This window comes from Panicum virgatum, chromosome 9N, assembly GCF_016808335.1.
Source record: "Panicum virgatum strain AP13 chromosome 9N, P.virgatum_v5, whole genome shotgun sequence".
NCBI classification, from domain to species: domain Eukaryota; kingdom Viridiplantae; phylum Streptophyta; class Magnoliopsida; order Poales; family Poaceae; genus Panicum; species Panicum virgatum.
The window spans coordinates 32,493,183-32,636,732 of NC_053153.1; the positions used below are offsets into that span (position 1 = coordinate 32,493,183).

The window sequence follows — 143,550 nt, forward strand, 5'->3', positions numbered from 1 at the left end:
AGGACCTTGGTGAGTTGCATCATTTTCTGGGCATGTGTGTGGAGCGCCACGGCTCTAGTCTTCTCCTCACTCAGCGGTAGTACATGTTGGAGATCTTGGATCGTGCAGGCATGGCCGAGTGCAAGCCTTGCTCCACTCCTGTTGACACCAACCCAAAGCTCTCAGTTGATGGTCCGCCTGTTCAGAATACCACAGATTTTCGCAGTCTGGCAGGCGCCCTTCAGTGGCTGACATTCACCAGGCCTGATATTGCATATGCGGTGCAGCATGTGTGTCTACATATGCATGATCCACGGGAGCCTCATCTTGCCACTCTAAAGCGTATCCTTCGCTATATCTGGGGTACTCTTCATCTGGGACTCTGATCCGTCCTTCTGCCTAGGCTAAGCTGACTGTGTACACTGACGCTGATTGGGCTTGCTGCCCCGACACCCGCAAATCCACCTCGAGTTATGCTATCTTTCTTGGAGACAATCTTGTCTCTTGGTCGTCGAAGCGTCAGAACACAGTGTCCCGGTCCAGTGCAGAGGCCGAATACCGGGCTGTAGCCAATGGTGTTGCAGAGGCTACATGGCTCTGATAGCTGCTCCTTGAGCTTCATGCTCCACTCCAGCGTGCCTCGTTGGTCTACTGTGACAACATCAGCGCCGTCTACATGAGCTCTAACTCCGTCCAGCATCAACGCACCAAGCACATTGAGATCGATCTCCACTTCGTGCGGGAGCGTGTTTCCATTGGTGAAGTCTGCGTCATGCATGTTCCAACTTCCTCCCAGTATACCGACATCTTCACCAAGGGGCTCCCCTCTTCTGTGTTTTCGGAGTTCAAGTCCAGTCTGAATATTCGCGGTGCCGATGATCAGACTGCGGGGGTGGGGGGTGGAGGGGTGGGGGTGTTAGCATGTTATGTTTAGGCTGGCCCACGGGCCTTGGTTAGCCGGCCTAATGGCCACTGGGGCTGGGCGCCCACTGTGTCTAGGTGCGCCCCCCCTCAGGATCTCTCTGTTGATTAGGATAGGCAAGGATCCCCCTGATAGGGTTGTTTCCATCTACTGTGGCATCCTTGCCTATATGTACTTGTACCGTGCTTTGCACCCTAATCAATCAATCATATTCCCGGCCATATTCGCTTTCAATGACCTTTCTACTTCTTGCTTGAGCTCATCGTTTTTCTTGGCAATGAGATCATCACATGATTCTATAACCACATTCTCAAAGCATTTCTCATTGCAAATGTCAGAGCAAGATTCATCAATTAAATCAATGTAAGAAATTGAAGCATCTACCATAGAGATTGGAATTGCACTAGAGATAGATTGCTTCCAAAAAATCATTAGTTTCATTCTTAATGTTCTCAATTTTTAATTTGAGCTCTTCATGCTCCTTGCTAAGCAATTTGAATTTGCATAACAAATCATCATAATTTTTAGCAAGGGAACATTAAAATCATTAAGAGAGTTAAGTTGTTTGATTTGTTTAGATTGCTTCTTAATGACTATTTGGTGCTCATGTACCAAGTCAAGAAGTTCTTCAATGGAATAAGAGTTGGAGTCATCATCACTTATATCGCTTTCCATACCTTTGGCCATAAGACACATGTTTGATGATAAAGAGCCATTGTTGATGCGGGTGGTGAATATTTTGATTGACTCATCGCTTAACCTTGTGCTTGATTCTTCACCACCACTTACCCATTCACCAAAGGTGGCAAGGGCTTCTTGTTTGGGTTCCTTCTCCTTCCTTTGTTCCTTCTTCTTCTGGTACTTGATCCTCTCAACCTTCATGAGTTGATGGCGAGGCCCATCTTTGAGGAAGACCATGTACCCCATCAAGTTGATCTTCTTCAAGTTCTTGTTCATTTTACTGTGAAACCCTCATCCCAAAATAAGGTTTGTAACATATAGCCAATCCTAGCAAGATACTAAAATTTATCCTATAATATCGGTAGGCACTAAGCCACTCCTAGTTCACATTGTTGAAGCGCTCAATCGAGAGTATTCTTCTCAGCAATCAAGTCTCTTCTAGGAACCCTTGACTTGCCACAAAAGCTAGGCCACCAAGGCTCATGCCAAGTTCCTGGTCATCTTCATCCTGCTTTCCACTAAAGAGCTTCTACACGAAGAATGGGCTCTCCACGTCCCCCGCAAAGATGTCAAAGCCGCTCCACACCAAGCCAGAGGGTCGAAGATGTGCCAGCAAGTCCAAGACTCCAAGGGGCCAGGTCACCAAGATACAAGCTTGAGCTTAACTCAAGTACAACACATAAGGCACCTTGCTCTCTTTCACTCTCTCATGAGCTAAGCTAGCACTAACACTCTCAAAGATGTGCTAAGGACTAAAGATATGATCACTTGGCACTTAGATGACTTGGAGAACTTCTCTAGTGTGGTTGTAGCTTCTCTGGACTCCAGCAAACTCAAATGACTCAGAGTGAGACGTATATATAGGCCACCAACTAAAAGAAGTTGTTGCTCCAACAGCTAGAAAAAGCACAGAGAACCGACACCCTCCTGACAGCGTTGGTACAACTGACACCTCTCTTCACCCTGCTCAAACGAATATAGCCGTTGGGTCTGCACTAATACATGCATAGTAGCCGTTGGACTCCTAACGTCAGTGCACCGACATTATGCACTAATGCACTGTCAGTTCAATCGGTGCTAAAGATTTTGCTCCTCGCCGCTTTGACATGCTCGCTGGATAATGCCAACACAAATGCACCGATGCCTCTTTGTTTGCACTTTCAGTTTAACCAGTGCCTCTAGAGTCTTCACTTCATCACCATGTCAAAACTCCTCAGCAATGTACCAACACATTGTGTCATTTTAACTGATGATGGATGTCGGTTTAACTGGTGCCTATAGATCTTCTTCATTTGGCCTCAGCAATGCACAGTCAATGCACCTAGGGCCGTCCTGCAAAAAATATGGTCCCTGTGCCAAACTATACTTTAGGCCCCAATCAAACAAACTCAACTTTGGATACTTATTATATATCATGCTTGAACACATTTTTAAAATCAAATTTGATGTTTTAATTCCTTTTTTTCCCTTTTAGTGCTTTCATAACAAGAGTCATATTTTCTATTTCAACTTTTAGAAGACTTAATTAAAATAAGGATGCACAAATAGAGAAAAAATAGAATTAGCAGAGACACAAATTCAAGAAGAAAATTGCAAGTACATGTATGTTTACAAGTACTGATATGATTATTAGTACCCCGATCCAACTGAAGCAGTTTCAAATGGTCTAGCAGAGCCAACCGATCCCATTGATTAATTAGATGCTAAGATTAAGGTGTAAGGACAAACGAGATAGAGGAGAAGAAAATGAGATATAAATATGAGGTTGGCATTTGGGGATGATTCATGGTCCAACGGGATTTTACTTGGGGCAAATTGCTGATTAATTAGTGATAGGAGAATGAGAATCAGAAGTACAACTATTATAAAATGATTTACATGTGGCAAGGAAGAAGTGGAAGAGATTTTGAGAGAGAAGGAAAGTCTGTGTGTAGGTTTCTCAAGAAAGCTCCATGAGAAACTTGGGTTGTGCTAGAAACTACTAATCCTGATAGTAGTACAACCTAATCTAATGGGGGCCCCATATTTTTGGGGGCCCTGTGCAGGTGCACCGGTGGCACGTGCCCAGGGACGGGCCTGAGTGCACCGACGCCTTGATCAATGATAGCGTTGGTTTAACCCGTCGCAATGGGTCCCAAAATCACAAATTATGGCTTAATGAGACCATGTTCCTTACACCGCGGAATCAAAATCCCCTTAATCTTTTTTGAGCAAACATACCTATATTAAACATGAAAATACCGTACAAAGACTAGCACACGTACAGGTACATTCTGGTAGAAAACAGAGGACAGCTCTCCCACTAAACTGTTTGCACAAAGGCCCTTGGAAAATAGCAACAAAAAAAAACTGGAACCTAGAACCTTTGCATGCCGGATTGCATCGTCGTCTACCGGCGACGGCCATCCAGAGCAGGAACCACAAACCCCAAATCAATCAATCAGAGCTCCATCGCTTCAAAGCTTTCAGAAGAGCCGCAGTAGAAGCTCGTCATCGAGGGCGAGCAGAAGGCAACACCACAGATCCATCAGCCGATGATGCACCCCGAGCTCCGGCAATCCTGGAGGCAGATCCGCCGGCGAGGACTGGAGCTGCTCCGCTTTCCTGGCAACCGCAAGGCCCAAAGCTGCCTCTGTAATCACCAAGCAAAAGGTCGATGAACTCATCTCCCTTTCGGACTGACAAGCCGCTGACGAGCACCTCTTGTACGCGAGCTCCACACTAGCAGCACCACCTTCACAAGCTCGCCGATGGCACCGGAGAGAAGCACCATCGAAGAGAGGAAGAACTTGAGAGGACTTATTCCGATTTGGCATCGTCGCCGCCTCCGCCTCACCACCAATGCTCGGATACCAAACCCCAGATACCCTAGCACCTAATCTACACTGCCAGACGGAGAGCCACGTCCTCGCACACTTCTGAGAGCCCAAAGGCCGCCGGATGCGGAGGGAAACAGCGACCTCGCCGGTGGGAGCACGGGTCAGCTTCCTTTCGCATGTCGCAAATGTTGGGAAAGAAGTGAAGAACCGAGAAGAAGCGAGAGATCACCGTGCAAAACCCCCTTAGTCTTGGTATCGAATGAAGGCGGTGGCGACGTTTTTGATGTTGAATTCCCACGTGCATGTATTAGTTTGGAGGCTACCTTAGTCCTTAAGGGATCATATTGCGTACCACATTCATTATTGCTGCGTGAGGAGATAAGAAAAACCAACAATTTAGCAAGTAAAAGAATTGGATTATCATAAAAAATGAATGGAGTAAACAATAATAGATGTTGCTTATGGTTTTTTGTTTTGTTTGTATCCACTTTCCTCTATTATTTGTGATCACCCACTGAAATGAATATATTGTAAAAACTTGGATGTGTGTGGTCACATATATAGGCCGGATGTTTTCTTTATTATTTCTAAGAAGTTCTCATTTGCTACGGTGCTTTGGGCCAGACATGGGATCACGTATTGCCACCCCCTGATCTGGGCCCACTCGTCAGCAACGGAGCAAGGAAGAGCGGCCAACAGATTTATGCTGTCGTGTACTTGTTACCTGTGGCCATACCACGTTTCTCCTAGAAAATTTATAATGCTTCAAGAACATCAAGGTAACATTTTTTTGTCAGTATCTCTATAATCTAGAATCATGAACCTTAGTCAGACCTGTGAAATTTATGCAGTGTCCATGTCAGGGACAAGGCGAAAAATTAGTCCTTACCTACAAAGAATAATATTTTTTTTTGAAAGATCCATGACACCTTCCTGGCTTTAATTAATAAGGAAGAGTAGCAATACAGGCGCCAGCTGTGCCAAAAAACCTAGGTCGAAACGACCTAGGCTGGAGCATCGGAATAGCTCCACAACCAAGGAAAAAAAGATAAAATTACATATTACTTGTTTATTTGACGATCTACTAGAAAGGCCAAGTGTTTAGCACCAGCCGGAACCCACAGTCTAGAGGCCTCTTTAATTTCGTCGATGATTCTTGCTGTTGGCTTCACTTCCTCACTGAAGACTCGGCGATTGCGTTCGCACCAGATGGTCCAAGTGACCAGAATTGCTAGAGAACAGGCACCTTTCGTTGTAGGGCTGTTGGAGGTACCTGCCAGCTGAAAGAACCAGGTCTCCAGATCATTTGTAACCCTCCAGGAAGATGGGTTCATCGCTGACCAGGAGCACCAAGAACTGATGCTGCTCCAAACGGCCCTAGAGGTCGGGCATTCAGAGAAAAGGTGTACTGCAGTTTCTAAGTTCCTCCAGCAAAGTTGACAAAAGTAGCAATTGGGCCATTCCCTCAAGAGCAGGCGATCTGCAGTCCAAATCCGATTTTGCAGCATGATCCACAAAAAGAACTTGCACTTGGATGGAGCCCAAACCTTCCAAACCATCTTGGGGAAGCGAGAAAGGAAGCCTCCCTCAAACTGCATCTCATAAGCCAATTTTGCAGAATACTCGCCTGTAGTGGTTCTAGTCCAAATTATGGAGTCTTCCTCTGGACAGCTGCTATCAAAACCAATTGAGTCGATCTGCTCCCATAAGCGAACGAATTCATCCAAAAGAGGTACTGTTAGGTCATAGGCCACATCCCGTATCCATTGTTCATTGTGGAGAGCTTCGGCCACCTTCCTGTTTTTTCTTTTGCTGTGTTGGAAGAGGAAAGGGAAGAGTAATGCCGGGGTCTTTCCATTTAGCCAGCTGAACCACCAGAAACTTGCCTTTCGGCCATTGTGTAAAGTGACCTGTGTAGCTGTTGCAAATAGAGCGACATCGACCTCATCAACTGGCAGTTCCATGCCCACCCAAGGCCGTTCTGGGTGTTTCCATTGCAGCCAGAGCCAACGCAATCGTAGTGCACAGCTGAAGAGCTCAAGGTCAGTAATCCCAAGGCCTCCTCTGTTGATTGGGCGATGTAGCCTTGCCCAGCTAACCTTGCACTTGCCTCCATGGAGTTGCTGGTTCCCTGCCCAGAGAAAGCGGCGCCTGACCTTGTCGAAGTTCTTGATGAATTTCTTTGTAGGTTTTATCACCGTGAGCATGTAGACCGGCAAAGAACTGAGAACGGACCGGACAAGAACCCGGCAACCTCCCGGGTTCAGTAGTTTGCACTGCCAGCTAGCCAATTTCGCCAGGGCTTTGTCCTGCACCGGCTGCAAGTGGACGAGCCGGAGCCTGCCAAGAACCAGTGGTAATCCAAGGTAGGTGGTCGGGAAACTAACTCGCTGCCCGGGGAAAGGAGATAAGACGATGTCCAGGTCAATGTCGTGGCACTGGATGGGGGCTACCGAGCTTTTTTCCAGGTTGATCCTCAGTCCAGTTGCATCTCCAAAGGACCTCATAATCTGGATGACCGTTTCCAATTCTTCCTTGATTGGGTTTAGGAAGATCACAGCATCGTCAGCATACAGCGACAAGCGGAGCTTGGCGTGCCGCCCCCTTAGAGCAGAGAGGGAGCCATTTTCTGTTGCCATTTGGAAGAGCGTCTGAAGGGTGTCGATGGCGAGCATGAACAAATATGGTGAAAGAGGGTCACCCTGACGGAGTCCTCGTCGGTGCTGGATTGTTGGGCCTGGCACACCATTCAGCAGGACGGAGGATGAGGATGTTGACAAAAAAAGCGACAACCAATTCCTCCATCTTGTAGGGAAGCCCCGATGCTCCATCAATTCAAAAATGTACTCCCAAGAAACAGAGTCAAAAGCCTTTGTGATGTCTAGCTTAATGAGTAAAGCCGGTGTCTTTGTACGGTGGTAAGCTCTGGCTAAGTTTCTGACATAAAGGAAATTGTCTTGTATGCATCTTTTTTTGATAAAGGCACTTTGACAATTTGAGATCAGCAAATCCATGGCTGGAACAAGCCTCAGAGCCAGAACTTTCATCACAAGCTTCGCAAACGAGTGTATCAGACTAATGGGCCGGTAGTCCTTTACTGAAGCTGCAAGATCTTTCTGAACAATGGATGCTGTGTTTAGCTTAGGTAGTGGGCCAGTGTTTAAATTGAAAATGCACTGGAAAGCAGCCATCACATCTGATCTTATAGTAGGCCAGCAAGCTCTATAGAAATCTCCCGTGAATCCATCGGGACCCGGAGCTTTTTCAGCCGGCATTTGGAAAATGGCTGACCGTACTTCTTGTTCAGTGAAAATGTCATCAAGGCCACAAGGCGGTAGCAGGGTGAGCTCCAGGTCGGGCCAGTTGAAAGTGCAGGTTCTAGCTTCCTTCGTTCCCAAGGTTTCACTGAAATGCCTTAAAATTTCTTGCTGTTTCTCCTCATGCGACCACAGAAGCTGACCGTTTGGCGCCAGCAGACTGGGAATGAAATTCTTGCGGAGCCGTGCATTTGCTTTAAGGTGGAAAAATTTTGTGCAGGCATCGCCTTCTTTGAGCCATGTAAGTCTGGAGCAGTGACGGCGCCTGGATCTTTCAACTGCGGCCAGACCTTGCACTCTCAATTTCAAAACTCTTCTCAAGTCCTGTTCATCATCCGTGAGCTGTCTGTGGTCCTGCGCCATATGAAACTGAAGCAGCGCCTCACTGAAAATGGAGTTGCTCCAAGTTCTAAGACTTTGCGCTGTGTTGGTCAGTTTGTGGTGTAGCACATTTAGTGGTGAGACCCCTGTGACAGGCCGAGCCCAAGCTGTAGCGACCGTGTCCATGAAGGCAGGCACCCGAATCCAGAAGTGTTCAAATTTAAATCTTGCACATCTGGGCTGCTGGCGTATTTGCGTTAGAAATAAGGGACAATGATCAGACGCCGAGGAGGATAGTGCCTGGAGGCAAATGGAAGGAACCCCCAAGTCCCAGTCCTTGTTACAGAAAATTCTGTCCAAACGCGCCAAAGTTGGGTTTTGGCGTTCATTGCTCCAAGTAAACTTCCAGTTCTGGAGTGCAATTTCCAGCAGTTCACAGTGGTCTAGGGCCCTTCTGAACATCCCCATGAGGCGACGGTTGAGGTTCAAATTGTTTTTGTCCTGGGCTTGATAAATAAGGTTGAAATCACCAAGGCACAACCAGGGTTCAGATTCTGGTGGCTTGCTTGCTTTTAATTCCTCCAAAAAGATTTGTTTTTGGGCATCATCACATGGACCATACACCACAGTAAGTAGGAAGGAGAAGTCAGTTAGCCGTATGTTGATTTTTGCTGACAGGCTGAAAACTCTAAGACAGAGTTGAGTAGCAGCCACATGATCCGAGTCCCATGCCAGAACAATGCCCCCCGAGACACCATCAGCTGGGAGGTAATGAAAGTTGCACAAACGACCCCCCAGAAATTCAGCAGCAAGTCTATCAGAGATGTTCTGAAGCTTTGTTTCTTGTAGACACACTATGAGCGGCCTTACAGACTGTAGGATTTTCAGCACCTCTTCCCTACGCCCAGGGCCATTCAGTCCCCTAACATTCCAGTTGAACAGAGAGAAGAGAGAACTAGCCATGGAAACAATAAGGTACAGACGGCAGGTTGAAATAGATCAATGGGACACAACTGAAACAGTGCATCAATAACTCAGTTGGCAGCCACAAGCATGAAACAACAGGTAACAGGGTGCGACTGAAACTCTGAAATCCCCACCAGGCTACTACAGATCTTAGGACACTAACAATAGATAACAAGCTGCCGCTGCCACCGACAGATTCCCACAAGGTTGCTACACAACTTAGAGCAGTAGACTGAACTGAAACTAACAATGACAACATCTGATAACTTAAAGACAACATCTGATAACTAAAAAGGCTTCTGGGAACACAATGTGACAGTGACATTTAGTTTGCTTCGACCTCTGCTGCACCGGCCTCGGCCGCTAAAGCTGCAGTCGCCTCCATCACAGCCCCCGCTTGCAATTTTGGTGCTGATACATCCGCTCATACCTCTCCACAGCCTCATCGCCGATGGCCTCCTTCTGTCCAACCAGGTCGAGCTGTCTGATGAGACGATGAGTTGCCCTCCTTGCAACTGCACGGAGGAGGGCCTAGCAAGCAGCCTGCTGCTCTGCCTGCGGTGTGGAGCAGGAGAGGGGTGAGGTTGAACAGGGCGCGGTGGCTGTAACTGAGCTGCAGGAATCGGTGTAAAAACTGACCCAAGGAAATCTTCTTTGTTGTTGCTGACCACATCTGAAGTCGGTGGGCCGTCGATATCCATGTGTTGCACTTGATCAGCCAACTGCTCGAGAGACTCCCGCCCAAAGTCAAGCTGGACACCAGGCCCGAACAGAACCTCCTCGCTGCGCACCATGTCCCTCAGCACTGGTGCATCCGCCCCCTACCCCGCCAGCCGGGGTAAGGCGAGAAGGGAGGCTGGTGCTGCAGAGCCGCCGCCGCCACACTGGCGCACGCCACCTCCAACAGCATTGGGTCCTGCACCTTGTCAATGGGAAAGTCAACGCACAGGCCAGGACCCCGGCACAGGGTCAGCAGATAGTCCATGATCGGATCAGGATCATAGGAGCGTCTAGTCGATGGAGAGTCTGGGCGTTGGTGATGAGTTGGAGGAGATCCTGCCGCCGAGCCGATGCGCCGCTCAGCGCGCGCAGACCCCCGCGTGGGTGGTGGTGAGCAGGGGCGGCCAGCGTCGACGCGGAAGGGGAAGCGCGCAGGGGAGCGTGAGCGCCGGCGCTCCCAGCCTTCATCATCTCTGCGTGCAGGGTCACGCTCCCTGGCCGGGGAGAGGGGGGGGGGGGGGGGGGGGGGGAGCGCGTCCAGCTCATGCCGCGGGAGTCAGCATCATGGCGGCGACCCTGCGGAGCCGGCGAACGGGAGCGGTATCTGCTCCCCATGTCCTGGAATCCGCACAGAGTAAAGTCATCCCCCGGCCGACCACGGGCGTTGATGTTGTCCGCCCAGTGACGGCGAAGGTCGCGGTGGTCGTCGTCGTCGTCGGGGTCGCGTTCGCGACGCGCCGGGGCCGGCCCGCCCCTGCAGGCTGAGGGAGTCCTGGGAGTCCGGCACGCAGGCATGCGCCCATCCAGCACCCCAGGGTGCCAGGCGAACTCCCTGAAGACAGGAAACGACCGCCCCTCCGAGTCCGTAGTGGTGGAGGACGGCATCCCGCTCGCCCGGGAGCTTGGTGTGTGAGGCTGCGGTGGCGGGCTCGAGTCGAAATACCTGTCGAGATGAAAGAGCAGGTCCACCATACCGCCGCCGCCGGGGCTGTGACGCCCGGGCTGGAACGACCGGCGCGCTCGGGGAAGAAGGTCGTCAGCTTGGAGCGTGGCAGCTGGTCCGGGCTCCACATCCACACCCAGCATTGGAGGAACTCAGTGTTCTCCTGGGTGAAGGACACCGGGTCGATGTAGTCGAAGCAGCAGCAATCACCGAGAGCCTGGCGGACTCCCTCCTCGCACCAGGCGTACAGGGGTAGCCTCTCGATGAAGATCTTGCAGGGGGCTGAATGAGGAGCCGGGCACCACCAACCTCCACCTCGCCCAGACGAACAGCCTGCTCCGCCTGATCCTGCTGGCCGGGCTCTCGCTCCCCTGGGCTCTCGCTCACTCATGTTTTTTTTGCGTACATACAAAGAATAATATAGCCTACTATAGTTATAACACAGCCGATGGCTTGACATAGAAGGAATGCGAGATGACCAAAACAAAATGAATAAAGCATATGGTGGATGAATATTAGCAACAATTGAACCAACAGGTATGGTTATGTTATCACGGCCTATCATTCCTCTAAGTTAGCTAACGGGGCATCACTATTTGCTACCAAACCTAGGCAATTCATCGCGACAGGCAAGACGACTGAAGGTGCTGCATCAAGAACTGAGCAGAGTGAACATGACGAAGCGATGAGGGCATTTCAATGTTTGACATGTCAACGTCTGGTACTTCCTCTGCTATTTCCTCGGTTGTGAATGGAATGCTGAAATTGTAGAGAATAGGAAGGATCGTGTAGATGTAAGTTTAAGTGCATGGATCATGAAAATTAGAAAGACAGACAACTGCATGAATCATGAAAATTAGAAAGACACCAATAAGTTCATGAACTGAAGTTCCATGATAACTAACCTTAAGTCATCATCTAGAAGAAATGAATTGGACACAGGATTTTGTGTGTCATTGCTCACCATGTCCCTCATTTTGGCAACAACCTGCAAATAACCCACTGATTTAACTAAATTCAGAAACTGGACTGCACGACACAAAAAAGAAGAGAACATACCTCAGCTGATACACTATGGGTACCATATTTGTCATCCCAGTACATCGTACATATACGATATATCTGTCTCACACTTAACGCCTGCCATATATCAGTGAAGCAAGATAAGAGTTTTTTTTAATAGGACAATTCTATGAAAGCCTACAGAAGTAACACTATTGAAATTTCTCTATACCGGGCAAATATTCCTCTTAATCTGCTCAAGGGTCTTTTTGCTTTTATGTGGAATGACCTGCATTCCACGTACTGGTATGAGAAAAAGAAAGCTTGAAAACATGCCATAATCTAGATATCATGAAATGGATACAAAATTTTACCAGAAAGTCAACCGCTTGCCTGATGAACTTCAGCTCATCCCAAGATGTACCTGTATGCTAAAACGTAGAATAGAATAGGTGTACTGTTGAATGCTGCTCAAGATACAAATGAGAGCAAGACCTGCTGCGAACCTCTTCTTCAGCCTCCACAATCCATTTCTCAAGTACACAAAGCCCAGACTTCACATATTCTCCATTTGAAAATGTGCAACATTCTCGTCGTAGAAGCATACTGGACATTAGAAAAAGGTAAAATAGATCAAGATCTTGTAGACCTGAATGCTTTCTGAAATATAGTTGATATTGACAGGCTAACCTATTGAACAACTGTACATTAATGAAGGAAAAAACTTGAGTTACTAGCTTGCGGACGAAAAAAGAAGGCACCTGCATAATGATTTGTTTTCAAGATCAGTAAGAGTCCTTAGATCATGAAGAAAACCGACTACTCCTAAATAAGAACAGTGGATTCCCTATAAAAACAAGAGCATTGGACAGGTACAAAGGAGGCTCTGTTAAGTTCAAATGAAAAACTGAATACAAGTTTCTCTAGCATTTGCTTCTGTGCAATGAAGACTTGCGCTCAAGATACAGGTTCTTTTTTTTTACTTCATTGGGTTGTATAGTAAATGCTCTATATCAAAATCTGAATTAGATCCGACAATTCACGGGATTGTCAAAAGCATTTCTTCCGTTCATTCAACAAACACTAATAAAATGAACCAGCTTTCTGTAACACCCCGCCCCCAATGCCGCATAGCCCAGCCCTTTCGAGGGGCAAGTCTGCTTACACATAGCACATCACTTGCACTTTTGTCATCGCTTCGCGTAAAAAGGTTAATCCGAAGGTGCTATGGTTGGAAACCAAAGGCTTATAAGTTGGCTCCACTCTTGCTCAACTAACAATGTGGTACTAAACATGTTCACACAACACTCATGAGCCACTACTGAGTCATATCCAAATTGGGCCGGATGTCACACCCCCCTCCCTCGAAGAACCCGACGTCCTCTTCGGTCCGGCTCACCCACACTGGGCAAACGTCCAGGGACGTTCCCCCTTGACGCACGCCCGTACGTCCAATGCCGACGCCATATGCCGCGAGGGTTGGCTCTGATACCATTTGTAACACCCCGCCCTCAACGCCGCATAGCTCAACATTTCCGAGGGGCGAGCCTGCTTACACATAGCTAGGGCTGGAAAAATAGCTCGTGGCTCGTAGCTCGGCTCGGGCTTGGAACGGCTCGGCTCGGCTCAGAGCAGCTCGCGAGCCTCAAACGAGCCGAGCCGAGCCAGATTTTTTGGCTCGCAAAAATAGCGAGCCGAGCCGAGCCGGCTCGTTCAGGCTCGCGAGCCGGCTCGCGAGCTCGACCCAATACAGTTTAAGAATAATTTCACGATGATTGATGAATTAATTCTTCATCATTAGTGGTATAAATTAATATTTATACACATAACATAGCAATTTGTATGTACATAAGAAATATATGCCACATAATTATTGTTATCATTCAAAAAAAAGTAAATTAATTTATTTTGAGTTTAGTTCACATTGTTTAGTGTGGCTCGCGAGCCGGCTCGAGCCGGCTCGCGAGCCTCCACCGAGCCGAGCCGAGCCGAGCCTGATTTTCTGGCTCGCAAAAATAGCGAGCCGAGCCGAGCTCGGCTCGTCGGCTCGGTTCGGCTCGTTCATTTGCCGAGCCGAACCGAGCCGAGCCGAGCTCAGCTCGGCTCGGCTCGTTTCCAGCCCTACACATAGCACCTCACTTACGCTTTCATTCTCACTTCACGTAAAAGGGTTAACCCAAAAGTGCTATGGTTAGAAGCTAAAAGCTTATAAGTTGGCTCTAGCCTTACTCAACTAGCAATGTGGTACTAAACATATGCACACAGTATTCATGGGTCACTACTGGGCCATATCAAAATTGGACCGGATATAGGGGTGGTAAAGAGCCTTAATTTTTAGCCTAGATAATCTAAGCGCCGAACCCTAAAAGGGTCGGGCTCTAATCTTATACAATTTGAGCTAAAAATAATAAGGACCAAGTAGGATTGTGAAGAGAGCATTAGGGTCATGGCCCATTACCACCCCTAGCCGGATGTCACACTTTCTTATGTCAGTAGGAACTCCGAAATGATTAATCAACAAGAAACCCTGTACAGTAACATTGGATTCTTCATCTTCCTATTTTCTTTTCTCCATGTTAGTAATCTTAGGATTCACATTTCGCTCTAGACTTAGAAAAATGGCAGGTTGGTTATGGTATATGAGGTGTCTCGACTAATGGCTATCTATTACCTACTTCAAAGGGTTTAGGAATTACATTTGCAAGACTATGAAACTATGATAATAACCGTGCAAAACCATGTAACTTTTTGTTGCCTTGGATGAAATTTGCAAATAGAATGTTGCACATTTGGAGTATATACAACAAACATTTGTATTGGGTAACTCACAAAATTTTTATGTAGTCTATCCATCAGTGAGTCCAAAAATTTAACAATCCGATCCCAATGAGTACTTATTGGTTGCTGCACGGCCACGTCAGGTGATCCAGACCTCCTTCCACCACTTCCTCGAGCAAGTTTTGGTGCCTTTTTATCAACATAAATAGAAGGTTAGAGTTGTTGCATTCTAACATGAACTGATAAAAAAAATGTACAGCCTCCAGCAAAAACTTTCACAGAGAACAATTTGTGCTGGGTGCAATCAGCTAGCCGCTGGGGCTACAAGATCATATACCTGAATGCAAAGGCTCAAAAGAGGGGATATCTCTTTCTTTAGGTTGTCACGAATTAATCCAAAGATCTTCTCCAAGGAGGCAGTAAGTTGTTGCTTAAATAGCATGGCCGGGTATCGAGCATCAATGTGTGACATGCTTGTCCGCTGGCCAAAGGCTTTCAAAGGATACCGGAATGTCTGTAAGAATGTTTCAACAATCAATTTCTAATACTAATTATACACACACCCTCTGTTTTTAAATAAAAATGAAATTTCTAATAGTAATTATACACACCCTCTGTTTTTAAATAAAAATGAAATTAACTTGTCATAAACATCATATATTTTAAAACGGAGGAAGTATATTTGTTCTATAAGAACCCCAAAGGTCCACTATTGCCTCTGCTGACATGTTCGGAACAGAATTCAGGTTCCCCATTTTTTGAGAATTGCTAGTCCCAGCTGCCAAACTAGAATCTTTGTAATTTTCTTGTCTATTCCAGACAAATAACCATTCTCTGTATTTTTCTTCCTTCCCATGCTTTTGTATGTTCTTAGTTTTATTGAGTCTATGTATTCTTTCAAAGATCACTAAGTAACCTACTATTAGTCAGTACACATCGTACTAACTAAAACCAATGTAACATGTTACCGCTAGTAATAAGCTGATTCCCAGAGAAAAGTTCAATCTTAAATCTAAACAGCATGGACAAAAAGAGAGCCACAAAATGCAAGCTGAAAAGTCAATAAGTTGAATGGGATGAAACTCACGTCATTTGCCTTTTCACTTAAGTGAGTATCTGAAGACGATCGAGAGGGTGCCATTATGAATCCTTTTGACCTTAAATTTCTTTGTAACATGCATAGAAGGGCAGAAGCATTGGCTAGCCAATAGGGCAAAATGTCGTTCTCATTTTCTGTCTGAAAAGTGAAGTATTGAAACTAATAACCAGAGCATCTCAGACACATGGTTAGGCATATAGAACAGGGTCCTGACCTTCAGGATGTTATTAATTGTGTGAATTATGAAGTCAAAAATAGTTGTTCTTTCAGCCTCAAATACTCCCCAATGGAGAAGGCATTTGTAAATGATACAGGCTGCAACTGGTTTTCCCTTCTTGAATCCCATATCATCTTTGATGCATCGTTGGAGCACATCATGATAATCCTGAAAGTGTCACTTTTTTCCTTGAGTATGCTAACTACATACTAAAAAACACACATCCTGGCATTCCTTTTTTTTATTATTTTTAGAGAGAAAAACATATTCAACCTCATGTCTATCAGAATTCATCCTTGACCTTCTTAGTTCTGTAGTGTTATGTGGGAGAGGTGCGAGTTTTACAGGTGAAGATTCCTGATGGCAGCCAAAATTTCATTTTGTCAGTAACTAAGATGGATCTACATTGAAAATCATAGTGAGGCTGAATTTTCTTACATAGAATGACCTTGGGCTGCATGGTGAAGCCCCGATCTGATGGCTCTACAAACAAATATAAGAAATTCATTAGAACATAGTAGTTCTTGACCCAGAATATTCAGTTGAATGGAATACATGTTTATTTATGCACGTTATGAGAAAGAAATTGATGTATTTCTAGAATGAATAGGAAAAAAATCCATATACCCCACTTCGGCTGTGCCTAGGAGATAAGTTCAAGGCCTTCTGCCTCAATAAATGATTCTCATCTTCTAAATTCGAGATCTTATCCTCTAAGCTGTAAAGAAAAGGTCCAAATTATCCAGGGAATAGGGTTTGTCTATGTAATCATAATAAGAATAATTTCCTTACATATATATATTTGAGAAGAAATAAAATGCTTCAGTAAAAAATGCTCATCTTTTTTTTAAAAAACACTTGAGCTCAATGACATTACTGTGAAAAAAGTTTACTTTTTCAAGTTATCCCGGAGATGCAAATAGTTCTTTTCCACATCGTGCAGCTTATCCATATTATCATGGCTACATTTTTGAGCTTTTAATAGCTCTTGTTCCATTTCTGCATTACTTTCCTGCATTACAGAAACATCTCTAGAAATTAGGTCACTGGTACAACAAACCTATCAAAGGCAACATAATATGCATGAAAATGTATGTGCATCCATTAAGGAGTACTACCACCTTGTTAGGTTGCAGAAGGCTTTTGAGTAAATGCTTGCAAATTAAGAGAAATCACACACTAGAATACAAACTAACCAGACATTATGAGCGAAACAAATCAGTCACTAAAATAACATTGTTGAGAGCTAAAAAGATGAGCGGCACATACATAAAAATTGGAAAATGTCATGTAATGCTGGATGCAAGTAGAATTTGAAAGTAGAGATACAGATTAAATTTAAATTTTATAGGTGGGGAAACACCTTTAGTGAAATATTCTCCCTCTTCACTTCTTCCATTTGAGAAAGACTGTTATTCAGAGCTTCTTGATCCTTGGATGATAACTCTAACTGATGTTGGAGCGAGGCAATTTTCTTGCAATTCCTTTTATTTTCTTCATTTGATGCCTCTAATTCTGACTTCACAGACTCCAAGATTTTGACAAGCTTAGATATCTCCAATGCCTTCGACTCTTCAGCAGCAAGCTGTGTGAACACACGGAGGATTATATAATTGATGATGGCTATCGAAAAAACAATCAATATAGAGAAACACTAACATCTTTCACAACAAAGACAACGGAGTCCTCAACTGGAATGTTGAGAAATATGAATAAAGCATATGGATTAAGTTAAACTACTTTTGATGCTTTGCTGCTAATTGTTGTCCATCGGGTCATTAAAAAGTTAAAAGTTCATCAGGTTTCAGCATATCTGTAAGAGCATCCTCTACTTTATATGGTAATTAAACCACTTCAATTTGAAAGTTTTTACATTGAAAGATCTATATCACATCAAAGCATACCCTTTGCCTCCTCTCTAAGGTGAATCGTAAGGTAAGATCTTCTAAGCTCTTCTCGAGTTTTCCTTTTGCTTCTCGTAAGGCTCCAGCTTCATATGCAGCCTTGAAAATGAAGAAAATTAGTACTTGAAGCATTGAACTAAAACTATCAACATAATACATAATTAATTATACTGCATCACGGGTGAATCATCAACGATACAAGATATGTTTGATAAGGAAAAGGTAAGTCAAATGAACAACAGAATGGTGTACCAGTGAAATACATTTGGAATTTAATCATACAGAAAATTAACTTCAAAATGTTTTGTATATGGGGGAAAGGTTTGTAATATACAACACTGCTCATTGCTTCACTAAAGTTGAAGCCAGCTGTAATGATTATTCGTTTAAATCCTAGAACTCAAAAAGACAAGAACTTTGGCTCTAATACCAAACTGAGTTTCATGCATCACCTAGTCACCCAAAAGCTTGAGCTTCTGATGAATGGTGTGGAATATGCTTCACAAGGTTGCACATGGACTTGGCTAAATGTTAATAAATGTTTACTACCATTGGTATGTAAACATCCAGGACATGTAAGAATGAGATAGTTACAGTGTAGTCTGTAGTCATCTGGAATGGAAAGTTCTGTTTTACCATCATCAAAAGCAAAATTTCAGCTTTGGATTTCCAGAATGGATTATAAGATAGTTATCATAAATTCATTACCTAAATTGGTACAAAAGAACAGGAAAAATGAATCAACTAAATGGTGAAATCAATTGTCACGTCTTGTGAACAAGTTATACCTAACCTTTATAGGAAACTTGCACTTACATATAGGAGAAACCAAACTATCAGCGAGTAAAATTTACAAAGAAATATTTTATTTAGAAGAAATTTAGCAATATTCCAATTATTTTAATTGTTCTTTCCAGTGTTCCAACCTGATAATTTCAAGATACATCATAATCAAGATAGTTGCTATAGTTCGTACATGTTTAAGGTTCCGCAATGCCCTTTTAGCAAGCTTCTGTCTCCAACAGCACTGGATGAGAACTGTTGCCCATCGGTATTGCTGATGGAAATTATGGAGCTTCTGCATCCTCCACCAAGCCTATATGTTAAAATAATAACAGGGTTGATCAGTATACATCGACTAGATAAATAAAGGTCATACTAAAGAAGCATAAGGATGAAATAATAACCAGCTTGATCCTCATGCAGATTTTGTCTTTTTTGGTGGAGGGGTTATTTATTAATTGTGCCAAAGATACTAACAATCAATTAGAATTTAGAATATCATTTCTCCTGCTCCAGTAGCTGGCAGACTGAATTTAAGAGTGAGGTGGGGATGGGGTTTCGAGTATCAAAGATGGGGTGGGGGTACCAGAATAAAAAATGAGATATACCTGTATAACAGTAGAAGCTTTAGCATTCTTTACGTGCCGCAATCTTTGAACTGCTAAGATATAGCGAATACCAGACTGGATCACAAGAGCAGCAGAACGAAGATGCAAATATGCACAACGACACAACCATCTTCGAGCATATCTTTCAACTGAAACAGCTGCTGCTATCTGTTTCTTAGCTTCAAGCACATTTCGTGCTAAACACCCTGCAGAGCAACCAAAGCCAATGACTGTTACTTTAAGGAGTAAAGTGAAATTTGTAGTGCACCAATCATTAACCCTGCTGGGTCCTTAGAATATTAGTTTATTCAGCACAGAATGCAGTAAGAAGTTATGTTAGTGGACTTTGTGCGTTTTTTTTAAGAATTCATTTTTTATTTTATTTCAGGCCCTTTGGAACTGCTATGGCTTTACACACAGTAAATAAGCAAGCTATCTTGTAGAAATAAATGAAGAATGAGCATGCAAACTACGAAAAACAAAGAAAAATCCATCATACCTCGGCAATACATTTGGATGGAGATGGAAGCTTTCCTTGTTGAAAGAAATTTCTTGCGAGCAATAAAGGTTCGAAAGTGACCCTGCAATATTCTGGAAGCATTGTCCAGAATCTCACCACGTCTGGAGTCCAAAACAGCAATCTGGCCAGCCCGGAGAAAAACTTTTGTCCTGCCAAGCTGAAGAATACAATCAGACTTACACGTTACAGTAGGTATATATCATTCAAATTTATGTCCATGAAACTTTAATACATAAGGAGTGCTTGGAGACTAGCTATCAATGTGCCTGAACCATGACCTTTATTTCTTTTGGGTTTTATATCTAGCCTACCCCAACTTGCTTGGGAAAAAAGTCTATGCTGCTGCTGTTGTTGTTGTTGTTGTAAACTTTAATACATAATAACATATGTTCTGTAGGGTGCTTCTGTACTCCACCCTTGCAACAAGAGTAGCACAAATTTTAACGCACTTGAAGGGGCAAGCAGGTCAAATTAACCCTTCAGTCTTAACTCAAAATTTAAAGCTTTCAAAGGTCAAACATAGAAGCACCACTCTTCATATGCCCTGTGTAACAATTGCATCTTCGGTGGTTTATCTACTTCTGCTGGTGATCTACATATAAAGGGCGTACCCAGTGCCGTAGGCTTCCCGCACTGTGCGGGGTCTGGGGAGCTGGTGATCTACATATCTTATCTTAAGAGAGAGAGAGAGAGAGAGAGAGAGAGAGAGGGTATATGCCTTCTTAAATTTCATGATTAGTTCCAAGACCTGTAGAGTGACTTATATCCCAAATATTTTAGCTAACTGATGCAAAAATAGGGAAAGCAATAACAAAAAATTGGCAACAGCAAGTGCTAGTTGAACGCTTGAGTGCAGTTTGATGGAGAGAATAATTGCTGGTATTCCTCCAAACCCTAGAAGGGTGGGATATATAGATCCTATACATGGGCCTCTAGATGGGCCTCTATACATGGGCTCACATATACACCAACACCCCCCCGCAGTCTGAACTACCGGCGCAGCGGTGTTCAAGACTGGACAACGAGAAAGCTAACACCCCCCGCAGTCTGAACTACCGGCGCAGCGGTGTTCAAGTCTGGACAAAAAGAGAGTACAAATAGAGTACAAAAGGGCAAATACCCCTCCGCAGCCACAACTAGCCACCGGCTACATTGAGGCTGGAGCGAAACTCCGAGAAGGTCGAGGAGGGCAGTCCCTTGGTGTAGATGTCAGCAAACTGGGAGGTAGTCGGGACATGAAGTACCCGAACATCGCCGATGGCGACTCTGTCGCGCACGAAGTGTAGGTCGATCTCCACATGTTTCGTCTGCTGATGCTGGACGGGGTTGGTGGAGAGATACACGGCACTGACGTTGTCGCAGTAGACGAGCGTGCTCTTGGCGAGCGGGCTGTGGAGCTCCGCCAAGAGCTGTCGTAGCCAGGACGCCTCCGCCACGCCGTTAGCGACAGCCCGGTACTCCGCCTCAGCACTGGAGCGGGAGACAACCGGCTGCCGCTTGGACGACCAGGAGACCAGGTTGCCGCCTAGGAAGACAGCGTAGCCGGAAGTAGAGCGACGAGTGTCCGGGCAGCCAGCCCAGTAAGCGTCGGTGTAGACCACCAGCTCAGTAGAGGACAAGCGGTGAAGCACCAGGCCGAGGTCCACAGTGCCACGGACGTAGCGTAGGAGACGCTTCAGCGTAGCAAGGTGTGACTCCCGGGGATCATGCATATGGAGACAGACCTGTTGAACAACGTAGGTGAGGTCCGGCCTGGTGAAGGTGAGGTACTGCAAGGCGCCAGCCAGACTCCTGTAGGCAGTAGGATCAGCCACCGGATCATCCAGATCAGCAGACAGCTTCGCCTGAGTGTCGACAGGAGTGGAGCAGGGCTTGCAATCAGTCATCCCAGCCCTATCCAGAATATTGAGTGCGGACTGTTGCTGGTGATGGAGAAGACCAGATGAGCGAGGCTCAACAGTGACGCCCAAGAAGTGGTGGAGCTAACCCAGATCTTTCATAGCAAACTCCTGCTGCAGAGAGGAGATGACACTCTGAAGTAGCTGCTGACTGGAGGCTGTGAGCACAATGTCATCGACGTAGAGCAGCAGATATGCAGTCTCATCCCCACGGCGGTAGATGAAGAGAGACGTGTCGGACTTGGCCTCGGTGAACCCCAATGTCAGCAAGAACGTGGCGAACCGAGAGTACCAAGCCCGAGGAGCCTGCTTCAGACTATAGAGAGACTTGTTGAGCCAGCAGACCACATCCAGACGGCTTGAGTCCACAAATCCCGCTGGCTGAGAGCAGTAGACAGTCTCTGAGAGAGTGCCGTGAAGAAACGCATTCTTCACGTCCAGCTGGTGCACAGGCCAGGAGCGCGGGAGCGCAAGCGAGAGGACCGTGCGCACCATCGCGGGCTTCACCACAGGGCTGAAAGTTTCATCATAGTCCACACCAGGTCGCTGAGTGAACACTCGGAGAACCCAGCGAGCCTTGTAGCGCTCTAGTGTGCCATCAGCCCGACGCATATGTGTCCAGATCCACTTGCCAGTCACCACATTGCAACCAGACGGACGCGGCACGAGGTCCCACGTCTGGTTGGCAAGAAGAGCCGCATACTCCTCTTCCATCGCACGACGCCAGTGAGGATCCGCCAAGGCGTTGCGAACAGAGGAGGGTACCGGAGAGACGCGCGGCTCTCCCTCAGTGGCGGAGAGAGTCGCGGCCTGAGACGCCATCCGCCGAGTCACCATGGGATGAGTATGCCGAGGATCCCGATGTATGACTGGCGGGTGGTACACGTCCGGCTCGGTTCGAGAGAGAGCCGGCGGCGGCGACGGCTCCGGTGTAGGCGTCGCAGGAGCCTCCGGAGCAGGAGGCGGCGCCGTTGTCGACGCCGAACGACGCCGGTACACCTGCACTGGCTGAGCGTACCGCTGCGGCGCCGGTGTCGGCGCTGAGCGGAGCCGGTACACCTGCACCGGCTGAGCATACCGCACAGGGGAAGGGGGAGGCACCGGACCCGCGCGTGGCGCAACGGGAGACACCGGGTCCGTGCGCGGCATGACCAGAGGTCCGGGGGCCGCGCGTGGCGCGACCGCGGGCACCGGGGCAGCGCTCGGCGCAGCAGGGATCACCGGAAGCGGTGCCGGTGCGCTGGGAAAACCTGTAGGAAAAGGACAGAAAGGTAACGGTGGCTGAACCACCGGGTCAGTCGGAAACAAAGACTCCAGCTCGGGGTCAGGAGAAGGTGTGGAGGAGGTGGAGTAGGGGAAATCTGACTCGTCCAAGACGACGTATCAGGAGATCAGAACGCGGCGAGAGGCGAGGTCAAAGCATCGGTACCCCTTGTGGTCAGTGGAGTACCTGAGGAACACACGAGTCGAGCGGGGCGCCAACTTGTGAGAAGCGGTGGCGGAGGTGTTAGGGTAACACGCATCCCCGAAGACCCGAAGGTGGTCGTAGCGAGGAGGGATACCGAAGAGAGCATGGTGTGGAGTGGGAGCAGGAGAAGCAGTGGACGGAAGACGGTTGAGCAGGTAGGTGGCGGTGTGGAGGCTCTCAGCCTAGAAGCGCGGGGGCAGAGAGGCCTGGATTAGAAGGGTGCGCAAGACATCATTCGTTGTGCGAATCATCCGCTCAGTCTTGCCGTTCTAAGGAGAGGTATACGGACAAGACATACACAGCTGAACACCCCGAGAGAGGAAGAAGGAACGGGAGGTGGAGTTATCGAACTCCCGCCCGTTGTCACACTGGACGGCCTTAGCAGTGAGGCCGAACTGAGTGGACACCCAGGTAAAGAAGTGGAGAAGAGTGGGGAAGGTCTCAGACTTGGCGCGTAAAGGGAAAGTCCAAGAGTAATGAGAAATATCATCAACAATGACCAGGTAATATTTGTAACCAGACATGCTGAGTACAGGAGATGTCCACAGGCCACAGTGAATAAGATGAAAAGCATGCGCAGCATGCGAAGAAGAAGAAAAAAACGGAAGTCTAACATGACGACCTAACTGGCACGCATGAGCAGGAGCCCTAGTACATGGAACATCGGTACTACGACTAAGCTGAGCCAAAACGTCGCGGCCGGGGTGTCCAAGCCGGCGGTGCCAGGTGGTGGAAGAAGGCGTCACGGGAAAAGCAATAGATGATGAAGAAGTCGAAGACGGAGCGGCGGAAGCAGGAAGCCGAATAGTGTAAAGGGGCCCCGGGCTATCACATCTGAGGAGCGAATGCCGGAAAACCGAATCCTTCACAGTAAGACCAGAAGAGTCAAATTCGATAGAACAGGAGTCGTCAGCAGTAAACTGGCGAATGAAAAGATGAACCATTTGAGGAGCAACATGAACATTAGGAAGACGAGGAGCAGAACCCACGGCGGTGACAGAAAGGCAAGACCCATCACCAACCATGCTAGAAGAAGGACAAGAGGGGTGTGGGGGTCGGACGGAAGAGAGGATACCGGCATCAGGAGTGGTGTGGAACGAGGCACCCGAGTCGGCAATCCACTCGGTGCTGACCGGCGGCGTTAGTCCCATGATGCTGAAGGACAGCGCCAGAGCGGCCTGGTCCCACCCCCAGGCCAGGTCGACTGCTGGCTGGGCTGAGCGGGCGGGGTCCAGTACGGAGCGGAGAGAGGAGCAGCACCGGTGAACATGGCCGCCGGCTGGAGCTGAGGACGAGGCCCCCCTCCCGGACCTTGGAACGGCCACATCGAGATGCGCCCTGACTATAGATTGTTGAAGGATGGCCAGGGCGTACCTCCAGGGGCAGGAGCGGGCGTCGGAGCCGGAGACGGAGACGGAGGAGTCGGCGCGCCCCGACAGCCCCCACCGGTACCGGTACCCCCAGAAGTAGGGCCACCAGTGCCAACACCACCACCACGCCACCCCCCTCCCCCCCCCCCCCCGCCGCCGACGTCCACGCCCCCCCCCCCCCCCAACCTCCGGTCTGCCCGGCAGGAGCAGCACCAAGGAGACAGGTGGCAGGGGTGGCGGAGGAAGTCGGTGGTGCAGCGACGAGCGCGGTGGAGGTGGACGAGGGCGATCCGGGCGCAAGACCCCTGGTGATCTCCTCGAGGGCGAGGTCGTCCCGGACCTGCAGGAAGGAGGGGAAGGGTCTCTGGCGGGCGATCCAGCTCTTCAAGTGGTCATAGGTGCTGCTCAGGCCCCGCAGGACATTGAGCACCAAGACCCGATTGGACACCGGATCCCCGAGGTCGTGAAGAGCATCGGCCATGCCCTTCATCCGCCGGCAGTACTCACCAACGGAGAAGTCCCCCTGCACGAAGGTGCGGAAGGTGGCGTCGAGCTGGAGGGCGCGGTACTCGGCGTTGCCGAGGAACTGCCCCTCGAGCGCCACCCAGGCCTACCGCGCGGTGTCGCCGTGGGTCCTGACGAGGTCCTGAAGATCTAGGGAGATGGTCCCGAAGATCCAGGACATGGCGACGCTGTCCAGGCGCAGCCACGCCACGTCCTGCGCCTCGATCGGCGTGTCGAGGAGGACGTGGTCGTCGAGGGCGTAGCGGCGGAGGGCGAGCAGGACCTGGTCCCGCCAGCGTCCGTAGGAGGAGGACGTCTGGTCGAGGCGGACGGTGACCAGGGCCCTGATGTTCTGGACGCCGGCGGCCTGGAGGTGGAGCTGGGCGACCATGGGGTCGGTCGGGTCGTACCGTGCTTCAGATCCAGCGGGCGGGGCCTGGCGGGAGGAAGCGGCACCGGGCTCGGGGTCGACAGGCCGGCCGGAGGAAGTGCTGCTCCGCCTCGGCGACCCGGAAAGCGAGGGCGTTGGCCGTGGCGCGCTCGCGCTCCCAGGCGAGGGCAGCCACTCGGACCCGCTACTGGGCCGCCGAAGCCTCCGACTTGGCGGCGAGGAGAGCCGCGGCGAAAGCGGCGTCGGCCTGCTACCCGCGGAGGGCGGCGGCGGAGAGCGGCGCATCCGCGGGTGCCATCCCGAGCCCAGACCACGCGGGATTGTTCTCGGCGTCGGCGGCGGGCAGCTTGCCGGTGGCGACGACGGCGCGGTGGGCGGCAGCAGCCTGCCCGGCGGCCTGCGCGGCGGCGGCATCGTCATCCGCACCCGCTGCAGCAGCGGCGGCGGCGTCGAGTTGCACGAGTGGCTGCTGCACGGGCGGAGGGGGCAGCTGGGGGCCCTGCCCGTCGGCGGCGGCAGTGCCGACGGCTCCCGCATCCGGCGTCGGCCCAAGGATGACTAGGGTGGCGTCCGGGGGTCGCGTCTGCAGGGGGGGCCCACCCAGCAGCGGCAGCAGTGCCCGCTGCAGCAGGGAGAGCCTGCGCGGCGGCGGCGGCGCTTGCTGCCGGGCCGGCCGCGACCCCCGCGGCCCGGGCGCGCCAAGCAGAGGCGGCGGCGGCGACGGGATCCGGCAGGGAGAAGGCGGCGGTGCGGCCCCCTGCACCCGCGGCGACGGGATCGACCAGGGAGGGGTCGGCAGCGGTGCGCCAGGCGGCGGCGGCGTGCCAGGCGGCGCGGCCCCCTGCACCCGCGGCGACGAGATCAGAGGAGGCGGCGGCGGCGGGCCAGGGCAACGCAGCAGCTGCTGTCGGAGCAGAGGAGGAAGGAAGGGGAGGGAAAGAGGAAGGGTAGAGAGGAGGAAGCGCCGGCGGCCGGCCATAGCTGCCGGCGGCGGCGGCGGCTGGGAGGTGAGAGGAGGCTAACCCTAACCCTAGGCTAATGATACCATGATGGAGAGAATAATTGCTGGTATTTCTCCAAACTCTAGAAGGGTGGGATATATAGATCCTATACATGGGCCTCTAGATGGGCCTCTATACATGGGCTCACATATACACCAAGATAGTTGAATGTTCTTAGTGTCAAAATAGACTCAACACAAAAAAATTTCCATGGTCCAAGGACAATGTGCGAATTGAGCATAGCTCAATTGCTTAGGTTGTGTTGGAACTTTCCCACCTGGGTTCAAGTCCCTATCTCAGCACGAGTGTTCACATTTCAGCTTAGTGGGAGCCACATGCCGGTTGACAATGAGGCACCTCAGGTGACTTCGTAGATCTCAAGATCTGCTAGCCCAGTTTATCAGAGGCGTTTATAGAGGTAGTATGTGTGTGCATGTGTGCGTAGGAGTGTGCTTGGGTGTATGTGAGCATCTGATTGAGTACTAGCCAAAAGAAGGAAAAAGGAACATTTAGATTACTGTACTTGAAAGTTCTCAAGGTTTAGTTGCTTTAGGATCCTCTGTGTCAGTGATCTCTCATCAAATCTGCAAGAGTTGAAAAAGAGATGTGATAATCTTTTATATTGATGAGATAATATCATAATAAAACTTCCCAAAATGAAACATAAGTTGACAAATGCAAATATACTATTGAAAGTAGGCATATTCTAAGAAGGTTCCAAAGTACTCATCAACAATGTTAAAGTATTACCTTTCATCCATATGCTCTGGCACAAGAAGTCCAAAGCGATTAATGAACTCGGAGTATGTTCTCCGTGTGGGATAACCAGCAAGACTTATCCTAATAGCTTCAAGGACACCCTGCAGTGAAGCCCAATAAATAAAGTAACTACTAGCTTCTACGGTTCCCATAATGAAACATATAACGAGTTGAGCAGAATGGAGAAATCATCGACATGAATCAAACTTCAAAGCACTGATACATTGATTGCTAGAGGAGAAAATTAATGGTACTAACCCCGCTACGCAGTTGCTGTAGAACACTGCCATTTTCAAACTTCTGTGGACGACTCAGAGAATTTGGTTTTATGCAACGGATGTAGTGAGGTTCCGTTGAGCTAAGTGTCTCCATTAGTGCTTGGAGTTGTTGCTGTTTGGATTAGATAACTGACCATATCATAAGTATAATCAAATAAAAATGAAATTTAAAATAAGCATGTAGTATTCTTGAGAACTTTCAAAAAACTTAATGTTCAATTCACTTGTGTGCATACACACATTCATGACCAAACACAAATGTGTTTCCTTAACTGCAAAAATTTGAAATTTATATATATGTAATACTAAATTTGGAATATATTCTGGCAACAAAAGATATTGGAAATATGTTTTAGCCTCTTGCTTTCTTATTTCCCTTGATTGTCAACGACCATGTAATAGAAATATTATTTGTACCATGCAAAAAAGCTGTAAAATTATGTAATACCACACTGGCCAGAAAAACAAAGATAAATAACCAAGAAACAGTAAATAAAGCAAATATTAAAATAATTTCTTATGTCCAGAGGAAACTAAGAAAACAGTAATGTTCAATACTATACCTTAAATCGTGAAGCTACTGAAGAAAACTTATAGGATGATTTTGAGGGGTCATCTTGGTGTGAAGCGAAGAGACCAGAAATAAATGAGCATTTTGAAGAAGACAAAAGATTCTGGTGCTCTGCTATAACATAATCTCGGTTCTTCTCTAAAAACAAATCAGTTTGGTAGGTCACCTACAAAAAGTAGACCAGTCATTGCCACATGTTTTAACCTAGTCAAGCAACAACATGCTAAGCATATTTTACAAGAAAGAAATTTGGTTCACAGGACATGCCTTTCCAGCAAAATGAAATAGGGCAAAATCTGTCTTAGAAAGCTTTGGTTTTTCTAGTCTTGGATGTGCCCTTAAATTCTGAAACAACTTCATTGCAAAAGTTTCATGTGTTGACTTCCCAAGCATGCTGTTTAACAAGACTAGAAAGAAGTCAGAATGTTGAACTCAAAACTGTTTGATAACACGACAGGAAAAACCTTACCATGCTTCATCCAATAGTGAAACTATGCCTATTGGTTTCTGCAAAACAAAACATAAATAGCATAATTATAAGAATCAACAAGTAGATGAAGTAACGTAACAATAGAAGAAAGCTTCAGCACTAGATATGAATCTCCCTGATGCAACCCACTAAGTATGCAACATATCATTTTCTGCAAATCTGGTAAGATAATACAAAATATTGAGTACAATACGCGCATCCAGTTAATATCCACTCAGACACATCACATGCCAAAAGAAGAGTTCCGGATGTTAAATACAGTGATTAATGGTACGGGTTTTATCGGAAGATTTCTGATTCGTTCAGATAATATGCTAGCTTGAAACATAAATGGAGGAAAGATTACAAAAAAAAACAACACTAGACACTGTTACTACATTACACTAATAACACATGCAGTGAAATGGCATCAGTTACATGTATATGAAAAGGCAAAATACTAGTAATGTTTTGACATAATACAGCAATGCCACTTCCATAGAATGGCACACATAATTTAACAACTATTGTCATCTGGAAAATTGTGCCTCAAATCAACCTTTACCCTTTCTATATTAAGTGGGGAGAGCTAAAATCTAAAGGTTTTCATTGCTATATAGATTATTCAAAATTCAGTTCACCACTCTATTCAAGATACATTAAACAATAGAAGGTACATGGTTATAGGTTAATGCACTGTCAGAAGGAAGAAAAGAAGAAATTCAAAACATTTGGTCAAGCTGGAAAGGTTATATATTGTGACACCCTAAATTTCACCTTTAGGATGTTTAACTTGATTCTATAAACTTTAGACATCAAAAGAAATAATTTTAAGTTATTTAAAACTCATCAGAGGCTCAAACCTGATTTGTTGCATTCATGCCGTTGCATATTTTATTTTTGTTTAGTTGTATTTAAGCTCTAGAGTGTTTCCAGAATTTTCCCCGAATTTTTCCAGATCTAATTCTATTTTCTATGCTTTTATTTCTTTTTCTGATGAAGGAAAACTCATTGTCATTTTCCTTCTTCTTCTTTTCTTCCTCATTTTCTTCCTTTTTCCTTCCTCTCTTGGGCTGCCAGCCCTTCCTTTCCCTCACCGCCAGCCCCTCTTTCTCCCCCGCTGGCCCACTTTCCTTCTCCTCATCCTTTCTTTTCCTTGGCCCGCTACTAGCCCAACCCGTGCACCCCTCTTATCTTTTTTTTAAGAAATCCACCCCTCTTTTCCCTTCCCCTCTCTATCTCTCCCAGTATGTCATGTTATTAGAGATATGTATAGCTGACTTGCTTTGTACTTTAAGTCTACTTGACTCTTACTTGTACATCAAGCCGTCTCGGCTATATATATGAAAGGTCACCCCCACAATGGATGTGTAGTGTTTCCCCCTCTCGCTATCTCTCTACATGGTATCAAGAGTCCGGGGCCTAATTCCCTGGCTCTCAACCCCTCCGCTGCCCTAAATCCCGTGCGCTGCCACCCGGCCCGCACGTCCACCACCCCACCCGGCCGCGCCGCCTCCCTGGCCGCGCCGCCCTAGGTCGCGCCGCCCCCTGGCCGCACTACCCCTACGCCGCGCCGCTCCCTTGGTCACGCCGCCCCCAGCGCCGATCAATCTGATCCGGCGCCATGTCGACGGATTCGTCCACCTCGTCGGCGTCCAGCCCTAGCTCCAGCATCGGCACGACGCCTGGCTCCTCCGACTCCGTCCTCCCGGTCTTCATCAACCCGTATGCCTCCGTCAACGTCAAGACCCACGTCCCCATCGAGCTCGACCTCTGCCTGCCAAACTACAACAAGTGGAATGCCTTCTTCACCGCCATGTGCGGCAAGTTCGGCCTTCTAGGACACATCGACGGCACCATTGCGTCCCGTCCGACTGATCCGACCTGGAATCAGCCGGACGCTTGTGTGCGCAGCTGGATGTACGGCTCCGTCTCCGATGGGGTTCTTGACTCGCCATGGCACCAGATCAGACTGCCCGTGCCCTCTACACGGCCATCCGTGATTTGTTCCAGGCGAACCAGGAGCCGCGCGCTGTCATCATGAACCAAGAGTTCGTCTCCTTGTCTTAGGGTGACCTTCCCATAGAGGCTTACGCCTCGCAGCTGAAGCAGACTGCCGACGCTCTTCGCGACGTCGGCCACCCCATCCTGGATTGCCAGCTGGTGCTCAACCTGTTGAACGGCATCAACCCGCGTCTCGCCAACACCGCTGACATCATCGCCAACACGAGGCCACTACCGACCTTCACCGAGGCAGTTAACATGCTTCGCCTGAAGGAACTTCGCCTCGCCAACGACAACAAGGTCGCCTCCAACACTGCCCTTACTGCCTCCACGACGGCAACCTGCACCTCTGCGTCCTACCGCTCGACGTCCTCGCCTGCTTCGCAGCCCCGCGGCGGCGGCAGAGGCAAGGGCAAGGGCAAAGGCGGCAACGGTGGTGGCGGCGGCGGCCGCAAGCAGCAGACGGGCCAGGGCTCCCAAGGATGAGCACGCGGCGGGCCCCAGCCCGCCGGCCCATGGGTCTGCTTCAACCCGTGGGCATGGGGCCCACAGCAGCAGTGGCGCCCTCCCATGGCACCCCTCCCTCAGGCCCACACCGCCTTCGCGCCGACACAGGTGTCGACTCCTGTGCCAGCGCCCTCCGGCTACCCTGCGCCAGGCCCTTCTAGGACGGGCACATGGGACCAGGCAGGTCTCATCGCTGCCCTCAACCAGATGGCGGTGCAGGGCAACAGCCCTTGGGTCCTCGACACTGGAGCGACATCTCATATGTCCTCCAACGACGGTATACTTCTATCCCGTCTTTCCCATTCGCCGTCCTTCATCACAGTCGGCAATGGAAATTCCAAACCAATTTCTTGTTGTGGCACTTCCAGTATTCCTATAGCTGATTATCTTTTTCAACTCAATAATGTTCTTATCGCTCCGCATCTTGTTCGTAACCTGTTATCTGTTCGATAGCTTACTCGCGATAATAACTATTCCGTTGAGTTTGATGCTTTTGGCTTCTCTATTAAGGATCCGAAGACCAAGACCGTGATTCTTCGCTGCAATAGTGGCGGGGATCTCTACACTATTCCACCCACCCACGCCAGCTCCTCCGCAGCCGCCTGTCACGTCGCCTCTGCTTCGTCCTCGTTGTGGCACTCACGTCTTGGTCATCCTGCTCCAGCCGCCATTAGTGAACTTAATAAAATTTTAGCTATTTCATGTAATAATGCAGCACGTGGTCTTTGTCATGCTTGCCAGCTCGGCAAACACACGCGTCTGTCTTTTACTAGTTCATCCTCTAGCACTTCTGCTCCCTTTGAACTCGTTCATTGCGATGTCTGGACATCACCTGCCTTTTACTGTTGGGTTTTTCCTCTTCGGCATAAATCTGAGGTCCACAGGCATATTGTTGAGTTTGTTGTTTATGCTCATACCCAGTTTAGCTTGTCTGTCAAGTTCTTTCAGGCGGACAACGGCACCGAGTTCATCAACAACGCCACTTCTACCTTCCTTGCTAGTCGCGGCGTCTTGCTTCGCACCTCGTGCCCCTATACCTCCGCACAGAACGGCAAGGCTGAACGGATGTTGCGCACACTCAACAACATGGTGCGCACCCTCTTGTTTCATGCTTCTATGCCTCCCGCCTACTGGATGGAGGCACTGGCGACCGCCATTTTCCTGCTCAACAGGCGGCCCTCCTTATCCATCAGTAATGGTATACCCATCATCTCCTGCATCACTCTATGCCAGACTATTCCTCTCTTCGAGTTTTTGGCTGTCTGTGCTACCCAAATCTTAGTGCCTCGACACCTCACAAATTGGCTCCACGCTCTTCTGCTTGCGTGTTCATCGGTTATCCCTCCTCCCAAAAGGGCTACCGCTGCCTCGATCTCTCGACTAGACGCGTGATCGTCTCCCATCATGTGATTTTTTATGAGACTAATTTTCCGTTTTCGGCTGCAAAGTCGTCTGCGGAGGAGGCTCTTGATTTTCTCCTGCAGGATCGTCGTCACGTCTCTCCCTCGCCTCCTGCGACCAGCGAGCCCTCCCAGGCTCCTGTCGCAGGGCGGGATCTGGTCGCCCCCTAGAGGATGACCCCGCCATCCTCTGGCGCGGTCCCGTTCTCCCGACTGCAGCAGCCACTGGCGGGCCTCCGCCGGTTCCTGGACCGGCCCCTTCGACTGCCTCTACGCTGGCCCTAGCCGCCGGTCGTCCACCGGCTCCTGCTCCGACCGCGGTTGCGCCCCAGCCGCCACCTGCAGGACGCGAGTTCCGCTTCGTCTACAATCGTCGCCCGCCTCCAGCGCACATCAATCATCCACGACTACCTCGCCGTCCCCGATCCCTCAGGTGTGGGCTCTCCAGTCCTCGCCCCGGGTGGTTGTTCCGCGCCCGCCCCCGGATCCACCTCGTCGTGTTGTGACGAGGGCACAGACTAGCTCTCTTCTAGGGCCTGCTGATCGTCTGACGTACTGTGCCGTCCACGCTTCTCCACTTCCGGCTAACTACCGGAGTGCCCTCGCCGATCCTAATTGGTGTGCCGCGATGGAGGACGAGTACAAGGCGCTGATTGACAATGGCACCTGGCGCCTAGTTCCTCGACCACCTGGTGCCAACGTCGTCTCCGGCAAATGGATCTTCAAGCACAAGTACAACTCCGACGGCTCTCTTGCTCACCATAAAGCAAGATGGGTCGTTCGCGGGTTCTCACAGTAGTACGGCATCGACTACGACGAGATGTTCAGTCCGGTTGTCAAACCGGCCACTATTCGGGTCGTGCTCAGCATCGCCGCTTCTTGCGCTTGGCCTATACACCAGCTGGACGTGAAGAACACATTTCTTCATGGTCATCTAGACGAGACGGTCAACTGCCAGCAGCCGCCCGGCTTCGTCGACCCCACTGCACTTGATCATGTTTGCTTCTTGCAGAAGTCCTTATATGGGCTCAAGCAGGCACCTCGGGCGTGGTACCAGCGTTTCGCCACATACATTCGTGGCCTTGGCTTCGCAGCCTCGGCTACTGACACGTGTCTCTTTGTTTACAAAGAGGGTGCTGCTACTGCTTACTTGCTGCTCTACGTCGACGACATCATCTTGACGGCGTCCTCGACGGATCTTCTTCGCCGGTTCACAGGGCTACTCCACTCCGAGTTCGCCATAACCGATCTCGGGGATCTCCATCACTTCCTCGGGATTTCGGTCACACGCTCGTCGGACGGCCTCTTTCTGTCTCAGCGACAGTATGCGGTGGATCTCCTCCAGCGCGCCGGCAAGGCCGAGTGTCACTCCACGTCGACACCAGTGGACACTCGTGCCAAGCTGTCGGCCACAGACGGAGCTCCGGTGGCCGACGCCACCCAGTATCGGGGTCTGGCTGGTGCCCTTCAGTACTTGACACTGACGCGCCCCGACCTCGCGTCCTCGCCTACGCTGTTCAGCAGGTGTGCCTCTTCATGCAAGATCCACGAGAGCCTCATCTGGCGTTGCTCAAGCGGATCTTGCGTTATGTGAAAGGTACACTGTCTACTGGGTTGCACATCGGTGCTGGTCCAGTTTCCTCCCTCACTGCATACTCAGATGCAGACTGGGCAGGCTGTCCAGACTCTCGGCGATCTACTTCGGGCTACTGTGTCTTCCTCGGCGACAACCTGGTGTCTTGGTCCTCCAAACGACAGATTACTGTCTCTCGTTCGAGTGCGGAGGCCGAGTATCGTGCCGTGGCGCACGCTGTGGCTGAGACCTGCTGGCTTCGGCAGCTTCTTCAGGAGCTTCATGCGCCTCTATCTTCGGCGACGATTGTCTACTGTGATAATGTCAGTGCTGTATACATGACAACAAATCCAGTACATCATCGGTGCACGAAGCATATAGAGATCGATATTCACTTCGTCCGCGATCAGGTGGCTTTGGGGCAGGTTCGTGTGCTACGAGTTCCGTCGTCTCACCAGTTCGCGGATATTATGACCAAAGGCTTACCTGTACAGTTGTTTACTGATTCTAGGTCCAGTCTTTGCGTCCGGGATCCTCCCGCTCAGACTGCGGGCGGGTATTAGAGATATGTATAGCTGACTCGCCTTGTACTCTAAGTCTACTTGACTCTTACTTGTACATCAAGCCGTCTCAGCTATATATATGAAAGGTCACCCCCCCACAATGGGTGTGTGGTGTTTCCCCCTCTCGCTATCTCTCTACACATGTGGGGACGCCAGTACCAGCATCGCACACGCGCTCGGGGCACCGATAGAAGTGCGCCAGCGCCGGATCAGGCGGAAACAGAGCATGCCGATAGGGAAGGAACGGATTAGGGGAATCAATTTGATTAGTTTCCTAATTACTAGGCCAAGTGCTGATATAATAGTGTACTTGAACAATTGAAAGGGGCAAGCAAGAATTACCAATCTCCTAATCCCCCTCTTCCTCTTAATCCCACCCCTTTCATCATTGGGTCACCGGGAAAGAACTCCGGCGCCATTACTGGCCAAGGTTATGAGCTCCATAGCCGAGGCCCTACCGTCTAGGGTGTTGACAGCCTTGACATAGTCTCCCTCTCATCGATGGGCGGGCCCCGCCCATCATCACCCTCCATGCTTGCCCACCAGGGACACCATGTCGAGGCCACCAACAGGACTCAGGCGTGGCCACCAGGGCCCACATGCCGAGGCCATGACCAAGCCGGTCTCCATGCTTGCGCGTGCCCCTTTTTCTGTCCCCACAGCGCAGGACCCTCGCCCCGCACCTCTTTTTTCGTCTGGCACGCTGATGAGGACATCCTCTACTATTACCTGCTGGCAAAGACGCAACAAAAAGGGGGCCAAGTGGTCCAGTTGTAGTCGGGCGGCGACCGTGTGAGCCTCTGAATAATCCCACCTTACTTAGTTTGGAAGGAGGAAGCCACCTTATAAGAGAGAGCTACACTTCCCCTATCGGACTAGTCTTTTAGGGAGATTTGGCCTTTCCCCTAGTGGGTGTACACTAAGAACTGTTGGGGTCCGGGCAACCTTAATTTATTGGGCCTCGGCCAACCCCACCTGTGCCGGATGCATCATTTGGTATCAAAACTAGGCCCTTGTTTAAAGGGGTGGGAATGATGAGGACATCCTGGTGGGAATGATGAGGACATCCTCCACTATTATCTGCTGGCAAAGACACAACAAAAAGGGGGCCAAATGGTTCAGTTGTAGTCGGGCGGCGACCGTGTGAGCCTCTGAATAATCCCCTATCGGACTAGTCTTTTAGAGAGATTGAGCCTTTCCCCTAGTGGGTGTGCACTAAAAACGGTTGGGGTCCGGGCAACCTTAATTTATTGGGCCTCAATCAACCCCACCTGGGCCGGATGCATCGCACGTGCCCAGGGCGCCGCTGCCGCCACCGAATCTCGCTGCGCGCAGCCGTTGATCTTCTCCCCACCTTCCCTCAGCCCATGCCATCGCGGCATTTAGCTTCGTGGTAAGCTAGGGGTGCTCCCTGACCTTTGGCCCCTCCTTTTCCGCACCCCGACGGCCCCGCACACTCTTGTTGGAGCCGCTTCGCCACGTGCTGCCGTTGCCGACCGCCACTAGTGCTTCACCGACGCCACAAAACCCCATATATTTTTCCCGTACTACCCTAGTGCATCCCGGCCAAGTTGCGCAAATTTTGGCGCACTAGAGCGCACTCCATATTGATGCCACACCACTGAGCCTCCGCTTCACGAGCGGGCAGCACTGCCATCTGCAGCGACTTGCTGCCGCCTGAGCCCCCTCAGGCATTCCCAGCCGTCGGATCTAGCGCCCCGCACCCCACTCTCCGATCAAACAAGTCCGATCAAACAAGTCAGCCGGCGGTGAGCCGTGGCAATCTTGCAGACCCCCCCCCCCTTTTCGACATAAACCCATGATCCAAACCTTTTCAAAAGTATTTAAAATTACGTCCTTTTTCTTGCATTTAAACCCCTATCATTTTCAAGAATAGAACTCAGTCCTTAACTTACATTTTAATGCTTTAGCCCTCTAGTTTTTATAAAAGTTTATGTTTAAGCCCATGTTTTCTTTCTGTTTAGCCCTCTTAATTAGTTTTTCTCACGTTTGAGCCCCTGCGGAACTGTTTTTAGCATATCTTCAGCTTTTTAAACCCATTTTAAACGTTCCTAGTACCATTTTGATCGATGTAACACATAGAACTAGCTTTTAAGATTCTTTTATCTGTTTATCAATGTTTGGTGTATTTTTTTAATTTATTTTTATTTTTTTGCTTGTATGTGCTTGTATTGTGTGGCTTGTTCGTGATGAGTAGACGAGGAGCCGTACGAGAACTTGCAAGAAGCCAAGAACAAGAGTTTGAAGAATCTGAGCAGCAACAAGTAACTGCGGAAAGCAATTATATTCCTTGATCATACTTACGTCCTAATAACCTTTATTTATGTTTAGTTTGCATGCATTAACTTGACGGGTCCTACTTTCTCTGTATTTATTATCCATGTCCTTGACGCCGGATTATTTATTTAATTGACAGGTAGTTTGCTTGGTTGCTAAATAATGGTTACGGGTAGTTTACGAAAACAATACTTGATAATTAGCTTACATCTTTTGGAACCACTGAGATGAATTGATGTTAATGATTAATTTATAACCATGGAGTGACCACCCGGGACAACAGTGCAACCATGAGAACTCATGGGCTCTGGTCTTAGCTAAGTAATTGGATGTCTCTAGCTTGTTAGTGGTCAAGGCGACTGTGATGATGTGTTCGCTGCCTGCTAAGGGTGTACATATTTGTTTGGTTTTGTCACACCTTGGGGGAGGTTCACTCACGCTGCAGTTGAAACCTTAGTGGGCTACTGACTTGTTAGGAAGTCCTTGGAAAGGCTTCATAGTAAATCCCTGCCAGTCACCTTGGAAATGTTTAAGGGCCTTGCAAACCCGGGGCCTCAAGAGAAACAAAACTTGTGGGTAAAGTGTACAATCTCTGCACAGTCGTACTCATGGTCAATGCATGACTTATTTGAATTGAATCTGTGAATTAATTCAGTTAATTAATATACCAAGCTTTATTTATTACTCGGTTATCTCTTTATGTCATAATTGTGGACAATATTCATGTATGGCTTTATTCAGCCAACCTCTATCCTTGTTTAAGCTTTGCATATCATTTATTTCCTAATATACTTGTTGAGTACCAACCTAAGTGTACTCTTGTTAAATCAATACTGCTTAGAACAAGACCAATTTGAGAAGTTTGTAGAGGATATTCTGGATTACTAGGCATATGTTCCCCCAGCCAGCTACTTGTGGAGATTGGTCGTTTCGCTGCTAGAATAAATGCAATACTGAAATACTTATTTATTTATATTCATGAATTCGGTTTGGTTTGTAATAAATGACAACGGTACTTTATGTCATTGTTACTGTTATTTACTTTTGTTGTCATATGTGTGTAATTTTGATTATGGCGCACATATGATTTATCGCTCGATTTATTACTTCAAAATCGGGTGTGACATATAGGTAGCATATCATATTCTCTACAGAAACCAGTCATAAATAGAGAAGTAACAAACTTCACATATGTCAAGAAGGTTTATTATTCGTGCAAAGTGCACACTGGTATTGCAAATGCGAGCAAACAGTACAATATTAGCATTTATACTACCATAGCATAACATATAATATTTCAAATGCGACAATAGATTCTATTAGTCTTAGAAGTTTATACCTTTTCAATAAGATCCAATATATCTTGGTTATCAACAAATTCAATGTAGCTCCAATTGATTTCTTCTGTTTTATATTCCTCCTGCTCCATCTTGAAAACATGCTGGATCAAGAAATTAAAGAAAAAAGGAATCAGATATTTATGTGCTTGAAAGGGAGGATGAGGGGCGGGGCCATAAAATACCTTATTAAAATGTTGTTGGAGCTTTTCATTAGCAAAATTGATGCACAACTGCTCAAAGCTAGCAGAAGGAAGAGTCGTCAGAAATTCAAGAACGATAAAAATATAATAAACTAAATAAAAGTCTGTCAATAGAATAGACATGCAGCTAAAGAATCTGCATGTGAAGAGTGCTACTAGTGTAGGTTTGGATTGCATTTTACTATAATGTATCTTTCAGCATACTCTATTTCTTCTTCTTTTGTATTTTCATTTTATGTGCCTGTGTGTCCTAACCTTTATGGGCATGTTACAGATTTTCATTAAAAAGATTCAACCAAAGTGCATGAATCCAAGGAATGCTAGTGTTTCCCAGAATTGCAATATTATCAGCAAAAATGCTGATGTATTAGATAGGAACACTAGCTTCCTACAATTATTATCCAGGTAATAACGCTATAAAAGAATAATTGAAAGGGTGCAATAAGTACCATTACCATTGATGAGGTTTCGTTTGAAGTTCTCTTACAACTTACAGCATGTTTTGTCAATGAAATCCTTACCCTATTCAGAAATCCATGACCAAGGGTGTGCTATGCAAGAGAAATCTAGGGAACCAAACATGACTATAATTACTTAGTTACGAGCTTGCTGGTTATTTGGCAACAAAATCTAGCACTACTTTTGCTTGTAGAATATAACGAAAATCAGCAATCACACTGAGTATTATTTGAGGCATGCAATTCATTGAAGAATAGCCACCAGCACAAACTTCAAAATTAGTTAACCTGCTTCGTGGTAGGCGAATATTAGGCTTGTTGTAAATTTGAAGTTTGTACAAAATATCAGCATCACATAAATGCTTTTACTATGTAATATTTTTGAATTATGCAGCTTCTTGAAGAATAGCCAACCAACACAAACTTAGAATTTTGGTTATTCTGCTTAATGGCAGGAAAAGTTGGCTGTTTTGAAAGAAAGACTGAAAGGCTGACCTGTTATATTTGAAACACTCAAAACCATATATGTCCAAGACCCCAATTTGTGACCTTGACTCCACGTCCTGCCCAATGGACTTATTAATGTTGTCAACAAGCCTGCAGCAGCCATGCTATAAGCACCATATTAAGAATTGTAAATCAATTCATGAAGGACACACTCGTACCAATCAAATAGTCGAGCATAAACAGTCTTTGCAAGTGTATCACGACCAATGACAGCTGCAGAACAGTCAACTGCCTTGACTATGTTTCCTTCGGGAGTTTTAATTGTGCGATAGCAAAGAGTTGAAAGCAAAAGGCTTGCATCAACCCTACAGATAAACAAACAAGACCTGCTATAAAATGGTGCCTAGACATAATATGATTTATGAGTTAAGTTTGTTGGTGTATATTGACCCCATGTATAGAGGCCCATCTAGAGGCCCATGTATAGGAACTATATATATCCCACCCTTCTAGGGTTTGGAGGAATACAAGCCATTATTCTCTTCATCATGGTATCATTAGCTTAGGGTTAGGGATCCCTCTTCTCTCCTCCCTCCCCACCTCCCAGCCACCGCCGCCCCCTCCTCTCTCCCCTTCCTCTTTCCCTCCCCTTCCTTCCTCCCCTGCTCCGGCAGCCTGGCGCGCCGCCGCCGCCTCCTCCCTAGTGGATCCAGTCGCCGCAAGGGCAGGGGGCCGCGCCGCCGCCTTCTCCCTGCCTGATCCCGCCGCCGCCGCCTCTGGCTGGCGTGCACGAGCCGCGGGGGTCGCGGCCGCCCCTGGAGCGGGCGCTGCCCTGCAGCCACGCGCCCAGGCCGCCGCCCTGGTCATTCTTGGGCCGGCGCCGGATGCGGGGACCGCGGGATCTGCCGCCGCGGGCGCCGCCGGCGCTGCAGACGCCGCCGCCGGCGCTGCAGACGCCGCCGCCGGCCCCCTGCTGATCGAGCAGGGGCCTCCCATGCCGCCCCAGCAGGGTCCCCTGCTTCCCGACGCCGCCGCTGCCGCTGTTGCTGGCGCGGGGGCTGCGGGAGCCCAGCAGCACGCCGCCGCCGTCGATCCGGCCGTCCTGCGGGCCGCGGCACAGCTGCTGCAGGCCGCCGGCGCCGATCCGGCCGCCCGCGCTGCCGCTGCTGCAGGATCCCGCCGCCGCCAATGCGGCCCACCGCGCTGCTATCGCCGCGGGCAAGCAACCCGCCGCCGACGCCGCGCCAGATGCCGCGTGGACCGGGCTCGGGATGTCACCTGCGGATGTGCCGCTCTCCGCCGCCGCCCTCCGCGGGCAGCAAGCCGACGCCGCTTTCGCCACAGCCCTCCTCGCCGCCAAGTCGAAGGCTTTGGCGGCCCAAGAGCGGCTCCACGTGGCTGCTCTCGCCTGGGAGCGCGAGCGCGCCGCGGCCGACGTCTCCACTCTCCGGGTCGCCGAGGCGGAGCACTTCCTCCGCGTCTCCTCCGGCCAGCCCGTCGTCCCCGAGCCCGGCGCCTCCTCCTCCCGCTAGGCCCCGCCCGCTGGATCTGGAGCCCGGTACGACACGACCGACCCCATGGTCGCCCAGCTCCACCTCCAGGCCGCCGGCGTCCAGAACATCAGGGCCCTGGTCACCGTCCTCCTCGACCGGACGTCCTCCTCCTACGGACGCTGGCGGGACCAGGTCCTGCTAGCCCTCCGCCGCTACGCCCTCGACGACAACGTCCTCCTCGACACACCGATCGAGGCGCAGGACGTGGCGTGGCTGCGCTTCGACAGCGTCGCCATGTCCTGGATCTTTGGGACCATCTCCCTAGATCTTCAGTACCTCGTCAGGACCCATGGCGGCACCGCGCGGCAGGCCTGGGTGGCGCTCGAGGGGCTGTTCCTCGGCAACGCCGAGTTCCGCGCCCTCCAGCTCGACGCCACCTTCCGCACCTTCGAGCAGGGGGACCTCTCCGTTGGTGAGTACTGCCGGCAGATGAAGGGCATGGCCGATGCTCTTCACGACCTCGGGGATCCAGTGTCCGATCGGGTCTTGGTGCTCAATGTCCTGCGGGGCCGGAGCAGCACCTACGACCACCTGAAGACCTGGATCACTCGCCAGAGGCCCTTCCCCTCCTTCCTGCAGGTCCGGGACGACCTCGCCCTCGAAGAGATCGCCAGGGGTCCCGCGCCCGGATCGTCCTCGTCCACCCCCACCGTGCTCGTCGCTGCTCCACCGGCTTCCTCCGCCGCTCCTGCCACTTCTCTCCTTGGTGCTGCTCCCGCCGGGCAGACCGGAGGTGGGGGGGGGCGTGGACGTTGTCGGCGGGGGAGACGTGGTGGTGGTGGCACTGGTGGCCCTGCTTCAGGTGGTACCGGTACCGGTGGGGGCAGTCGGGACGCGCCGATTGCCCATCCAGCTCCCGCTTCTGCCCCTGCCCCTGGAGGTACGCCCTGGCCATCCTTCAGCAATCCATGGTCAGGGCGCATCTCGATGTGGCCTTTCCAGGGTCCGGGGGGGCTCGTCCTCCACTCCAGCCGGCGGCCATGTTCACTAGCGCTGCTCCCCTCTTCGCGCCGTCCTGGACTCCGCCCGCTCAGCCCAGTCAGCAGCCGACCTGGCCTGCGGGGTGGGACCAGTCCACTCTGGCGCAGTACTTCAGCACCATGGGACTGACGCCGCCCGTCAGCACCGAGTGGATCGCCGACTCGGGTGCCTCCTTCCACACCACCCCAGACGCTGGTATGCTCTCTTCCGTCCGACCCCCACACCCCTCTTGTCCTTCTTCCATCATGGTTGGTGATGGGTCTTACCTTCCTGTCACTGCCGTGGGTTCTGCTCCTCGTCTTCCTAATGTTCTTGTTGCTCCTCAGATGGTTCACAACCTTCTTTCCATTCGCCCGTTTACTGCTGACAACTCCTGTTCTATCGAATTTGACTATTCTGGTCTTATTGTGAAGGATTCGGTTTCCCGGCGTCCGCTCCTCCGATGTGACAGCCCGTGGCCCCTTTACACTGTTCGGCTTTCTACTTCCGCTGCTCCGCCTTTGGCTTCTTCTTCTTCGTCTGCTGCTTTTGCCGTGACGCCTTCTTTCACCACCTGGCACCGCCGGCTTGGACACACCGGCCGCGACGTTTTGGCTCAGCTCAGTCGTAGTACTGATGTTCCATGTACTAGGGCTCCTGCTGAGCACCTCTGTCATGCGTGCCAGTTAGGTCATCATGTTAGACTTCTTTTTACTTCTTCTTCGCATGCTGCGCATGCTTTTGATCTCATTCACTGTGACCTGTGGACATCTCCTGTACTCAGTATGTCTGGCTATAAATATTATCTGGTCGTGGTGGATGATTTACCATTACTCTTGGACTTTTCCTTTGCGCGCCAAGTCTGAGACCTTCCCCACCCTCCTCCACTTCTTTGCCTGGGTGTCCACTCCATTCGGCCTCACCATTAAGGCCGTCCAGTGCGACAACGGGCGTGAGTTCGATAACTCCACCTCCCGTTCCTTCTTCCTCTCTCGGGGTGATCAGCTGCGTATGTCTTGTCCGTATACCTCTCCTCAGAATGGCAAGGCTGAGTGGATGATTCGCACGACGAACGACGTCGTGCGCACCCTTCTGATCCAGGCCTCTCTGCCCCCGCGCTTCTGGGATGAGAGCCTCCACACCGCCACTTACCTGCTCAACCGCCTGCCGTCCACTGCTTCTCCTGCTCCCACTCCACACCACGCTATCTTCGGTACCCCTCCTCGCTACGACCACCTTCGAGTCTTCGGGTGTGCGTGTTATCCTAACACCTCCGCCACCGCTTCTCACAAGCTGGTGCCCCGCTCGACTCGTTATGTGTTCCTTAGTTACTCCCCTGACCACAAGGGGTACCGATGCTTTGACCTCACCTCTCGCCGCGTCCTGATCTCCCGACACGTCGTCTTTGACGAGTCGGATTTCCCCTACACCGCCTCCTCCACTCCTTCTCCTGACCCCGAGCTGGAGTCTCCGTTTCCGACTGACCCGGTGGTTTAGCCACCGTAACCTGTTTGTCCTTTCCTTGCAGGTTTTCCCGGCACACCGGCACCGCTTCCGGTGATCCCTGCTGCGCCGAGCGCGGCCCCGGTGCCCGTGGTCGCGCCACGCGCGGCCCCCGGACCTCCGGTCGTGCCGTGCGCGGACCCGGTGTCTCCTGCTGCGCCACGCGCGGTCCCGGTGCCTTCCCCTGCACCTGCGCGGTACGCTCAGCAGGTGCAGGTGTACCGGCGTCGTTCGGCGCCGACACCAGCGCCGCCTCCTGCTCCGGAGGCTCCTGTGACGCCTACACCGGAGCCGTCGCCTCCGCCGCCTCCTCCGGCTCCCTCTCGAGCCGAGCCGGAGGTGTACCACCCGCCAGTCATCCATCGGGATCATCGGCATATCCTTCCCATGGTGACTCGGCGTATTGCGTCTCAGGCCGTGACTCTCTCCGCCACCGAGGGAGAGCCACGGGTCTCTACGGTACCCTCCTTTGTCCGCGACGCCTTGGCGGACCCTCACAGGCGTCGCGCGCTGGAAGTGGAGTACGCGGCTCTTCTTGCCAACCAGACGTGGGACCTCGTGCCGCGTCCATTTGGTTGCAATGTGGTGACCGGCAAGTGGATCTGGACGCATAAGCGTCGGGCTGATGGCACACTGGAGCGCTACAAGGCTCGCTGGGTTTTCCGAGCGTTCACTCAACGGCATGGTGTGGACTATGATGAGACCTTCAGTCCAATCGTGAAGCCCGCTACGGTGCGCACGGTACTTTCACTTGCGCTCTCGCGCTCTTGGCCTGTGCACCAGCTGGACGTGAAGAATGCGTTTCTTCACGGCACTCTGTCAGAGACTGTCTACTGCTCTCAGCCAGCGGGATTTGTGGACTCGAGTCGTCCGAATATGGTCTGCCGGCTCAACAAGTCTCTCTATGGTCTAAAGCAGCCTCCTCGGGCTTAGTACTCTCGGTTCGCCACGTTCTTGCTGACATTGGGGTTCACCGAGGCCAAGTCTGACACGTCTCTCTTCATCTACCGCCGTGGGGATGAGACTGCCTATCTATTGCTCTATGTCGATGACATTGTACTCACCGCCTCCAGTCAGCGATTGCTTCAGAGTGTCATCTCCTCTCTGCAACAGGAGTTTGCTATGAAAGATCTGGGTCAGCTCCAACACTTCTTGGGCGTCACTGTTGAGCCTCGCCAGTCTGGTCTTCTACTTCACCAGCGGCAGTACACACTTGATATTCTGGAGCGGGCTGGGATGACTGACTGCAAGCTATGCTCCACTCCTATCGACACTCAGGCGAAGCTGTCTGCGGATCTGGGTGGTCTGGTGGCTGATCCTACTGCCTATCGGAGCCTGGCCAGCGCTTTGCAGTACCTCACCTTCACCAGGCCGGACCTCACCTACGCAGTTCAGCAGGTCTGTCTCCATATGCATGATCCCCGGGAGTCACACCTTGCGGCGCTGAAATGTCTCCTCCGGTACGTCCGTGGCACTGTGGACCTCGGCCTGGTGCTTCACCGCTCATCCTCTGCTGAGTTGGTTGTCTACACCGACGCTGACTGGGCTGGTTGTCCGGACACTCGCCGCTCCACTTCCGGCTACGTCGTCTTCCTGGGCGGCAACCTGGTCTCCTGGTCGTCCAAGCGGCAGCCGGTTGTCTCCCGCTCCAGTGCCGAGGCGGAGTACAGTGCTGTCGCTAACGGCGTGGCGGAGGCGTCCTGGCTACGACAGCTCTTGGCGGAGCTCCACAGCCCGCTCGCCAAGAGCACGCTCGTCTACTGCGACAACGTCAGCGCCGTGTATCTCTCCACCAACCCCGTCCAACATCAGCGGACGAAGCACGTGGAGATTGACTTGCACTTCGTGCGCGACAGGGTCGCAATCGGCGATGTTCGGGTACTCCATGTCCCGACCACCTCCCAGTTTGATGACATCTTCACCAAGGGACTACCCTCCTCGATCTTCTCGGAATTTCGCTCCAGCCTCAACGTAGCAGGTGGCTAGTTGTGGCTGCCGGGGGGGATATTTGGCCTTTGTACTTTCTTATTGTCCAGTCTTGAACACCACTGCGTCGGTAGTTCACAGACTGCGGGGGGGTGTTAGCTTTCTTGTTGTCCAGTCTTAAACACCGCTGCGCCGGTATTTCAGACTGCTGGGGAGTGTTGGTGTATATTGAGCCCATGTATAGAGGCCCATGTATAGAAACTATATATCCCACCCTTCTAGGGTTTGGAGAAATACAAGCCATTATTCTCTCCATCAAAGTTGTCAACAAAATCTATTGGTGATGCTCACAAAAAATCATGAGGCATTTGATCATGAGTACTGCTAATATCATATATTGCAAAAAAAACATAGAATCTACAAAGGCAATGTCCATACTGATAAAGCTTTAACCGAATGAATAAGCTCTAGGCAAGTATTGGTAGCCTTCTCAAAAAGTTACAAGATCCAAAGAGTAAAATACACCAAAGGTCCATGAACTTATAAAAGAGTGTCACTTAGATCCATCAACTTCGAAATTGCATTTCTGGGTCTATAAACTTGTAATTTGTGGCACTTAGGTCTACAAACTTTGAAAGTCCATTTCCAGTTCCATAAACTTGTAATTTGTCACATAGGTCTATATACCACCACCTAGCCTTCATGCACTAATATCGCACCAATATGAATCTACACGGTGCCCACACGTTGTTGGAGTTTCACTGGAAGGGTGAAATTTGAGCCCCGGTTTCGAATCAAGAGCATAGGGAGAGGAGCGAGGAGGGATGAAAGACTTATTTTTGATGTTATTGACATGTATTAGGATTCAAATGGGCTCTTATGGACTGTCATTGGTGAGTTTTAGAGCTTAGATCTAGATATGACCAAGTAATATGGGTGGAGAGGAGGGGGTGATGGCTTAGGAAAGGTGGAGGAGGTCATAGAGGGTCTTAACAACATGTGTACCATGATAGAGGATATTATGTCCTCCGTGGCACGGGTGACCAGATATGGTGGTGCCACGTGCTGTGGCGAATAATCTCGTGCTGATGTTAGACTTGAGTCAACCCAGAGTGGTTCTTGGTGACTGGTCATGGATGATGTTCATAGACCTAAAAATGCACTTTCAGAGTTTACGGACCTAAGTGACACAACTTACAAGTTTATGGACAAAAAATGCATTTTCAGAGTTTATGGACCTATGTTTTCAAAGTTTATGGACCTAAGTGATACAAATTACAAGTTGATGGACATAAAAATACACTCCTAGAGTTCGTGGAACTAAATGACACACCCTTACAAGTTGGTGGACCTTTGATGCATTTTACTCGGATCCAAATGAAGAAGCTGTTTGATGAGCATGATAAAATATGATGAAGGCCATGGGACATGATAAATCTAGAAGGTTTAACAGAGTCATTGATGCATAAGGTATTCTTTCACTATATTTGATGGTATGGTGTTGATCTGGCAGATAGTAAAGAAAAATAGAAGACTACAGAATTTGTCAATTTTATGTGAACAAAAATAATCTTGCAACATGGATGTAGCATATCCCTTCAACTATGGGTTACTCTATAGGAGACTCTGATGCAAAGAGTTTGTGACGAGGCAATTACTGTTAGCTATCTATGAAATAGTTTATCAAAAGCCAGAAAAACAGAATTGACAAGAAAGAGAAAATGCAGCACACAAATGGGTCTTACAGCAGTAGCATCATGAGCACTATATGTCAACAGCAAAAAGTAACATATTCACTTTGGTTTTTGTGATACAGAGCAGGAGCAGGGAAGGAGACAAGAATAAAGCTTAACAGAAGACTCACATAAGCAAATCAGCAGCCATCTGTAGATGGAATTTGCAATTTTCATCCTTAATAACAGATGAATCAAACTCTTCTCCAGGAGAAAATTCAATATTCCCTAGATGAAGGATAGCAGCCACCGTACGGAATATAGCTTCCTAAGAGTGAAAGGTAGCATCACGAGTCAAAGTTATTTATCAAGAGAAACAAGAAATGGAGTGATTTTCTCTCCCAGCGCAAGAATGAGGCCAAGATAAACCTGATCAGAAAAACATATACCAACAATGTCCATTGCTCTCCGTGTTTGTAAATATTGCTCTGCCTCATTGACCCCTTCTAATTCATACATATGGCTTTGATTCAAGTAGTTAAAGTTCCTAGGGTGAGAAAGCTTGTATTTATCTGCATCCTGGCGATACAAATTTAACATAGCATAAGGCATCAATTATAGCTAAATACTCCCTCCATCTATTTTTCTAGGGCATATGAGCAAAATCAATTTTTCTGGATATGTAGGGCGCAGCCCCTCGGAACGGCCCCATCGACCTTGGGACTCAGGCAGCCCATCCCCTCGGTAACTGGAACATTGAGATCGAATTCTGTAACTGGTGGTGCTTGGTTTAAACCAAAGGGACACTGCATGACTTCATGCAAAACAACTGCAACGTGTCATAAGCCCAGCGCAGTTAAACGCTGGCGCAAGACCCCAGGGGCTGCCTTGGTCTCTGGAGTACGAGCTCATACGCCCTAGAAAAATGGATGGAGTAACTCTTAATTGTGTCATATACAATGTCATTGACGTTTACATGATTGATAATACAACATACTTTTATAAATGTTGACCTGCAAGGAAGTTTAACCCAACAGAGTCCCAATCGCTCATGATGATGCAAATTATTTGACTGAGTAATTGACACAAATAGCAAAACACCAAACTTTGAAACAAAATTGAGGATGAAATGATTCCATAAATTAAAAGCATCTATTTTATAAAACGAAAATGACCATTTTACTCCCCAAAGGTTTCTAGTTCATTTGATGTTCAGAAATGTTGGACTGAGGATAAAAGCCACCACCCCTCCCACTATAACACCTGGGTTTTATGGTCGGGTTGGCTAGGTGGGGCGTTCTAACTTGGTATCAGAGCCGAGGTCCTGGGTTCGATCCCTCCCGGCCACGCATTTCCGCTACGCGATTTCCCTGGCTGCGTTCGCTGAGACCGAAGTGTTGAGACCGGACAGGTGGCACAGCCCCGCGGCTCGCCCGGCTCGCACGCAGTAGGGGGAATGTTGGACTGAGGATAAAAGCCCCCACCCCTCCCACTATAACACCTGGGTTTTATGGTCGGGTTGGCTAGGTGGGGCGTTCTAACTAGAAACTACTACCAAACAGTCACTTTACTCCTTAGTGATATTTGTCCTTTTTGTTTCTCTTTACACAAATCTTATTATAAGTTGAAGCTTTTGTTAGAGTACAGAAGTCAACAAACACTATCTTATGATGTACTTTCAAATTTTCCATGACTATTTGCATAAAACGGTAGCACCTGAAACAGGTTTCATCCTCACGGAATGAAAATTTTGGCCCTCTGGAAAACAAAGTAGGCAATTTCCAGATCTAACTTTTACAGCTTCATGTTCTAATATCACAATTAGTCTCAGGGATAACAACTAATACAATCAACATTTAGTTCTATAGACAAACCTGCCCAGATGCACAAAGTTGATAAAAACAGTGGTAATTCCTTTCAGATTCAGAAATTTGCACAACACGAGATCGTTCCAGGAGATAAGTTCGAACCGCAGCGCCAGATATTCTACCAGATTTGTCAAACTGAATTTCAACAAATTTCCCAAATCGACTGCAATGAAATAAAATTAGTGAGTAAAAATATAGGTATATGCAAGGAAACAGTATACCAGCAAGTAGACTACCATGCTTATCTACAGTCTTTTTCCCACCCCTTTCAGCATATTGATAATAGTTTCGAGTTTCTATTGGTGTATACGTGAGCCCATATATAGAGGCCCATCTAGAGGCCCATGTATAGGAACTATATATACCACCATTTTAGGGTTTGGAGGAATAGACACAATTATTCTCTCCAACATGGTATCATTAGCCTAGGTCTCCCTTGTCTCCTCTCTCTCTACAGCCGCCAGCAGCAGCCGCCGGCGCCGCCGGCCTCCTCCTCCCCCCTTCCCCTCTCCTCCTTCCCTCCCCTCCCCTCCCTTCCTCTGCTCCGCGCGCCGCCTGGGCCGCCGCTCCGAGCGCCGCCTGGCCCGTCGTCCCCTCCTCTGCTTCGTCCGCCGCCGCAGGTGCGCGCGCGGGCGCGGGGAGAGCCGCAGGGGGCGCCGCCGCCCTTACCGTGCGCGGGGGGGGGGGGGATCCGGCGCTCCCCCAGCCGCCGGGGACGATCCGGCCCTCCCCCCTCCTCCCTCCGGCCCACTGCCGCCCCTGCCTGCCCCTACCGCCGCCGCCACCGCCGCCACCACCACTGCGGCCACCGCTGCGGCTGCTGGCGCGGGGGGCGCCGCCGCTGCGGGCAAGCAACCCGCTGCCGACGCCGGGCAGCAGCCCGACGCTACTCTCGCCGCGGCCCTTCTCGCCGCCAAGTCGGAGGCTTCGGTGGCTCAGGAGCGCCCCACGGCCGACGCCCTCGCCCTCCGGGTCGCCGAGGCGGAGCACTACTTCCGCGTCTCCTCCGATCAACTGCCCGTCGTCCCCGAGCACGGCGCCTCTTCCACCCACCAGGCCCCGCCCGCTGGATCTGGACCCCGGCACGACCTGACCGACCCCATGGTCGCCCAGCTCCACCTCCAGGCCGCCGGCGTCTAGAACATCAGAGCCCTGGTCACCGTCCTCCTCCTACGGACGCTGGCGGGACCAGGTCCTCCTCGCCCTCCGCCACTTCGCCCTCGACGACCACATCCTCATCGACTCGCCGATCGAGGCGCAGGACGTGGTGTGGCTGCGCCTCGACAGCGTCGCCATGTCCTGTATCTTTGGGACCATCTCCCTAGATCTTCAGGACCTCGTCAGGACCCACGGCGGCACCGCCCAACAGGCCTAGCTGGCGCTCGAGGGGCAGTTCCTCAACAACGCCGAGTTCCGCGCTCTCCAGCTCGACGCCAACTTCCGCACCTTCGAGCAGGGGGACCTCTCTGTTGCTGAGTTCCGCAGGCGGATGAAGGGCATGGCTGATGCTCTTCACGACCTCGGGTGTCCGGTGTCCGATCGGGTCTTGGTGCTCAATGTCGTGCGAGACCTGAGCAGCACCTATGACTACCTAAAGACATGGATCACCCGCCAGAAGCCCTTCCCCTCCTTCCTGCAGGTCCGGGACGATCTCGCCCTCGAGGAGATCACCAGGGGTCTCACGCCCAGATCGTCTTCGTCCACCCCCACCGCGCTCGTTGCTGCTCCACCGGCTTCCTCCGCCGCTCCTGCCTCCTCCCTCCTTGGTGCTGCTCCCGTCGGGCAGACCGGAGGTGGGTGGGTGGGGGAGGGCCATGGACGTCGTCGTCGGGGGGACGGGGTGGTGGTGATACTGGTGGCACTGCTTTTGGGGGTACCGGTACCGGTGGGGGCCGTCAGGGCACGCCGGCTCCGACTCCGGCTCCCGCTCCTGCCCCTGGAAGTACGCCCTGGCCATCCTTCAGCAACCCATGGTCAGGGCGCATCTCGGTGTGGCCCTTCCAGAGTCCGGGGGGGGCCTCGTCCTCAGCTCCAGCCGGCGGCTATGTTCACTGGTGCTGCTCCCCTCTTTGCGCCGTCCTAGACCCCGCCCGCTCAGCCCAGCCAGCAACCGACCTGGCCTGGGGGGTGGGACCAGGCCGCTCTGGCGCAGTACTTCAGCACCATGGGACTGACGCCGCCGGTCAGCACCGAGTGGATCGCCGACTCGGGTGCCTCCTTCCACACCATCCCAGATGTTGGTATCCTCTCTTCTGTTCGACCCCCACACCCATCTTGTCCTTCTTCCATCATGGTTGGTGATGGGTCTTGTCTTCCTGTCACCGCCGTGGGTTCTGCTCCTGGCTCTTTTCGTCTTCCCAATGTTCTTGTTGCTCCTCAGATGGTTCACAACCTTCTTTCTATTCGCCAGTTTACTGCTGACAATTCTTGTTCAATTGAATTTGACTCTTCTGGTCTTACTGTGAAGGATTCGGCTTTCCGGCGTCCGCTCCTCCGATGTGACAGCTCGGGGCCCCTTTACACTCTTCGTCTTCCTACTTCCGCTGCTCCGCCTTCGACTTCTTCTTCGTCTGCTGCTTTTGCCGTGACGCCGTCTTCCACCACCTGGCACCGCCGGCTTGGTCACCCCGGCCGTGACGTTTTGGCTCAGCACGGTTGTAGTACCGATGTTCCATGTACTCGGACTCCTGCTGAGCACCTTTGTCATGCGTGCTAGTTAGGTCGTCATGTCAGATTTCTTTTTTCTTCTTCTTGTTCGCATGCTGCGCATGCCTTTGATTTTGTTCACTGTGATCTGTGGACATTTCTTGTACTCAGCATGTCGTGTTATAAATATTATCTGGTGGTGGTTGATGATTTTTCTCATTACTCTTGGACTTTTACTTTCCGCGCCAAGTCTGAGACCTTCCCCACCCTCCTCCACTTCTTTGCCTGGGTGTCCACTCAGTTCGGCCTCACCATTAAGGCCGTCCAATGTGACAACGGGCGTGAGTTTGATAACTCCACCTCCCGTTCCTTCTTTCTCTCTCGGGGTGTTCAGCTACGTATGTCTTGTCCGTATACCTCTCCTCAGAACAGAAAGACTGAGCAGATGATTCACACGACGAACGACGTCGTGCGCACCCTTCTAATCCAGGCCTCTCTGCCCCCGCGCTTATAGGCTGAGAGCCTCCACACCGCCACCTACTTGTTTAACCGTCTTCCGTCCACTGCTTCTCATGCTCCCTCTCCACACCACGCTCTTTTCAGTACCCCTCCTCGCTACGACCACCTTCGGGTCTTCGGGTGTGCATGTTACCCTAACATCTCCGCCACTGCTTCTCACAAGCTGGTGCCCCGCTCGACTCGTTGTGTGTTTCTTGGTTACTCCCTTGATCACAAGGGGTACCGATGCTTTGACCTCACCTCTCGCTGCGTCCTGATTTCCCAACACGTCGTGTTTGACGAGTCGGATTTCCCCTACTCCACCTCCTCCACACCTTCTCCTAACCCCGAGCTGGAGTCGCTGTTTTCGACTGACCCGGTGGTTCAGCCACCTTTACCTATGTCCTTTCCCTGCAGGTTTTCCCGGTGCACCGACACCGCTTCCGGTGATCCCTGCTGCACCCAGCGCGGCCCTGATGCCCGCTTTTGTGCCACGCGCGGCCCCCGGATCTCCTGTCGTGCCGTGCGCGGCCCCGGGGTCTCCTGCTGTGCCACGCGCGGCCCCGGTGCCTCCCCCTTCACCTGCACGGTCCACTCAGCCGGTGCAGGTGTACCGGCGTCATTCGGCAACGACACCGGCACCGCCTTCGGCTCCGGAGGCACTGCGACGCCTACACCGGAGCTGTCGCCGTCGCCGCCGTCTCGCTCTCGAGTCGAGACGGCGGTGTACCACCCGCCAGTCGTCCATCGAGATCCTCGACATATTCATCCCATGGTGACTCGGCGGATGGCGTCTCAGGCCGGCAGCGACTCTCTCCACCACCGAGGGGGAGCCGCGGGTCTCTCCGGTACCCTCCTCTGTCCGCAACGCCTTGGCGGATCCTTACTGGCGTTGCGCGATGGAAGAGGAGTACGCGGCTCTTCTTGTTAACCAGACGTGGGACCTCGTGCCACGTCCGTCTGGTTGCAATGTGGTCACAGGCAAGTGGATCTGGACGCATAAGCGTCGGGCTGACGGCACACTGGAGCGCTACAAGGCTCGCTGGGTTCTCCGGGGTTTCACCCAGTGGCCTGGTGTGGACTATGATGAGACCTTCAGTCCAGTGGTGAAGCCTGCTACTGTGCACACGGTTCTCTCGCTTGCGCTCAATCGCTCTTGGCCTGTGCACCAGCTGGATGTGAAGAATGCGTTTCTTCATGGCACTCTGTCAGAGACAGTCTACTGCTCTCAGCCAGCGGGATTTGTGGACTCTAGTCGTCCGGACATAGTCTGCCTGCTCAACAAGTCACTCTATGGTCTGAAGCAGGCTCCTCGGGCTTGGTATTCTCGGTTCGCCACGTTTTTGCTGACATTGGGGTTCACCGAGGCCAAGTCTGACACGTCTCTCTTCATCTACCGCCGTGGGGATGAGACTGACTATCTGCTGCTCTATGTCAATGACATTGTGCTCACAGCTTCCAGTCAGCAGTTGCTTCAGCGTGTCATCTCCTCTCTGCAGCAGGAGTTTGCTATGAAGGATCTTGGTCAGCTCCACCACTTCCTGGGCGTCACTGTTGAGCCTCGCTCGTCTGGCCTCCTACTTCACCAGTGGCAGTATGCCCTCGATATTCTGGAGCGGGCTGGGATGACTGATTGCAAGCCTTGCTCCACTCCTGTCGACACTCAGGCGAAGCTGTCTGCTGATCTAGGTGATCCTGTGGCTGATCCTACTGTCTACCGGAGTCTGACCGGTGCCTTGCAATACCTCACCTTCACCAGGCCGGATCTCACCTACGCTGTTTAGCAGATGTGTCTCCATATGCATGATCCCCGGGAGTCACACCTTGCTGCGCTGAAGCGTCTCCTCCGCTACGTCCGTGGCACTGTGGACCTCGGCCTGTTCCTTCACCGCTCGTCCTCTGCAGAGCTGGTTGTCTACACCGACGCTGACTGGGCTGGCTGTCCAGATACTCGCCGCTCCACTTCCGGCTACGCCGTCTTCCTGGGCGGCAACCTGGTCTTCTGGTCGTCCAAGCGGCAGCCGGTTGTCTCCCGCTCTAGTGCCGAGGCGGAGTACCGGACTGTCGCTAACGGCGTGGCGGAGGCGTCCTGGCTACGACAGCTCTTGGCGGAGCTCCACAGCCCGCTCGCCAAGAGCACGCTCGTCTACTGCGACAACGTTAGCGTCGTGTATCTCTCCACCAACCCCATTCAGCATCAGCGGACGAAGCATGTGGAGATCGACTTGCACTTCGTGCGCGACAGGGTTGCCATCGGCGATGTTCGGGTACTCCATGTCCCGACCACCTCCCAGTTTGCCGACATCTTCACCAAGGGACTACCCTCCTCGACCTTCTCGGAGTTTCGCTCCAGCCTCAACGTAGCAGGTGGCTAGTTGTGGCTGCGGGGGGGTATTTGCCCTGCGTGTACTTTCTCGTTGTCCAGTCTGGAACACTGCTGTGCCGGTTGTTCAGACTGCGGGGGGGTGTTGGTGTATATATGAGCCCATGTATAGGAACTATATATCCCACCCTTCTAGGATTTGGAGGAATATACACAATTATTCTCTCCAACAGTTTCATTTCTTTGGATCATGAGGGTTACACCTAAACTGCTAGAACCTTAGCTCAGTCAATAAATAATAGCACCGTCACTGTTCTAAGAATAATACTGTTCTGGAATGATAGGTGGCTGGATGGGCATACATTGGCCGAACTAGCTCCTAACCTGTTTAAAGCAGTCCCGAAGCGAACTGTTAAAAGGAGGACTGTGGCTCAGGCACTGCAAAATAGGTGTTGGATACATGACATCAAGGGAGCTCTTACTGTAGAGGTGTTGGTCGATTACCTTCTCATATGGGATATGGTGGATGGTGTTATTCTACACCAAAATGTATCAGATCACTACAAATGGAAGCTAACTCAGCATGGTTCCTATAGCAGCAAATCTGCCTATGAGGCCTTCTTGGTGGGCTCCATCAAGTTTGGCCCGTGGAGAAGAATTTGGAAAACCTGTGCACCTCCTCGCTGTAGGTTCTTCATTTGGTTGTGTTCCATAACCGAGTGTGGACAGCTGATCGACTAGCCAAGAGGAATCTGCCCCACCCGGAGGCTTTCCCTTTATGTGATCAGGAGGAGGAAACAATAAATCATCTGATCATAGGGTGTGTTTTTGCTCGCGAAGTCTAGACCATAATTCTGCAGCAATTAGGAGTGCTGCAATTGGCGCCACAACCTATGGGTGTCCGTTTTTCAGGATGGCGGAGGAAAACAATTGGAGCAGCTCCAAAAGAAGCTCGCAAGGGCCTGAATTCCTTAATAATCTTGGTGGCCTGGGAGTTATGGAAACATCGTAATGCTCGTGTCTTTGAGAAGACGAGGACAAGTATCCAAGACATCCTTAGGTCTGTTAGTCTGGAAGGAGGTCTTTGGTGCTTGGCAGGGGCTTCCAAACTCCAGGAGCTGGTGTCCAGGTCATTGTCTTTCATGGCTTAAAGCTTGGAGCCATTTGGTCATCTCTGTGGCACAAATGTAATTGTGTGAGTGGTGCCTTTTCTGGCGGCTGGTGTGGTCTACCTAGACCAATGTACTCTTTTCTACCTTAATGAAACGCAGTTCTCCTGCGTTGTTCGAGAAAAAAAACTGTTCTAAGAATATCAAATGATAGATGTATCTAGTTGCACTGCACAAAAGAATCAAACAAGCTTTCTTTCAATGAAAAATAGTGAAACAAGTTGACTGGATCAAAGAAAATTAATGAACTAAGCTCACCTGGAGTTGTCATTTCTCACAGTCCGTGCATTACCAAAAGCCTCCAACAGTGGATTTGACTACATTGAAATGAGGGCAGGATAGATGCAGAGTTGAGAAAACATACAGGCAAAACTAATTTGGGGACAATAATTATTGGGAAAACATAAAACCTTTTATATTACACGTCAATCATGGCCCAAAAAGCGTTGATGAGAAAAATGAAAGTTACCTCTAGAACTTGTTGCTCCACAGAGCGGACATCACCAGTTGCACGGCCCCCAACAAAAGTAAGATATCGCATAATGAGCTTGGTAGTTTCCGTTTTCCCAGCACCACTTTCTCCACTGACTAATATGGACTGGCTGCGGTTCTCGCTAACCATAGCTCTTCAAGAAAGAGAGAACTTTGTCACATAACACTCCATATTATAATCTCTAATATGCTGTAAGCAGGTTTGCATATTTCATACTTGTATGATGCATCTGCAATGGCAAAAACATGTGGACTCAATTCACCGAACTGCACGCCTCTGTACTGCTCCATCATATGCATATTGTACATATGAGACAGCTTTGCGAAAGGATTTACAGCGATTAAGATGCGCCCTGTGTATGTCTACATAAATTGAACCAAAAGAACAATCAGAATAACAGATGGCATAAACAACACCATGCATCCGCAGGTGACCGAGAAACTCATGTACATGTTCGGACAAAACATAACATTTAGTAACACAGATCCAGAAAGGAACACCTTCCCTCATTCCACATACATTGGACACAATACGTGATCTTACACGAGCATATTATCAACGACATGACTTCATAGAGGAAAAGACTAATGTGCGGTGCAACTAGTGGATAATTCGACATTGTGAGATCATAGAGAGAGCGGAAAGGGTGCACACACTCACGTAGATCTCGTTAAGTGTGTATCGCCGCGCGAGGTTGCAGAGCACCCCGGGTTCATGGAGGTAGACGAGCTTGGTCATGTCGTCGACGCCCCCGAGATCAGCCTCTGTGTCCCGCGGCAGGACCTTCCTACCGTCCACCACGGCCTGCCACGCGACAACCCAGCCACAAAGTTAATCGAGCCAACCTAACCCAATCCACCGCCAGGCAATTCGACAAATACGTAGGCTGCAACGCACGCAGCGGGGCTTCCAAACAAGGGGCTGGCTCGTTGCCCCCTCACCTTGACGCCGGTGGATAGAACGACCGTGACCGCGGACTTCGATGACGAGGAGGCGGGGGAGGATACCACCTCGGCCTCGGCCCAGGTGAGGTCCGCGTGCTCCACCCACACGGCGGTGCCCGGGCGGAACATCATCGCGGCGGCGCCGAGGAGGAGGAGGCGCGATGCGGGGTGGGGGTCGCAGCGGTGGCGCTGCGGTTTGTGGGGGGATCCCAGGCGGTGGGAGTGGAACTGCCCATTTGGAAGGAGAGGTGGTCGGGAAGCGAGGGAGATGGCGGGAGTTGCGCTCGGGCGCCCGCGTCTCTGGTGAACCGACCGTTGGAAGAGTACCGCACGAAGCTCGTGAGATTTTTTTTTTAAAAAAAAAACAAGCTCGTGAGTTTTTGGTGTACTGGTAACAGAACTAGCTGGAATGGCGTCTTGAACTCGATACTCCCTCCATTCTTTTTGTTAGCTATATTTCAATGTAATACAGTGATTACGAAATTAGTCTGGCTTATCATATAATAAATGCAACATAGCATTTTTTATTAGTCCTCCAATATTTTACTCGGAGTTTCTCATTACTATTGCTATTTATTGTTACAGCCTATACCAATAACAAATATATCTATACATTTGAGTTTTTGAAATATATCTATCAAAAGAGAATGAAGAAAGTAATATGTGACTCTTTTGCAAAATTATAGACCAAGATTTCTTAGATATGTTGTTGTTTGTACCTGAAAAGATCTCAACATTTCAATTCACAACCTTCTAGTGTTCATAATATACATGAGTTGGTTAGTTTATAAAATAATGCATAGAAATTCAACACCTGTAGGAGTAATTCTCACCCGTAGCATTTATATAAGAGTAATTCTCACTCATAGTGTCTAGACAGTATCTATATTGTTATATCGTCAAAATACTATCTTTAAAAATTACTCTCTTTATTCTCTTTTGATAGCTATATTTCATCTTGACATAATGATCAAGAAAAATAACATTTACTTATCATATAATAAATGCAACACATATTTTTTATTGATTCTTCTATGTTTTAACTGGGAAGTCTTTGTCACTAGTGCTATTTATTGCCATAGCCCATGCTAATACCAAATATAGCTATCATTTACAAACATTTGAGTTTTTAAAATATAGCTATCAAAAGAAAATGGAGGGAGTATACTCTACAACTCATAATGTCTTGGGTGCGGGTTCCTATTAAACTTGCTCTCTTTTCTCCACAATTGATATTATTCACCATCTATATAACCTATATAGATGGCACCCACTAACTATTTCTCTCTTCATGCAAGGTGTCCACATCATTCCTCACTAAGTGTCCCACTAACTTGCAATTCTTTCATGCAATCTATTCATGTTTTCCTATTAATTACAAAAAATATCCATGTCATCTCTACTATGTGCAATACTTTTAATCTTTAATCTATTAATATATGTCATATACATACGTTATTTTTTTCATCACCTATTTTTCTATAATGTGATCAAATATTTTATTAGAGTTTCTTCTATTAGCATATCGATTTTTACCTGTTTTACCTGATCCCGTGAACAAAAAATGTCAATGTCATCTCTTTTATGTGCAATACTTTTAATCATTAATCTATTAACATAAAGTCATATACATACGCTATTTTTTTTCATCACCTATTCTTCTATAATGTGATCAAATATTCTATTTGTGTTTCTTCTATTGGCTTATTGATTTTCTACCGGATCTGATAAAAAATAACATGCAAGTAAAATTCATATCATCTATTTCTTTTAACATGCCGGCTATATATCCACATCATATAAAAACTCATTATATCAGACGCCACGTCACTATCCACTAGGATAGGATCATCTATTTATATCTTCCACCAATTTTTTTGTGAATGTTTCCATGAATGACCTTAGTATTTCTACTTTCAAATTTCACCTTAAAAATTTATTTAAGAAGTACGCAACAACTCGCAGGGAATCACCTAGTTTGTTATGTAGACATCACCTCACTCTCAATGTCAAACTTAATAGTGTTTAATGCATAGGTTATAGTGTCAATACTGGATTGTTCATGAGATCCGGTTTCTTACTCTTTATATTCTCTATTTTTATTCTCTTGTTTATTATAGTGCCACAAAATCTTAACATTCTATGTGACTGTGCAACTATGGAAATCATTTGAAAGGTTGGGATTGCCTTCGGTAGTGCGGTATGAAACTCGGCCGGGTGGGGAAAGACCGCCCCACCGGTATTGACTTTCTAGAAGAAGCCTCGGCTTCCCCGACCGAGAAAATCCCCGAACCCTGGCCCCGCCCTGACACTGGGGGCCGTAGCCCATGGGAACCCTGCCTGGGCCATGTAAGGGTCCTCAGGCCGACCTGGGCCGTCCACACCAGTGCATTGGCACGGGGGCCAGCGAGGGGATTTTTTTAACCTCAGCCTGAAATTCGCTCCCACGGGGAGTCGAACCCAGGACCTGAGGAGTGCCGCTGGGTTCCTCTAACCAACTCAGCTAGAGGCCCTTTGGCAGTGCGGTATGAAACTATCCCAGTAGTGTAGTGTGAGACTAATGCTGGGATTAGAGTTGATAATAACTAGGTGATTCCCCGCGCGTTGCTGCGGGATTTGAGAGAGCTTTTCCATAAACTATGATAAAAATATAGTAATTGTTTAAATAAAATGCTATGGAGACACTACTACAAAACTGGATTAACCGAGGCACTTTGAAAAGGCCTCAGAGACGGGCATAGTATTCAACCGCCTCAGTTAATGTCTACGATTAACAGAGGCGGTCATATTTTATTAACTGAGGCGGTTACCAAAAATGTCTCGAAAAATCGATTAACTGAGGCGGTTGCTGTAAAATAACCGTCTTGGAAAAAGAACCCTAGCCCGTTGGCCCAAAAAACTCAATTACAAACACACACACACACACACACACACACATATATATATATATATATATATATATATATATATATATATATATATATATATATATATATATATATATATATATATATAGCTCTTAGGGTTTGGAGTTCACATATTTCTCTCCCTCTCCCTCTCCACACTTAGCCGCCGGCACAGGGACGGCGCAGGGATGGCTAAATTTTGAAACTCTTAACCACCTCTAGATGGGAGGTGCCCTTTCTGGCAAGGAAACACACATATATATATAGCTCTTAGGGTTTGGAGTTCACATATTTCTCTCCCTCTCCCTCTCCACACTTAGCCGCTGGCACAGGGACGGTGCAAGGGATGGCTAAATTTTGAAACTCTTAACCACCTCTAGATGGGAGGTGCCCTTTCTGGCAAGGGGCCAATGTTGTTGTGCCTCTGCTCCAGTAAGAAAGAAGATCTAAGTCGCTCTCTCAGGTCAAAGCCAAATCTTATGTGATGGGGGTAAAGGTAATGGGTACCCCCAAAACCCGCGATTAAGCAGTAAGAGCCCAATAAGAGTGAGATAAGCACGGCCCGAGGAGGGCGCGACTAGCCCACTAAGGAGCCGACCCCCCAAGGGCGGCACCGCCCTCAGGCCGACCCTCATAAAGGAGCTCTCGCCGTACCAAGACTCCTACGGGAAAATACCTCTCCGACCCCTGCGGAAGGGGTAAGAGCGGGCCCACAAGATGGTTTGACAAAACCACGGGCTCAGGGACCATCATTAGTCTAGGGAAGGCACGCGTGGGCTGACAAGACCACTCACCCCAACCACAGCACGAGCCTGGGCAAGGCAGAGCAGTTCGACGTGACAATGCCTCACCGATGGGATGGAGCACGCCCTCTGTCACCCCGAAGTCAGCTCTAAGGACGGGAGACCTTCCTCAGGGACAGGGGGAAGGACGTCCCCCTCCTGCCAACGCTAGCACCGCCAGCAAAGCGATCATCAACACGGGTCCCTGCAATGGGACGACGGCTACAGCATGCCATGACTTTCCTTCACCCGTCATGATCACCAGGAGCGAAAGATGGGGGAAGGGGATTGCAGCCGAAGGAATGTGTGACTAGGGGTCGTACCAAGGCCGACCAACCCGAAGAAGGGATGGCAAAGACGCATCCGAACCCCTAGTCTTTTCCTTTCTTACTTTCCACCCTTTTTGTATCCGACCCCCCCCCCCCGGTCTCCCTTGGGCTATAAAAGGGATGGAGGGCACCCCATGCAGGGGGACCGAGATCCGACCGATCAACCAAACCACACACACATTCACACACACGCCCACGGATACCCATTCGTCTTCCACTAGAGACTTGGGAGCCACGTTCCCTCTCGCCCATTTGTAACCCGTACTGCAAACTTTGAGTGCAAGAGAGCGAGAGCTCGAACTGGACGTAGGTACATTCTGCCCGAACCAGTATAAACCCTCGTGTCGAATCCTAGCATTACCATCCGGAGTAGCGACGCGCTAACAAATTTACTAGCTGGTAATATGGAACACCGGCATTATATATGATTCTCATTTCTGGAGAGGTCTTATGAAATTAAAAGACGAGGTGTTGGCTAAATGCTACTTTGAAATTAAAGATGGGAGCAATGCTAGATTCTGGGAGGATACTTGGGCAGGTGAGTTGCCATTCAAAGTTAAATATCCATCAATCTATAATATTGTGTGTGATCCTCATGCAACGGTGGCCAAAATATTGGCTACGGACCCCTCAATTTATCTTTCAGGAGAGCATTGGTGAATAACAAACTTGTGGAATGGCTTAACTTGGTAGCACAAATCGCTCATGTTGATTTGGTTGATGGGTTAGATAATTTTAGATGGAATTTGACCAAATAAGGGTTATTTACAGTTCGATCTTTTTATATGTATCTTATTGGTACACATTCTCCTTTTAGGCATAAGTTGAGCTAGAAGTTGAAGATTCCTCTAAAAATTAAGATTTTCCACTGGTTTTTACAAGGGGGAGTGGTTCTAACTAAAGACAATCTCGCTAAGAAAAACTGGACAGGATCGGGTAGTTTCCTTTGTACTGCAGCTAGTTCTACGTCTATTCGGGTAGTTACAAGAGAAATACGATACATCCATGAGCTATCCCTTACTCTAGAACATTCTATGCCTATAAGCAGTCCCGCTGCCCCGGGTTTGACAAGCCCCTGAGGTCTTCGTAGCCGAGTCTTGCAGGCGTCGAGTACTTGGCTGGGCATCTTCGAGTACTTCAAGTAGTCAAAACGTCCTTCTGGTTGCTTCTAGGCCTTCCTTCAGATACGTCGAGTAGTCCTCCAAATACTTCCGGTTGCTTCGAGGCTGTGAGGTGCTTAAGCCCCGAAATCTTGATCATATATGGTGCGCGAAGTACTCGCGCTCCATATGGAGTAGCCCCCGAGCCTTAGGTTGAATCGTAGAATCAGGCTGAGGGTCACTTCAGTCTTTATCCTTCATTATTTTCCAAAAAAATTGAAAAATAAATCTCTGATGCACATATCCCGCAGGCCGCAGCCCCCGAGCCTTAAATCAAAATCCCTTATTCTGCGGGTAGCCCCCGAGCAAAGATTTGGAATTAAGGATTTAAGACGTGGCATTAGATTTTATTCTTCAGAATACTTGCAGGATTCATCAGATCCGGTATCCGAAAAGACCTCTTTTAGGATATAAAATCCCAGAAAAATGATACGATTGGATATGGACCACTGATTGCACCCGAAATAACTTCAGAAATAAAACCCGGGATGTACGGCTCTTTACTGTATGCTTCACGTGGGATTTTACTGTATGGAGAATCTGCATTATTGCATCCTTGAAGGCATCCGTGAATGCTGCCACTGTAGAGTCACGGATTGTCCTCCAGTAAAGTCCCTTGTGGCTATAAAAGGTGGGAGAGAGGCCCTAGCTAGAAGCACCATCATTTAGAAGCCATGGCTTGCATTTGGTGTTCTTGCTCTCGCCCTCCTGAAGTTTATACAGTCCTTTCCAGCAAAAGATGCTAGAAGAGAACTTGCGAGTGACAAGAGAAGTCCATGTTACCTCATCTTGCCACTCCCATGCTCTCATTGGATCCATTTTGGATATCATGTCCTTGCATATTCCAATGAGGCAGGTTCTCTGTGGACTGGTTGAGTCTTGTTGTGTCATATCCTTGGGGTTGCCTGTTCCTGGGTGCCCAAGAACTGACATCTCTGGTAATGAGACTTAATCTTGTCACAACGTATTCAGGGAGAAGGAGAAATTTCTATAATTTGCCTCCAAACTCTTGAAACTTTTCTCCCAGAATACGAGTATCATTATTGTCTTAATGGGAATAACAAGTTTGTACTTTGTTATGGCCTCGGGCCGATCTAGATGTAGTAGGCATCGTCTAGAAGCTTCAAGAGATCTAGGTGGTGTGCATGCAGGTTCGAATCATTGTAAAGCTAGTTAGAAAAAAGTACTCGAGTTGTAATATCGAGTAGTTGTATTGAGTCGAGTACTTTCCTTTATCCTGGAATGTAATCCCAGTAGAAAGGAGTAAAGTCGAGTAGTTGTCTAGGGATGTGAGTGTTTTTTCTTTTTTTAGAATGTAATCTTGGGAAAAAAGAAATGTCTCAGAAAATCCCATGTTTTGCGCGATTGGCAACGGTCTGTTGGTCTTTCGAGTTTTACCATGTTGCCACCGCCATTATAAAATGAAACAGTAACTAGGTTTTACCCCACCGGCCGCCATTAACTTTTACTGCTTAGATCTGTTTTTGCCCTCAAGCCTCTAGATCTAAAGTTCTTGCCCATTCTTGCCTCTCATCCTCACTTAGGGTTTCCATCAGTGTATGCGTGTGAAGCGCTCTGTTTATTTTCGGATGGCTCCCAAGAAATCAAGCAAAGGGAAGGGTGCGGCTGCGGAGCCAACCCGTGAGGAGGGATGGATGGCAAGTAAGTGCTCTGAATCCGACCTTGGATCCTTAGTTTCTGCTGGTCTTCTGCCGGAGAAATCCATCAACCAATGGCGTCCAGCCTTGGGTGAGGATCGTCCGTATGAAAATACGGGCGTAATCGTTGCTTTTACTTCTTATCTGGAACAAGGATTGGGGTTTCCTTGTTCGGTTTTCTTCTCTGGACTCCTGCGTTATTACAGGATCCATCTTCATCACTTGACCCCCAATTCGTTTGTTCATATTTCCATCTTCATGCATTTGTGCGAAGCTTTTCTGGGCATCGAACCCCATTTCGAACTCTTTCGATTCCTTTTCCACCTCAAACCGCAGCCAGATTCCTACATTTTAGATGTAGTAGGAGGTACAGGTCTTCAACTTAGACAGAGAAAGGATAGAATTTATATCCCCTATAGTCTTAGTAATAAAGTAATCGAATGGAAACCCAAGTGGTTTTATGTCGAGAACCAGTAGGAGAGCATCCCAGCAATTACTCTAGGCCCTCCGATTCAGTGGCCTGAGTGGAACAAGAAACTAGTCGACGAGAGTCAACTTCCTAAGCTACTCGCACGGATTGCCGATCTTAGGCAAAAGAATGTGACTGGTGAAGCAGTCATGTTTGACTAGATGAAGAGAAGGATTCAGCCACTGCAGGCTCGGGAGACGCTTGCTTTCCATTATCAGGGAACAATTGACTCATCAAGGTACTCAGAGGAAGAGATCTCGGATGAGGAAGTGTTTAGTCGAGTACAGCGACTACTCAGGGATGTAAAGAAAGTTCCCGTTGTTCCTGATACGTTTTCTGCAGCGAGTCCTCCGAAGCAGGTACTTGATAAGAGTAGTCAATATGTAATAATCGAGTACTTTACCTTAGTGTGGATCTGATAGAATTTGCTTTCTGTAGGAGGACGTGGAGCGTTTTAAAAGTAGTCCTCCACTGCCAGGCATTTATTCGTCTTTTCCATGCGCTCTTATGCTGTCAACCAAGTTGCAGTATATTCATATGAAATTTCATATAAATAGTACTAATGTCTAACCTTAGTTGTGCAGATGAGGAGGCAGGTGAGGACAAGAGTGACAAGGAGCACAACCCTACTACATGTACAGATACCCAAACCGGGCATCCAAAGGGTGCACGGTCGGTGGTGAGGAAGCATCGCAGCTCCTCACAAACTACTAGCAATAGGTAAGTGGCTAGTTGATTTGCAATCGAGTACTTTCGTCTTCGATTTGCTAGTTTTGATTTGAATTTTTGTCGTTTTCAGTCTGTCGGCAAAGATGGCACGGACCTCACCATCTGGGGATGATACTGTGGTGGGACAAACCGTCTCTTCCACCGCAGTGGACCCGTCAAAGGGGACTGGGACTACTCTACCGGCGAGTAGTTCCAATGTAGAAACTGCCGGAAATACGGGTAAACAGGCCGTCGTTGTGAGGTCATCTCAAAAATTGGGTGCGAAGAAGATTGCTTTTAAGACGGCTCCTATGTAAGTTTTCTAAAAAACTTGTAATTGTAGGATTTTGTCTGTGTATCGAGTAGTTTTTAACTACTTTGTCTTTTCAGAGACACGCTCCTAGAAACAAAAGGGGATACTGAGGACAACTCAGCCCCCAAGTCGGGAGTTGAGAAGCCCCCGGGTATTCTTGAGATGAGTGCTCGTGATGCAGAAGACATGGTCAATGCCATGCTTCTGGATTCTCCACTTCCTGATGCTGATAGGAGCGATGAAGGGCTCTCAGAGGGCCATGGAAGCAACAAGTTTCCTGAGGAGAATGATGGCGAGAAGCTTCCTGAAGGGGGCAATGTGAAGCTGCCTGAGGACACCCCTACAGGTAAACTTGTAAAGCCTTTGTACTAGAAAAGTACTTTCCTTTGCTATTAGTTTGTTTAAGTAACCCATTTGTCCTCTAGATTCCCAAGTTACAAGGAATACTATAGTGAGGATCGAGGATGCGCTAGAGAAGGTGGCCTCTGAGGTGCGAGCGAGTACTTCCCAGATTTCATCGGGGAGTGTCTTGCCGCAAGAGAAATTGAAGCTTGCGTTCAAGCTGTTGGGGATAAGTAGTCGAATATTTTGAGTACTTGCATATAGATCAAGTGGTGCATACTGATCTTTCTGTGTTTTTTGGCAGGAGGTACTGGGGCAGGAGGGTAGTCCGTCCCAGGATGATACAGAGCTAAATGCTCTGAAAGAGCAAGTGAAGACGCTCTCGTCCGAGAAGGCTTCCCTTCAGGAGAAGCTCAAGAAGGTCTCCAAAGCCAAGAAAGGTTAGTCTTTAGCATACATGATGCAGTCGACTAGATTATTCTGCTTGGTGTTTATAAGCTTTTTTTAATCGAGTACACAGCTTGCACAAAATCTTTAAAGATTGAGGAAAGCTTAGCACCGGATCTAAAGGTTATTATGTACCGAAACGTAGATGAAATTGAAAAGCTCAAGAGGATCAAGGAGGACTCTGACCGGGAGGTCGTGACAGTTATGAAGCAGCTGAAAGACCTGTCAGAGTCCCGAGACTCGATGCAACAGGAGCTCGTGGAGCTGAGGCAAGTAAGGGACGCTGCCCAAGAAGTGGCTGAGATTATGGAGATTCCGGAAGGGAATGATGACGAGCCGCTCACATTGGCGGGAAAACTTCGAAAAGTACCTGAAAGTTTCGAAAGGTACGTCTCCACAACCACTCAACAGTACGTGGGGCATGTACTCGGGTTGATGAAATCTTACTGGCCAAGCACACGTCTTGAGCACTTGGGAAGGGCGCCAAAGCTAATTGTACTGAAGAACAATTCAGTCAGTATTTGGAAGAAACTTCCGTGGTGGCCAACCAAATAGTAGAGTCCTTGAACAAGCCTGAGTCCCCTTGAACTTTTATTGCAAGTTGTTTTGGCGTGTGGGCCGCAAGTACATTTGAACAAATGTTGAATATTTGTGTAATATCTAGTACTTGTTTTATGGTAGGATTGTGGAATCCTTTGATGTGTTGAGTAATTGTACTCGAATATCCTGAGTTTTGGCAGCATCGCGCCTGCTCAGTTGTGATACGAAGAATTGTATCAGTAGGTGCCTTAAGAGGCAAAGTATTCTCGAATAGGATCAAGTTATGCGGTTCTAATCAGAACTCTAGTGCTAACCGGTAAGGATTGAATCCCGCAGGATTAACCAAGTAGGAAAAGCACTTTGTGATAGGATATTTTAAGCCGCAGCTTGATCCAAATTTCTTTGTGAAAAGAAATGTTTCATTAGAGCGGTGCTCTTATGGACTCGATTGTCCGATTAAATGAGGAGGAACTCTTATCGAGTACTTGAAGAGTTAGAAGCTTAGGTTGTTCTTCGATAAATAGGTGAATAGGAGAATCTCGACAACTACTCAGAGTACTAAGGAGAATAGAACTCTTTTTGTATCTCAAGCAAGCGAGTAACACCCGTCAAGTACTTGAGGCAAAAGGGGTTCCGTAGTTGAAAACTTCCTTGGTAGTCTAAGCAAGCAGGAGACTCGTGTCCACTTATTTTAAGAACTTATTCGTGCTCCTTGAGCGATTTTCACAGTTGACCAGTTAGGATAGACCCCGCTTGGTCATCCAAGTAGCATACAACTTTTATGAAAATATCCCAGACTACTCGATCCAACGAGTAGCATGTCCTATACCAGGACTGGATTGATTTCTAAAATAGAACTGTTAGGGTGAACTCCGTCGAGTTAGCCAAGATGTAAATATTTTAGAAATATCCCAAACATACTCGAGCAAGGCGAGTAAGGTGTCCTACCCAAGGACTAGAGTGGTTTTAACGACAAGTCTGTTAGGATGAACCTCGTCAGGTTACCCAAGGCGAAAATGCTGAAAAAATATCCAAAAACCTACTCGAGCCAGCGAGTAGGGTGTCCTAATCCAGGAATGGAGTAACTCTTAGGACAAGTCTGTTAGGTATGAACCCCGTCGGGTTATCCAAGACGAAAATGTCGGAAGAGTATCCAAAACCTACTCGAGCCAGTGAGTAGGGTGCCCTTAAACCAAGGACTGGAGTGATCCTTAGGACAAGTCTGTTAGGTATGAACCCCGTCGGGTTATCCAAGACGAAAATATCAAAAGGATATCCAAAACCTACTCGAGCAAGCGAGTAGGGTGTCCTATGCAGGATTGGAGTAACTCTTAGGACAAGTCTGTTAGGTATGAACCCCGTCGGGTTATCCAAGATGAAAATGTCGAAAGAGTATCCAAAACTTACTCGAGCGAGGCGAGTAAGGTGTCCTCAATCGAGGACGAGTAATTCTTAGGATAGGTCTGTTAGGATGAACCCTGTTGGATTACCCAAGACGAAAATATCGTAAGAATACTCAAAGTAAACCATAAAAACAACTCGATTGCTGCTCCAGTGCCGAGCACAGTTTTCAGAGTACTGTTTATGATGGGGTATTTGTCATATAAGCGAGAGCCAAGTAGTCGATTTACGAAGGAAATCAACTTTAATTTTGGATTTATCGAAATTACAGTAATTGTAAAATGACGGATTCTGACTCTTAAGACCTACCCCTTGCCCGCTAGACGTGAGCAATGGTTTACATGACTGAATAAAATTATTCGAGGGTAAAACTAGTCGATACGGTGATCGACTAGATTTTGGGTAGAGTCTCCTTTAGGAGGGGTGCCCCAAGGGCCTTGCGGAGTGAGTCGCATTCGAAGATCGTGTGAGACCTCTTCGGGTGGATGAAGCACTTGCGTAGTAAAGTCTTGTTGATCCTCTTTCCGCCAAGAGATGTTTCTCCATGATGCGGGGCTTGTACTTGCCGGCTTGTACTTCTTGAAGGATGAAGAGGCTTGTGCTGGGATGCGATAGTTGGAAGAGGGGCTGTAAGCCTCTATTTCCTCGCATTCCTTTCTCCTTGAGATGATGACATTGAGTGCGTCACAACCAACGTTGATCACATTGCGGAGGTCGCAGTTGGAAAAGTCGTAATTGTCGCCTTGCTGTTCCTGCTGGCTGTTGGCGAGACGTTGGCGCCTGAACACCCTCTTTTGGTTAAGCAGGCGACGACGCTCATAAAGATCTTCTGCTGGGTGCTGCTCTTCCAGTTGCACGGTGACTATCATTACCGGAGGCGGTGCAGGCGGATCTTGCTTGGTAGTAGCTTGGGCTTCTGTGATCGTGGGGGGAGTAGTTTCCATGTTGTCAGAAAGATACTCGTCGAAATCATCAGAATTGTAGTCGTCGAGGTTGAGACGCTCCGTGGGATCGTCCTCGGGTTCATGGACTTCGGAGATGCGAACCATGAGGATTTCACGGCAAAGATCTTGAATTTTTTGGTCCTGTTTGCTTGAGGACAGGTCTAGTGGGGTGCTCTGCTGGAAGGGTAGATCTGTTGGCTGAGAGCCGGAGGCGTCGAGATCTTGTGACTTCTTTAGATGCACTGTCCATCCTTGAGGGGTTGCATATATGACCAAGTCTGGGAGGGAGTCCTGATCGGACTTGGAATGCTTAGTCGAGTTGGATTCGACTTGTTTGCTGTACTGTATTAGGTCATCCAGCTCATCTTCCGGGTTGGAAGAGTACTCGGAGTCGGATTCGGTTAATCCACCGATTTTGGAGTGTGTGTACTTTGGGTGAGCAAGAAGTGGGATGCCCATCTCTACGCGGAGGGCATTCTCGTTCATCCAATGCAGTCATGATTGCGTGGGAGTTAGTCCTTCAGGCTCCTTAGTCCAAGGTTTGTCGAAAATCGACTTGCTGGATTGTTCTGGAGCTTTGGCTTTTCCCTTTTTGAGTTTGGCCAGTTCCCAAAGGCTGTCAGCGTGTTCGGGTGGACTGGCCATAGCATCCATGAACAAGTCGACATTATCTGACCAGTCTTCGAGATCGTCGAATGGTTCAAAGTTGTCGAGACCGTTCATGAACTAATCAAAGTCCTGATCGAAAGAGGACTTGGAGGTGTCAGTTGTTTTAGGAATCTGACTGTGAGCAGGTTTCGGTGAAGGGTTCTGAGGTTTCCTAGAGATAAACGGTCCCATCTGAATAAGCCGGGGGTTTGTCTTACCAGATCCCCCACAGATTCCTCCTCCCGATTTCTGCTTCAAGTTTTGCAGAGTGCTTTCAGCTATCTTAATGCAGTCAGCGAGCTTGGAATCTACTCGATCGATCACTGAGAGTATATCACCTGACCGTTTCTTTGGTGGGTTCAACGTTTCTGGGATCTGCCGTGATGTAGATGAGTCAAAGGTGGATTCTGCAAGTTTGATGCAGCCCCTCAATTGATCGTGAAACTCGATTTACTCCATCGAGTAGTTCTGAGTTGTTGATCCTTGGGCGTTTGATCGAGACAAGTCAAGTATTTTCCATGGGTTTCGGAAAAGCGAGGTTTTTCGGGATCAGAGTTTGTATTGGACTCGGCTAACTCGAAAACTCGAGTTGGAGTCGACACGTTTTCTGCGTTATCCGAACCGAGTTCGAGTAGAACTCTTTTCCCGTCGAGATCTGAATTTTCGCAGATGTCGGCGGGTTGTGGAGTGATTTTCGGTTTAGGCGAGTTGGGCGTGACAAGGTGGCTGGAGAAGCCGCCCGATCCGTCAGCCGTGCATGCCCAGGAACTGAAAACAAGGGTTGTGCCCTTGGGCATGTTGTTGGCGTCGCTTGATCCGGCCATCGAATTCGCCGATGAACTCGCCGAATCCCCTACCTGGCGCGCCAGCTGTCGGTGTTTACCGCCAAACCTGCTCAGGGATACCATTAGCAGTAAGGTTTGTAGGTAGGGATCGACTGCTCTAGAACTCGATGGTGTAAGGAACACAAAGATTTAGACAGATTCGGGCCGCGAGTTGCGTAATACCCTACGTCCTGTGTGGTGGTTTGTATTGCCTTAGGTGTTGATGATTGTCTGGAGGGGGTCACTGCCCGCCCTTATATATCCGAGGGGACAGGGTTACATGGAAAGTCCTAGCCGAGTACAGTTAGAATCCTACTACAACACGATCGGGTAGTTTCCTTTGTACTGCAGCTAGTTCTACGCCTATTCGAGTAGTTACAAGAGAAATAAGGTACATCCATGAGCTATCCCTTACTCTAGAACATTCTATGCCTATAAGCAGTCCCGCTGCCCCAGGTCTGACAGCCACCTAGATCGATTGGCCATATGTTTGACTCTTGGCTTTCTAATCACACTAAAAAGATTAGGGACTTGATTTGGGTCGGGGTTGCTGCTGTATGCTGGGCCATTTAGAGATGTCGAAATGATATTATTTTTAACAAAAGCAAAGTTAATTCGATTTTGCAGGTTATCTTCAGGGGAATGTACTGGTTACGGTACTGGGTGCAGCTGCAGCGTGACGAGCACGCTAAGAACGCACTCTCCGAGATGAGCAGAAACATAGAGATCATTGCTATGAAGTTAGTCAAAGGAGGGTGGAAGCAAAACTATCGTTTGCAGTAGTTCTTTTGTCTGTTTTAGAGACTAATTGTGCTCTTTTTTCTTAAACTTTGTAATAAGTGGCTGTGTACGTTTACCGGATGTAGAGACTGGATTGGTAATCCTTTTTCTAAAAAATATGGCAACGGTGCTATGTTTACAGGTAGAATGATGGAATCATCATCAGGTTAATTTCTGTTAATATCGGATGGCATCTCAGATGTTTTCTTGTTCTGTCGTTTGTATTCAAGGTCTGTTTCGTTTATGCAAACCAAATGAAGCAAGAAGCATATGTAATTATCGAGATGGTGTTACCATTTGTAACTACCAGCAACAATACAAATAGCGTTATAATTATCAGAAACAAAAAACAAAAAAATAATAAAGAGGGCTATCCGTAGACACGCGCATGATCGTCCAGACTTCCAGAGGCATAGCTCAAGTGCTGGACTGCTGTCATGATCTCAAGGGAGGGAAGCAGGAAGTAACTCATGTTGGCCGCTGAATGATTTTTGAATGGCTGAGAACTGGCGATGCTAAGGTTACGATCACAGTAGTACCTGCACTGGATCTCTGTCAATAATACTTATAAGATACGGAGTAGTAACTCACAAGAAACTATCCAAAACACTTTGATATAATCTTTTCCTCTCCGTCTGACTTGTTCCCCTCCAACTCTCCACTGTATTATTCTCTGAACAAAACGAAAAGTGCAGGCGCACACACACAGTGACACCCACTAGACTGAAGAGATATGCGGTAATGCAGATGCAGCTACGGTTTCCCGGGAGAAAGAGCTCTAATGAAGGGGGGAAGGCGCCGGCAGCTCAGGCAGGCAATTCTGTTGGGGAATCGTCTCAGCTCTCCACGCACCCGTCAGTCCCGCGACCCGGATTGGAAGATGAGGAAGGCCGCCAAGACCCCGACCACGCCGGTGAGCGCCAGCGCCACCGTCGGCAGCGGCGCGGTCAGGCCAACGTTCTCAAGCACCCCTTTGCCGGTGCTCAGCTCCACGGCCACCGCCCCGACGAAGCCCAGCATCGCGCCGCGGCTCAGCCACACGTCCAGCCCCCCGCCGCCGCCCTTGGCTCCCTGCTCGCACCTCACGCTCACGGCCCTCGGCCTCGCGTTCCTCCTGCTCGCTGTGCACGCCGCGCGTTCGTCCGGGTCAGCATGCTGGAAAAGGATGGAGATCCCAGAAGAAAGGGATGCAGGGGAGGCAGCTTAAATTAGGTACCTCGAGCAGCGGGGCGTGCTGACGTCACGGACAGCCGGGGAACGCCATTGCCTGCAGGGAGAGGACGACGGATATGATAAAATTGGCAAGGAAACCATGGCCAGCGATCGAATACCTGAAAACAGAGCTAATAATCGAGGAGAGGGAGATTCGACGGCTACCTGCTGCGGCGGCGAGAAGAAAGCGAGGAGAAGCGGAGGAGAGAAGGGGATGAGCCATGGATGGAGGTGGAGCACCAGCAGTAGCAGCTTGCGGTTGCTTCGTGATTCTTATCCGCGCGGGGCGGTGGGCACCACAAGTCAGCGTCAGCTTTCCCTAGTGGCTGAACGGCAAGGACATGAGTCTTGACGCTGCAGTCTTTCAGGGGGAACCATGGAAGATTGCATATCCTTGATTTGATTGACTGACTCATGTCTAACGTAAATTCAAATATGAAGAAAAATTCACTAGCACTCCATTGCAGTTCAAGTTCATATAGATCGAACTACAACTTGAGATACATTGTTCTGAGTGGAAATAACTCGTTCTTCATTCAGGACACATCCGTGAATCGAGAACTATTACATGGACCGAGGGATAAAGTTTTTTCCCCTTGTACAGAGAAATTCCTGCTAGTTGTAAACAGGGCGCATTAGCATGGTTAAGAGTCACCCCCCAAATAGTTTGTCCAGGATTTCACAAGGCAAGCCTGGTCTGGTCTCACTCTTAGAGCAGACGCCAAACATTACACAAAGAAAATTTAACTTTTTTGGCCATTCTTTGGGCCTTTCCCTCTCACTCTTTCTGCACTCTTACTATAACCAAAATAAAAAGAACAAGAACGATCCAAACAACCATTGACGCTGTCTCAGCACACTGAAACAATGGATTCAATTAGATCAATAAGGGGCGCAAGCTCAGCCTTGTCAATCAACTTGAATTCCTGCACAAAGAATGGTATTGATTCAAAAATTAATTTATCAATTCGATCAATTAACATTTTTGGCTTACACCATGAATGATTCTGATGGAAAAGATGCCACACTCACGGACACAATAAAAGGGCATATATGCCAAATAACAAGCATGAGGAAATGACAGGTTTTGAAAATTCAATGAACGAAAGTTATCAGCAAATTTTTGTATACTTACATATCATTTCGATTTTTTTTTCGTTTTCCTTCAAACAAGTGAAAATATGGACTTTTTAACTGATTTAAAACACATCATTCAGTAAAAATATTCAGCATGAGATGGTCACTTTCTAACTTATCAGAACTTTCTTTGCTTGCTTTTTAGTGCTCTGTGTTGGAGCTGCCAGTGTGTGGGAGCAGCCCTCTTTAGTATATCTTGGAACTAAAACCTGTATTTAAAACTCTCTCATAATTAATTGGAAGGGAGAGCTCCTCCAATTGCTTCGAAAAAAAAGGTACAAGGATGAAGGGGAGAATCAGGAGGTAGCATACCCAGGTGAACAATGTAAAATGCTTGAAGCAGGTGTTAAGGTGTGCCTCTTCCTTAAGGCTCATAATCTTCTGAAAATGTGTGTGGTAAATATGGGCATAAACACGGAAAAGGCGCTTGAATATTGTCTTCACAACTTCCTTGAAATTTTGTGGGAAAGGGGTTCCTGCACGAATGGTTTAAGGCAATCAATCCTCATAAATGAGGTACTCTAGTAGGATTGACAAATGACTTCTTAACTAGATAGTATCAAATTCAAAATGAGTTGTTAAAGTACCAAGTTTCTGAGGGAAGATGGATTCGTCATCAAGCTGGGCCTCGATCCAGTCCATCAAGTACTCTACATATTTCGGCGCTGAAACCTCGATTGGTTTCTTGATCTGCACCCCATCAGCCCATCTGTACTCAAACCTGGAAAAAAGATTTATTGGTACCAGTTCATTCAAGCTCTTGGAAACCAAATCAGGAGTTTGTATTTGAGACCAAGTGTCTCTCCCAAAGAGGGGCGTGTATTGTAACACCCAGGTGTTAATTCTTGGTAATTAAGTTAATTAAAGTCATTAGTTTTAACTCACACGGCAAAGCACAAAACCAAACCATCTCCTGTCAGCCTGGGCCGGACCGGTCTCGGCAACCGATCTGACCGGTCTGACTGATGTCAACCGTTTTGGGTCCCACAACATTTAAATCACTCTCTCTCTTCTCCCCACCCTCTTCCTCACCCTCCCCGTGCCCAGCTCGGCTCCTGCCCGAGCTCTCCCCTCTCATTCTCACCCCAAACCCAAGGACCCAAATCCATCCATCCTCCATTGATCCAAGGCCCAAAGGAGCTTCAATTGGGTGGGGAATCATCTTCTCTGCGTGCTTTCCCCCTGGTTGGTTTGGATTCAAGCTCTTGGTGCAAGGACCCAAGGTAAACAATATAGGAGTTGATATTTATCTTTTATCCTAGGGGGGTTTTGGGTAGTTCCCTTTGGTCATGAACCTCCACTTGTATTCTAATCTAGAGTCTAGATAGAAATTATGCTTGGAATCAAGTCCCTGTGGGGGAAAGGGACTCATGCAAGGTAATATAGGAGTTATGGTCAATCTCCTTTTCTAGAAGGTTTTAGGTGATATCCTCTGGTCAAAAGCATCCACATGAACTCCTGAACTAGATCCTAGAAGGTGTTTGGAGTTGGTGGACGATTTTTGCCGCGCCAAGGTTTCTAGGTTCTGGTCTGGGTGGGACCGGTCTGACCGGTCGGAGGGACCGGTCTGACCGGTGTCACGGTAGGTTGAGTAGGACCGGTCTGACCGGTCGGGTGGACCGGTCTGACCGGTGTTAGCAGAGCTGACAAGGTTCAATTAGGGTTAGTTGGTGCAAATAGTTAGAATGTAATTTCGCTAGTGGTTACTTGTAATTTTTATGAAATCATGCATACATTTCTCATGTCATGTGCATATGCATATGCATAGCAGCCGCGGCAGAGGAGGTCGTATACGAGGTGGTTGCAGAGCCACAGGAGCCCCAGGGGCAAGCCCCGCAACAGGAGGATCGTGGGGAGTCGGCCCAAGGCCCCACTCACCCCAGTGTTGAGTAGCAGACGCAAGGCAAGCCCCGGTGCACCTCCTACTATTTCAAATTATGACACCTAATTATGTTTCTATTACTTGTGCATTAGGTTTAGAAATTGTTTGGAACCCTAGTTGCATGATCCCTAGGTTTCCTCGAGTCACTAGTACGTAGAAGATGATAGAAATGCTATGCTTAATAGAACTCGGTAGAAGTCGAGTGATTCCGGACCACTCGCGAGATATAGGGTATTTAGTTATTTTGAATATATGGAATACAGAATTAGGAATGAATGAAAAAAGAAGTTGGAGACCGGGCGGGGAGAGGTTAGCCCCGTCTGTGTCGGTTAAGGACCGTTCGTTGTCTGGCCCTGTGATCGAGTTTGAATTGTACTAACCGCATACCGGGAGTAGGAGGTAGTCGAAACCGGTAAGCCTAGTACTGCCTCGTTTCGAAAGTACAGAACTGCATCACCACCCTGTAGGGCGAGTCGAGTAGTCGCGGAGAAACGAGATGCATATGTTTACTTTTGGTGGTCTCACGTTGAGTTCGGCTGACTATATGAAGGTGGGGTGGTTCTGTAGTTCGAGGTGGGGAGGGGAAGGGTTGGTGCGTGGGGTCCGACGAGGCTTTTACGTGCCGTGTTGGTTAGGTCCACCTTGCAAGGTTAAATCGGATCGATTCGCCATCAGTCGCTCTCGGATATGAGTACCTTGATCTCAGCACCGCATCGTAGTAATATTATATGGAATTTAAGTGATGATTGGGAAAGACTGTGATTAGATATTACTCCATGTTTGTTATGATTTGCTTAGCAGGTGCAAATACTAGTTAATGAGTTTGTATATTAAATTGGAGCTAAAAGTGGAAAAATAAGGACTTATTTTAGAAGCTATTTATGCAAAATTAACCACCAGCCAGAAAGCTTTGCATGTCTAGATATGTGGGCTAAGTTATACCCACTGGTCGGGTAAGCCTTGCTGAGTATTAGAATACTCAGGGTTTGTTGTCACAATTATTATTTCAGGACACCCGGATGTCGATTTCTGCCCCTGCTGCGTTAAATTCATCCGTAGAGATGCAGAGGGGTGGGAAGTGGTGGAGCGAGACCCGTAGATTAGGGGATTCTCGGGTTGAACACTCGAGGGCAGAGTGTTCTGCCTTTCTGTTTTGCACAGACCGGTCAGACCGGTCCGTGGGACCGGTCTGACCGGTGGAGGCTTCAGAGGAGAGGAGACCGGTCCGACCGGTCGGATAAACCGGTCTGACTGGTCATGAAAATTCAGAACTGGTGAAGGCTAATGTAGTATTAGATTTTTTTCCTTTTCGGACTTCGGTTACCTATATTGTAAGTTTTGTAAATTATACTATCATGTGTAAAGTTGAACTCAGTTTGTAAAATTCTTGTTTATCGGTTCATTCATCCTTGTATATTTTCAAGTATTTTGATGTGCTTGTACCATCTGCGCCCACCATTGCGTGGGACTACCGGTGTTGTTTCGATCGGGCCGTGGGTTGAGAAAGGATCGCCAAATTAAGCCGTTAAGCTAATGCGCCCGATGTGTTAAAATGACGGCCATTATGCTTAATTAGAGTTTTAATTTGGCGGTTCCGTCACATAATTAGAGTTTTAATTTGGCGGTTCCGTCACATGTATCTTACTTGGGTCCTGCTGACATTGTGGGGCATGTAGCTGGTGTGCAGAATTCCATCAGGGTACCGTACAAGATGTTCACCTGGTTGAAGAAATCAACAGCTGTGAAGAAGCAACAGCTATGTGATCAGCACATGAGAGATCAGCACATGAGAAAGTTGCATGGTACACATTTTCCTGTTAATATATAAGAACAATGGAAAACTTACTGTTAACAGCTAGCCATTCATTGAGATCCTCCCCCGGCGGCAACCGAACCGCATCCCTCAGATTCCCGCTTCCTAAGGTTGCATCGATATGTTTTTTCAGCTGCACACCCTGTATCAAACACAACAACGCGAAAGGAAGAAGAAAAAAAAGGGCCTTTTTTAGCCATGCACATTCTATTGTCAGAATAGAAGTATGCAATTTACGAGAGTCTGTCAGTAAACTGTTCGCTCGTATAATTCGATTGTCTTATAGTTGTTGAAGACTGCAATAATTTAATTATCTATTTTTCTTAAACGATTTGTGAATTATGATCACAAATAAGAAAACAAGGCTTCCATAAAAATACTACGAAAACAAGGAATATATATTATCAGAAAGTTAAAAAAGGATCGCCGAAGACCTTATTTCCCGATGGAGCATTCTTCTTAGGCCTGAATGTCTTCTGATTCCTGCTCATAAATAAAGCGCATCCACACAAAAATTGGTCAGATACGTACAACGGAGCAAGGAAAGGCGAATGCCGAATACATGCAAAACTAACAAATGCATGTCTCGAAAACTCTATTGGTACTTCAATCACATACATTACAATCGAGGAACAAACATAAAAATATTTTTCTTTTAAAAAAATTGCAGCCAAGAGGAGACGACGTGCAAGCATTATTGTTCCGTAGGTCAAAACCATTATTTTGTCGCTCCCGTTTCCTTGTCTATTTCCCACAGATTCATACTATCATTAGCGCAACCTTCCACACACCTACCAGAGCCAGATTTTTCTCCGGAAAAGCAAGGAGCCCGAGAAAAGCACAAACGATCTAACGGAGAAAAATAGCGGCACAGCACGCATACATCCCAATTGCCTTCGAATCAACCGAAGGATCAACAACCGAATAGACAAAAGAGAAGAGCAGGAAGTGGCCACGACGTACTTGCTCCCAAGACCGAAGAGACTCATCTTACTCCCCCCTCCACGCCTCGATCAGGAACCAGAGCGGGCACGGGAAGGAAGGAAACAGGACGCCGCGAGAACCGGGAGGTGTGGCTCTTGATCGAGCAGGGCCGCGAGGGAATGGAATGGAAGACAGAGGAAGGGGTCGTCCAGGGGGGCTTCCTATTCTCTCCTCCGCCCGGGGCTCCGCTCCTCTCCTTTCCTGCCTTTTGATATTCTCCCCCTCCCGTCCCCTCCCCTTGGGCGCGCGCGCGGCTGTAGGATGCGTCGCGACGCAATGGCGATGGTGGTGGCGGCGGGGGAGGAGGGTGTTATTTTAGATGGAGTTTGGCGGGGTCCTAGGAGCGTGGAGAGGCTAACCTCAACCTCCACTCCTCCCTTTGGCCAGCCTGGCGCCCGCACCCTTTTTCTCCCCCATCCGGACCCACCTCACCACACCCCTCCCTCCTCGTTATTATGTATGTATTTAGGATCATATCGGAGACCGTGATTTGATTCGGATCAACTCATCTCCTTCTTCTGACTGACGACTAGGGGCCCACAGCAAATCAACAAGTTATGGAAAGCCAGGTTTATGAGATCCCATGATTACTAATCTCTCGATTCTATATTCTAGCGACTAAGAGCAACTCCAATAGACTCTCTAAATAGCCATTTTGGGTTTGTTTAGATCATTTTGTCAAAAAAATTTGTAAGAGAATCTAGCTAATTTAGAGTATTAAATAAAGTCTATTTATAAAACTTTTTGCACGCATGGATTGTAAATCGCGAAACGAATCTAATAAGACTAATTAATCCATAATTAATTTATAATTAAGGGAGGGTTACTGTAGCATCACTGTTGCAAAATTATGGGTTAAGTGGGCTCATTAGATTCGTCTCGCGATTTACAACCCAACCATACAAAAAGTTTTGTAAATAGATTTTATTTAATTGTTCATGCATGTGTCTAAACATTCGATGTGATGTTTTTTGTTGTAAAATTTTGGGATCTAAACAAACCCTTTATAGTTCAACAAAAAAGATACACTCCAGTAGATTTTTTACTAGGCACTCTATTTTGGGAGGTCTCCCAATCCCCTTCTCGGATTGACAATAGGTGCATGCACTACTACAGAATAGGTCTTTATTCCAACCCATTTGTCCCGGCAGCTTTTAGACCCGGGACAATATGTGGCTTTTGTCCCGGGTCTAACGGCTAGCCGGGCCAGCGGGGGGACAGGGGCCTTTTGTCCCGGTTGGAGGCACCAACCGGGACAAAAGGGTGGCCTTTTATCCCGGTTACTGACTCCAACTGGGACAAAAGGCCGGCGTAGCCTTTTGTCCCGGTTGGAGCCACCAACCGGGACAACCCCTTTTGTCCCGGTTGGTGGCTCTAACCGGGACAAAAGGTCTTGGCCCCCTTATCCCCTTCCCTCTCCCCCCGCCCGAGCCATTCAACTCACTTGTTTCTTGTTGTTCTTGGCTCGGGAGAGAGGAGTTCTTGCTCATTTCTACACCACATTTGTGAAGATCTTTGATTCCCCGTCCATCTATCGGCGCTAAAGGTTTGGGGTTTGTTTTTCTCTTCTTCCTTGGCTTGTATAGCTCATTTCATGCTTTAGAAATGGAGAAAATGTATAGCTAGCTCATTTCTTGGACATTTAGCTAGATTGCATATGTAGGTGTGATTTTCTTTTAGATTTAGATGAGTATGTAGATAGTAGAAATTTTTAGAATGAGTGTAGACACTTCATGTGATGTACTTGTATATATGACTATATTGTGGATAGTTGATTTTTGTATTCATGAATGAATTAATGAAATGAGTATATTAGAATTTTTTGTATTATGAATGGATTATTTTGACACTCTAGTGATGTATTGATTCAGGCTCACATTGAAACCATCTAGAAGCTAAAAAAATCTTTATTTCGAAACAAGTATACGTCGTTAATCTCCATCCAACGGTGATGACACTACCTTTCGGAGATACACGATGCGCTATAAGTACGTCGCGAATCAGTTGGTCGCATCACCAGCACTTTCGATTGATAAGAAGACAGCATTTGACGCAGTCAGCATGGCTGTTGTTGTACTGAGAGCATATCAACGAGCATGCTGCCTGTGCCAAGTGCTGTGCCTATTAATCGTAAATGTTGGTGCTACGACTGGCCGATTGGTGACATCCTTGTACCACACAGTGTCCCCCCGAAAGGCATTGTCATCACCGCAGGGTTGAGGTTACTGACATATACATTTTCAGAAATAAAGGTTTATTTTTGTTCTAGAGGATTTCTGGATATTGAAAAGAGTGTACTCCTGGAACTGATAGGTGTCAAAGTAATTAGATGTTATAGAGATTTCTTTCAATTAATTAGAGATTTCTTGAGGATTAATGATACATTTCGTCTTTTTTTATATGATTTCATTGTTATTTGCAAGAGTTATTAATCTGATCATTGTAATTGTAATAGTAAATAATTTTTACATTGTAATGGTAAGAATTTATAATTTTGTGGAAAATAAAGGTATTTTTCAGTAAAATATGGCTTCAGCAGCTGGAGGGAGTGACGCCGATGGGGGTGATCGTTGTCCTTCTGGAGAGAAGGGCACAACTCGAGTAGGTCGTCGGTCCAAAAAAACTAGTGCTTTTCATAGGGCAGCGCTCCGTTATTTGAAAAAAGAATATAATGAATGCATGGCAAGGGGCGAGGAACCTCAGTTTGATCTTGAGGATTTATTGCGGCGTTACGGTTCGTCACCACCAAACTCGGAGGTTTCAGCTCCGCCATCTTCTTCTGCGCCAGCAAGAAATCCGTTAGAGCATTCTGCGTTCCAACGCAAGGACGGTTGAAAACTTATGTGTTGTTGTCCGAATTTTTAAGTTTCATGTATAGTACTCCTTTGTTAAGTTCTGTAATGGATTAAGTACTCCTTTTAATTAATCAAGATGTATGATGGATATTGCAGATCTTTTTATTATTCATGTAATGTTACATTTAGTTTAATTTAGATTTGATATATTTTATTTATCCGATACGTGTAAAGAATTCAAATCGATTTATTTAAAATGCAGATGGACCGGCAATGGATGTACAATGCTGACCGACGTTCGAAAGAATTCATTGATGGCCTGCATTATTTTTTGTCTGTGGCTGAGGCAAACAAGCAGAATGGTTTTATGTGCTGCCCGTGTGTTCATTGCAACAATAATAAGGATTACTCATCTTCAAGAATCCTACACAGCCACATTTTCGCAAATGATTTCATGGAGAAGTATGTTTGTTGGACGAAGCACGGAGAACAGGGGGTTACCATGGAAGACAATGAAGAAGAAGATTTTGACGACCACTTTCCCGGGAATGCTGGAATCGGTGCATTCGATGACGATATTCCCATGGAAGAGCCCGAAGTAGATGTAGCAGAAAATGATCCCAGCGACGATCTAGGGCAGGCATTGCACAATGTGCAGCCAGACTGCGAGAGTGAAACGGAGAGGTTGAAGTTCCAGAAGTTGTTAGAGGACCACCGTAAGTTGTTGTACCCAGATTGTCAAAATGGATTGAAGAAACTTGGCACCACCTTGGAGTTGCTGCAATGGAAGGCGACAAATGGTGTATCCGACAAGGGATTTGGTGAATTACTCAAACTTGTTAAAAAATGCTTCCTAAGGACAACGAATTGCCTGACACAACGTATGAAGCCAAAGAACTTGTTTGCCCTTTAGGATTAGAAGTGCAAAAGATACATGTATGCCCCAACGACTGCATTCTCTACCGAGGCGAGTACGAGAATTTGGATGCATGTACCATATGCAGTGCATTGCGTTATAAGATTAGAAAAGATGATCCTAGAGATGTCGAGAGGGAGCCTCCCCGGAAGAGAGTTCCTGCGAAGGTCATGTGGTATTCTCCTATAATACCACGTTTAAAGCGTCTGTTTAGAAATAAAGATAATGCTAAGTTGATGCGATGGCACAAAGAGTAACACAAGAAAGACTCGATGTTAAGACACCCCGCTGATGGGTCGCAGTGGAGAAAAATAGATAGAATGTACCCTGAATTTGATTTGGATGCGAGAAACATAAGGTTCGGTTTGAGTACGGATGACATGAATCCTTTTGGTGAGATGAGCAGTGGTCATAGCACTTGGCATGTGACTCTTTGTATGTACAATCTTCCACCATGGCTCTGCATGAAGCGAAAGTTCATCATGATAACAATGCTTACCCCGGGTCCAAAGCAGCCCGGAAATGACATTGATGTGTACCTAAGACCATCGCTCGAATAACTCTTATTGCTCTGGGGCGATGAAGGTGTACGGATGTGGGATGAATACAAACAGGAAAACTTCAACCTACGAGCATTGCTGTTCGTAACGATCCGACGTTCCACAGCTCAGAGCCCAAAAGAAACAATCAATAGAGCCTCTCGTAGTGGGACAGACGACGCAAGAACAAGACTTTGTTACATTTTTGAAAGAATCAAACCTGACGGCGGCTCAGATTGCAGGGGGAGAAGATATTCCAAAGGCCAATGTGGTCGTCAAATGGACGTATGAGATCGGCAAAACTCTTGTACCCCCCAAAGTAGTGTCCGTGCTTCCAACACAAATGTATAAGCTGCACCAGCACTACATGCGTGCGATGGCCGATTGCATCTTCATGCAGGGCGCAAAGATTAAAGATGACGATTTCTTACGGGGGGAGGCCATTATATGGATAAACTGGGAAGAAATTTACCAACTACTCCATCAGGAGGCCCTCGACATATCTATGGTCAGCTTGTGGGTTCTGTAAGTATTTTACTCTCCTTACGTATTGTTTTGCATGATCTCAACATACTGATCCCTTGATTTATTCGGTATCATGTAGAATGGAGATACAATCTTGCAGGAGAAAGGGATACTCTCACCTCGGCTTCATCGACCCAATTACTTGTAATTGGAGGATTCTACGCGACACTGCCGATGAGCTATACCAAAACTTGTTCAAGTACATAAGCGTTCATCACAACAAGCAAATGATATTGTTTTCTTTCAACTTTGCGTGAGTGATTCCTTTCGTCTAACTCTTTCTATTCTGTAATCAAATTGTTTAAATCTTAACTACCAATAACTGCCTCCGTATAATCTTGCAGTGAACACTGGGTCCTAATTGTCATAATTCCCGAGAAGAGCCTACTCGTGGTTATGGACTCATTGAGGAGACCTCCAGAACAATATGAAAATCTTCTTAACATGATGAAAAAGTAATTCTACCACTACTCCGTCGATGACCGATAATTTGAATCACTTTGTTACTTGACTATAATTGTTCTAATCATGCACAGGATTTGGAAAGAATTCGCTAAAAATCATCCAGGCAAATTTGACAAGGAATTAAAGGTCAAGACAGATTTTGCGGTACGCACTTGGATGATTCGTTGCACGATTCATTAGTTTTATTATATATTCATGTAAATGCCTAATAATTTCTTCTCTCTTAAAGTGTATGAGGCAGAAACAAGGCACTGTATTATGCGCATACTATGTATGCGAGAAGATCCATCGTCTGGTAGGTCCTCCAAACGGCTGGACAGATTGGGAGGAGGAAGTAAGTAAAAAACTTGTTAATATTTGAACTCGTATTTTAATTAGTCGAAATTAATTATCCCCTTTTTCCATAGGTCGCGGAGATGCGCGATAAACTCATACCAGAGGAAAAGATTATGGCGATTCAAGAACAATTGTCCGGATTTACTGTTGAGCAAGTCCTCGATCCAAAAGACGAATTCTACTATGATGGACTATCTAATATTGACAAACACAGCAAATATGATAATATACGCATATATATGTAATTAAGAACGAATATACCTATGTAAATATATATGTGTGTATGTATTAAATTTCTAATTATGAGTATGTCTGTATTATATATATAAGCACTCCAATAATATATATATATATATATATATTTATATAATATTGGTCCTAGACATTTTCACATGTATATGTATAGATATGTGTATACATATATATATAAGTGAATTAATTTATATATGAAAACTATCTAGGACAAATATTATATAAGTAACTATATATATGTATATATTAGTGGAGACCATACACATTGAATTACAATACATAAGTTTAATTGAAATGCAAAAGTATAATTGAAATAGAAAAAGAATTGAGAAAAGAAAAACAGGAAAAAAAGGGTAACACCAACCGGGACAAAAGGGTGCACCAGCCACGTGGCGCTGGCAGCACCTTTTGTCCCGGTTGCCAGACCCGGGACAAAATGACCCCCCTTTTGTCCCAGCCTGGCGTTTCCGGTTGGGAAACCGGGACAACAAAGGTTTCCCAACCGGGACAAATTAGTCTTTCTGTAGTAGTGATGGGTACAGCTGTACCCCCAATCTTTTTTTTTTGCAAAAACATACCTCTGTATATTTTACATATGCAATGCCTTGTAAATATGAAGTCTAAGTGCTAAACGAGAGCGAAACAATCACAAATAGCCTGCTGTGCTATCCGCTAGGGCAGAGACAATATAATGTTCATATAATATTGAGTATTGATTTTGTTGTGGGAATGCAACCATCTTGACAAAGGTAATTTGAGTCTCAGTTGTGTTCAATCTATTCATTCATGTCCAATTCTATTAAGACGGAGAACGCTATGTGGCTCCTTCCAACTTAATTAGACCAACAGTTACAATCGTTCTAGTCTTGTTTATTTAATTTGTTGCTAAAACCACTATATATCCTTGTTGCTACTAGCTGGAAGCTGCGGCAAGGAGCGGGAGTGTTCTTTTACAATCAATCATGCAAAGATCGATTACTAAAGCTACTTTCTCGATGTGTTATCAACGAAGATGTTATATCAAATACTAGAATATCATGAAAAAATATGTTTTCCTACAATATACGATTTGATTTGATACCGTTTCACTCTCACAATCAATATCCTTTAGATTCTAGTGGACCATTTGTAGCCCTATAGTTAAAATTTTGGATCCGCCACTGCCTCCATTATAATTAGTTAGAATTAAGGGCTACTGCTGGAGCGAAGTAAATTTAGAAGCCCTTGTAAAATAGAGGCAGCCTTCATTTGGCATTTAGATGGTCTAATTTAGAGGTTGTTGCTGAAGATGCTCTAAATATGAGGTTAATGTCATGGTCTCGGATCTACAACAGTCGGTGGATCTCCGGATGAAAATCAAGTTTGGCTCGTGGGATGAGGCAATGACAACGTCTTTGATGTCATTTTTTTTCTTGACGTGTGCTTTGGTGGTCCTTAAATCTAGCTTTTTCTACTTTAACGGCATTAGGCGATCCACGCATCAAGTTTTTAAGAAGTCGAAAGATATGTTGGTTTGGTGCCGTGTAGAGACTTGCAAGGATTTTTTTTAGAAAAGGAAGAGACTTTGCAAGGTTGAAACATGAGCAAACAAGAAAGTTGAAACTTAGTCTTTAGTTTTTTTTAAGCATTTTATTTCTTGTATTTTAGTCCCTTATTAAAGGTCTAGAGTCTAAAACTCTCAAAATAGGTTTTGGATGTATATATTTACCAGATGAATATAGAGGCCAATTATTTATCTTTTATCTAAAAATAGTTTCGCCCTATAAACATCTTCTTACCGCGTGATAGCAACCCACTTTTCGTTGATAGTTGTATGTTCTACGGTCTATTGACAAAAATATTACGAATTTTGTATAATTATTATGTAGAGCATATCCGGAAGGAGGGGTGGGACGATATGGATTTATTTCTGTATTTGACTTGACCAGGTTTATATAATCCTAGATCATCCAAACAACTCATATTGGATGCATCAAATGCCAATTCAGAATTCTAGAATTCAATATCTACATCCAAACCGGGTGATATGTTGCCGAATGCTAACTTGCAGCAGAAATCGAACGCACATCTACCCGCCAGCTCGGGAACAAGCCCCAGAATTTCTTATCTAAGCTTTGCGCTGCCACAATGAAGCCTCCTATGCTGCACTGCACTGCACTCTACAACAACAATAACATAGTTTTTTCCCCAAACAAGTTGGGGTAGGTTAGAGATGAAACCCAAAAGAAATAAATTAAAAGTTCAGGCACATTGATAGCTAGTCTCCAAGCGCTCCTATCTAAAGCTATCGCTTTAGAGATATTCCAATCCTTAAGGTCTCTTTTAACCGATTCATCCCACGTCAGTTTAGGTCTACCTCTACCCCTCTTTACATTATCGACCCGCTCAAGAACCCCATTACGCACCGGCGCCTCAGGAGGCCTTCGTTGGACATGTCCAAACAATCTCAGCTGATGCTGGGTAAATTTCTCCTCAATTGGTTTCACCCCGACCCTATCCCGAATAACTTCGTTCCGGACTCTATCCCTCCTTGTGTGCCTGCAAAACCACCGCAACATCCGCATCTCTGCTACATTTAGTTGCTGGACATGTTGTCTTTTTATAGGCCAACATTCAGCACCGTATAACATCACCGGACGAATTACTGTCCTATAGAATTTGCCTTTTAGCTTTTGTGGCATTCTCTTGTCACAAAGGATGCCAGAAGTTTGCCGCCATTTCAACCAGCCAGCTGAAATTCTATGCCTAACATCTTCATCAATGCCGCCATCCTTTTGTACCACATATCCTAAATGTCGAAAAGTATCCTTCTGGATCACCACTTGCCCATCTAGACTAACGTCTCCCCCCTCATGCCTAGTCGCGCTGAAATCGCACATCATGTACTCGGTCTTGGTCCTACTAAGTCTAAACCCTTTCGACTCTAACGTGCGTTTTCACAGCTCTAACTTCCTATTAACCCCTGTCTTACTCTCGTCAACTAGCACCACATCATCAGCAAAGAGCATACACCAAGGGATCTCACCTTGTATATCCTTTGTGACCTCATCTATCACTAAAGCAAATAAATAAGAGCTCAATGCTGATCCCTAGTGTAGGCCTATGTTAATAGGAAAGTCAGTGGTATTGCCATCACATGTCCGGACAAACGTCGTCGCATCCTTGTACATATCCTTAATGAGGGTAATGTACTTAGTTGGGGCTTTGTGCTTCTCCAAGGCCCACCACATGACATTTCTCGGTACTTTGTCATATGCCTTCTCAAGGTCAATGAAGACCATGCACAAGTCCTTCTTCTGCTCCCTATATCTCTCCATCAATTGTCGTATTAAGAAAATCACATCTATGGTTGACCTTCCAAGCATGAACCCAAATTAGTTTTGGGTCACACTTGTCACTCTTCTTAGGCGATGCTCGATAACCTTCTCCCAAAGCTTCATCGTATGGCTCATCAGGTTAATCCCACAGTAGTTAGTACAACTTTGAACATTGCCCTTGTTTTTGAAGATAGGTACTAATATACTTCTCCTCCATTCTTCCGGCATCTTGTTTGACCAAAAAATGAGATTAAAAAGCTTAGTTAACCATACTATTGCTCTATCTCCTAGGCATCTCCACACCTCAATGGGGATACCATCAGGGCCCATCGCTTTACCTCCCTTCATCCTCTTCAAAGCCTCCCCGATCTCTACCTCCTGAATTCTCCTCACAAAACGTCTATTGGTATCGTCAAAAGAGTCATCTAACTCAAGGGTAGGGGCCCTCACTCTCCCCATTAAACAACTTGTCGAAGTACTCTCTCCATCTATCAATGATCTTATCATCCTTCACTAGCAGTCGATTTGTCACATCCTTAATGCATTTGATTTGGTTGATGTCCCTTGTCTTCCGCTCGCGGATCCTAGCCATCCTATAAATGTCATTCTCCCCTTCTTTCGTGCCTAGCCGTTGATACAGGTCATCATACGCCTTACCCTTTGCTACACTCACAGCTCGCTTTGCAACCTTTTTCGCTAATTTATAGCCCTCGATGTTGGCTGCACTCCTGTCAAGGTGTTGGCGTTTGAAACTCCTCCTTAATATCCCTTTGCACCTCGTCGTTCCACCACCAGGTGTCTTTCCCCTCCTGTTTGCCTCCACTACTAACGCCAAACACCTCTAAGTCCACCTTCCGAACACATGTTGCCATCTTTAGCCACATGTCATCTACGTCTTCTCCTTCTTCCCAAGGCCCCTCACCTAGCATCCTTTCCTTAAACGCTTGTGCCGCTTCCCCTCTAAGCTTCCACCACTTTATTCTCGCAATCTTGACACGTTTGTCCCGGTGGACACGTACCCGAATACAAAAGTCCACCACCACAAGCTTGTGTTAAAAGGACAACACACTCCCCAGGTATCACCTTACAATCTAAACAATCACGTCTATCCTCCTTCCTAGTAAGGATAAAGTCGATCTGGCTCGAGTATTGTCCACTACGAAACGTCACAAGATGAAATTCCCTCTTCTTAAACACGGTATTCGCTATCAACAAGTCGTAGGCTAACACAAAGTTCAACACATCCTCCCCCTCTTGACTCCTGCTACCATACCCAAAACCCCCGTGCACTCGCTCGAACCCTACATTAGTCGCACCTACATGACCGTTGAAATCTCCTATGAAGAATTTCTCACTGGTAGGCACTGTATAGGTCTTCCCAAAACTACATCTTGGTGCTCTCACTAAGGGCTACCTGCGGGACATAGGCACTGATCACATTCAAAACCGAATCTCCAACTACCAACCAGATTAGGATAATCCGATCGCCTTGCCTTCTAACCTCTACGACTCCATCGTTAAGGCTCCTATCAATCAAGATACCTGCACCATTTCTACCCGGAGTTGCTCCCGTGTACCTAATAACAATAAAACAAAGCTGTACAAAGTTGAACCACAAATCAAGCAGCAAAGCAATTTCCAAATCCTATCCAAACACGATTATTGACCATATAAACCGGGTACAGATCTGACTGCTTCATCGTTGCAATTACATGTAATACAAACAAACATGAATAGTCTGTTTTTCTTCTTTTTTTGGTCATCTCCGGCAACAAAACAGATCCAGCTAAAATACTTATTATAGCAGTTGAATCATCTGGAGAAATAGGATTGCATAGCCCCCTGGCTCATGATATACCATGCCATGCAATATACCGGCAATGCTTGGGTACTATGTACAAGAGCACCATGGAGGGCTATTCTTGACTTGCGCTTTTCCAAATCCTGACAGGCTTACTGCATGTATAGCACTCCTTTTATATGGTAGCAGACTCTGTATTATGAGATGAGGCTACTCTGGATGCGCTTGAGACTGGGACAGACCACACGGAGCCTGCCAAAATCCAGAGCATTGATCTGTGTACAAAATGGGTTTCTTAGAAGACCAAGTTTAACACAACACACAGGATTGGACTAGTGCACAAAATATGTTAGCTTACCTTTGGACAAGAATGTACATTAAGTATCTCCAACGCGCTACAAAGGGATATTGCAGATTCCAATTCCTCCTCTTGCAACATGGTGCATGCCTAGGACAAAGTGACACTACATCAGTTTAGTGGATGCAACAGTTGCACAGAAAACAAGTATATTGGGCGAAACCTGAACTGATACATGCCCAGCATTTTTACTGAACGATTAATGAAACCAAGAGAGACAAACAAGGCTTAAACTAAGGCCCTGTTTGTTTGCCCATGAGATTATATAATCCAGCTTAAAATCTGAAAAATAATCTCACAAGGAAACAAACACTCCATCTTATTGATCAGATTATATAATCTACACCCCCTAGATTATAATAATCCATAAGCTAACATGCTTATTTCAGATTATAGTAATCTAGACTTCAAATAATCTATGTTGCCAAACACCTCATAGATTATTACTCTCAAGTTTATAATAATTCAGATTATATAATCCATCACCTATAAGCAAGATTATATAATCTTGCTTGTAAACAAACAGGGCCTAAACCAACTGATGGGATTAACAAGTATCAAAGCGACAAGCAAACAAAACCAGAACCAATTCATTCACTCACGGAAGCTAGTGTTTACAACTTCAAAACAGAAGGTTGCAAGAAAATAAGTACCAGAAGTTGGAGATTGGTCAATCTTGGGCAATCAAGCTTCAGAACCTCCAGCGAGCTACAGTTGCTGAAACATAGAAGTAAATGTTGTAAGGGAAATTGAGTGGTTACCAGGGGATATGGTGTCCCCACCAAAAATACAATAACCCTGCATGTGACATGTCGGTGTGTTTAAAAAATGATAAAATAACATGTATGTCATACACCTAAACTTAAGTGTACCTTACAAGTAAACAATTTCAAATTCATCTTTGATATTGACATTCAAAAACAGTACTAGTGATGAAAACTGCCTGTCTATTTTGATCTTTGACATCTAAAGCGAATTTGACATTGCATTTTTGCTGGTTTATTTAATGTGTACTGAATACAAGCTTTTTTGACAAATTTTTGCAAACACTACATTTACTAGTGGGAACGTTAGAAAACCTAGATATGAAATTCTGATTTGTCGTAAAAACAATCAACACAGCATGGATAAAAATGGTAAGTATAGAAACGAACATGAATATTACCTCAAGTTTAACGAGTGAAGATTGGAGCACATCAAATCCACTTCCTTCAAGTTTGTTGAAAGATTAAGATTGATTTTGGACAAATGTAGAAAGTTTGCCATTGAAGGAATAACAACTTTCTTAATGTTTGGACATCCGGTACAATTGAGAACTTCAAGCAGACGACCAGATTGCTCACTGATCTCTTCATTCTTGGCTGGTGCACAATTTGGTGGGCAAAAATCAACTGGCATATCAACAGAACTGCAATCATCTGACCCGCACACCAATTCTTGCAAGTTTGTACATCCATTCAAGTTCACATTAACCAAATTTTTACAAAATGCAAGAAGATCTTCTATTGCAGTCTGCCCAATGGATGAGTAGGACAGATCTAACTCAACAAGAAATGGAAGAGCACCATCTGTGTAGAGGGCATCTAACGGTGAGTCACTGAGGTACTTGCAGGCTGAAAGCTTTAAAACCTGCAAAAAGATAACATTAGAACAAACTAAATCAATACTCTATTATTTATGTATGATGCTCTGCTATCATATTTAACAACTAATTTCCAAAATCTTTCATTTCCAATTAATTCCACGTAAGAAATCTAAAATGGTAGAAGGAATGGTACGAAAGGGAACTGCCACAGCCACTCCAATCATGAAAAATAAGAAAAACGTATACTCATTTTGTGTTGTTCACATAATGTTAACTATACACAAACATTTAAGGCAATACATGCAGGTATGATCATATGAATAATCAGCACAGAATAACTGTTAATTGTACAACAATGACACATCCATTTCAATAAGGTTTTCATTTTTAATTTACTATATTCCAAGATCCTCAAAGTAGTCTAAACAGTATCACAATCAATCCTACCTTCAACTGAGGACAACTGTCGAAAACAGGCTTCAAGTTGATCAAGAATGTGTACGACAGGTCAAGCAAAGTCAGCTTATGAAGACATTGCAAGGACGACAATCCATCGATGCCAATGGACAAGCATGATGACAGGATAAGATGTTCAATCAGAGGGCAAGCCTCTGCCATACGAGACAGGGAATCATCCACAAGCTGCCTGAACATGAAAAGAGAATGAGTACATTAACAGTAAACTACCAATCAATAACATCAACCAAAAATTTTGGAAGCCGCAGCACAACCTGCAGAAGGAGGCATCAAAGGATATCAAAAGAGGGCAATTGATAGAAGCCTCAGAAAGCACACCACAACCCTTCAGCTCCAATATGGACATATTTGGGGCCTCGATGCGAAGAATACTTAGTTTTGGACAAATTCCCAGATTTAGGGATTCAAGGCCAACCTACGAAAGAAGACATACAACCAATATCAGAATGTACATATATACTGATCGAAGAAATTAAAAGAGATATAATTACTTATTAACTTTAGTTTTATACTCCAGTATTTGCTTTCCATCGATATAAGTATATCCTTCCAATTCAGAACAAACAGAAAACCAAACGACCCTTATTTTACCAGATCCATTAGCCCCTTGTCTTCATATAAATGAAACAGTTATCACAACTTGCAAGTTCCTCATGAAGGAAATGTTATAAAACAAGATCATGTAGCCCATAAAATCACCCAATTACTCTACCTAGCTCCAATCCAATGACTAGTTATGAGTATTCAACATTAGGCAGTTGGTTTAGCAGATTCATACAGGTATAAATATAAATTCTCTTCTGATCATTCTAGCATCCATTGTCAATAATTGCACAGTTTCCAAAGCAGTATGCATCAAAAGAGACGCATAGCATGCTTTCAAGCATAACAAACATATCTTTTGAATTCAAACTTGAAATAGAAAAGTGGTTACAGGTCGGAGTAGAGCACACATGTCACCGAGCTGTACTGTAATCAGACAGATCAAACTGCAAGCCCAATAATGAACAACTGGAATCTTCTAATCAGAGTCATGTGAGAAGGTTGTGAAAGGGGTGATGCTCATTTTAACAGTGAACCAGGCCAATATAGTCTAGGGATAGGCACTCTTAAAATTACAAAAGTCATTGGGAACTTAATTCATTACAGCTCATATAATCAGTTAAAAGTCGAATATTTGATTAGCTATCAAATATCAATCAAAGATAAGACTGGAATGCTGGCCCGAATTTGTTCTGGCACAATAACTAGATTCTGCATCTCCTTATTTTACACCAGAATATTAATCCATCTCCCCCTTTTCCTACACTGTCCATGCCTCCATAGCTACACTGTTCAATAAGAATAAATTACAGGTTTTATTATATTCTATAGGCCACAGCATTGCCTAAAAATGCCACATCGTATTCTATCCAAGTGCTGAACACAAAGTTGCATCTAATATCAGCTAACAAGTTTGCTAACAGTTCAATATTGCACCTCAGAACTTATCAGTAGACTTACAGGACAGAATGCTGCACTTTGAAGGTGGTCGCAGCCATCAAGATTCACATTTTGCAAATTTGGGCATGAGAGTCTTAAGAATGTCATCGAGCGGCAACCAGCAAGAGAGAGACTAACCAAAGAGCTACTGTTCAGTTCCACAATGCTCAAACTCTGAAAAGAAAAATACATCATCAAAATTTCAGTGTAATAAATAGATTGGCACAAATATCTTGAAAATACATGAATAGAAGGAACAACTGAAAGCAAGAATTATGACAAAATAGTAAGAATGTGGAATAATACCGTAGCTCAGATGCATTTAAATAGCAAGATATTTTCTCCAACTTAAAGCACAAAGAGCATGAATGTAACACGCCATACCTCACAATTGTCAAGAATCAACGATCTGAGCATAGGGCAACCCCCTCCATCACTAAAGACTTCGCAAATTGCATTTGTTAGTGACTCACAGTCACTAAGATCCACATCGATCAAGTTGCGGCATTGCAATGTCAAGTTAGATAGGCTCTCTTGTTTTTGCAGCACCAATTTCTGTAGACATGCACCAAAGTAGCACTCAGTAACGTTCAGAAGTATTATCCATCAATACCATAACAAACTTTTCACGTAAACATAGAGATAACCTCAAGCGCAATCGATGTTATGCTAACACGATGAAGTGCTGAACATCTGGAAACTTTGATGTAAGAAAGGACAGGGCTTCGCAAATTCAAATCAGCAAACCTAAAATGAAGGGCAATACAGTATTATATTATAGTAAACAATAACAATTGATTTTAAAAAAACAAAAACAAAAAATTGAAGACAAATTTATAATGCAAAACAAGTTTCTACTCACTTGCGTAAGTGAACAAGACTTATGTTCTTAAGATTTGGCAAATCCAATGACACTGATGTCAACAGGCTGCAGTTATCAAGTTGTAGCGCCTGCAACAAGTGTCAAAGAAGCTCCTTTAGTTCTTTCATCAGAAAGTTTACAAAATTGTGCCAAAGAAACTGAATCACTACCTCAAGCAGACGGCTATAAGCTATTGCAGCAATGGAAGCAGATGTAATTCCTTCACAACTTAGCAATCTCAGGTCTATCAACATAGGAAGCTTCACAGACTTCATATCAGAACCCCGCCAAAAAAAAAAAGTCAGGTATTATTTTTTTGCTGATACTTGTATGCAGAATTTGTTGAAGACATAAATGAGAAACAGAACACAGAATAAGGCAAACCTCAAATGAAATGTTGGGGCAGTTAGATGCATCAAGAACAGAAAGATTTGGACATGAGCTAGCTATGTCACGCAGTGTCTCATCAGTAACACAAGCGCAAGATGACATATCTAGTTTTGCCAACAACGGGCAAGCTGTAGCAGCTTGACGAATTGCATTGTCAGAGAGCTTATGGCAGGATTGGAAATCCAATTCAAGCAACTGAGGACAGTTGAGTGATACATGAGCCATGCCAGTTCGCCTCAAAGACAATATTTGAAGTTGGGAACATCTGGATGATAGAGTAACATATATTAGAAAGACGACCCATGTAGCTATGTTCATAGACTACCAGAAAAACAAAAGAAAAAAAAGGTAAATCACCTGACAGATATTCTGAGTGCACGGCACTTCAAAATTTGAAGCTCACGCAATCCGTCATGATTAACAGTAACTTCTTGGATGCCACTCCCAAGATAAGCATCAGTTACTGTTAAGGTAGTCAATAATGGGCAGGCAGCCAAAGCTTGAAAAAATGATTCTCCTAGCTGTCCCTTGCCCATTGTTAATGTCTTCAGATGCCTACAAGATACTCCTTTCGATGAATACAATAAAAGGACAAAAGAAATAGCCAGCAATAGAGAAAGAAAGTGAGGGAGAAGAGGCGAGACCTTAAAAACATTATTGCTTCCAGCACTAGCATTTCTGCATTTATGACACCATGCAAATTGAGTTCCGTTACATTCTGGTAACGACGGCAAATATCGACAACTGCAAGAACATAGTTAAACACAAATAGCATCAAGTAAAAATTACGTGTGATCACAAAGAGTGATGAGTAATGATGAGGATGGATAGATTTTCTGCGCACGCTATAGCCTATCAAAAACAACAAGATGCTTAATTTGGATGAAAAGTGTAGTAATGTAATTCATATTTATTAATTAAAAAGTACAAAATCAATGTCATAGTCCTCAAACTAAAAAGGCTTTGTAGGTATTTTCTTACAAATTGAAGGTCAAGTTTGAAAGTGAAGTCAACATGACTGTTATTTGCAAAACGTGAGGTGGTAAAAAATAAATAGAAAGCAAACACTATTCAGTACAACTATGAGCAAAGTGAGATGGAAGAAAATAAAACCAATAAAGTGACTTACAGTTTTGCAGAGATATCCTAGTGTTCTGGAATTTCAAACACTTCCAAAAATCACCATGCACACTAGCAGATCGCCACTGTTTGCAGGCAACGCCGGCACTGCATAAATCCTTCTGACCCAAGAAAGAGAATATCTGCCAGGGAAAACCTAAGAAATTAGTACATTTCAAATCACAAAAAAAATCAATCATTACCTTCATACTATATAAACAAGGAAAAAGGAACTCTGGCCACACCAGGTGCAGGAGATCATCAGACAGATCCATTTTTATTCCAACTTCTTCAGAATTTCTTCCACCTGAGTTTTCTGCATCATCAACTAGCTCATTATTGGCATTTCTTGCGCTCTCACTACCACCATCATTTGGGAAAAGTGACAGGCCAAATTCCAAATCATGTTCTGGGAAACGAGACAGCTTGAAATGAACATGTTCATCGGAAACGGGCAAAAATGATTCAGAGCCAAAGGGAGTGGCACTGGCACCAGAATGCTGTGGGCTTTCTCTGCAAAATATAAGAACCTATCAGCATAGCTCAAAATGTATTCACCGACATGTCAGCCATGCAGTAATCACTAAGCACTGATGATGATCAACAAGAGAGGAGATAATTCTCCAACGATACAATAGATGTGACTTTCTTGTGCTCCTTACTGATCGTATACATAGTATAGCTACATGATAGCATCTCTTGCATAGTTCAACAAGAAACTATCTAGAACAATTCTAAATATCACAAAAAGTTGCTCATTTTACAACATAAGAAACAACACAATAAAGTTAGAAATGAAAAAACAATATATTGTACAGTCATATACTTACATGAAAGAAAGACTGAAAGGTCGGAACTACCAAAAAATTTATTTAACATGGCCTGATCCATCTATATCTATAGAATGTCATGAAGCGCCGATCCTTTTAGGTAATGTTTGGTTGGGGAGACGATTGGAGGGAACAGTGCCGTCCTTTGTTTGGTTCCCGGACATGGGGTCGTCCCAACGAGCAAATATTGTCCCAATATCCGGGACGGACTCGTTCAGCAAAAATAGTAGACGAGCTCATCCCAATCCAACATCGTGACTTCTCGTCTCGCATTCCCTTCGGCGTCGCGCTTTCTCCCGGTGATCCACTGCTCCCTGTTAACCCCAACCTGGTTGAAGCTGGACCCCGATGGATGGGCAGCGACGAGCACAAGCGACGGATTCTATTGGGCAGCAGGCGATGCGGCTCCGATTTGCCCAGCTGCACAGTGAATGAGGCAATGCTGGCTCCGAATCAGGCGACGGAGCGAATCAGGTGACGCCAGCTCCAAATCAGGCGGGCAGCAGCGCGGTGAATCGGGCGGTGGTGGACCTCCTGGAGGCCTCGCTGCTGCTGCTAGGGGAGCAGCCCCTGCTGCAGTGCTTTGAATCGGGCGGCGGCATGGTGAATCGGGTGGTGGCGATCTCCTGGAAGCCGCACTGCTGCAGGAGCAGTGGAGGACAAGAGGAGGGGTGGCAACCTCCCAGCAGCCACGCTGCTGTGGCTGCTGCGGTGGCAGTGGAGGTGAAGACGAAGAGGAGGGGAGGCAACCTCCTGGCAGCCGAGCATGCGGCTGCAGCAGGCAACTGCACTCTGGAAGGGGAGAGAAGGGAAGGGGAGGGAGAAGGATAGTGCATGACAGGTGGGGCTCACAAAACGGGGGCTAACAGAACAAGAGCAGGCAGATCCTCATCCCTCCAACCGAATAAATAATAGAGTCATTCCATTCCTTCGATCTGGGATGGAACCATTCTATCCTACCAGGCTCTCCAACCAAACACTACCTTTAGGAGTGAGTATGGGAAAAACTTTTTGCGATTAATCATTTTGCAAAGAATCTGCAAATCAGCATACTGCCTTTTGTCTAAGGGCTACAAGCATACTACAGTTCTGAGCATGTGAAAGCAGAATCTAGTCCTTTCAAGCATACAGTCAACTTATTTCAATTATCATCTTATATGTATCTTCATGATGCAGCACAATGCCATGCGGCCTTAAGGAAAGGAAAATTAACTTGAACAAGGAGGTAAACAGACTAAATGCCCTACAATAGATTCAACATGCTCTAGGTCTCTACAATTCAAGTGCCATGTCACCAAGGCCCAGTAAAGTTTGAAGTACTGTTGTCAAACTTGTCATAGCAGGAAACATATGCTTATACCCAAGATGTCTACAGCAAGCACTTTCTCCATTGATCCATTTTTGGGTTCTTTTTAGGGACAATCACTCAATTACAGGGCACATGCACGAGGAACTACATGACGCCTTGGATATCGTTACTAAAATGGGCAGTGTTTCACATGAAAATCCGAAAATGCACTACTCGAATTCGCATGCAAGCGGCCAAAAACCATATCCTAGGTATCTTCCATGTGTATGCAAAAGAACAAGACCTTACGTTAGGATTAAATATCAACTATGCCATGCATGAAGCCTAGATACTTTTCAGTTTCACCACCCAGGTTTTCTTAGAACTACAATCAACATTCGTCAAAGAAAGGCTTAAACACTAAACAGAACTCCTTAGCATACAAAATACTCAAAAAGCAGAGGAATTTTCGCATCAACTTACTCGCCAAAGTGCCGCACTCTGAGCCGTTTATTCTGCAGATCTCTGTCTTCATCCTCATCGTCCATGTCGCCCCACTCAACATCCACACTGCCACCAGCATGGGGGCCGTCTAGGATAGCCCCCAACATGTCGCGGAACGCGAGAGACGGGATAGGTTGTCCGCCGGAGGCCCTTTCCCCTGCCCGCGAGCTCCCAGCGGCGTCGGTGTTCCACTCCGGCAGAAACGTAGTCCAGTTGAGCGACCGGGGCGCGGGCTCCTGCCGCGGCGGGAGGTGCCAGCCCCGCCGCCCCAGCGACAGCCCGAGTTCCAGCTCCTCCCGCACCTCCTCATTCCTCTCCTCCTCGTCACCGGCGCCACCACCTGCGCCCTCCACGCCCTTCATCCGCCCCCCATCCGCCATGCCTTCAAGCCAAAACACCAAAACCAAACCCTAGAACCACCCCCGGCGCCATTTCCGGCCGCCCGGCCCCCGAATCCGCCTCCCACACACGGAACTCGACGGAACTCACCCTATTCCATACCACACCACAGCGAATTCCACCGGATTCGGTCGAATCGGCCCGGGCCGATCCCGCACGGTGACAGCTGCTGCTGGCGCGAGCGATCCGGAAGCGGTATCCGACGAGGTGGGCGGGATGCGGTTGCTCGTCACGTTCGTACACGCGCGCTCGGATGGGGGCGGGCGAGACGGGCGGATCTGCGCGCCGCGGAGACGGCGGCGGTGGTGGTGCCCGCAGGCTCGCGAGCGCTCAGGGAGAGATGGGGGCGGGCGAAGAGAGGAGGGGTGGGGGATTGAGAGGGACGGCTCGGACCGGGGGAGTGGTGGGGCGCGGCCGTTTTGTATGGTGCGGTGATGTAGGCTGACGGGTAGGGCCGGACGTAACGGGCCCCAGGTGCCAGTGACGCGTCGTTTTCCGGCGGGCCGTGCTCTTGCGTGGGCTTTGCGCTTGCTCAGTGCGCCTCGGGGCACGGGATAGTTTCTCGCTCGCAGTCGATGACCGGTGGGGCAACGAGTTCGGAGGATGCTCCTCGGTGTGGCGTATGGGAGGGTTAGGTCACTGACATGTCGGTCATCCTTACCAGTTTGGTGGGCCCCGCACCATGGATGTGTTCTCTTGTGTAGTTGGTGAGCGGCCATTTATTCCGGCACCTTTCTCCATGACATGTGGGGTTAGAGTGGTGGGGCAAAATGTCAGTGTAGATAGATTCTGCTCTTCGCTTGTTTGGGTAGACCTGAGTGACGTGGGCTTTGACTGCCAATCTGCCCACGAGACAGGGAAGGGACAGGGTGGGCCCACTATGTCTCTCGCTTGGTTATGCTACTTGCAGTAATGTTTGAGTAATCCTGTACCAAGGAGGCCCCACCTGTCATCCAGCATGTGCCTCCGCTGACCACGGTCTTGGTCTGCTGTGATCTCTGTTTGATAGGTGGGGCAATTCTCTGTATGGCGCTGCAACAAATGTCAATCCCCTCTGTGGCCCTCAAGAATTTAGACTCCCTTTTTTATGGCCCTGTTTTCATTTTACATCCCTTCTATGACCTTGTTGTTATCTCTTCATTATCTCTCAATTAAGTAGGTGTGAAAAGACCAAAATAACCTTAGCACAAATCACAGATATGAGAGAGAAAGAAAGGAGTAGTTTAGTTGTGGTAGGAGGCCAGTATAAAGAAATTAAGATTTATACATCTTAGGCAGATGCGAGGAAAAGCAGAGAAGGGATGGGTAAGCTAACATGTCATAGAGAGCATATAATCTGACCCCATGTACAAATCATATCTAACATGTATGATGTTGGTAATAGCAGGATATCATGAATCAAATTTCTAGTTTTTGAACACATTAGAGAGATCACCATGCACAGCAACATAAAAGATTCACATTCAGTAAGTTGAACATAGAGTTAAGATATCTAATAAGTTCAACATTACATTATAGAGCCTACATTATATTAGGTTCAAACACTTCACTTATATTACATGATATACATGTTCACATACAACTCCACAAAACGAGTGAATACATAAGCACAACTAAGTTGAGTCTGAATCCATCATGTGAATTAAATCATCCTACACGCATGAGCAATACTGTTCTATCTTTCAATCTTCTAAAAATCTTTAAAAAACACATGTAATCTGTTGTGCATACAGGAGACTAACCCTTGACAATCTAGATGCCACAGCGGTGAAGGCACACTGCTTGGGCCGAGCTGCCGCCTCCTCAGAGCCCGCAGCTGTGAAATCAAGCTGCTGGATGGTGGACATAGCATAAGTCTTCTATACCATAAGGATCCTAAATAATTGAAAGTCACATCCACCTAGAAAATTCACACCCACCCCTCATGGGGTCCCCACCTGTCGGGAAGGTGAACGACATTGAAAGTGTGGTGACGAGGAAGAAAACCACTCTTTGTAAAATGTTTCCTATGATTTGGCCCTACTTTTCTCACCGGACTTTTTACTTACCCACCCTCTATACCGAGAATACTTTCCTTGTTTAGCTCTGAGACCCTCAAAAATGATTCCATGTTTTGCTCCACGTCCGTTCAAAATTGTTTCCATATAGCCCGTGCATTTATTTTCTTTGACTCAAACCATCCCTTCCATAGCAACGTTGTCATCTCTTCGTTCGACGATGCTGGCACTTCGTAAGGTTACACCCAGCCGCCGTCACACTCGTCCTTCGCGGCCAACCGTCCCGCGTGGCCGCCGTCGCGAGCGCCGCCCGGCCACCGTTGCTATCCAGCGCCGACTGAGTGCACGGTGTGGGACACACTTATGGCCATCATCGACGAGCGATTGGACGCCGCCAGGGAGGCACGTGGCTACGTCACTAACCTGCTAGGCCTTGTGCTCGAGGCCAACGCCGGCGGCACTAAGAGGATGATGAGCATGGACGAGATCATTGATGAGTGCATTGTGCAAGCCGTTCTTCTTCAGCCACGACTGTGCACCTCCTCACCTGGGCCATGTTCCTCCTTGGTACGCACCCCGAGTGGCATCAGCGACTTGGGGGGTGCTCTGGGAGTGCGGTGGCGCCGAGACGCCCCTCCAGAGTGATACCCTCAACAAGCTCAAGCTTGCACCACGCCTTTTTTGTTTGCTCGCAGCCGCTTGATCGATTCACTAAGGCTGGCAATTTGCAGGTGATGGTGGTGTTGTATGAGACGCTTCGGCTGTATGGTGCAGCGAGCATGATTGGGCGAGTGGCAGCGGCGGACGCGGACATGTGCGACTTGAAGGTTCCTAGGGGCACCGTCCTAACCATCCCGATCGCAACGCTGCACCGCGACGAGGAGGTGTGGGGCGTGGACACCGGCGGGTTCAACTCGCTCCGGTTCTATGACGGTTCTGCCCGCAGTCGTGCTTTGGGCAAGACTTGGCGATGTTGGAGGCGAAGGCCATGCTAGCTCTGGTCCTGCAGCGGTTCCCGTTTGAGGTGGCGCCGGAGTACGTGCACGCGCCGACTGACTTCCTAACACTGCAGCCGCTGCAGGGTTTCCCCGTTGTGCTGAAATTCTTGGACCTGTCCACCTCGGAGTGCCTTAGCCACCCCAAGGCCGCCGTGCGGGGAGGCAAGGGAGCCGCAGACAACGCTCATGTTTTGTTCGACAGAATACCACCTACGTCACTGCTGGAGAATGTCATATTGGTACCAGCACGTTAGTGCCGGTCCAATAGGAGCCGGCACTAACGTGCATGTACAGTACAAGGCGGGCACGTTAGTGCCGGCTAGCAACACCAGCCGGCACTAACGTGCCATCCCCCAACGGTTCACTCGCATGCCACAACGGTCATAAGACACGTTAGTGCCGGCTGGAAAGTCTAGCCGGCACTAACTTGGTCAATTACAAGTTAGTGCCGGCTGGTAGTTCTAGCCGGCACTAAAAGTCCACACTTAGTGCCGGCTAGAACCACCAGCCGGCACTAAATTGCCCTGTATATCAGGCACTCCTTCTTCCCCAGCCCGACCATTTCATTTGGCCGAGCTCCTCCTCTCTCTCATGGCGTGTTAGAGGGGAGGTGCTGCCCATTTCCCTCCAAATTTGTGAGGATTTCACCCATCCAAGTGCACCAAAGGTTAGTAGCTTCTTCCACCCTTCTTTCACGGTGTTTATTCTTTGTTTCATGCTTTCTAGATAAAGAAAATAGTGATTTTAAGGTTGAGGAAAAATGAGCATAATTTTCCGATTTGTTCATTAATTTGAGCAAAATAGAATCGATTTGTTACTTTTTAGATAAGGTTTTCTAGATAGTTTGACTATGACACATTTAGAGTAATTTTTTTGAATTATTTCACGGGGACATGTGTACATGTTATAATGCAAAATTTTAAGAATTTTAAGGATGAGGGAAAATGAGCATGATTTATTAATTTGTTCATTAATTTGAGCAAGGTAGAATTTATTTGTTGCTTTTTAGAGAATGATTACTATATAGTTTGACTATCACACATTTAGAATGATTTTTTTGAATTATTTTATGGTGACATGTGTATATGTTATTGTGCCAATTTATTTTGCTATTTAGTTTAAATTTACTAGATATGTGGCCTATGACACACTTACATTTTTTTTGAATTACTTCATAGTAACCTGTTTTTAGGGATAATGAGCATGATTTTTTTAATTTGTACAGATGGACCGGCAATGGATGCACGGAAGCCGGAGCACCTCGGCATGGATTCAGGGTTTAGATTCTTTTCTCAAGGCGGCAATGGCAAATAGATCGCCAAAGGGTTTAATGTGTTGTCCATGCAGTGTTTGCGAAAATAAAAAGGAATTCCGAAAAAGAGATACTCTATGGAATCACCTGGCCTTGAATGGATTCATGAGTAACTATACCCTTTGGACCAAGCACGGCGAAGTTGGAGTTATGATGGAAGATAATGAAGAAGATGACGATGGTGATAACAATCTTCCAGATTGGGCATGGGTTCATGAAGCAGGTGGCTTTCAAGATGAACCAATGGACGAGGGTGAAGCAAATGTTGCACAAGAGGAGCCACCTGACGAGCTAGGTCAGGCGTTGCTTGATGCACATAAAGACAGTGAGACTATGAAGGAGGCATTAAAATTTGAGAAGATGTTGGAGGATCACAAAAAGCCGTTGTTCCCTTGTTGCAAACCGGAGCAGAAGAAGTTGGGTACCACGCTGGAGATGCTGAAATGGAAGGCAACTAATGGTGTCACCGATAAGGGATTTGGTGAGCTATTAAAGATTGTAAAGAACATGCTTCCTGAAGGTAATGAACTGCCGTCAACAACATACGAAGCTAAAAAGATGGTTTGCCCTCTTGGATTGGACGTGCAAAAGATTCACGCATGTCCTAACGACTGCATCCTGTATCGCGGCGAATACGAGAATTTGGAAGCTTGTCCTGTTTGCAGCGCATTGCGGTATAAGATCAGGCGAGATGATCCAGGTGATGTTGATGGGCAGCTGGTAAAGAAGAGAGTTCCCGCAAAGTTGGTGTGGTACTTCCCTATAATACCACGTCTGAAACGCTTTTTCAAAAATAAGGATAACGCTAAGTTGATGCGGTGGCACAAAGAAGATCGTAAGGAGGATCACATGATCAGACACCCAGCAGATGGGTCCCAGTGGAGAAATCTTAACCGAGAGTATCCTCAATTTGACAACGACCCAAGGAATATAAGATTTGCTCTAAGTGCGGATGGAATGAATCCGTATGGTGAGTTTGGCAGCGCTCATAGTACATGGCCCGTGACCCTATGTATGTTCAACCTTCCTCCTTGGTTGTGCCTGAAGCGTAAGTTCATCATGATGACGGTGCTTATAGAAGGGCCAAAAGAACCTGGCAACGACATTGATGTGTTCCTGCAACCCTTGATGGATGATCTCTTACTACTCTGGAAAGAAGAAGGTGTACGTGTGTGGGATGAGTATAAACAGGAGTCCTTCAACCTCCGAGCTTTGCTTTTTGTATGCATCAATGATTGGCCTGCACTTGCAAAACTTTCGGGACAGTCAAACATGGGATACATGGCCTGCACCCACTGTTATGATGAGACCGATAGCATTTATTTGAAACACTGTAAGAAGTGCGTATACATGGGCCATCGCCGATTCCTTCCTACCGATCACCCCCTAAGAACCGAAGGGAAGCATTTCAAAGGAGAACCCGAAACTCGTCCTAAGCCTCTGTTCCGTAATGGAAAGCGTGTATTCTCGATGATCAAGAATGTGAAGGTAGTATTTGGAAAGGGTCCCGGTAGCCAACCTGTTCCCAAGGATGACCAGGGACATGTTCCAATGTGGAAGAAGAAGTCTATATTGTGGAACCTACCTTATTGGCAAGTCTTACAAGTTCGCAACGCAATTGATGTGATGCATCTGTCGAAGAATCTTTGCGTGAACCTACTAGGCTTTCTGGGAGTGTATGGTAAGTCAAAAGACACTTTGGAAGCAAGGCGCGACATGCAGCAGCTAGCTGGGCGACAAGGCTTGCAACCCGAGAAGAGAGACAAAGGATGCCACTATTTAAAACCTGCTAGCTATAATCTGAGCAAAGAGGAGAAGGAAAGTATGTTCGATTGCTTGAATAGTATCAAGGTCCCGTCTGGGTACTCCTCAAATATACAAGGCATAATAAATGTGAAAGAGAAGAAATTCCAAAATTTGAAGTCCCATGACTGCCACGTCCTGATGACACAATTACTTCCGGTTATACTGAGGGGTGTTCTACCGGAAAATGTGAGATTGGCAGTTGTAAAGCTTTGTGCGTTCATGAATGAAATTTCGCAAAAAGTAATTAATCCAAATAATCTAATAAAGCTGCAGAAAGACATTGTCGAATGTCTTGTCAGCTTCGAGATGGTCTTCCCACCTTCCTTCTTCAACATTATGACACACCTTCTAGTTCATATTGTGACAGAAATAACTATCCTGGGTCCTGTTTTTCTACACAATATGTTCCCTTTCGAGAGGTTCATGGCCGTATTGAAGAAGTACGTGCGTAAACGTTCTCGCCCAGAAGGATGCATTGCTAAGGGCTATGGAACAGAGGAGGTCATTGAGTTTTGTGTTGACTATCTTCCTGATCTCAATCCGATTGGGCTCCCTGTGTCACACCATGAGGGGCGACTAAAGGGAAAAGGCACACTAGGAAAGAAATGTAATGTGAACATCCCTTGTAGTGAATTCAGCCAAGCGAACTTCACGGTTCTTCAGAATTCATCCAAGGTGGCTCCATATATTGACGAGCACATGAATATTATACTGTCTGAAAATCCACAGAAGAATCTTGCTTGGATTACACGCCAACATATAAAAACTTTTGACGGCTGGTTCAGACGAAAATTATTGGGCAAAAACACAGTTGATCAAGAACTTCAATGGCTTGCTAGGGGACCATCAATCACCGTGCAGCAATACCAAGGGTACGAAATCAATGGGTATACATTTTACACGAGAGCTCAAGACAAAAAAAGCACCAACCAAAATAGTGGTGTCCGTATGTGTATAGTAAACAGTAATGGAGAAAAGAACAATTACTATGGTGTCATAGATGAGATATGGGAACTTGAATATGGACCCATAGTTGTCCCTCTGTTTCGTTGCGAATGGGTGGTTGGAGGAGGCGTAACGAAGGACCGGTATGGGATGACCATAGTTGACTTTAAAAAGATTGGATATAAAGATGAACCATTCGTTCTAGCCAAGGATGTGACACAAGTGTTCTATGTGAAGGATATGTCGAGCAAACCGAAGAAAAAGTCGGATAAGACGCCTGAAGCAGACAAGGCTGGAAATGAGCCGAAACGGCACATAGTTCTTCCAGGAAAAAGAAAAGTTATTGGAGTTGATGATATTTCGGACAATTCGGAAGATTATGACCAGATTGATGACCTTCCTCCATTCTCAGTTGACGTTGACCCCAGCATCCTCTTATCCAAAGAGGACATGCCTTACTTACGCCGTGATCACGCGCAAGGCACTTTCGTCAAAAAGAAGATCATCAATGTTGCAGTAGATAATGATAATGAGTAGTAGTTTTATATAAATTATATATTGTATTTTCTCATTAAGTGATGTAATGTAACACATCGTGTCGTATTTATCTCAATTCTCGATACTATTCATGCAATTAGAACACAATATCATCTTCAGATAATATTATATTTTTGCATGGTATAAATATTATTTACTTTCACTAATTTTGCATTACTAGAAGCGTTGAAACATTAAATTACAAATAAATAATCAAGTAATTTGCGAATTGATTACATCATTGTATAAGCTATTACTGAAAAGTTTTTTGAATATTTTTGCATGGATAAAAATGAAATATTTTCGATTTATTATGAATAACAGAAGCATATATACATATAAACCGTATAAACTACACATAATTGATAATGCAAGCATATTCATTCATTTACTTCAATTACTATTTATTGTGTAGATATAATTAACAATATACTTAAAAAATCAAGACATCAATTTTTGTTTTGTTAATCTAATTATTAAGCCTATTACGAATAAATTTATTAATATTAAAGATTTTGTGTAAAAGAGAATTGGGGCGGGCAAAATTTGGTTCGCGCCAGGTGGGACAGGTTAGTGCCGGCTGGTAATTCTAGCCGGCACTAACGTACGAACATTAGTGCCGGCTAGAATTACCAGCCGGCACTAACATGGCCAGATGACGTCACAGATGGCATGTTAGTGCCGGCTGGTATTGTTAGCCGGCACTAACCGAGCACTCCCCCCATAAATCCCTTCTCTCCCACACTTCACAAAATTCAGATCGACGTTCGCCGCCGCCCCCGTCCCCGGCCGTCCCTCCCCCGCGTGCGCCGCCGCGCGTCGTCGTCGACCTCCCCGGCCCGGCACGCCGTGCCGGCCGCGCAGCACTCGCGTCCCCCGCCGCGCCAGCGCGAGCTCGTCCCCCGGTGCCGCCCCGACGCCGCCCTGCCCCAGCCCGCGCGCTGCCCCGACCTCGTCGTCCTCGGCCGCGCCACTGCGCGCCTCGTCGTCGTCGCCGCCTGGTGCCTCGCCGGCGCAACCTCGTCCCGGGGCCGCCCCGACGCCGCCCCAACGCCCTGCGCTTCACCGGAAACGGCGCCGGCCTCCTCTTCGCCCAATCCCAGGTAAAGCTCTTGCTTCTTGTCTCATAAATATTTTCTAAAATTTGAGTGAACAGATTAGAGGAATATGCATTCCTTAATTCAGTGCAAATACAAAAACAGTCATCACTATACTGTTTTTTTAGACAAACAATCACTTGCACGGTTCCAAGAAAATTCAAAAGATGGTTTAGTGTGCCAACAGAAATGGATGAGAGGGAGGAATCCAATTGCTCAATTATTTCACTGGCTGTTTTCCATTCCCGTAGCCTGTTGCAGAGCATCAAAGGTCTCACTAGTTAAACTAGCAACAGTAGTAACCTCTCAAAAGAAATAGAACATCAAAGATGCATGAAAACAAGACAAAAGCATGACATGATCTAGATGATAATAGCTAAAGGTGCAGACTGCAGAGGCTCACTTTCTATAACTGCAAATGCTCAACAAGTCCAAAAAAAGGAGATGCCACTGAATTACTGAACTACATTTGAACAGAGTAAGCAAACAAACAGACCTGATAGCCTCAAGCATCAGTTTGTGAATTAAAAAAATTTGATCTAACAGAAATAAGAGAGATCTCACCTACCACAAGGTTTTATCCTGCTATCTCAAGTGGTATCATAATAAATACAATTGTAATACAAAAGTTCATCTGCATAATACTATTTAATGTGGCAGAAACTAGAGATGGTGGATAAACATACATGCTGCATGAAGCTATTATCTCAAAATAAGCCTTTTGGTTCAACGGTATCTGTTTTTGCTTCATGAATTTCATCAACTGTAGGACCCTTTCAGGTTGGCTTCCATTATTCAATGCTTCCATGAGGGATGAACATACAATGTGCATACCAAACCTGTGTGTCCCACTACGAAGTTGCTGGAGCCCCAAATTAAAGTCACATGGATAGCTGCCCAAACCAAATGAGTGAGGCGGCACTTGGAAAAAAACTGTCTCCTTTTGTCAGTACGATAAAAGGAGAACTTTTACTACCCTGCCAATTTGCTTAATGAGGATGCAATGTCTTTTGTTAAGATTATTACCCCTCTTCGAAGATTTCGCCAAAAGATTTTCATTTTTGCGGAGCTTTTAGTTTCTAGAGATGTTTGTTAATGTTTGGGATCTTATCATGGATTAAGGCTAGTAGTGTGTGTTGACATCCAAAATTAGTCCGACTCAAAATTAGATCAAGAAATATATATAGAGAATATCTTAATCCATGGTTTATAAATGAGGAAAATTATTCTTCCGAGAAAAATAATGCACTCTCTTTGTTTTTTATGCTCGGGGCTTATGCACTCTCTTTGTTTTTTATTGTTTCAGGCAGTGGAAATGGATCCTACGGACAACCAAGACGAGTTAATGCACGAGCTCATTCGTGGTAGTACTGGGCACATAGCTCCAGAGTTTGATGAGGACGAGAACGATGGCAGCCAATTTTTAAACTTGCATTATCATGGCGACGAGGAGCAAGATATTAGTGGGGAGGAAGAAGGAAATGTCGAGGAAGCCGAGGTATAAAAGTTTAGTGATTCTTTCAGGCATCAGGATAAACGTTTTGTCAATATATATGTTAGGAGCAAGATATGTTAGGTAACTATTTGTGTTATGTTGCTAGCTTTGTTGATGATTTCAGTCCTTGTGTAAGGAGTCGTGCTCCAGCTATAAATTCTTATGAATGTTTCAGTCAATAAGTTACCTAATATCATGATAATTTTCGATCTGGAACCCTTGCTTGCGGGTTATGAAGGTTACGCATACCTGCCGCGACGTCCACTAGTTGCTAGCAACCCGCTTGATAAATTTGCGATTCTTTCAGGCATCAGGATCGACGAAGCCTAAACGGAAACGTGGCTCTAAGAGGAAGATGGTAGGATGTACGACCATCACGGAGATCAACGAAGCAACCGGCGAGCCACTAGCCCCTGGTCAAATTAAGACAACATTTGTAAATCAATTGGGATATCTTGTTAGGGAAAGCGTCCCCATAAAGTATAAGCTTTGGAAGAAAAATAAAGTCTCTGATCGACCTGAAGATATCGTGCCAGATTCAGAGAAAGATTTGTTATGGAAAGAGGTGTCGTTGCACTTCAACTTTCCCCCAGGCAAAGCTGACAAAGTAAAGGGATGGGCATTTAAGAAGATGGCAATTCAGTTCGCCTCGTTCAAGAAAAAATTGGTCGCAAACTTTGTCAACAAGGGCCTCACACCAGATTTTGATAAAGTCTGGAAGAAGCAACGAGAGTGGTGGAATGAATTCGTGAATTACAAGCACAGTGCTGATAGCATGGCAGCCTCGATTCAAGGCAAAATGAATGCTAGCAAAAAGACAAACTTCCATAGACTTGGGCCTGGAGGTTATAAGGTTGCTGTTCCGAAATGGGAAAAGATGGAAAATAATTTAATTGTAAAAGGAATCGTACCGCAGACCTTGAGTTGGCCCAAACGAGCAAGGTATTACTTCTATGCTCATGGAGGCACACTAGACCCCGACACTGGAATGTTTGTGACTAGCGACGTACTAAGAGAGGCTGCCCAAAGACTCGACGACGCAATGAGGCGTACGGAAGAAGGAACCTTCCAGCCCAACAGAGAGAATGACGAGCTGACTTACGCTCTTGGGAATGCGGAACACACTGGACGGACCCGAGGCATGGGCGTAGTTCCATGGAAATATGGCTTTTCCGGAGATCTCGAAACCTACCGAAGCCGATGCAGAAGCAAGGCAGTAGTGACAGAGAAGATCCGTAGCCTAGAAAATCGGATAATGTCACTTGAGGCAACAGTTGGGCAACGCTCGGACCAACCAGCTGCCAATGTGGAGGTTAGCCCCCCTTCTCAGCGTCGTAGCAGTGTTGCTTCCACAGAGCACCCTAATTTGGGTGCCGACAGGCCGAGGGACCCCATTGACGACATCACCGTTAGGACCCAATGTGAGCTTCTAGTTCTTTATGGGAAAAAGCTCAAAGTTTGTGCTGAGGGTTATGTGGAAGTCCAAGAAGAGGGCGGGACAATACATTGCCAGCCGATTCCTGAAGGATTCGCCAGAGTCTTTGTTGACCGAATTACTGAAGAACGCTGGGAAGACATGGACCTCCCGATCCCTATAGGTCCTGAAGAAACAGAACTACAACATGCCGTACACACATGGATCGCGTGGCCAAAGCGCGACATAAGATTGGTGCAAGCAGCCACAGATTCTGCTCGGTGCTCAAGGCAAAGATCACCAATGCTAGATGACAGGAATCCTAGTGTTGGCCCACCTTCTCCACCGCCTGCACGGGACCCCAGCATGGATCCGCCATCACCAGCCGCACAGGATCCGCCATCACCAGCCGCACAAAGCGAGCCAATTCCGGCATCATCACCAGCCGCACAACAGAATCAGAGTCAGCGACAGAAGGCATACACGGTACCTTCGGTCCAACCATCTCATAAGCAGCAAAGAAAGAAGAAAGCGAAGGCTACAGAAGAGGAAGAGGCAGAAGAATCGTTTCAAACCTTCTTGCTAAAGCGCAAGCTACTGAGGGAGGCTGCGAACAAGAAGCCGGAAATAGATCCGGTTGCAAAGGCACACTTCATTAAACACTTCATTAAAGATCCCACCAAGGAGAAAGAAAGGGAGTCGGATTATGATCGTCAGATCAGAAAGTGCTACAGCAACCCCAAGAATCGGCGGCTTAATGCAAAGACCGTTCCCCAGCTCGGAGAGCAGTCCAAACAATCGATCCCTCCGTTGATAGTGCCGCGTGAAGAATGTCCCGATGAATCAAGAGATCCATTGACCATGGCTGGGATGATATTGCAAACTGATCTAACAAGGGCTCAATTGCTTGGGGAGGCCCTACAGAATGCACGCGGCAAGAAAAAGTTTGTACTTGGTGAACCTTTGATATGGCCAGAGTTGCTACCATTCCTACCAACGAGAATGGCCGAGTTACACAAATGGTATGCCGTGCAATCTAAAGCTAATGAATTAGAGATGTTCCCAGCTCGGATTAAAGATGAGCATTTCTGGCGGGGGGGAGATGATGTATATATCGAGTTTGCAGCACTTTACGATTTATACCATCAAGATGCCCTTCACAAGTCCCTCATGAGTGTATGGTGCATGTAAGTATTGTCTCTCGTTTCATTATTTTTAGCCTTGTGTGTTGACTGATCCCCGTTTTTCTTGTGTCCCGTAGGTCAAAAATTCAAATTTGCCGAAAGAAGAACTTCCATAACGTCGGGTTCTTCGACCCCGATATTATACACGAGAAATCGTTAGCGCAAAATTCTAGAGACATAGTCAATGTTATATACAGGGGGTTGCGTAAAAATAGCATGTGTCCCTTCATTCTCTTGCCATACAACCATCAGTGAGTCGTTCTTTGTTAGCCTCTTTTTTTCAATCCCTTCATATTAATAATACTATTTAATAACTATTATGATCAACATTAATTGGTTATGCGTATGTATATGCACAGCTTTCATTGGATATTGCTTTGTATTCGGATTGAGGAGCACAAGGTCTTGGTGTACGACTCGTTAAGGCAAGATATATCAAAGTACCAAGATATCATCGAAGTGGTAAATACTGCATGGAGTCGCTACCTCCACAAACACATAGGCTTGCCCATAGGTGAAATCGAGCCTCTTCATTGGGTGACTGATTTTCCGGTATGAATATACTCTCACTACTAATGTCATTCGCAATAAACATCAGAAAAATTCTATATCGTAACCCACATTTGTCCATAGTGTTGGAGACAGGGCCAAGAAAACAACTTATGTGGATACTACGTATGCGAGTGGATCAACTCTTTTGCAAGTGAAAAAGGGCAAATGACAGTGGAGGCATTCAATGTACGTGAGCACAATCACATCTGCTCATTATTTTAATTCATTATTTTTTATTCTCATGTTTTTATCGAAAAATGTGACAGCGTTGGTGGATGAAAGAAGAACTCATTGAAATCGCTCGGATCAGGGCAATTCAAGAAGCTATATGCGGATTTCTACTCGATGAAGTCATAAATCCTAAGGGCGAATTTCATGGCGATCTCCGTCTAAGCGTCGCCCAAGAAAATCCGACGACGAGAAAGTTGATACGTTACTATAGTTGATGTGCTTAATAATTTGCAATATCTCATGTACTTTTGAACTCCTAAGTGTTCCATACATGACAAATATATATATATATATATAAATAATGTTAGTGTAATATGCTGTTCTAATAATACTGTGCAATGCAAATAGTACGACTATGCAGTCACATACGGTAGAAATACGCATAGCCATACGTATAAAAACGAAAAGAAAAGAAACATAAAGAAGAAAAAACATTTAGTGCCGGCTAGTTATATCAGCCGGCACTAACGTTGCAGTGAGGAGTCGGGCGGGGTCGGGCACGTTAGTGCCGGCTGGTATTTCGGACCGGCACTAACACGCGCGCGTTAGTGCCGGTCAGAGTGGCCGGCACTAACGTCTGTCACGTTAGTGCCGGCCATTTAGTGCCGGCCACAGGGACCGGCACTAATACGCCCTGTGACCGGCACTAATAAGCCATTCTCCAACAGTGCGTCTTACGCAATGACGTCACCTGCTGCCCAGTCGGTAGTTGCCGTTCTTGGCGACTCTGGTGGCATGGTGTCCAAGAAGTACGACAACGTATGACACTGGCATCCCTTGTCCGGTTGTCCCTATGTCCTCTAAGAACAACAAGATGCAACGTCTGTGATGGGGAGGACGGCGACCAGGGCGAGGGTCGGTTCTTGCACCAAGAAGTGCTTGACTTGTTGCTCATCACCACCACCTGCTCTCCTCATAGCTCGTCCGTCGAGATGCACACGCCATCGCTGCCCAGCCCATGGACGACCAGTAGTGTCCATGACAGGTTCTTTTTCGATCCAATATAATCGAGCAAGTTGCCATATCATCTTTCTATTTTTTTTTGTTAACGTGCGTGTCGCACGTGCGTTCCTGTTAGTAGTTGCTAAAGTTTAGCAACTTTAGATCCAAACGGTCCAGTGGCCAAGAGGTGCTAAAACTTGTTAAAAGTGATGAAAGTCAATATTACCCTCACAATTAATGGTATTGTGGGGGTTGGTGCACTAAATGGAGGGTAGAATGGTCACTTAGGATAGTTTAGCAAAGAGTCCAAATAACCCCTGCTAAAGTTCAGCAATCTAAGCTTTAATTTGCTAAAAAAAAATCCATACTTTAGCATGCTAAAGTTTAGTCGAAGGGGATCCAAATATGCTGAGGTTGGTGCTTACGAGTAGTACAAAGTGGGCCAGCAAACGGGACCCACCTATTATTTTCTACTCGAATCTAGCATAAACTGAAGCGTATGCTCTGGTGGTGTTATATAAGAAAATTTTGATGGAGAAAAAGTTTGAGACACTCCTATTTTAGAAAAGTTTCAGACAGTAATTCATATTTTAGTTTTTCTTGTAAAACATATTTTATTTTTGGTCATATATATACGTCTTGATATTTTAAGTTTAACTTTTTAAGATGGTACATGGCTATGCTAGCCTTCAATAGCATGGGCTGCATTTTGTATGTGTTTTATACTTTCAACCATGGTCAAAATTGTGTATTAGTGATGTTAAGTACTCCCTCATTTTTATTTACATATCGTATTTGGTTTGTCTTAAGTTAAAGTTAGCCAATTTTGACCAAAGTTATAGAAAATACTAGAAACCTGGCGCGGCAAAGCCGCGCCATCCGGTGAGGTGAGCCAGTGTTATAAGGTGGGAAAACATTAAGCATCATAGTACTATTTCACTTTTGTTCCAGATTAGATCGAGCTTTCTAATGGGGAAGGAATTTCTATGTAAGTTCAATACGATGGGAAGCTGTGATAGAGTTGCGATCTTGCATAAGGCAAAGAGTTTGTGAGATTTATGGAATTGCATGATGGATCGATTTGGGATGGGATCTGGAAAAGTCTAGAGATTTAATCCCTGACCAACGGAAGATCTCGTGTTCCGGCCGGCCGGCGACGTGGCTCGTCTTGTATTCTATTTTGGCCTGATCAAAGGGTCAAGTTCCTAGAGATGCAGAAGGGTAAGCGTCTCTAGCTACCTTGCTGGAGTAGCACTGCGTGAGTTCAAGAAGCTTCGGGAAACTAACCTATGCGCTAGTTTTTGTCCAGCCGTTTGATCAGAATCGAATGGACCATATTTTTCGTAGGCGTGGCGCAATGGACATGCCCATTGTATTACTGAAGTTGATTGTTAGTTCAGCCAGAGATAAATTTTGCATACTCGTAATCATTGTTCGAGCTATTGCTTTGTGTACCATAAAAGTGTTTTTTCCCTTTGTAATTAGGTATATGAACACGATTAATGTTATCTGAATTATTCTTTATGTAGTATACTAGTGATATTTGTTTGTTTTAATTGGAAATTATCATTTACCGGTGATTATATATGTCAACCGCGTTTTTTTTGTTCTCTATATATTTTGAGGGATAAATTGTCTTGCTTTTATTATATAAGTACCTTTTTTTTTGCTTTGAGATATATGTATTATGTTTATCGGCTATGTTTGTTGTGGTTGAAGAATGGTGGTAAATATGTGTTAAGGTGGGAAAGCAGAGTTAGTATTAACCTTTCATATTTGCCCATTAAAAATATAGGCAAAAGTGTACAGTTAAAAAATTATAGTAAAACATACTCTATTATGGATCCAATGCATAGATATATTCATGAGGATTCCGAAACAATTTGATTTTATATTTTATGATTTTCTGTGATTTGCTGTGCAATTTCAAAGTTTGAGCAAATTTGTTTGTAATTGGAAAAGAATAATAGATAAGGCAAACCAGCTTTGGGCCGCCCATTGAGGCCCACGGAGCGAGTGGCAAGCCAGCCCAAGGAGGCTTGGATGGCGGGTTGTATTTCTGAAAAATTCGGGGTCTTTTTTGCAAAGAGAACTGAGAGAGGACGTTGGACTGTGGTTTGATTTCGGAAAAAGTTGAGGGTTTTTTTGCAAAATTTTCTGAGAGAGGAGATTGGACTGCGAGTTGATTTCTGTAAAGTCTGAGGACTTTTTTTGCAAAATGGCCGGGAAGCGGACGGCCGAAATAGCGGGAGACGTGGCCACACTCGAGCCGGGGAATGGGCCAGGATTCGTAGGTAAAGATAGCACCAAATATACTACCCAACATAAGCACAACAAATATTTCATAGTGAATTCAATAAAATAAAATTAGTATTGTAAAGGTAATTATTTCTCTATAAATTTGATTAAAGTTGGTCAAATTTGACTTAGTACAAACGTAATACAACAGTTAGATAAAAAACAGAGGGAGTACATATTCACTTGTCCACTTTGCAGACCAAGCTCCTATTTTCCATGTAACTAACTATATTTCACCTTGGGAAAAGGAAATCAGGCTATATCGGAGGAGGGGCCTTGTCGTCATCGTTGCTAAGGCAATCTTGATCGCAAATTTACTATGATAAATGTCCACCGCTAAAGATTCCATTTTAGTTGGAGCTATACCATGCAAGCCTTAAACACTGCAATGCTTTGAAAGTGTATCGTAAAAAAATAAAACTCGGTTACAAATGACTTAGGCCTTATCTTGTTTAGATGCAAAAAGTTTACTCTGTAAATGTCACGTTGGATATTTCGGCACACATTTGAAGTATTAAATGTGAATTAATTACAAAATAATTTATAGATTTTGTCTGTAAACATTAAGCTTAATTACTCCATCATTAGAGCATGCATTACTATAGCAGTTTAGTGTCTAATCATGGTCTAATGGGGCTCATTAGATTCGTCTCGCGATTTACAAGCGAACTATGTAATTAGATTTTTTCGTCTAGATTTAGTGTTTCATGCATGTGCGAAATATTCGATGCGATGGTGCGTAAAATTTTTGGGAGGGAACTAAACAAGGGCTTACTATCTTAGCAGACCATCTAAGTCCATATTTACAAATATTTGAGAGAATTGCCTATTTAACACTAGAAAAAAATGAGGTTTGCTCATTTGACACAGAAACTTCAGATCTTACCTATATGTCCCCTAAGTCAAAATTTCATTGCCTATTTGACACTTCCGTGATCCCTTCTGTTAGCTTCCACCGTTAGAAGCAGTGGCCCTCTGCGAGGACAGGGAGCCGGTCAAGCGGGGGCCCGAAGGGGAGGCGGGCAGCGCGGCCTCGGTGGCCTTCCCCGCGGCCTGGGAACTGGCCAAGCGGGGGCCGGAAGGGGAGGCAGACGGCCGCCGGCCGCCGGCGCTCGGGGAAGGAGTCGCGCACATGCGACCGGGGAAGTCACAGTGGAGAAGGACAGTGGCGGTGCACGACCACCGCATCTCAGGTCTCGCAATAACTCCTCCCCCCTCCCCCCCGCGGCCAAACACAACTTACAACTTTCATCGTACTGTGCTCTCCAAAGAGTAACTCTTCCCAAAATCTCAAAACAAAAGGCGCTGAGTTGGAATCCCATTCTAAGGTTTCTTGTGGTTCCGGGAAATCCAGCTACAGGAGAACCAGGAACGAGGAGCTCTCCCCTTTTTTCGGCCGACTCTTTGATCTTATAACTTCAGAATGCTGGTTTTTAAGAATGAGTGATTTCCCTTCTCCAACCCTTACTGTCCAAACGGAGAGCAGGCAACTAATGTGTTCCACTTATTGAATAGGATCTATGGTCGGTCTGTGACCCCTAGACGCCGAAGGCGTCCTTGGGGTGATTTTGTAGTTCCTACGGGGTGAAGACAATGGGGTCGGTCCATGGACTTTCCTTCCTTTTGCCATATTTCGCTCAAAGGGTTGAAGGGAGATAGTGCATCAAGCTATTCACAAGGGCCAACTTGATTCTCTTCCCCATGGAACTGAGATGAGGGAAGCCTAGGAGAGCCGATGACTCCAACTATTGTCCATGTACGATCCATACTAGATCTGACGAAATGCCCATCCTACCTCCTCTATCTTTTTGATAGTCCTTCTTTTTGTCTCAATAGAGTCTTTCAGTGCCATGTTTCAGTCCTCTTCCCCATTACTTAGAAAAGTCAGCCACCGGTTCAGGTACGAGATACTATCATTACTGCTTGGACAATTAGACAGCCAACCCGTAATACCAACGACCCAATTGCAAGAGTGGAGCTCTACCAACTGAGTTATATCCCCCCTAAGCCAAGTGGAGTATGCATGAAAGAGTCAGATGCTTCTTCTATTCTTTTCCTTGGTGCAGCTGGGCCATCCTAGACTTGAACAAGAGACGTCGCCTGTGAAATAAATCATCGCCCTGATGATCCAACCAATTGGGAGAGAATCAATAGACTCATTTTTGGGAGTCATTCATCCTTCCCGAACGCAGCATACAACTCCCTATTGTACTGCGCTCTTCAAGTGCGCTTCTTCCCCCTTCTGCCCCTAACCATGGCAAATCCTTGGGAAATAACTCCGATGGGCAGAAAAAGGAAGGGGTTAAGAGACCCTCCTGGCCCAACCCTAGACACTCTAAGATCCTTTTTCAAACCTGCTCGCCTCCCATTTCGAGTTAAGAGATAGATAAATAGCCACATCCTATTGCACTGATCGGGGATGCTCGTAGCGACTTAGGGGGTCGAAGACCAAGAAGTGGCTTATTTATACCAAGTATTCCTCTTATGGCTAGATGGCTAGATCCAATCTCCTAGTCCCTACAGAAGGGAAAAGAATTTCACGTTCTTCCTTTTAGGAAGGGAGTATTAGGGAAGTCCTATTGATTACTGCTTTCTCCAGACCGCCGGGATAAGCATGAAAAAAAAGGCTCGAATGGTACGATTCCTCCGTCACCCCAGAATGAAAGGGGTGATCCTGTAGTTCTTGGTCTGTAAAGATGCGTTGTCAGGTGCTCCATTTGCCCAATGAGGACAACCCTCAACCTGTGCTCAAGATATAGCTCTCCATACACTGATAAGGGATGTATGGATTCTTGAGAAAAGAGGAGCCACAGTGCCCCCACCCTCCCGAACCGCCCGGATCCCATGAGTGAATAGAAAGTTAGATCTACATAGGATCTCACCTGAATCACCCCATCTATCCTCCTGAGGAGAAGTTTGTTTGGTTTCAAACTCCGATTCAAACAGGAGGAGTACACCATGCTAACGTGCCTTTTGATCCAAATCTTCGGATCAGGCGCCGAGCACAATGAACTATCCATGTGGCTGAGAGCCCTCACAGCCAAACACAATGACACAATTATCAGGGACACGCTCTACCACTGAGCTAATAGCCCGTCATGCGAGAAAAGGCGAGAAAACCTCCATCCCTTTCCTTTTGACATCCCCATGCCGCCACACGGGGGGACATGGGGACGTCAAAATGGGGATCCTATCACTATTAACTAATTTGTTCCGACCTAGAATAATAAGCTCATGAGCTTAGTCTTACTTCACTCTAAATGAAAGAAGACTTCCATATAAAGTATACCTTATGTATAGTCTTATAGGAGGCTTCAATTTCGTTAATTTGCAGCCCAATCTGTAGCAAAACGAGATCCAAATTGCGCCCAAAAGTCACTGTATTTCTAATTGTCGATAGTTCGACACCCAACCTTCCACTCGGCGGCCACGGCGGTGCTCGAATCGATCACCGACACCGAAGGCATGATCAATGCTGCTTCGTCTCCTATCGCGCACTGACACTCGTGCCTCGTTGAGGCGGAGTGGACTTGCGCCTGGCGGTCGCCGTCATGATGTCGACTTGCCGATGCCGGTCTCCAGACATGAGTCATGAGACGCCCACGGGCCATGGCCACTCCTAGACGGCTATGGCAGCCTAGACGCCGCTGCCGCGCTGTGGTTGCCGACGCCAGCGCCTCAGCTTCAGTCTCAGGGTTAGGGCCTCGGGCCTGAGGCCTCCGCCCTCACAAAATGCGCCTGCACAGCGCCAAGACACTTAACTGAATAAAACAATTGTTACTTATTACTATTGTTTAATTTTACTAAGTTATTATGGACCCATCTTAACATTTCGCACTAGGCCCCCAGTTTGGCCGGGACGCCCCTGCAAGGATATGAATAATACCCAAAGGATAAGGCTGAGGATTTCCTATGTAAACAGCAAGCAAGTTACATCATCCAACTCCTCATCACGGGGCCATCCGGTCATTCCAGGTCCCCGGAATGACACACACCTTCCAAAACCACAAGTCGGTGTGAGAACTCCCTCTCCTCGCACCTCAGAAGCACACCGCAGGAAAAACATACTGGAGGGAGGTAGAAATCAAGTAACACTACTCTATGAAACTGAAACCGGATCCAATGATGTCCATGACCGAGGACGTGACTATACGTATAGTTTTAACTCAGCAGAGCTTGTACACCTGTACCCACTTGGGCTTCAAATATGACAGTCGCCGCCTTGAGACACAACCCACAACCAAGACTCTCTAGCTAATATGGTACCATCCTGTTCTCCCGGGGTTAGGGACATTCGGCGCAACGAATGACCCGAGGCTGTGAATCTCTAACCTGGCCAACTATTTTCCAGAGCCTTGAAGACTAGCATTGTCCAATACGACCGGTTCCAACACACCCCGAATTCCCCATGGGCGTGCGCGGTCTCACCCTCTTCTTGACACACTACTCTACTCCCTATAGTCCTGGTACTACGCGCCTAGAAATGGCTGGAACCCCTATCCATAAGGGGTAAATGGTGTGCATTTTTAACATAGTTCCATCTCCATGCTTCACTATCTCGGCCTTATGTTGCCAAGGCGAGTATCTTCCTCACAAATACGTACACCGCAATGGTCCACGGTTGGCACCCATTGTAGGTATTGCCCACCAAACTCCTCAAGTACCACAAGTTCCTGAAGGAAAGGTCTCTAGAATGAAAATGCATCCGCAACAGGCACTCCGTAGGGCATGCCCAACACACACCCCCAGCCTCTGATCCGAGGATCAGGCTAATTCACTCGCCCCGCTAAATAGTCCTAATCAACAACTCCTCATATGTGGATCTCCACTCATGCCAAGACTATCAACACCAAATCCCACACATACACATGCAAAGTAGTAGCTAAAGCATCTCATATAAACAAGGTAAATATGGGAGTACCAAGGAATTCAGTTAAACAAGTAGGCTATTGTTGACGCTTGTGGGGGACCATTTTCAAGCGTCTATTCGATCAGAAAATCTTTAGAGTTTACATTTCTTACATTCATATTTATCTAAAATAATGTCAAAACCCACTATACCCTTAGAAAATATGCAATGTTGGAATATGAGCTAAAATGCAGGTTGCAAGGCCCTATGATCTGAAGGAAAATTATTCAACCAATCCGAACACGACACGTGTCATTCAAAAGGATCAAGAGGGCCCATATGCAGCAGAAACCGACCAAGACAGAAGGCCACTCACCTGGATTGGGCCTTAGGACCCACAGGGCAGCCTCCCAGCCAAAGCTAGGGGCGGTTGGGGCCCACCACAGGTCGGCCGACCTAGTGGTTAGCCGAACAGCCCAAGGCGCCACCGACCTTCTTCCTTGGTGTGAAGCTTCCTGGTGACTTCCTTAAGTCGGTTTAAGGTGCCTCCCCTGCTGCAACTCGACCCCCCCTCCCCCATTTGCACCCTCTATAATATGAGAGGGGGATAAGAATAAGGACACACCTGAAGTTGCAAGCTCAAGGTCCTTCTCTTATTTAGCTCTTAGGCTAGTGGAGTTTAGGCTGAAAGTAGTAGTCTTCGGGTTTCCGAGGTTGCTCCGGAGTATAGGTATGAGTTCGTCTCTAGTTCTCCTTTGTAATACTCGGTCGTTTGTAATAGACTTAACTTATAGTTATTTATATTTGTATGATCTATCTTCTGCGGTGTTAGACATAGATTTCATGATTAGTTTGCTTTGTTTTATATGCTTTGCATGATTAGACAATTAGCTTTAGCACACTGGTACCTGTTCCAATATTCAAAAGTTTGCTCTAGTATGATGTCTATCCATCCGAAGGGTGGGGGCTCCACGTGGAATACTAGAGTATCGCTTATTAATGTAGACATGGTGTCTGAGTTAATCAAGTGTTGCTGGACGTCGCCCTTTCTATGATTTGTAGAGGTAGCTTGCAAGTGGTGACAGCCCTGTTTTGTGCCATCGTAATCCTCCATGTTCGGTTAGGGGGGTAGGAGGTCCATAAAGTACCGTAACGGTTGTGCAGCTTTAGCTGTCAGCTGTAAGTGGTCTCCCGGTAGTACTAGATTGACTAAAGTTAGGATAATCATAAGTAAAGTGTAAAGTACTCAGTAAACTATATAATTAACTTAAGTACATTAGAAGTTTATAACCCAAGCTACTAACTTCTTCCTATCTCCCTGCCTTTATCTTTTACTTGAGCTGAGTATAAACTTGTGTGTCACACTACCTCTATTCATTATTTATCTTACCGCTGTTTATGCAATTAAATATTCCATTGAAATTAGTTCATTAACCTACCTACACTACTTAGCCGCCACCTTCCCTGCGGAAATATAAATGACACCCCAGAATACTTCCGGGTAAAATGCTTCAACGGTATTTCGTGCACTTGCAGAACGATCCATGGTTCATGAATAACCTTGTATCTAGAGATGACGTTACGAAATACCACCAAGCATTTTTAGCGCTGTTGCCGGGGATGGGCTTAGCACCCTCATTCCTAGTGGTTGCGCTAAGAAATGTCAATAGCTATGCATGTTCATCTCATCATATCAGAAGGTAAAGCAATACAATATACTAGCAAGCAATGCCTAGTAGGTATTCAAAACATAGATGGGCGTGAACCTGGTGGTTCTTCATAGTCTTCCTAGGTCTTTATGGTCTTCTGGTTGTACGGAACGTCCACATGGGCCTCTTGGATCTTCGTCTTTCAGCTCCTCCTCATATATATATATATATATATATATAGGGACCAAGTCGTAATTACACGTAAGATAGGAGCCAAAGTGTAAAAATGCACAAAACTACTCAAATAAGATCCAACTCACAAAAAAAATCTACTCTAACGGGGAGATCATAATTTTAGAAGAATTATGAAACTGGTTTCATAATTTTTGAAGATCTGGTTAATCTATTATGAATTTTCTAAGGTTAACTCATATTTAGAATTAATAAATAATTATAAAAAAACAATTAACCACCCAATGGCACATGATACCCTCTAGGCACGCCACATGTCATGATTATAGGGGATTCGGGTACGCTGACATTAGTAGTGGGCCGTACTGACATCAACTTTGACCGGGTTAGCATTGACTGTTGACTGGTCAATGGGTGTAGGCGGGGTCCATGTGTCAGTGGTCCCATTGGTCAACCTCACAAGAGGCTGACAGGTGGGGTTCGCTTGTTAGTTGGGTTCAAGAGAAAAAGAAAAAGAAAAAGAACAAGAACAAGAACAAGAACAAGAACAAGGGAAAGGGTTTTGGTTATTGGGCTCAAATAGGGATCAGACCGGCTCGATTTGGCCCATCGTGTCTTCAAGAGCTGTGCACGATTCAACTTGGTGGCGTGACAGGCTGCATTTCGGACCATAAGGACCGTCGATCCTTTTTTTCCTCTGGTCGTTGGGGCCCATGCATCAGCGGGTGGCGGTGGTGTTGAGTTGGTGTTGATGCTAAAACGCGCCATCACACGAGCACGTCACGTGCACCTCATAGAAGGCTCTTTGCAGCGCATCCACGAAATCTAGTCAGACCAGTTCGGTAAGTCGATCAAACCGATTTAGCTGAGGTCTGAGGAGCCCGACAAAGATCCAATGAACGCTTGCCTGGGAGATAAGTGCACGTAGGGTTTCTCTAGGCTCGGCAAGCCAGCTAGGGCGTCCTCAAATGTCATGGAGACGAAGGAGGAACAACATGTCGAGGTTGGAAAAGTTCAGGGCAAAGAGAAAAGTTAAAAAAATAAATGTGTTTGATAAATTCGATTGTATCCCCTCAATCGGTTGTGGCCCTTTATATTTGTAGGTAGGGGAGGTCTTACCCCATTAGAAGTCTAATTTTATATAAATTTGTGTCAAATACAACTCCAAACTCAGACTATGCAGTTTGGACTAGTCTGACCGGTCTATCAGACTGCTTTGTGTAGGTGCATTTGGCCCCCAAAGTGGGTTTTGATGATAATGACATGCACAATTAAGAAGCTAATGCGCTTATTGAGTTATGAGCAGGATTTAAAATTATTAAAATTGAAAAGAGCAATTAACGACATCATATTCGCTAAAGAAATGGTGCATGAGCTTCATTGAAGACTTTTTATAAATTTCTATTTTGAATTTGAGTATATGAAGCACCGCACTATTAAGAGGGACGCGAAACGACAGTCTGGAGATTCTTCAGTGTCGTGATGAGAAGCTAACAATCCGATAAAATACACTCATGCACTTCCTATCACTTAACCTTGAATTTTCAGTAGGGGTTGGAAGTTCCGACCCCCATCGGAAGTGTCACCAGTCTCCCGACAATGGGTCCTCAGCCTGTAGTTTTTCACTGGGTCAGAAGTTCCGACCTAGGGTCGGAAGTTCCGACCCCCCATATCGGAGGTCCCATTAGATTTCCGACAACACCTTCTCTGCCAAAATTTCTTTAGCTGGTTGGAAGTTCCGACCCCACGTCGGAAGTTCTGACAAGTACATAAACTGCCAGTAATGGCTAGTTTTTTAGAGGACTCTATATATACCCCCTCACCTCTTTCAGTCTTTCCTGTTGACTCTCCCAACTCAAACACTTTCTCAAGCTCCCAAAACTTCTCCCCACTCCCTCTAAGAGCTAATTCTTGAGTGAATCCAAGTTAGGGCTTGGGTGTGAGCTAGATTTGAGAGTGAGCTTGAGTTCTTGACTTGTGTGAGCATCCAACAACTTGATTCATTTTGTTACTCTTGGAGCTTGCTCCTAGACAGTTTGGCATCGCCTGTGGAGCGCCCTCTTGTGTGTGAGCGCCCCGGGAAGTTTGTATTTCCCCGTCCTTTGTGGACAAGAGCTAGTGAGAACTCAATCCTCCTAAGTGGTTGATAAGGTGAGGAAAAGGTTTATAGGGCAACCCGGCTCTTTGTGAGCTGAGATGTAGCTCCCTTTGCGGGAGTGAACTTTGGGAACAAATCCTTGTGTCAATTGCTTTACTCTTTCATATATTGTTCTAGTTGACCTAAGCTTAATTTGTCCCGATCTATTTTGTTGAGTTGTTCTAGTACACGAGATCACTTGCAGGGTTGCCTACAACTCATTGGTCAACCTTTGATTCAAACAGGTTTTCCGATTTCTTATTTGTTTTTTAATTTCATTCAAACTCTATTGTAGGGTCGGAACTTCCTTCACAGGGTCGGAAGTTCTGACAGGGCTAATTATTTCGAGGAGTTTGTCAAGTTTTGCAGGTTTGCCTATTCACCCCCTCTAGGCATCATCAAGATCCTTTCAGTTTGACCGGCCCGACCATGTGTCAAGTCTTTCTGAAGCCATAACTCTCTCATCCGAACTCCAAATTGGACGTTCTACATATGCCTTTTGATTGTCTCGACGAGAACTACACAATGGTTAAGTCACATTTGCATTTTGATAGCCATATTATCGTCCCTAGCGGAGTCGCCAAAAATGTGTTGGCCCAAATTTAGGGCCAACACACGAGATGCACTAGTGCGTGCAGCGAGCAGGGACGTACGTTACAACACCGTCGCTCAGACCGATCGGCAGCCCGGTTTTCGCCGTAATAGACCGGCGAAGGACCAATGAACGCTAGCCCGACAAGATCTGTAGGGGCAGGTGCACGTAGGGTTGTTCTAGGATCGGCATGCCACCTTGAATGCCCTCAATTGACGTAGAGACGAAGGAGGAACAACAAGTAATAGATTGGAAAAGCTAGGGCAAGAAAAAGTAAAAAGATAAAGATTATGTATTTGATCGGTTGGACCTCAATCGGCTGTGACCCTTTATATTTATAGAGAGAATAGGTCTTGCCGGTCTAATTTTATACAAATCTCCTGCCAAATACAACTCCAAACTCAGACTGTGCAGTTTGGACCGGTCTGACTGATCCGACCCTGTGTCATGTCTTCCCGAAGCCATAACTCTCTCACCCGAATTCCAAATACTACATATGCATTTTGATCATCTCGATGAGAGCTTTGCAATGGTGAAGTCAAATTTGATTTTTTGACAAAGTCACCTTAACCGATCAGACCTTTTTCTGCATACCGGTCTACACAATCTGTCAATTTTGGTCGTCAACAGTTGGGCCGGCTCGTGCACGCGAGAAAGCAGACCGAAAGCGGCATTTGGGCTGCGTGGAGCAGACATGCTAGGTGGGGCGGCAGAAGGTCAGAAGGAGCTGCGAATTGACAGGCCGCAAAGGTTACCAGGCCAGATTGGCCGGCTGGCTTTGTTGGTCTTGCTTTGTTGGTCTTGCTGGATTGGGTCCATGTAGGGTTAGGGCTAGGGTAGGTTTAGTTAGTGGGCCCGTCTTAGGGTAGTTGGTATTTGAAATTAAATTTGAAGGGCACACTTCAAATTTAATTTTCACACAATTTCAAACAATGGAAATAAGTCCAAATCAAATTCAAATAAACAAGGTAGATTCAATAAAATCTAAACAAATTCAAATATGTTACACTAACAATGATATCCTTAATTTAATTTACAATTTTAATTATTAGGAATTTAGAAGGGTGGGGTTCATCAAAAGGCAAAAATTCTCAATGTTGTAAATGAAGCAAAACAGAGATATACATCACAATTTAAAGAGAAGATTCTGTACATGCAAAGAGAACTAGGATGATGACAATAATCACATACATGCTATTTTGAAACTAAAAAAAAACTATAAGTATTAAACCGATCATCCAATTTAAATTTGAATAACACCATTATCTTTTTTATCACAAAATCTTCAAAACAAAATCACACTTATCTATATTTGCATGATATTTTTTAATTTTTTTCTTTTACACTAAATTATTAATTTTGAATCCCGAGAACAAATAATTTAATTAAACAAACAAATAATTATTTTAAAAAAAAATATTAAACATAATGAAAAAAATAAACGACGAACATTTGCTTGTATAAGATAACTAACAAAAAAAATGAATATCACGAACAAATATCAACATCATGGAACAATTTAATCTATAAAGACGAACAAATAGGGCCTTGTTTGGGTCGGCAACGATTCTAGCACGCACACTTTCCGAAAAAAGAATCTAGCATGCATGAAGTGCTAAATGAAGTCTGCTTGCAAAACTTTTTTAGGGATGTGTGTAAATTTTCGCGACGAATCTAATGACGGTAATTAATCGATGATTTGCTATAGTGATGCTACAGTAACCATCCTCTAATCGCGCGGTCAAAGACTTCATTAGATTCTTCAGGGTCACTAGCGCGGAGGTTCTGGAGTTGGTTTTGTAAACTGACTTTGTTTGACACCGTAATAAGCGGTCAAAATTTTCTATTCATCACCGGCCATCAAAACCAAACGGGGCCTAGGTCAACATCATAGAATATTTGATCATAAATGAGCTTTTGAATGAAAAGAAAGAAAAGAGGAAAAATAATTAATAATAAATACAAAGTAGGACAAGGAAAACGAAATGAAAAATAAAAATTAGAAAAATTAGAATCGAAAAAATAAATATAAAGAAGGAAAAAAATTCTACTCCCTCCATTCACTTTTGATAGCTATATTTCACCTTGACACAATGATCAAAGAAATAACCTTACTTATCATATAATAAATGCAAAACAAATTTTTTGTTGGTCCTCTAATATTTTAACTAAAAACTCCTCATTACTAGTGTTATTTATTACTATTACCCATGCCAGTCATTTATGAACATTTGAGTTTTTGAAATATATCTATCAAAAGTAAACAAAGAGAGTACAACACTAGCTTGAAGTCTCTAAAAGAAAATAGGCAAAAAAAGCAACTAAATGGGCCTGAAGTTGTAATGGGCCCAAAACACCTGCTTCAATCCATGCTAGAGCGCGAAGCAGATTCATAGCCTTTCCGGCGCAGACATGTTCAGTTCTCATGCCCTTTCTATTAAATTACATCTTACTTGCACCAAGTATGGCACATGAAATCCTCTTTATGTATTGGAAGGAGAAGTATGACATATGATGATATGAAATCGTCTTTGTATTGGAAGGGAAAAGACCCGACTGTGGAGTCCCGACCAAACTTGTGCGCAGCTTACAGACTCCACGCGGAACGGTTGAATCTTCCATGTATACATAACATTGGAATAATCAGCGTGTAACGAATCACCCTTGCTTTGGTGACAACTGTAACCCAATTAAGTGTTGAGGTTCTCGAAGAGCTCGGGCAGATGGGCATTTGTGAGCTTGGTCCGTTTCGTGATCTCACGCTGCTTCTTCTTGGGCTTAGGCTTGGGTTTCACCCCATCCATCTGGGCAGCTGCTTGTCGTTTCGCAGTGTTTGTCATGGGCTTGATGCCATTCTTCTGAAGCTCCTTTTCCACATCCACCATGTCACGTGGTAACTCAATTTCTCGGAAGAGCTGTTTCAGATCATCATCAACCTTGATCTTGGCTTTAGGATCATTAGGGTACACAATGTCCTCCTGAGAGTCCATGTTTGACAACAGCCAAACTTCACCTGCTGCCTTCAGAGCCTAGAGTGCAGCAGTAACTCAAGATTACCCATACATACTCAAATATATATATAACAGAATATTTAGCCAGGTCCTTGTAGTTCTAGTATGCTAATGAAGTCATATACAACAGACCAACTACATCAACAAACTGGTTAAGACGGTGCAATACCTACTTGGAAAGGAAATACATAGGCTCGCAGACAAACAATCTCAAGCTGCAGGATACCTTCTGTGGTTATAGAAATTGTAGAGCTAACTTGGACACATTCAACAACAACAACAACATAGCCTTTTTTCCCAAGCAAGTTGGGGTAGGCTATAACTTGGACACATTCTTTTAGCATTTTTTTTGTTATAACTAGTTAGGTACCTTCACATCAGTGTATGCATCAGAACTTGGTTAACACAACACCTTAGCAGCTTAAAGTATCAGACAATGAGAATTAGGATCACCTGAAGATCTTCCATTACAGTTGGGTATGCATCCTTGACTTCCACTACAGCAAGACCCTCTGCGAACCTTCTTATCAAAACAAGTAGTTGATCTTTTCCCTTAAGATCATGCTTGGACTGCACATATGACAACAGTGAATTAACATGCAAGATGTCATAAACCAGAATAGTTAAACTGCAAAAGAAGACGACAAAACTTTGCAGACTGACAGAGGAAACAACAGCTATTGTTATTATCAGGAATCCCTATTGACTTCCCCTTTTCAACAACATTCCCATGTATTTAGTTCATTAAAGGATTGGCCATAAAAGGTTTCGTTTACCACAGCATGATCTGCAACTATCATAGAAGGACCACTATACGATGTCAACTAATGTAAACTGAGTTACGAGGAAGATGACTGAAACAAAGAATGCAAATATGCCACATTATACATGCTAATGTTAGTAATTGGAGTTAATTATTGATAACCAGAAAATATTGATTCCTTTACCTTATATGAGAAACGCCTCCCATCATAGTGTACTTTGGGGTTGTTCCTCAAGCTGTCAAAGACAGCCTTGTTACCATGAATATCAACATAAGTTGCTTCATTTATCTGCTCTGCAGTAAAAGCTTGTCTTTTCTGAAGATGCAGAAGAAACAGTAATATCAATTCATGAACTAGATGCAGCATTGAAATTTACAAATAAAGTTTATGTGATACTTATTGTACTATCCCTTTGTGAAGATGCTTGAACTTCTACAATCATTGCTAAAATGAAGGAAAGTGGACAAGAACAGAGAATCATCAAAGGAAATTTTTTTAGTACCTAATTCTACTCAGTGAAATGGCGACAATTGATATGCAGCATGCAAGCAAATGTAAGGTATTGCTCCACACATGATAACTCAGAATAGCCAATCCATCACTTTTTCCCCATAAACCAGATATCAACATAGTGTATGACCCCAGATTTTTCTATTCTGAACATTCTGTTTAGCTTGGGGCAAACACATAATAAGCAGCAGAGTTACCATTCATGGTAAATAACATATTACAGATACATGCTATATGTATAACATACAAAGACTGAGCATGTTACATGCAAGGGAAGACATACATAGAAAGCGAGGCCACAGAGGGAGGGGCCAGTATAAATAATATATCAAATGGTATTAATAAGGCTTCAACAAGCAGAAAACCTCAAATATAATCTCCATTGACAATTAATTCCACATAAACAATTAGAGTGTGATTTCTGAATTAGTTTAAGACTTTGTGAGGCCAGAAAAGAGGGCAAACATTACCTGTTAAAATTACACTAGCACTAAAAGGAAAAATGGAAGAAGGTTGTAGCTTAGAGAGTATACCTTGTAGAGCAGTTCGATGACAAGTTTCATCTGTGCTCCAACAGGGGATTTTCTAATTGAATTAATGTGCTGAAGCCTTTCAGTGTCATTTGAAAATTTAACAGGTTGTGATGGCCTTGCTGGAACAGATGGAGCATTTATCGGTTGGGCCCTGTGCTTTGGCTTCGAGCTCAAAGCAATGCTAGCCAAAGATGATTGGCACCTCTCTTGCTGTTGCTTGAATCTGGAAAGGCTATCCTTGAGATCCATCTAGAAGAAGAACATTCTCGTAAGTGATTGGCACATAAACAAAAAATTGAAGAGAAACAGCTGAACGACTGGGAAAAGAACTGGAGCAGCAGCAAACTATGGGTTTCTGAATAAAGCCAACACTGGTGAAAACTGTATTGTAGACGAGAACAATCAAGTCTGTACTTCCTAAGAGTAAGATGGATAAGTCAGAATCTGAGACAGTATGATCAATCGTGTAAAATATCATAGCTACTGCAGAAACGATTGCCTCAGCAAGTTCAGTGTTGTACAAAGATGACGAAAAGCCCTGGGCATCTGAAATCTTAAATGGCTTGATCGTTAAAATCAAATGTAACGATGTAATCAAACCATGGCAAATATCAAGAACCCACAAATTATGTTTGGTCTTACTTAACAGGGGCGGATAATGCAAACCCCAAAATGGATTCTACGAAGCAACCAGCTAGTTAGAATCAATGGCAAAGTCGTCTTAACCAGGTATCTGCCATCATCAAGATACAAAGGCCCTAGCTAGTTGATCAAAGCGATGAGCCCTCCAATTCACATCTGAAGACGTTAAACTGATCTCCACAAAAGGCCAATCCGTTCTGTCCCACGCAAAATCAAGCCCGCCATAACAGAAATTTAGCATTATCTCGCCATCAAAATCGTGCGAGTGCAAGCCGCCCGCATCACATCAACATCAGAAGGCATGGGCAATGGCTCAATCAGTTACGTGCTCAGACCGGATCGGATCCAAAGGTCACACGGGTAAAAGCGCGAGCTCGTGACCCTACAGCCGCCGCCCCCATCTCCCGATCCGCGGCGAGAGGGCGGGATCAGCGCCGGCGGCCTTCTCAGCGCTAAGGTCCGCGCCGGTGCCGGAGGCGAGGTGAGTCAGCGGGGGCGATCATGCTAGCGCGTGCGCCCGGCAGCCCCAAATCCGAACGGATCAGGCCCGAACACCCCCCCCCCCCCCGAGTCCGACCAAATCGAACACGCAACCGCGATCGAACTCACCGGATCGCAGCCGGCGCCTCGCCCGATTCCCTCCGGGCTCCGGCTAGAGTCCGATCGGGAGGGCTCCTTGCGCGCGCGGCGGAAGCACACGATCGGGGAAAGGGAACCGGACAGCTAGCAGGGCGTAGGATGGTTAGAGAGTTGGGCGGCCTCCGCAGATATATGAGCGCTCGCTGCCGCACCAGGTGGGCGGCGGCTCGCGACGGGGCCGACACTGTTCGGTGGGGCCGTGCGGTAGACGGCTGCGATGCGGTTCCATATAGAAGTATAGAACTGATCACGACTATCCGTAGGATGAATACTTCCCGACCGACCGATCCAATAAGATTGGTCAGTTACCTAGATGTTATTTTTGAATATCTAAATATTTTTTGAATATTAAATATAGATTCGAATATGAGAAAAATAATATTTATAGATATTGGATATCGGGTTGGATAATCTGGATAATCGAGTTGAATACTAAATTTGAATAGTTATAACGTACAAATATATACATTAATGATAAAAATATGATTTAATCTTTAAAAATTTATAACTAATTTATTTTAAATTAAAAAAATTAGCACTACAATTTTTCTAAATCTATTTTTATCTATTGGTACTTTATTGGATTAAAATTGTTATTTAATTTCTAAAAATGTATAATTTATTCATTTCAAATAAGAAAAATATTAATTAGTTGCAAAATTTTTCTAAAAAACGTATAATCTATCTATTGGTACTCTATTGGAATTGGATCTTATCTATTCCTAGTCTAGTTGGAGAACTAAATTCGAACTCTGACAATAATTAGACTTGTTCCATTTTAATAAAACTTAATATAGTATAACAATTCGAATTCTAACAATAATTTGATAGCTCCTACGTATTTATGCATGTAATAATTTATAATGTTCTTATTGTGTAATTGAGTGCTCAAATGCTAATATCACATGTATTGAAGTTGGTTAATCTAGCATGATTTAGTTTGAATCTAGCCTCCTGAAATAGACAGATAGATTCGAGTGTTTGTCAAGTATCATTAATGCAATGTATATTTATTTCTAGAGCAAGTAAGGTTTCCAAAATTTTTGGTTTGGTCCGTCTCGTGCCATTAACAGATGGGCCGTAGTCCATCCCGTATGCGAGTCAGACCAATCCTTCCGGGGTCCCGGGCCTAGTGCAAAATATTAAAATGGCCCCTAATGACCTAGTAAAATTAAACAAGAGTAACACATAGCAATAGTTTTACTGGCTCAATGTTTTGGTGCTGTGCAGGCGCACCGGAGGGCAGAGGTCGGAGGGCCGAGGCCCTGACCCTGAGCATGAGGTGCTGGCTGCGGCAGCCGAAGCACGGCAGCGGCGTCTAGGCTACCATAGCCTATAGGAGTGGCGATAGCCCATGGATGTATCATGAGTTCACGACTCATGTCTGACGACCGGCATCGGTAAGTCGACACCGCGACGATGACCACCAGACATGAGTCCCTCCGTCTCCACGAGGCACGAGTGCCAGTGCACGATAGGAGATGAAGCGGTGTCGGTTCGGTGATTGAGTCGAGCATCGCCGCGACCGCCGAGCGGAAGGCCGGGCATCGTGCAATCGACAATTGAGAATATGGCGTGTGACTTCTGGGTGCAATTTGAGCCTCATTTTGCTATGGATTGGGCTGCAAATTATCGAAATTGAAGCCTCCTATATTACTATACATAAGGTATACTTTATATTTTGGGACCCTTCAAATCTGGGTGCGCTGTGCGGTCGCACAACCCGCACGCCCTCAGGGACGCCTTGCTTCCGTCCACGACATACTTGATCACATAGATCCCTACAAATTAATGCACGACACTGTTGGAGAAAGCCACATTGGTACCAGCACATTAGTGCCGGTCAACAAGGAGCCGGCACTAACGTGCCTGAACAGGACCCGGCGGGCACGTTAGTGCTGGCTAGACATACCAGCCGGCACTAACGTGCCACCCCCAACGATCGTCACAGCAGACACAACGTTCAGAAGCCAAGTTAGTGCCGGCCGGATATTCTAGCCGGCACTAACTTGGCACGGGGCACGTTAGTGCCGGCAAATATCTCTAGCTGGCACTAAACGGCGCAACTTTGTGCCGGCTAGACCTATTGGCCGGCACTAAGTTGGCCTTTATACATACGCCCGTCTTCTTCCCCCAGCCCGACCCAACCATTTTGGCCGAGCTCCTCCTCTCTCCCATGGCGTTTTAGAGGGGAGTTGGTGCCCATTTTCTCTAAAATTTGTGTGGATTTCACCCATCCAAGTGCACCAAAGGTTAGTAGCTTCTTCCCCTCTTCTTTCACGGTGTTTATTTTTTCGTTTCATGCATTCTAGATAAAGAAAATAGTGATTTTAAGGTTGAGGAAAAATGAGCATAATTTTTCGATTTGTTCATTAATTTGAGCAAAGTAGAATTGATTTGTTACTTTTTAGAGAAGGTTTACTAGATAGTTTGACTATAACACATTTAGAATAATTTTTTTTGAATTATTTCACGGGGACACATTTATAGTAGAATTATCTCTCAATTATAATTAGGTATTAATTACTAGATTACCCTTACTAACAAAGGTTTAGATCTTCTTTATACAATATACGACTAAGTGGTGGTATTGTACACCGTAAAAGACCTCAATTATAAAAGTGAATCAACAAAATATAATTATTTCTAAAAATAAAGGTCCAAACACTCCAAGACGTCAAATTATAACAAAATATATTGGTTAAGACTGTTGTTTAAATTCTTAATTGGGATTCTTTCTGAAACGACGAATGACAATTGGTTCTCATCTGCTTGTCTGACAAAAACTTATACGAACTATTTCTGTTGAACAGTAGAATGCATTTCTTTGTCAACTTGACTCTCCTAATTTCCGTACAAACTTCTGCTACAGTGTATACTGACGGCACCTAAGATATTGAAATACAGTGTTTAGAGCTATATGAATAAGTCTAGGTTTAGTATATCCACGACATTGAGATCATGAGTTTAACTTCGCCTGTGCCTTACGAAAATCAGGAAGACTAGGAATTTTCTAGTATTAGAAAGCAAGCCAGTGAAAATTACAATTTCACTCTATTGCAATAAACTGAATTAAAATGAAATAGACTATACATGTCAATCATATCTCTGTTCCTGCAGCAGTTAACTTCCTAGGGGTGGACTTCTAATTTATTTTTTCATCTACATTTATTTGTGTTCATTCTTTTAGCGATAATTATCCCAATTTGAGATATGTAGAATTGATTTTTATTTTTATACGGTAATTAATTACAGATGGATCGGCAATGGATGCACGGAAGCCGGAGCACCTCGGCGTGGATTCAGGGTTTAGATTCTTTTCTCAAGGCGGCAATGGCAAATAGGTCGCCAAAGGGTTTAATGTGTTGTCCATGCAGTGTTTGCGAAAATAAAAAGGAATTCCGGAAAAGAGATACTCCATGGAATCACCTGGCCTTGAATGGTTTCATGAGTAACTATAGCCTTTGGACCAAGCACGGCGAAGTTGGAGTTATGATGGAAGATAATGAAGAAGATGACGATGGTGATAACAATCTTCCAGATTGAGCATGGGTTCATGAAGCAGGTGGCTTTCAAGATAAACCAATGGACGAGGATGAAGCAAATATTGCACAAGAGGAGCCACCTGACGAGCTAGGTCAGGCGTTGCTTGATGCACAGAAAGACAGTGAGATTGTGAAGGAGGCATTAAAGTTCGAGAAGATGTTAGAGGATCACAAAAGGCCGTTGTTCCCTAGTTGCAAACCGGAGCAGAAGAAGTTGGGTACCACGCTGGAGATGCTGAAATGGAAGGCAACTAATGGTGTCACCGATAAGGGATTTGGTGAGCTATTAAAGATTGTAAAGAACATGCTTCCTGAGGGTAATGAACTGCCGTCAACAACATACGAAGCTAAAAAGATGGTTTGCCCTCTTGGATTGGACGTGCAGAAGATTCACGCATGTCCTAACGACTGCATTCTGTATCGCGGCGAATACGAGAACTTGGAAGCTTGTCCTGTTTGCAGCGCATTGCGGTATAAGATCAGGCGAGATGATCCAGGTGATGTTGATGGGCAGCCGGTAAAGAAGAGAGTTCCCGCAAAGTTGGTGTGGTACTTCCCTATAATACCATGTCTGAAGCATTTTTTCAAAAACAAGAATAACACTAAGTTGATGAGGTGGCACAAAAAAGACCGTAAGGAGGATCACATGATCAGACACCCAGCAGATGGGTCCCAGTGGAGAAACCTGAACCGAGAGTATCCTCAATTTGACAATGACCCAAGGAATATAAGATTTGCTCTAAGTGCGGATGGAATGAATCCGTACGGTGAGTTTGGCAGCGCTCATAGTACATGGCCTGTGACCCTATGTATGTTCAACCTTCCTCCTTGGTTGTGCCTGAAGCGTAAGTTCATCATGATGCCGGTGCTTATAGAAAGGCCAAAAGAACCTGGCAACGATATTGATGTGTTTGTGCAACCCTTGATGGATGATCTCTTACTGCTCTGGAAAGAAGAAGGTGTACGTGTGTGGGATGAGTATAAACAGGAGTCCTTCAACCTCCGAGCTTTACTTTATGTATGCATCAATGATTGGCCTACGCTTGCAAAACTTTCGGGACAGTCGAACATGGGATACATGGCCTGCACCCACTGTTATGATGAAACCGATAGTATTTATTTGAAACACTGTAAGAAGTGCGTGTACATGGGCCATCGCTGATTCCTTCCTACCGATCACCCCTTAAGAACCGAAGGGAAGCATTTCAAAGAAGAGCCGGAAACTCATCCTAAGCCTCTGTTCCATAACGGAAAGCGTGTGTTCTCGATGATCAAGGATGTGAAGGTAGTATTTGGAAAGGGTCCCGGTAGCCAACCTGTTCCCAAGGATGACCAGGGACATATTCCAATGTGGAAGAAGAAGTCTATATTGTGGAACCTACCTTATTGGCAAGTCTTACATGTTCGCAACGCAATTGATGTGATGCATCTGTCGAAGAATCTTTGCATGAACCTACTAGGCTTCTTGGGAGTGTATGGTAAGTCAAAAGACACATTGGAAGCAAGGTGCGACATGCAGCAGCTAGCTGGACGACAAGGCTTGCAACCCGAGAAGAGAGACAAAGGACACCACTATTTAAAACCTGCCAGCTATAATCTGAGCAAAGAGGAGAAGGAAAGTATGTTCGATTGCTTGAACAGTATCAAGGTCCCGTCTGGGTACTCCTCAAATATACAGGGCATAATAAATGTGAAAGAGAAGAAAATCCAAAACTTGAAGTCCCATGACTGCCACGTCTTGATGACACAATTACTTCCGGTTATACTGAGGGGTGTTCTACCGGAAAATGTGAGATTGGCAGTTGTAAAACTTTGTGCGTTCATGAATGAAATTTCGCAGAAAACAATTAATCCAAATAATCTAATAAAGCTGCAGAAAGATATTGTCGAATGTCTTGTCAGCTTCGAGATGGTCTTCTCACCTTCCTTCTTCAACATTATGACACACCTTCTAGTTCATATTGTGACAGAAATAACTATTATGGGTCCTATTTTTCTACACAATATGTTCTCTTTGGAGAGGTTCATGGCAGTATTGAAGAAGTACGTGCGTAAACGTTCTCGCCCAGAAGGATGCATTGCTAAGGGCTAAGGAACAGAGGAGGTCATTGAGTTTTGCGTTGACTATCTTCCTGATCTCAATCTGATTGGGCCCCCCGTGTCACACCATGAGGGGTGACTAAAGGGAAAAGGCACACTAGGAAAGAAATGTAATGTGAACATCCCTTGTAGTGAATTCAGCCAAGCGAACTTCACGGTTCTTCAGAATTCATCCAAGGTGGCTCCATATATTGACGAGCACATGAATATTATACGGTCCGAAAATCCACAGAAGAATCTTGCTTGGATTACATGCCAACATATAAAAAATTTTGACGGCTGGTTCAGACAAAAATTATTGGGCAACAACACAGTTGATCATGAACTTCAATGGCTGGCTAGGGGACTATCAATCACCGTCCAGCAATACCAAGGGTATGAAATCAATGGGTATACATTTTACACGAGAACTCAAGACAAAAAAAGCACCGACCAAAACAGTGGTGTCCGTATGTGTATAGTAAACAGTAATGGAGAAAAGAATAAATACTATGGTGTCATAAAGGAGATATGGGAACTTGAATATGGACCCATAGTTGTCCCTCTGTTTCGTTGCGAATGGGTGGCTGGAGGAGGCGTAACGAAGGACCGGTATGGGATGACCATAGTCGATTTTAAAAAGATTGGATATAAAGATGAACCATTCGTTCTAGCCAAGGATGTGACACAAGTGTTCTATGTGAAGGACATGTCGAGCAAACCGAAGAAGAAGTCGGATAAGACGCCTGAAGCAGACAAGGCTGGAAATGAGCCGAAACGGCACATAGTTCTTCCAGGAAAAAGAAAAGTTGTTGGAGTTGAGGATATTTCGGACAATTCGGAAGATTATGACCAGATTGATGACCTTCCTCCATTCTCAGTTGACATTGACCCTAGCATCCTCTTATCCAAAGAGGACACACCTTACTTACGCCGTGATCACGCTCAAGGCACTTTCGTCAAAAGAAAGATTATCAATGTTCCGGTAGATAATGATAATGAGTAGTAGTTTTATATAAATTATATATTAATTGAATTCTCTGAATCAGTGATGCAATGTAACGCACCGCATCGTATTTATCTCAATTCTCGATACTATTTGTCCAATTATGACACAATATCATGTTCAGATAATGTTATATTTTTGCATGGTATAAATATTTTTTACGCTCCCTAATTTTGCATTACTAGAAAAATTGAAACATTAAATTACAAACAAATAATCAAGTAATATGCGAATTGATTACATCATTGTTTAGGCTACTATTGAAAAGTTTTTTGAATATTTTTGCATGGATTAAAATGAAAAGTTTTCGATTTATTATGAATTAAAGAAACATATACACATATAAACCCTATAAGCTACACATAATTGATAATGGTTGCATATTCGTTAAATTACTTCGATTACTATTATTAGTGTGTAGATATAATTAACAATATGCTAAAAAATTTAAGATATCAATTTTTGTTATATTATTCTAATTATTAAGCCTATTATGAATAAATTTTTGTTATATTATTGTAAATATTAAAAAATTAGGGTAAAATGGAATCGGCGCGGGCAATTTTGGTTTCGCGCCAGATGAGAACATGTTAGTGCCGGCTGGTAAATCTAGCCGGCACTAACTATAGCACGTTAGTGCCGGCTGATCTTTCCAGCCGGCACTAACCTGCACCATCTGACGTCACGGGGTCAGGTTAGTGCCGGCTGGAAAGGTCAGCCGGCACTAACGTGCTGCTCTGCCCCCAAAACAGAGATCCGGCACCCACACTTGGTTATTTCTTCAGATCGACGTGCCTAGCGCCGCCGCCACCCTCGGCTCATCCTCGCGCGCCCGCGCCGTCCCGGCGCCTCGTCCCCGGCGGCCTCCCCGACACGACGCCTGCCCCCGCCGCCCCGGCTCCTCGAGGTCGTCCTCGCGTCCCCCTCCGCACCGGCGCCCCGACCTTGTCGCCACCGTGCCCGGCCGGCCAGCTGCCCCCGCGCCGCCTCGACCTCGCCATCCTTGGGCCCGCGCCGCCACGCACCTCGTCGTCGTCCAGGCCCTGCGGCCGCGTGCCTCCTCGACCTCGTCCAGTCCGCGCTGCCGCCCCTCCTCGTCCCCATCGACGCCCCGGCCAAGGTTGATCTGAATTTTCATATAATTGCTAGGGATCATAATCAAGTTTATTCACAAATACAAACTTTTTTCCGTTAACATATTTGCATAAACAAAAATCAAGCTATAGAAAGCAATAATACTGATTGCATAAATTACCCTACAACATGAACCAAGACATACATAATAATAGTCCGATCCCAATCAAGTGTTCAATGGCTCGATGTGTGACCTCCCTTTAAATTCAAAAGTGACATCTATAGCTTTCTGCAAACCAAATTCTGATCCTTTCCCAAAGCATAAGCATAGTTATGCACCGTTGCTACAAGCCAAATTTAAGGAAGTTTGGTCATAAAGAATCCAAGGTCACCGTAATTTTAATTTTTTTAAATAGTTAAATTTAGAAACTTTATAGTTTTTGCCCTGGTACTGAACAATTAACGCTAACACAAGTTAAGGCTATCATTGGAGTCTTTAGCAGAAGAAGGGAAAATACATTTTCTGCATATTATGAAATCATTCAAAAAAATCACTTCCATAAGCCTAGAGTCAAAATAGAATCAGGGGATGCATCAAATATAGCAGACCTGCATATTATGTTTACCATCAAGCAAGGCAAGTCATGACAATTTATGCATTGAGGACAGCAAGAGAAATTCGAACCTACCGCAGCAATACTGTCTGCAGGAGAAACATAGCAGCGAGAACATCTTTTTATAGTACCTGGGATCAAAACACTCACCTTGATTCATCAGCCAGCTGTGAGTGATGCCAGTAGATGGTATGTAAATTGGGAACTCGTATTTCGAGGTTTTGAAATTAATCCAACTGCCATATGAATTGATGCTACCTGAATTGATGCTACCTGCATAGCCTTCAATGCAGGTTTATTAGTTTTCTTCTTCTTGAATCTTGATAGTGTTTGCCTTCTTTTTTGTAAGACACCAGTATCAGTTACTAGTGCAGCAGTGTAAGGACTCACTTGGTAAATTCAGTGATTTTCCTATGAGGTGAATTGAACACTAGTTGGCTTGAGCTTAAAGTATGTGCAGAATGTATTAATATGGGTGTACTGTTGCAGTTCATCTTTTTTCCATTTGGTAATACGAAGTGCAGCCATTATCTGGCTTGATTGTACATGATTATTGAATGTTGATCAGGTTCACTATGTACATAATATTTCAGCTGCTCGAGTATTGTGAAGTGCGAACCAATCAAATTTTGCTTTCATTCTACTTTCTTTACCACGCTCTTTATTCAGAATATGCAAATGCTTTCTTTAATATGTTTTGCCAGGTCTGTACCTGTGTGCCACTAAGAAGTTTTTCTCGCACCTACATACCATTGGTTTTCACCGTTCATGCCTTAGCTGCCCCGTCCTGTGGAAATATGCAACACTAATTTCCTATGATGCACCTAAAATATACTGTGTTTTCTAAGGAGAGGCCAAATCTTTTACTGCCAAATCCCATCAATTCTTGGCTCCCTTTATTCAGTGTAGGCCTTCTAGGCCACATCATCAACAAAAGACTGTGCCCATTTGTCCCTTTAATTTTGTCCCATCAGCTCTCTGTCGTCGAGAAAAGTAAATATTTATTTTATTGTTTTAGGTAGTGGAAATGAATCGTACGGAATTCCAGGACGACTTAATGCACGAGCTCATTCGTGGTGATACCGAGTACATTGCTCCAGAGTTTGATGGGGCCGAGAATGATGGCACCTAATTTTTAAACTTGCATTATCATGGCGACGAGGGTGAAGATACTAATGGGGAGGAAGAAGAAAATCTCGACGAAGCCGAGGTATAAAAGTTTTGTCAATATATATGTGATTAGAATTTATATATATACGCGTGGACAACTTGTATTAATTTTTAGATATTCTTTCAGGCATCAGGATCGACGAAGTCTAAACGGAAATGTGGCTCCAAGAGGAAGATGGTAGGATGTACGACCATCACGGAGATCGACGAAGCAACCGGCGAGCCACTAGCCCCTGGTCAAATTAAGACGACATTTGTAAATCAATTGGGATATCTTGTTAAGGAAAACATCCCCATAAAGTACAAGCTTTGGAAGAGAAATAAAGTCTCTGATCGACTTGAAGATATCGTGCCAGATTCAGAGAAAGATTTGTTATGGAAAGAGGTGTCGTTGCACTTCAACTTTCCCCAGGCAAAGCTGACAAAGTAAAGGGATGGGCATTTAAGAAGATGGCAATTCAGTTCGGCTCGTTCAAGAAAAAATTGGTGGCAAACTTTGTCAACAAGGGCCTCACACCAGATTTTGATAAAGTCTGGAAGAAGCAACGAGACTGGTGGAATGAATTCGTGAATTACAAGCACAGTGCTGACAGCATGGCAGCCTCGATTCAAGGCAAAATGAATGCTAGCAAAAAGACAAACTTCCATAGACTTGGGCCTGGAGGTTATAAGGTTGCTGTTCCGAAATGGGAAAAGATGGAAAATAATTTAATTGTAAAAGGAATTGTACCCCAGACCTTGAGTTGGCCCAAACGAGCAAGGTATTACTTCTATGCTCATGGAGGCACACTAGACCCTGACACTGGAATGTTTGTGACTAGCGACGTACTAAGAGAGGCTGCCCAAAGACTCGACGACGCCATGAGGCGTACGGAAGAAGGAACCTTCCATCCCAACAGAGAGAATGACGAGCTGACTTACGCTCTTGGGAATGCAGAACACACTGGACAGACCCGAGGCGTGGGTGTAGTTCCATGGAAATACGGCTTTTCCGAAGATCTCGAAACCTACCGAAGCCGATGCAGAAGCAAAGCAGTAGTGGCAGAGAAGATCCGTAGCCTAGAAAACCAGATAATGTCACTTGAGGCAATAGTTGGGCAACGCTCGGACCAACCAGCTGCCAATGTGGAGATCAGCCCCGCTTCTCAGCGTCGTAGCAGTGTTGCTTCTACGGAGCACCCTAATTTGGATGCCGACAGGCCGAGGGACCCCATTGACGACATCACCGTTATGACCCAATGTGAGCTTTTGGTTCTTTATGGGAAAAAACTCAAAGTTTGTGCTGAAGGTTATGCGGAAGTCCAAGAAGAAGGCGGTACAATACATTGCCAGCTGATTCCTGAAGGATTCGCTAGAGTCTTTGGTGACCGAATTACTGAAGAACGCTGGGAAGAAATGGACCTCCCGATCCCTATAGGTCCTGAAGAAACAGAACTACAACATGCCGTACACACATGGATCGCGTGGCCAAAGCGCGACATAAGATTGGTGCAAGCAGCCACAGATTCCGCTCAGTGCTCAAGGCAAAGATCACCAATGCCAGCTGACAGGAATCCTAGTGTTGGCCCACCTTCTCCACCGCCTGCACGGGACCCCAGCATGGATCCGCCATCACCAACCGCACAAAGCGAGCCAATTCCGGCATCATCACCAGCCGCACAACAAAATCAGAGTCAGCGACAGAAGGCATACACGGTACCTTCGGTCCAACCATCTCATAAGCAGCAAAGAAAGAACAAAGCGAAGGCTCCAGAAGAGGAAGAGGCAGAAGAATCGTTTCAAACCTTCTTGCTGAAGTGCAAGCTACTGAGGGAGGCTGCGAACAAGAAGCCAGAAATAGATCCGGTTGCAAAGGCACACTTCATTAAACACTTCATTAAAGATCCCACCAAGGAGAAAGAAAGGGAGTCGGATTATGATCGGTAGATCAGAAAGTGCTACAGCAACCCCAAGAATCGGCGAATTAATGCAAAGACCGTTTCCCCAGCTCGGAGAGCAGTCCAAACAATCGATCCCTCCGTTGATAGTGCCACGTGAAGAATGTCCCGATGAATCAAGAGATCCGTTGACCATGGCTGGGATGATATTGCAAACTGATCTAACAAGGGCTCAATTGCTTGGAGAGGCCCTACAGAATGCCCGCGGCAAGAAAAAGTTTGTACTTGGTGAACCTTTGATATGGCCAGAGTTGCTACCATTCCTACCAACGAGAATGGCCGAGTTACACAAATGGTATGCCGTGCAATCTAAAGCTAATGAATTAGAGATGTTCCCAGCTCGGATTAAAGATGAGCATTTCTGGCGGGGGGCAGATGATGTATATATCGAGTTTGCAGCACTTTACGATTTATACCATCAAGATACCCTTCACAAGTCCCTCGTGAGTGTATGGTGCATGTAAGTATTGTCTCTCGTTTCATTATTTTTAGCCTTGTGTGTTGACTGATCCCGGTTTTTCTTGTGTCCCGTAGGTCAAAAATTCAAATTTGCCGAAAGAAGAACTTCCATAACGTCGGGTTCTTCGACCCCGATATTATACACGAGAAATCGGTAGCGCAAAAGCCTGAAGAAATAGTCAATGTTATATACAGGGGGTTGCGTAAGAATAGCATGTGTCCCTTCATTCTCTTGCCATACAACCATCAGTGAGTCGTTCTTTGTTAGCCTCTTTTTTTCAATCCCTTCATATTAATAATACTATTTAGTAACTATTATAATCAACATTAATTGGTTATGCGTATGTATATGCACAGCTTTCATTGGATATTGCTTTGTATTCGGATTGAGGAGCACAAAGTCTTGGTGCACGACTCGTTAAGGCAAGATAAATCAAAGTACCAAGATCTCATCGAGGTGGTAAATACTGCATGGAGTCGCTACCTCCGCAAACACATAGGCTTGCCCATAGGTGAAATCGAGCCTCTTAGTTGGGTGACTGATTTTACGGTATGAATATACTCTCGCTATTAATGTTATTCGCAATAAACATCAGAAAAATTCTATATCGTAACCCACATTTGTCCATAGTGTTGGAGACAGGAACAAGGAAACAACTTATGTGGATGCTACGTATGCTAGTGGATCAACTCTTTTGCAAGTGAAAAATGGCAAATGACAGTGGAGGCATTCAATGTACGTGAGCACAATCACATCTGCTCATTATTTTAATTCATTATTTTTTATTCTCATGTTTTTATCGAAAAATATGACATCGTTGGTGGATGAAAGAAGAACTCATTGAAATGGCTCGGATCAGGGCAATTCAAGAAGCTATATGCGGATTCCTGCTCGATGAAGTCATAAATCCTAAGGGCGAATTTCATGGCGATCTCCGTACAAGCGTCACCAAAGAAGATCCGACGACGGGGAAGCTGATAAATTACTATAGTTGATGTGCTTAATAATTTGTAATATCTCAAGTACTTTTGAACTCCTAAGTGTTCCATACATGACATATATATATATATATATATAATATTAGTGTAATATGCTGTCCTAATATTACTGTGCAATGCAAAGAGTACGACTATGTAGTCACATACGGTAGAAATACGCATAACCATACGTATAAAAACGAAAAAGA

At 46.1% G+C, this 143,550-nt stretch overlaps 4 protein-coding genes, 1 long non-coding RNA gene and 1 pseudogene across 12 annotated transcripts; 1 reads left to right on the forward strand and 5 right to left on the reverse strand.

Annotated features, from left to right (window-relative positions):
• Positions 1–9,093: 9,093 nt before the first annotated feature.
• On the reverse strand, positions 9,094–56,953 carry LOC120690587 (protein OPAQUE1-like). 7 transcript variants are annotated; one of them, XR_005681838.1, is made up of 38 exons: positions 56,632–56,953; positions 56,351–56,494; positions 55,907–56,052; positions 55,667–55,823; positions 55,456–55,514; positions 48,568–48,724; positions 47,123–47,272; positions 46,885–47,021; positions 39,297–39,443; positions 39,127–39,228; positions 37,973–38,213; positions 28,289–28,326; positions 28,087–28,213; positions 27,812–27,985; positions 27,229–27,360; positions 26,962–27,071; positions 26,735–26,795; positions 19,559–19,736; positions 19,060–19,265; positions 18,645–18,764; positions 17,669–17,767; positions 17,128–17,349; positions 16,658–16,776; positions 16,392–16,482; positions 16,203–16,247; positions 16,038–16,121; positions 15,762–15,932; positions 15,536–15,685; positions 14,786–14,962; positions 14,500–14,637; positions 12,361–12,431; positions 12,177–12,276; positions 12,045–12,101; positions 11,903–11,959; positions 11,728–11,808; positions 11,574–11,656; positions 9,645–11,427; positions 9,094–9,560 (listed from the first exon to the last, which is right to left on the reverse strand). XR_005681838.1 is itself a non-coding variant. In XM_039973289.1 (38 exons), exons 1-38 carry the CDS (start codon positions 56,764–56,766, stop codon positions 11,286–11,288), a joined length of 4,527 nt encoding a protein of 1,508 aa, XP_039829223.1. In that variant the 5' UTR covers positions 56,767–56,953; the 3' UTR covers positions 11,080–11,285. The 7 variants fall into 7 exon arrangements, 3 of the variants coding, with proteins under 3 accessions (XP_039829223.1, XP_039829224.1, XP_039829225.1); XM_039973289.1 differs by lacking the exon at positions 9,094–9,560 and having other exon boundaries at positions 11,080–11,427; positions 37,973–38,074; positions 38,156–38,213; XM_039973290.1 differs by lacking the exons at positions 9,094–9,560; positions 39,297–39,443 and having other exon boundaries at positions 11,080–11,427; positions 37,973–38,074; positions 38,156–38,213.
• Positions 56,954–71,140: 14,187 nt separating this feature from the next.
• Positions 71,141–78,243, reverse strand: LOC120691245 (MOB kinase activator-like 1A). Its single transcript, XM_039974273.1, has 9 exons — positions 77,893–78,243; positions 77,364–77,412; positions 76,963–77,071; positions 76,762–76,855; positions 73,822–73,955; positions 73,547–73,710; positions 72,263–73,023; positions 72,102–72,152; positions 71,141–71,424 (listed from the first exon to the last, which is right to left on the reverse strand). The coding sequence occupies exons 1-7, from the start codon at positions 77,916–77,918 to the stop codon at positions 72,949–72,951; spliced, it is 651 nt and encodes a 216-aa protein (XP_039830207.1). The 5' UTR covers positions 77,919–78,243; the 3' UTR covers positions 71,141–71,424; positions 72,102–72,152; positions 72,263–72,948.
• Positions 78,244–88,665: 10,422 nt separating this feature from the next.
• Positions 88,666–98,547, reverse strand: LOC120693387 (F-box/LRR-repeat protein 15-like). 2 transcript variants are annotated; one of them, XM_039976811.1, is made up of 17 exons: positions 97,734–98,547; positions 95,378–95,645; positions 95,143–95,275; positions 94,658–94,757; positions 94,371–94,568; positions 94,008–94,278; positions 93,794–93,892; positions 93,624–93,712; positions 93,409–93,508; positions 93,146–93,316; positions 92,783–92,935; positions 91,534–91,694; positions 91,250–91,448; positions 90,383–90,846; positions 89,871–89,934; positions 89,218–89,307; positions 88,666–89,134 (listed from the first exon to the last, which is right to left on the reverse strand). In XM_039976811.1, the coding sequence occupies exons 1-17, from the start codon at positions 98,132–98,134 to the stop codon at positions 89,057–89,059; spliced, it is 3,039 nt and encodes a 1,012-aa protein (XP_039832745.1). In that variant the 5' UTR covers positions 98,135–98,547; the 3' UTR covers positions 88,666–89,056. The 2 variants fall into 2 exon arrangements, with proteins under 2 accessions (XP_039832745.1, XP_039832746.1); XM_039976812.1 differs by having other exon boundaries at positions 88,692–89,134; positions 89,218–89,323; positions 97,734–98,537.
• Positions 98,548–100,513: 1,966 nt separating this feature from the next.
• Positions 100,514–101,402, forward strand: LOC120688973 (annotated as a pseudogene).
• Positions 101,403–106,891: 5,489 nt separating this feature from the next.
• LOC120692959 lies at positions 106,892–108,572 on the reverse strand. Its single transcript, XR_005682800.1, has 2 exons — positions 107,532–108,572; positions 106,892–107,097 (listed from the first exon to the last, which is right to left on the reverse strand). It is a non-coding gene; the product is annotated as an uncharacterized LOC120692959 (long non-coding RNA).
• Positions 108,573–126,717: 18,145 nt separating this feature from the next.
• On the reverse strand, positions 126,718–130,693 carry LOC120690749. The gene is made up of 5 exons (XM_039973540.1): positions 130,450–130,693; positions 129,199–129,447; positions 128,339–128,470; positions 127,845–127,961; positions 126,718–127,409 (listed from the first exon to the last, which is right to left on the reverse strand). The coding sequence occupies exons 2-5, from the start codon at positions 129,445–129,447 to the stop codon at positions 127,071–127,073; spliced, it is 837 nt and encodes a 278-aa protein (XP_039829474.1). The 5' UTR covers positions 130,450–130,693; the 3' UTR covers positions 126,718–127,070.
• Positions 130,694–143,550: the final 12,857 nt, after the last annotated feature.

Coding starts and splice junctions, on each gene's coding strand:
- LOC120690587 (XM_039973289.1), bottom strand. CDS start 56,766: ATGATGTTCCGCCCGGGCACCGCCGTGTGGGTGGAGCACGCGGACCTC. Junction 56,053..56,350: donor ACACACTTAACGAGATCTAC/GTGAGTGTGTGC, acceptor CAATTTATGTAG/ACATACACAGGGCGCATCTT. Junction 11,657..11,727: donor CCCATAGTGTATCAGCTGAG/GTATGTTCTCTT, acceptor GGTTATTTGCAG/GTTGTTGCCAAAATGAGGGA.
- LOC120691245 (XM_039974273.1), bottom strand. CDS start 77,918: ATGAGTCTCTTCGGTCTTGGGAGCAA. Junction 73,956..76,761: donor ACAATGTCAGCAGGACCCAA/GTAAGATACATG, acceptor TCTTTTTTCCAG/GTTTGAGTACAGATGGGCTG. Junction 73,711..73,821: donor CATCTTCCCTCAGAAACTTG/GTACTTTAACAA, acceptor CCATTCGTGCAG/GAACCCCTTTCCCACAAAAT.
- LOC120693387 (XM_039976811.1), bottom strand. CDS start 98,134: ATGGCGGATGGGGGGCGGATGAAGGGCGTGGAGGGCGCAGGTGGTGGC. Junction 95,276..95,377: donor CTGATGATCTCCTGCACCTG/GTGTGGCCAGAG, acceptor TTTCCCTGGCAG/ATATTCTCTTTCTTGGGTCA. Junction 91,449..91,533: donor TTTGATGCCTCCTTCTGCAG/GTTGTGCTGCGG, acceptor TTTCATGTTCAG/GCAGCTTGTGGATGATTCCC.
- LOC120690749 (XM_039973540.1), bottom strand. CDS start 129,447: ATGGATCTCAAGGATAGCCTTTCCAGATTCAAGCAACAGCAAGAGAGG. Junction 127,962..128,338: donor GGAGGCGTTTCTCATATAAG/GTAAAGGAATCA, acceptor TCATATGTGCAG/TCCAAGCATGATCTTAAGGG. Junction 127,410..127,844: donor CTGTAATGGAAGATCTTCAG/GTGATCCTAATT, acceptor GCTGCACTCTAG/GCTCTGAAGGCAGCAGGTGA.